We start from the raw sequence: 144,179 nt of genomic DNA on the forward strand, positions 1-144,179 counted from the left end.
TCAGAAGTGAGTAAGCCAGGTCCCATACGATTTTTCCAGTTGTGCCCATGTAGTCCGGGCACTTAGGGGGCTGGAGCTGGGAATCTCTTACTTCATCTATGCAGAATGCATAAAGATATCCCGTGGCTCTCTCACAGAGCTTGTAAAATTTTACTCCGTATTTGGCCTTTTTGCTAGGAATATATTGTTTTATTCCTAGCCGGCCTGAAAATGGTACCAGGAACTCATCCACACATATATGCTTCTCAGGGACATAGAGCTCTGCAAATCGTTGGGAAACTAAATTTATCAGTGGGCGAATTTTATATAGCTTATCGAACTTTAGATGATTACGGGGAGGGCACTGGGTGCTGTCATTAAAATGAAAGAATCGCATAATCATCTCATATCGGGACCTGGGCATTGCGGCAGAATACATGGACATATGGTGGATGGGGTTGGTGGACCAATAGGCATGTCCTTCATTTTTTTTGTAAGCCCCATGTTTAGGGTAAGGCCCAAAAACAATTTGAACTCCTCCAAATTCAGATCTCTCCACTCAAACGGACGGGCATAAGATGATTTTTGGGTTGTTGGCAATATACTGCTGGGCATACAAATTTGTCTGGTCCACAATGAATTGCAGCAAAGTGTCGGGCAAAAACAGATGAAAGCAATCGATCTCTGTGAAATTTTGGGTGTTGGCCTGCACACCTGGCTGTGCTGTGAAAGGTGGAATAATTGGTGATCCCGAGTTGGAAGGCAGCCATGTTGGGTTGGCAAGACCAGCTGACATGTATGTAGCGGCCCTGGCTCTTGGGGGACGTGACACTCCAGTAGTTAGGGGAGTTAAATTTCCTGTGCTGGTACTCAGGCATGATGTGGCAGCACTGGTACTGGGCCTGGGCATTTGTTCGCGGGGCCTATCGCTGGCGGCAGCACTGGTACTGGGCCTTTGTTCCTGGGGCCTATTGCTGACAGCAGTGCTGGTACTGGGCCTTTGTTCCTGGGACCTATTGCTGGCAGCAGCGCTGGTACTGGGCCTAGGAATATAATCCTGGTTGCTGGCGTCTGCCTGGTTTCCAGAGTGTTGTGCCCTTTTAGGAGGGACCCATTCTTCATCCGAATCATTACTACTCTTGATCGGTTCAAATGCCGAATTTGATTTGGAATCAGAATTGGAATTTGATGAGAACTCCCCGGTGCTCTCATCAGTCATGGAGAGGATCTGGAACACCTCCTCACTGTTATATACTTTTTTGGACATGGCTGTGTGGTGGGTAGCTGTGCGACGGGTGACAGATGGGTGGCAGGTGACTGTCACTGATGGCCTGTGCGATGGGTGGCAGGTGACGTTCACTGATGGGTGATGATGGTGTGATGGGCGATGGTCACTGATGGGTGACAGGCGATGGTCACAGATGGGTGACAGGCGACGGTCACTGATGGGTGATGGGTGAGGGGTGACAGGCCACGGTCACTGATGTGTGACGGGTGCACCGCTGACGGTCACTGATGGGTGATGGTTGACAGGGCACGGTCACTGATGGGTGATGGGTGCACCGCTGTTGGTCACTGATGGGTGAAAGGGCATAGTCACTAATGGGTGACGGGTGATGGGTGACAGGGCACTGTCACTGATGGGTGACGGGTGACAGGGCATGGTCACTGATGGGTGACGGGTGACAGGGCATGGTCACTGATGGGTGACGGTTGCACCGCTGATGGTCACTGATGGCAGTCTCTTATGTGGCAGGTGCACTTTTATGGGGTGACTGTTGGGTGACAGATGACAATTGGGGGGGGCGATGGGACAGGTATGGTGTTGGTGCAGACACTACTAAACATAGATCTGTAACTCACTGCTCCTGGCTCTTCTCTCCTCACACTGGAAATGGTGTGTGAAGAGAGAAGAGCTGGTAACACAGGTTACCGCTCTGTGTTTACATTTAGTGATCGGCTGTGAATGGATCATAGCCGATCACGTAGTACACCGCCCTGGCCAATGGCTGTTTACTATCGTCAGTGACGAGCAGTGTTCCCGGGAACACGCCGCCACCGACGTGCATGCGCAGCATGCTCACGATCGTGCACATGCGCCGTGTAATGTGGGGAGTTACCATTCGTGATCGGCTGTGACTTCATCACGGCCGATCACGTGGTAAACAGCCATTGGCTGTTCACCCCTGTCAGTGACAAGCGGTGTCTCGGTGACACGCTGCCATTGACAGTACGATCGCGCGCATGCCCTGTTTAAATGGGCTCACGTCATATGAGGTCCGCCCAGAACTAGAGCCTTACCGTCCCGCTGTCATATGACAGTGGGCGGTAGGCTAGTGGTTAACAAGGTCCCGGGCCCCTACCATGTGAATGGGTATCGGGTACATTGTACCCCTAGTTATTCACCCAAAAAAGTGTCAAAGTAAAAACCACAAAGGAGAGTTTTTGACAATTCCTTTATTAAAAAATTTTTAAAAAGTGTCCTGCGATGTACATCCATCATAAATCATGCCGCCCGACAGACCCGAAAAATAGAAATAAAAACAAAAATACTCCACCTCAATGGGAGGCATCCCGCTGACTGCTGTCTTTTCGTCATAAGGGGCGGGGTCACTCGGTTATGTCACCGGGTGGCCCTGACCTTGTTTATAAAACAGCTGTCACAGACAAGAGACAGCAGTTGGCGAGAGGCCTCCCATTGAGGCTGAGCTTCTTTTTTTTCTCGTATTTTTCTCGTTTTTTTCGCATGGAAATGGTAAACGGCATTCCTTGGTTAACGCTGACTGGGAGAGCTGATTGGTGGATCTCCCTGCCAGAGGCACAGCCCCCATCAGATGTGCCCATCACCCTCCATTCAGTGCCAAACAGCTGCCAGTCAGTGCCCCCTCAATAAAATCTCTCAGTGCCCACCACAGTTCCAATCAGTGCCGTCACAGTGCCAATCAGTGCCCAGCAGTGACACCTGTCAGTACCTCATCACTCATCATCTGTGCTGCCCATCAGTACTATCAGTGCCCATCAGTGCCGCCTGTCAGTGCTCATCAGTGTGCCTATCAGTGCTCATCAGTGCTGCATATCAGTGCCGCCTATCCGTGTCTATCAATGCTGCATATCAGTGCCACCTATCAGTGCCCATCAATTCTACATATCAGTGCCAACTCATCAGTGCCACCTTATCAGTGCCAACTCATCAGTTCCGCCTCATCAGTGCCCATCAGTGCCGCCTCATCAGCGCCCGTCAGTGAAGGAGAAAACAAAATTTTATGACAGAAACTAAGAAAAACTTTTTTTTTTCAACAATGCTGGTCTTTTTTACTTTGTTTAGCAAAAAATAAAAACCCCAGAGGTAATCAAATAACCAAAAGATAGCTCTATTTGTGGGAAGAAAATGATAAAAATTTAGTTTGGGTACATCGTTGTATGACCGTGCAATTGTCATTCAAATTGCGACAGCACTGAAAGCTGAAAATTGTCCTGGGCAGGAAGGGGCTAAAGTGACTGGTATTGAAGTGGTTAATGGACTGGTAATTGATGTTCATCCATTTGCACTCCAACTTGGAACCTTGTAAAGATTGATTTTATGATTGGAATTTTGCAAAGATTGATTTTAAGGAATTAGACAAGACGTACTTTACTATGCGGGCTCTTTCTCCAAATGTTTGTGCCAGAAAACACCCCAGGAAGGATCACACCCAGAAGTTGGCGTTTTTATCACCCCGCTCACCATACTAAGCCTACCTGACCGCAACGCAGTACTGCTTGGGGGTCCATTGGATCTGGTGAGTTCAACCAAGGGGGGGGGAATCCCATATGCACCTGTTCACAGCATCATATTTTTTTTAGCACAGCAGCACTTTTGAAAGGAACTTGGGAAAGGAACTTATCAACTGAGAACTGCTATATGTTTATGTGCACGTCTTTTTTGGACTTTCACTGGTCACATGCTTAATATTGATTTGCACTATTTCTAGCACAGCAGCACGTGTGGAAAGCACCTGTGAAAGGAACCTTCCAACTAGAAGTTTATACATATTTGTACGTTTTTTTTTACGTTTTCACTGGCTACATGCTTGATATATATATATTTTTTTGGATTAATTTTGCACCTAATTTTGTAGGCACTACATTTGCACTTTATTGTATTTATTCAGCCTGTCAGCGCTGTGGTAGTCATACCCTTTTTTCCATGTTTTGACTTATGTCATATACAGCAGTGGCAGGCCTAATCACTAATTAGTACCATTAGTGCAGGGGATTGTTTTTTCACATATATATCAAACTGCCTGCATGCCACTAACTTATATAGTGTTGGGCGTGGACTTAGCCCCTTGAGCCATGATTGGCTAAAGGCACGCTGCTTTTGGCCAATCATGGCTCTCGCAGCAGAGTGTACTGTGAGTGGCCAAAGCAGACATCAATGCGCTGCGATCACGCAAATCACAAAATTTCCCCAAATGCCCCATAATGTTCGGTTTTTAATGAACGGCCGAACACCCGATGTTCAAGACGAATTTACGTTTAACTCGAACATCGGACCCATCCCTAATGTCATATAGGTGAATGGTTATAACTGTAATGCCCCGTACACACGGTCGGACTTTGTTTGGACATTCCGACAACAAAATCCTAGGATTTTTTCCGACGGATGTTGGCTCAAACTTGTCTTGCATACACACGGTCACACAAAGTTGTCGGAAAATCCGATTGTTCTAAACACGGTGACGTAAAATATGTATGTCGGGACTATAAACGGGGCAGTGGCCAATAGCTTTCATCTCTTTATTTATTCTGAGCATGCGTGGCACTTTGTGCGTCGGATTTGTGTACACACAATCGGAATTTCCGACAACGGATTTTGTTGTCGGAAAATTTTATATCCTGCTCTCAAACTTTGTGCGTCGGAAAATTCGATGGAAAATGTGTGATGGAGCCTACACACGGTCAGAATTTCCGACAACAAGGTCCTATCACACATTTTCCGTCGGACTAAACCTATAAGCTTTTTTTTGAGATACCATTGAATTCTAATTTACTTTAAGACTTATCCAGTCTCCTGTTCCATATATTTATATAACTGCATTATTGCTTGTGCTAAAAAAGTGACCTAAACAAGGGTGCTAATTTTCTCTTGATATGGGCAATTACCAAATTGCTTTGGATCGATGAATAATAGAAAAAAAGTAATTAGCCAGGATCGTACAGAATGGAAAGAAATGTAAAAAAAAAAAAATTCAACATCAGAGACTTGAAGAGAAAATGTACTAATGCTGCTGTACAAGTGAGATGGATAAAACAATGACAAACTATCTTTTCAGTTCATTGATATATTTCTTAGAAATAATATTTGTATGACTGTCTACTCAACACTTAACAAGTAATGACCCTAGTGTTTGGATATGTTATGATAGCATAATCACAAAGATAAAACCCTTGGCAAGAGTAATATATTTTTAATATATCTAAACTTGGTAAAATATTATTTTGTTACCTATAATGCACTGCTGCTATATTAGTCCTTAAGTCTATTTTTTGAATGATATAAAATGGCATTCATGTGTGTCTTTAGCAGAAGTGCAGTAAGATAACATAATGTTTGTTTTTGGCTGAACGGGTTTTGAAACGGCTGTAAGTCTTGATATAATAATTACTCCCAGGACATAAAATGTTTTGGCTTTGATCCTGCAGCATATTCATTCTTTCTGTTCTATTATTTATTTGCATGACTTAGCACCTGGCTTACTATTGGATGTTACCTGCCAGCTCCTGCAATTTACACATATTATCAGTGACACCAAGCACGTTGTAGTGCCAAAAATCAGGCAGTGTTATTTTGGTCTGTGACACCATAATCAATAACTGGATCATAGCTTGAAGCTGATAGAGAAACACTCATTATAGTTTGCAATCAGAAATAAATTAGACTACCACTTAGAAAGCAGTTTTATCTACCACAGATGTGAGTTGTTATTTTAAAACATTTATTTTAGGACAAAACAGAGAGACAGGTAAAAAACATCTAAAACATCTACCCAAAACTATTAATTTCACTTTTGTTTGAAAGTGGTGGGGCAGTCTTACATGTTTATTTAATTGAAGATGTACAGTTTTCTGTGGCAACCTATATTTGGAACATAATTCATGGTATACTTCTTTGCTAAGGAAAGAGTTATGCCCTGTACACACGATCGGACATTGATCGGACATTCCGACAACAAAATCCATGGATTTTTTCCGACGGATGTTGGCTCAAACTTGTTTTGCATACACACGGTCGCACAAAGTTGTCGTAATTTCCGATCGCCAAGGTCGCGGTCACGTACACCACGTACGACGAGACTGGAAAAGGGCAATTCCGAACAAAGCGTGGCACCCTTTGGGCTCCTTTTGCTAATCTCGTGTTAGTAAAAGTTTGGTGAGAGAAAGTTTTCTGCTGTTCAGTTTGTGCTTGTGGGTTTGTATCTGGTCTTCAGTGCGTGCAGCGAGTACAATTGACTTGTCGTTGTGTTCATGTTCGTTCATTACTGATTTACAGGTCGCTTTTCACAGGCCTTGATGTTCTTCAGTGCGTTCTGTTACTTTGTTCTGAGCAGCCGACCGTTTTCTAGCCATGTTGCGCATATGTACTTCTCGTAGTGTTCGTGCTGTGTGGGGGCTTGGTGTTGGGGTCCTTACCTTGACACAAGTCCAGTCCATGAACAGGGTGGGGAGGAGTTCATGGACCAAGAATTGGTTGCTCCAGCGTGACCAGTTCTGTCATATGCCTTTGCTCCGTGAGATCCGTGAGAATAATCCTGATTATTTCAGGAACTTTCTCCGGATGACGGACCCCGTATTTCACCATTTGTTGGCTTTGCTGACCCCCTATATCAGCAGGCAGGATACCTGCATGAGGCAAGCCATGACTCTGGACTTGGCAACAGGGAGAAGCCTGCAGGACCTCAAGTTCTCGACAGGCATCTCCCCCCAGGCTCTGGGGATCATTATCCCAGAGACCTGTTCTGCCATCATCCAGGTCCTGCAGAAGGAGTATATGAAGGTAAGATTTATCCTTTAACATCACATTTTATTGTATTTAATGTTTGATAATGTATTGTATTTCTTTCCTCATTCCCTAATTACCATGATTGTAATATGCTGTGAATGTCCCCTTTGTCCTCATGCATGCTGTTTTTATTTTTATTTTTTTTGGTCCTTTATACATATTTGCCTTCACTTACCTCCCCAGCATGCTCTTCTGGGCCTATATTCACCTCATGTAGTCACTTAACAATGTATTTTGTCAGCTCCATAGTAGTGCTTTACCCCAAACACCCCCTAAAATGTGTAAAAATTTGATTTGTGCTTTAAATTCAGGCAGAGGGCCAGAGGCTTTTTTTTTTGGTGAGCCAAAATTATTTGGACCCCCCCCCCAAACTGCTAACTCAGCTGATACCAATCCTGCATCTGCTGACTTTGCCAAACCTATACACACTATATACCCACCTCTTTAGTGGTCAGATTTATGGATGAATTTCCCAAAGCATGTAATGCAAGGGTCTGCCTGAATACTTTTAAATGGTACTGTTTGAAGTTTTTGTATCCTATTATTATCTTGATAGGTAATATCAGAATGTAAAAATGTGCTAAAATGTGTACAGTGTGTATTTATCTCTTTGTATTATGACACTTCTTACCTGTCCAGTGGGCTGCCAATACTGTAAAGTAAGGAAGAGCTGGCCAAAGCAAGACACATTATTTAGGCATTCATCTCTCAATGAAGTGGAGAGGGTTACCTGTCCAAAACATATCACCCCCATAAAATTTTACAAATGGCCCATGAGAGGGGAGGGAGGAATCTGATAGGTGGACCTTATACCTTGGTCTTTAAATACTCCCTAAGATAAATGTTATACTGATGTTGGCCAAGAACGTTTGTGTCTAATCTGCTTTCCCTGTTTATGTGCAAAATGATTAATTTATTTTTCGTGTTTGACTCCACAGTTTCCTTCCAACTCGCAGGAATGGCAGACTGTGGCCTCCCACTTTGCCCAGCGGTGGGACTTTCCTAACTGCGGAGGGGCAATTGATGGGAAACACGTCCACATCGTCCCACCACCCAACTCGGGGTCATACTATTATAATTATAAGGGGTTCAATAGTATTGTGATGTTGGCAGTGGTGTCGGCTACTTATGAGTTCCTGTATATGGACGTGGGGAAGAATGGCCGGATGTCCGATGGTGGAGTCATCGCCCAGACGGAGTTCTACCGGCATCTCCAGAATGGCAGCTTGGACTTGCCACCTCAAGAAGACAATGTGGAAGGACTCCCATTCGTGTTCGTTGCTGATGAAGCGTTTGTGCTGGGGGGCCATCTTATGCGGCCATTCCCGATGAGGACCCTCACCCCGGACCAGAGGGTTTTTAATTACCGGCTGGCCAGAGCCAGAAGAGTGGTGGAGAACACGTTTGGAATCATGGCCAGCTGGTTCCGCCTATTTCTTACACCCATACACATGGTGGAGTATAAACTGAATCATATCATCCTGGTGTGCTGTGTTCTCCACAACTTTTTAAGACGAAATTCTGCCAACTATGCTGCCTCAGTTGGGCCTGAGGCCGGAATTCAAGTAAATGAACCAACCCTGATGGCGCTTGAAAGTGGCCCCTGGCTTGCCCCCCCTGAGTGCCCGCGAGGTCCGTCTTAGATACCTTGATTAATTGCGGATAGGGGGGCCATCAATATGCCAGACAATGTCTGATACATTTTTAAAATGAAAAAATCATTTTAACTACTAAAATCTTTGGTGACATTTACTGCTTGTTTTTCTTTTAGCTGACCCTGACAGAAATGTGGGGAGTCCTGAAAATGTTGTGATTGTGTAACCTTAAAAAGCACTATTGGGTGTTATTTACTAAAGGAAAATACACTTTGCACTACAAGTGCACTTGAGCCTGCACTAAAACTGCACTTGTAGTGCAAAGTGCATTTGCCCTTAGGAAATAACCCCCATTGTCACTGAAAACACAAATTTTACCTTAACAAAATTTTAGGAGCATTGAAACAATAATCACATTAATAAACACATTCTTGAGTATGAAGCTTTTTAATACCAGCACAATCACATGTGCATTTCTAAAAGGTTTTTAAAACAAACCAACATGTTTGTATAACAATTTTTTTGGTCACATTAATAAATATTGAAATGTCCATTTAAGGTAAAACAGGCATGTTTCAAACAAACAAGAAATACACAAATCTGGAACTTACAAAGTTCAATTTTTGTAGAAATTGAAGGCAATATCAGACATGAGTATTTATAAATTGTGTTTGATATTGCGTTCAGATGGAGTGAAGTCACCCCTGGAAAAGCCAAATGCCGAATGTCAACATGTGCTAGCTGCCATCACGGGGGATCAAGGGACGTATTTTGTGGGTGCAACCCCTTCCTCTCAGCTACTTTATTATTGAGGAAGGGGTTGCACCCCCAAAACCAACCCCCATTGATCTCCCGTGATGGCAGATAGCACATGTTGACACACTGTGTACATCTTCAAAATTTGGCTTTTCTATAAAATGGCAAAAAATGTTAAAAATTTTTACATTACAAATACCACAAAAAGGAAGGGATTTGGAGGTGTTTTAAACTCTCCCTAAAACATCAATGATGTTCTTCATTTTGTTTTTAACATCATTGATGTTTTTCTGGATGTTTTCCAAGTCCCTATTACACCCCATGATCTCCCCGATCAGTATCTGTGCACTTTCACTGGGGAAATTACCCGGATCCACAACATGACGATCACCTAAAAATAGAGAAACAAAAACATACCATGTATTATAAATCTGCCGGCATCCATCTCTTACCTGAGCCTGTGGTCGCAGACACTCACCTGTTGTGGTGACTATTCCATCACGTCTCCCTCCTCCTCCTCCTGTTGGCTTTGGGGGATTTCACCTTCTTCATGAAGTGGGGGGTCTGTTATCTCTTCTGCTGAGTGGTGTCCTCCGAGTCTTTTCTCCCCTATGTAAAAAAATAGGTATACTTAGCACACAGATATTTGATGACAGAAATAGGAATATGAAACATTGCTTGGAAGTGGAGTACAATTGTCTGTTTTGGCAGAGTTCCAAGATGAAGAAATATTTTTTTCTTTGTCAAGCTTGAATACTTACCTGTTTTGTACAAGCTTCACAGATGGAGACACCCCTATAGTATACACTGGAGCACCTGTGTGGGTCCCCTGATAAAAAGGGTGTTCTTGTGTCCCACACTAGTGCTCCTGTGTCCAGATGTGTAAACTGCTGCTGAGTGTCCTCTCCTTACCCAGAATCTAGTTTGCATTACATTCTAGTTACAAACCCATCTAGACACCAAAATTATTTTCAGAGAATTAGGCTAGAAAAAATTTATTCAAATGCATATGGCCAAAACAATGGTGTTTTCTATGCCGAATGAACAATGTTTCATACGAATGAACAATGTGCCCATGAACATGAAAGTTGCCATTTTAAACTGTACAACAGTGAAGCAAAGCACATGGAGCAGCACGAACGTAATGAAAATAAAGAATAGGAACACAGCACAATTACTTACTTTTTTGCAGCACTCTCCTGATCCTTCTATACTGATCGTGCTCCCTTAATTTGAAGTCCGACCACCACTTCCTGAGCTGATGCTTGGAGTATCTTTTTTGACAGATGTGACAAATCAAAATATATTGATAAAATTACGAGAAATAATAAAGAAATAAGTTTGTGAGAAGTCTGTGTGAATATCAGCAGCAAAACTACTTAATTCTTCTAGCATTATAACGAAGAAGAGAGTGCGCTGCATTAAACAATTTTAAATATTGCAGCCTGACGAAAGTGCTAAATCCATTCCGAACGCTAATTTTACCAGACCAAGCTGTTCCATCTCGGAATTTCTTCTGAGCATGCATGGCACTTTGTGCATCGGAATTGTCCGCACATGGTCGGAATTGACGCGATCGGATTTTGTTGTTGGAAAATTTCATAGCCTGCTCTCAAACTTTGTGTGTTGGAAAATCCGATGGAAAATATCCGATGGTGCCCACACACGGTCGGAATTTCCGACAACACGCTCCGATCACACATTTTCCGGCGAAAAATACGACCGTGTGTACAGGGCATTAGACTTGCTTCTTGGATTGAGATTCTGGTCAATAGATGACAGTGCATTCTAGTCTATATTTGTGGCTGAGAGTTGTTTCACATTTATTAACACCCTTTGCCATAGCTCCCAACTGTCCCTGATTTGGAGCAATGTCCCTCTGTCCCTCATTGCACCTCATTTGTCCCTCATTTTGGTCTGATCTATATAGTTATATATAAAATGCACTTTTTATCTTTCAAAAAGTGTTTCCCAGTGCTAAACCTTTCACCTGATTTCTAAATTGCTGCATTTGTACATTTTAAAAGCCAATATAAAGGAATAGTAGTGGTAAAAAAAAAGTCCTTGTGAATTTAATTAACCTTTTTTTGGTTAATTCTCTTTTAAGGGTGTGTGGCAGGGGGAGTGTCCTATGCCTACATACGTTTGTTAGTAGGTGTCCCTTATTCCATTCTCAAAATGTTGGGAGGTATGCCCTTTGCTGCTGCCTTCTATCTTGTGACTTGCAAGAAAGTTATGATCTTACAACAGTCCCAGATCATTAGAGGAGACAACACTGAGCAAATCTTCTTGCATGGAGCAAACAGATGGCATCATACTCCCAAAGTGATCCTCTAAGGCAGGGATATGCAATTAGCGGACCTCCAGCTGTTGCAGAACTACAAGTCCCACGAGGCATAGCAAGACTCTGACAGCCACAAGCATGACACCCAGAGGCAGAGGCATGATGGGACTTGTAGTTTTGCAACAGCTGGAGGTCCACTAATTACATATCCCTGCTCTAAAAGGGATTTATTATACTGCATTTCATATTTTGACATATCTAGAATTGTTTAGTGCAGATTAGTAAAGCTACTTGGTAGCCCTCTTTTTTTTTAATTCTTTGTTTAGCTTATGCAGTACCATAAATAATCAGTAACAGTACAGACATATGTGTTGCAAACATATTTTGAATAAGTACGCCATGAAGGGTACACGTCATGGGGAATCTTTAAATTGAGACATTCCTCAAGGACTTTAACTCAAACCTACCTGTGGCAGATCCTAATTATGGTATAGCAGGATGAATATCATAGAGTATAGTCAGTAGTGCAAAAACGTTTTTCATTTTTGGATAGGATAAAAGAAATAAAGAATGGGGATTGGCAGAGGAGAAAAAGGAACTATGAGATAGTAGATGAGATAGATGTTGATAACTCTCCTTTTACAGTATATAATGTTATTGATAAAAGAATCATTACATAATATGCATTGTTAATATTCGAACAAGCAGATTAAAAAAATATATATCTCTATCTATCTATCTATCTATCTATCTATCTATCTATCTATCTATCTATCTATCTATCTATCTATCTATCTATAGATATATATAGATCTATAGATATATAAAGATCTATATATATCTATATAGATATATAGATCTATATATCTATATATATATATATATATTAAAATTCTAGTTAAATCAGACCTTCTAGTATCTGCATATATTGTTAATTATTTCCACAAGAGCTATGGACTCCCAAAACCCAGATTAAACTGATATATGCAAAGGGTGTTTAAAGCAGATATAAAACATAACTGGATGACATGCGGATTGCTCTGTGTATAATAAAACATTGACATTTTTCTTTTTAATTAAATAATGTTTTCGCCTTTTTATATCTCACTGCTTCTGATCTCCTGCAGTGTCTTTTAGCCAATTCCTTCATTGCTCACAGCTTTCAGATAATGATAATGTCAGACCATGACCATGCAAGGGTCACATGTAACAAGGTGACAATGCAGGAAGACGACTGATGGACTGAATCAGAGTACTTTCACCCTCACCCTATACATAAGTGCTCGAACTAGGACCTGTATGGCAGAATAAACAAGGGTTAGTTTAATAAAACATGTAAATATACAAATAGTATATGAGAGTTTAGTAATCAAGCTTACATCTACTTAATGTAATTTGTTTCCTCTCATGTCAGTCTCTGAATGGAGGGAACATATCCTAAAATTAGAAGAAAAGAGTATAGTGGGAGCATAGGTCCTTTTTGCTGTGGCAACATCTTACTGCCTGTGGACAAAAAGGGATCTAGGCCCATCATTTAAGATAAATAAACAATGTTTTCATATCTTGAAGGAGCACAGGCTGTTTTGTTGTGTTCCTCCATGGGTAGCCAAATTACTCCAAAGACAGAAATAGATAGAGAGGCTATATCCATCTTCCTAGTGACACCAAAACCTATGAGCAAGAAGGAGTACAGTGTTTGTTTGTATGGGTGTCAAGTTTTGTAAGTCTGCCACATATCCATGTTCCAGTTAAGGGCATTATTTTGTAAGTAGGTTGGGAGGCAGCCTTTTTTTATTTTAACTTCTGCAGTGCTGTGTTTTTTTTTAAACCCCCCCAGTGTTGTGGCAGTAAAATTTAACCTTACCTGGCCACATGCTCCCTTGACGTTCTTTCTCTCCTTTTCCAGCCAGGACTTTACTTGTACTTCCTTGCACATCAATAATTTACTAATGGACATATTAGTATGGCTGTCACAACACTTCCTGAAACTCAATCTAAATCTAAAACTGAGCTCATAATATTTTCTGCCCATGTGCCCCTTTTATTACTTCTCCATCAAGATTAATGGCACAATGATTAGTCCTTTCCTGCATGCCAGGATGCTAGGCATAACCCTGGACTCTGAAACCTCATTTTGGCACCTCATTCAAACACTGTCCACACAAAGTCTACACCATCCAGTGGCCAGCTCATTTCCTGGAACATGCACATCTAAAGGGTGCCTGGGGATGTGTTGTTTCATTTTGACTCAGACAGCAGTACAGTGCTGGGGGCTTGGCAAGGAACCATGGGAGATATAGTTTTGCAATCAGTAGGAAGATGATGTATCACCTCTGGCTTGGCGTTATGAAGAGTTGTAAATACTAAAAAAACAATAACAGATACAGAGATGGACTAAGGATATGCACATATTTCAACAATACTGATACGGCATTTTGAGTCAGTGATTAATGCTCTTGAATAATATTTATTGTTATAAATGTGACTTTAATATCCCTTTACATTTATAATTAAAAATGGAAGTAATATAAACTTACAGAGAAGTTCAATCATCCTCAAATTAGTGAACATTTTTTTATATTCTTCCTGCAGTGGAAAAATTATATTTAGAAATGTGTCCCCTTCACAAGGTACTGCAGATTTTTCTATCTGCTCTTTTAAATATGGAATGTGATTCAAATCCTCTCTTTCTTAAATTATTCTCCCAACGGTCAAGTTCATCTGAAAATGATTGTAATCTTAACTGATAACTGTTTTGAATATTTTATCTTTGCTGTGAAATTTCACCTTCAAATTATTAAATTCTTCAATGACATTTAACAAAAGGCAAAGTCTTGAAGCCAAGTAGAATCTTCCAGCTTCACTACAAAATATTTTCAATACATTCTTTTAGCAATGTTACTATGGCTGGCAGAAGCTGCTTGAGGTCTTTTCCTTTGCTAAGCCAATGTCATGTACCTGGGTGTATTTGAACTGGGATGTTCCAGGTCCCACAGCTGCAGTCTTACTTGTTGTGCCACAGAGGAGCTCTGGAGTTATAGCTATGTTCTCTTAGTTTGATGCATTACCTTGGACTCACTAGCCCCACCTGCTGCCAGCTGTGGACAATCTACAATCAAAGCAGCCCAGAAATAGCAGCACTTCCTATCTCTCAGTGCCCGTTTGTTTGGACTAGCTTCCTGGGTGTTTTGACTGCTTTGTGACACTGAATACCGTATTTGAACTTCTGCCTGAATTCCTGACTACTCTCTAGCCTGCTGATTTTGTACTTCACCGCCAGCTCGTGTATGACCTTTGCCTGCCTGACCAATCTCTGGATTTCGATCGTGTAACGCTTTGCCTGATCTGTTGACGTCCTGATCTGCCTAAGTTTTTGCCTGAATCCTCAGCACACAAGCTCCACTTTGGACACTACCTATCACAGGTACCTTACTTTACAAATGGGCCACAATGGCAGTGGACCCTGCTGAGATTGTTAAGGCGATTTCACGGCTGGGACAATTGATTGGAGCTCATGAACAGCATCTTTCTTCCCAAGTTAGATGAACTTTGTACTATGCTTAAATATTGCTCTCCTGGTCCTTCTGGAATGGTCCAGACTCCTGCTCCAATCCAACCCACCTCTTCTGTACACCCAAACTTCCCCTGCCTGAAAAATTTGGTGGTGATACTGAGGACTGCAGAGGATTTTTAAGTGTTGGCCGTTTGCATTTCTGCAACAACCCTGGGACTTTTAACACTTCGTCTGCCCAAGTGTAAGAGAACTGTTGCGTTCCGGGTCCACTCGCGCGCGCATGCAGGCATAAGGGATTCTTTGGATCGCAGATGCGCCAATGCATGTGTGCAAGGGAATGTGCAGGTCCATGCGCCCCTTTGGCGCCAGACGGCCTATTTAAAGGGCACACTGACTGTAAACAGATGCTGACTGATCTTCAGCTGTTCCTGTACCAGTACCCTGTGTTTTGCTTGTCTGCCTGATATCCGTTACTGAACCCTTGGCTTCCTCTGACCTTGCTTCTGGACTCTCCCTCATCCTTGATTACTGGTTCCTGATTCCGGCTTCCTATTTCTGCTCCTGCCTGATGATTTGGTACCTTGCTGCCCGCCTGCTTCCGAACCTGGCTATTCCTGTGACTTTGCTCTTGTCTCCTGTTTGGCTCCAAGCTGCCTGCCAAGTTGCTGCATCTCCGCTCCTGCGATCTGCTGCGACTTCCTGCATACCCAAAGTTGCATCATCTGCCTCAAGCTTCCTGGGCTACATCTGCAGGCACTCGTATTCCTCCTTTCCTTTGGGTCCTTCTGTTCCCACTCTCAGCGGGACCCGGGTTGGAGATACAAGGGAGGCCGACCTCGTCACTTCAGACTCCGATAAGGTACGTGAAACAAAGTGACTTTTGTAATTTCCTTGTTAAAGGGGAAGGCCCTGGCCTGGGTCTCTCCTTACTTGGAACGCAATGATCCTGTGCTGCTAGACAATGACAAATTTCTGGATTCATCTCCAGACTGTATTTGGCAAGCCCTATAGAGCTTCTGCAGCTGAGTACTCACTTTTGGACATACAACAAGGTACCGGGTCTGTGGCACAATATGCTATTGAGTTCTGTACCCTGGCTACTGAGACTATTTGGGACTCTAGGGCATTATGTGCAGCCTTCTGAAAAGGTCTTACAGATCGCAGCAAGGACCAATTAGTCTATAAGGAGTCCCCAGAATACCTTGAGAAATTCATAGAGCTGTTCGTCTGGATGTCCGGTATCATGAAAGGTGCCAAGAGAGACTTAGAACTTGCAAGTTTCCTAGGCCAGTTTACCACGTTTGGCCCCTAACTTCCAAGCACCACCTCAGCCAGAACCTGAACCCCAGGCACCTGTGGAACCCATGGAAGTAAGCCGTCTCCACCTAACTGAGTCGGAGAAGCAAAGGAGGTGTGCAGTGGGTCTATGCCTGTACTGTGGACTTAAAGGACATTTGTTATCTGTCTGCCCTTCCCGTCCAGTAAAAGGCAGGGTCTAACCAGTGTTGGAGGGGCTGGGTTAGACCTTACAGGTATATCCTCCAAGACCAATATTACTGTTCCCGCAATTATCCATTTACCCTCTAAACTTGTCTCCTATGAGGCTTTTGTGGATATTCTTGGACTACACTTTTGCTAAAAAAAATAAACTCCCATTTGTTCCAAAGTCTAGATCCCTAAACATCACCACCCTGAATGGACAACCCTTGGGAGATGGCATTGTAAAATTTAAGACTACGACCATCATCATTCAGGTAGGCGTACTCCCCAAAGAGGAAGTTGTCTTGTCTCTTATTGATTCCCCACTTTTGCCTGTTATCCTTGGTTACCCATGGTTACAACAACATAACCCTTCTTTTGATTGGGAAAATGGAGAACTAACCTCTTGGGGGTCGTTCTGTCATCTAAACTGTTTGTCTCGACCCAAAAGACTTTGTGGTTGTCTGTTGGCTTCCGTGGCCATTCTACCTACCTTGCCTTGTGAATATCATGAGTTTGCAGATGTATTTTGCAAGCAAAGGGCAGAGGTTTTACCTCCACAATATTCTTTTGACTGTGCAATTAATTTGATACTTGGAGCACCTCTTCCCAAAGGAAGGACCTATCCCCTGTTTTTGCCTGAACAAAAATCCATGTAGGAATACGTGAAAGACAACTTGGTAAGAGGTTTTATCTGACCCTCTTCTTCTCCAGTAAGGGCAGTTTTTTTCTTTGTTGAAAAAAAAAGATGGGGGTCTTCGACCATGCATAGATTATCGAGGGTTAAATACAATCACTGTAAAAGACTCCTACCCTCATTCTTGAACTGTTTGATGTACTTAAGGGAGCCGTTATCTTCTCTAAGCTGGATCTAATGAGAGGTTTATAATCTGATTCGAATTAAAGACAGGGACGAGTTGAAGACAGCATTCAACATTCATAATGGACATTTTGAATATCTGATTATGCCATTTGGGTTGTGTAACACTCCTGCTGTCTTCCAACGTTTCATGAATGACATTTTTCACGATTTCAGCAACAGTTTTGTGATCATATACTTGGATGACATTTTAATCTTTTTCAAGACTCATCTGGAGTACATCTCACATGTAAAGCTGGTATTACAAGGACTGAGATAAAACCATCTTTATGCAAAGTTTGAGAAATGCAGTATCCATCAAAGCCGTATTCCTTTCCTTGGATACATTATAAGTGCTGTTGGTTTCCAAATGGACCCTCAAAAACTTTCTGCTGTCTTGCAATGGCCCCAGCAGACCACTTTAAGAGGCCTCCAAAGATTTCTAGGGTTCGCAAATTACTACAGACGCTTCATCAAAGGTTTTGCCTCCATTGCGGCCCCCCTTACTGCTATGACTAAGAAAGGTACAAATTGCAGGGTGTGGTCCTCAGAAGCAGAATCGGCTTTCCAGTAATTAAAAGACATGTTCAGCAAGGCTCCAATTCTTCAGCATCCAAATCCCGATGTCCAGTACATAGTTGATGTTGATGCCTCCGAAGTAGGAGCAGGTGCCCTGCTGTCCCAGAGACAGCCTAAGTGCGGTAGCATCCATCCAGTAGCGCTTTTTTCTAGAAAGTTTTCTTCAGCGGAGATGAATTACGACGTTGGGAATCGAGAAATACTGGCCATCAAATTGGCATTGTCTGAATGGTGACATCTTCTGGAAGGGGCTCCGAAGCCTTTTTCAATCCTCACTGACCATAAAATACTGGCCATATACCTCCATATGTGGTGGGGGACAGAGTTTGGCTATCAACCAAATATGTGAGACTGAAACAACCTTCTACCAAAATGGGCCCTTGATTCATCAGTCCTTACAGAATTATTGCTCAAGTCGGGCCAGTCTCCTATCGGTTGAAATTGCCCTCCTCTCTCCAGATTCACCCTGTATTCCACGTTTCCCTCCTCAAAAAGGCAATTTTCAATCGCTACTCCAGAACGCAACAGATACCTCCTCCTGTTCTTGTTGATGGACAAAATGAGTTTGAAGTCTCTAAGATTCTTGATTCTAGAAGACAGGGTCGTGGCCTATGGTATCATGTTCATTGGAAGGGAAATCCCATAACAGACCGTTCCTGGGTCCCAGCCAAAGATTTGCATGCTCCTGCTCTTATTCAAGACTTCCATGCCTCTTTTCCCACTAAACCCCGCTAGGCCCCTGGAGGGGTCCACTGGGGAGGGGGCCCAGTCATGTACCTGGGTGTATTTGAACCGGGATGTTCCTGGTCCCACAGCTGCAGTCTTACTTGTTGTGCCACAGAGGAGCTCTGGAGTTATAGCTATGTTCTCTTAGTTTGATGCATTACCTTGAACTCACTAGCCCCACCTGCTGCCAGCTGTGGGCAATCTACAATCAAAGCAGCCCAGAAATAGCAGCACTTCCTATCTCTCAGTGCCCGTTTGTTTGGACTAGCTTCCTGGGTGTTTTGACTGCTTTGTGACGCTGAATACCATATTTGAACTTCTGCCTGAATTCCTGACTACTCTCTAGCCTGCTGATTTTGTACTTCACTGCCAGCTCGTGTATGACCTTTGCCTGCCTGACCAATCTCTGGATTTCGATTGTGTACCGCTTTGCCTGATCTCTTGCCATACTGATCTGCCTGACTAAGTTTTGTCCTGAATCCTCAGCACACAAGCTCCACTTCAGACATTACCTATCACAGGTACCTTACAGCCAATGCACCTCACTATGGAAGTGGAGTTCACCATACTCCAATTCAAGCTACTGGATTAACTTCCTGAACAACCTTCTTTGAAGAGAGCAGGCCTGAATTATGTTACCAATTTTAATCAATTCATGTTTTCATGATTCATGTTGAAAAACTTCCAAAAGAGTGCTTGCTGGTTCAGAATAGTAAATATCTATGCACGAGTACTAATTAAACGTGATCAATTATATATCAATATCTTTGTGACAAATTATATAGAAATCAGTAAAAAGTGAAATCTAAATATAGTGCATAAAACTGGTATAGCCCATAACCAAAATATACACAAAGAACATACAGTATAGTGGGTGATAACTCAATCTTCAACAGTGATATATACAAAATTGTTGATAAAACGGTTCAAGTCAAATTCTACATTCAAACCATCAGGAACGAAAGTCTTTAGGGTGTGTATCCATTGGTATTGCCAGAGAAAGCAAGAGCTCCACCTGTAGAAATGCTGACAAGCCTTTGTATTTAAATATTTTCATAGATGAAACATTCTTTCACTTTTGAATAAATAGCTTCACCTAAGGCCTTGTTAAATAATGATTTTTATAATGCTGTCCTTTAGTTCAAAGCCACTGAAAACTATGCTAACAAACATACAGTAACTAATTGTGAATTATCTATCAAATCGCCTTCCTCTGGCTCAACTGTGGGTGTAAGATTGTGTATATGGAAATGTATGATTTTTTTTTTTTTTTTATTGGTTGAACTAGATGGACTTGTGTCTTTTTTCAACCTGATTAACTATGTAATTATTATTACCTAATCGGTTATTATGTAAACCAACCGATTCATTAAGCTAAAGAGAAAAATAGCTGTGGTCATTAAAGTCTTCCTTTTTTTTTTTTTTTTTTTTTTTTTTTTTTTTTGTGAAATTATGTCAGCTACCATGACTTCAACTCTTCTTACACCTGTTTTGCGGGAAGTTTACTGCAGATTTTATTTTTGTTTTGGTTTTAAAGCCATCAAAGAGTAAATTGGCAGCTTCTATAAAGGCTTCATTATTCATCTCAACATTCTCAAATTGACCTTGTAAACTTCCTTTGCTGTGAATTAAGCAAACGTTTTAATTGTTGCACTTTCTGTTTTCTTAGCTCAGAATTAGGTGGAAAGTCATTATTGGTTTTAGAATGAAGTGCTCTCTTAACATTTCCTTTCTTGGTTAAAGCAATTGAAGCTTTACACACCAAACACATACACAATTCCCATTCACTTCAGTTCAAAAGTAATCTTCACTTTGGTTAAAAAAAATGATCATGTTCCCATTCCCTGCTGACAGGTGAATGTAAACAAAGGGGTAGAGATTGTGGCTGATATGGCTGATCAAATATGGCCATATTGTAAAAAAAAACAAAAAAACACCATGGGCCCCAGATACATTATGCAATACCCTCCAGGTTTTGTATGGATATCTAGGAGTTACCCATGCAAAATAAGTAATAAAAAAGGCATTGGGTCTGGAAAGGATTTAAAAGAAAAAGATCACCTTAAAAGTCCATACCAGATCCTTATCTGAGCATGCAGCTTGGAAGAATAGAAAAGGAAGGGTGGTAAGAGTGCAATTCCCCCCACCCTCCTGAACCATACAGTATCAGATCAAAATGGAGAGGGTCTCTTGCCAGGGGGGGACTCCCCTGCCAAAACACCTTGTCCCCGTGCTGGTTGTGGCTGATTGCCCTGCCAAAACACCTGGCACTGGTTGTGGGGTCCTGCAGGTGGGGGTATTTTTGGAATATAGGAGCCCTATTTAAACAAAAAGGAGGTCCTTACATGCTGCCCCCAATGTAAATAAGTAAGGGGTACTGCTTCTCATTCATAAAACAAGTAAACAGTAAATAAACACACAGACAAACATTTTGACAAGTCCTTTAATTTAAAAAACAAAAACAAAAAATCCATAGTAAATCTTGTCATCTATCATGATAAAGAATACCCTCAGACCCAGTGAAAGAGAAAAGCCACCAACATGTTCAATCCCATCACTCATTCCCTTAGAATGTCAGAATGACAGCAAAATGTAAACTAAAGGGCAGCGTATCCCAGGTGACATCAAATAGGACAGGCGTCATTCATTGTGATTGATGGTGATTTTCATTGTGGTACATTTTTTGTTTCAAATGAAAGACCTTTCAACGTGTGTGGTGTATTTATTTACTGTAAAATGTCTTAGCAGTATAGATTCACTACCCTCAGAGCTTTTGCTTACAGCCAAATATTAGTATTCTCCGCAGCTCCACAGCTAAAATCTGATAAAACAGCTAAGGTTTGTAGTTCTGAAAAAAAAAGAAGCATGCATTAGGGATATATAGATTAGGAATAATTGTATGTAGGGGCAATTACTGTTTTGCAATAATAGAATGCATTGTGATGCTTATTATTGTTACTACAACTCTTGTGCTTTGTTCTTGTATGGAATACTAGATCACCTCTTTCAGCACTTGCCATACTTTATTAAAATCAATATCAGACAGCACGGCTTCCGCCTCAAGCGGATGAGAGCGGACGACATCCGCCGTCTCCTCTCCGTCATAGCGGAACTCGAACCCATCCATAAACGGAACTTAGACCCTGCTGTGTTTGTCCAACTATTGAATGCCCGTAGAGACCTACTACAGCTTTTAGACTCCCTGATAGCTCGAGTCAGGGCTCGCAATCTACAATACTCACTTGCCAACAAATGTGGCAAGCACCTAGCTCGGGTCCTCCATCCTAGGCTGCCCCGATATTCCATTCCTTTTATCACCCATTCCAATCAGAATAAGACGTTCAACACGAAAGGCATTGCCTCTGCCTTTAACCACTTCAGCCCCTGGAAGGATTTACCCCCTTCCTGACCAGAGCACTTTTTACAATTTGGCACTGCGTCGCTTTAACTGCTAATTGCGCGGTCATGCAATGCTGTACCCAAACAAAATTTGCGTCCTTTTTTTTTCCACAAATAGAGCTTTCTTTTGATGGTATTTGATCACCTCTGCGGTTTTTATTTTTTGTGCTATAAATGGAAAAAGACCGAAAATTTTGAAAAAAATTATATTTTCTAATTTTTGTTATAAAAAAAATCCAATAAACTAAATTTTAGTCATATATTTAAGCCAAAACATATTCGGCCACATGTCTTTGGTAAAAAAAATGTCAATAAGCGTATATTTATGGGTTTGCACAAAAGTTATAGCGTCTACAAACTAGAGTACATTTTCTGGAATTTACACAGCTTTTAGTTTATGACTGCCTATGTCATTTCTTGAGGTGCTAAAATGGCAGGGCAGTACAAACCCCCTCCCCCAAATGACCCCATTTTGGAAAGTTAGTAAAAATTTTTTTTTTTTTTTTTTTTTTTTTTTCTAAAGTTGTCACTAAATTATATATTGCTCACACATGCCATGGTTATATGTGAAATTGCGCCCCAAAATACATTTAGCTGCTTCTCCTGAGTATGGGGATACCACATGTGTGGGACTTTTTGGGAGCCTAGCTGCGTACGGGGCCCCCGAAAACCAAGCACTGCCTTCAGGATTTCTAAGGGCGTAAATTTTTTATTTCACTCCTCACTACCTATCACAGTTTTGAAGGCCATAAAATGCCAAGATGGCACAAAACCCCCCCAAATGACCCCATTTTGGAAAGTAGACACCCCAAGCTATTTGCTGAGAGGCATGTTGAGTCCATGGAATATTTTATATTTTGACACAAGTTGCAGGAAAATTACAAACTTTTTTTTTTGCACAAAGTTGTCACTAAATGATATATTGCTCAAACATGCAATGGGCATTTGTGGAATTACACCCCAAAATACATTCTGCTGCTTCTCCTGAGTACAGGGATACCACATGTGTGGGACTTTTTGGGAGCCTAGCTGCATACGGGGCCCCAAAAACCGATCACAGCCTTCAGGATTTCTAAGGGCGCAAATTTTTGATTCACTCCTCACTACCTATCACAGTTTTGAAGGCCATAAAATGCCAAGATAGCACAAACCCCCCAATTTTCAAAACTTTGTGACAAAAAGTGAGGTCTGCAAAATACTCACTATACCTCTCAGCAAATAGCTTGGGGTGTCTACTTTCCAAAATGGGGTCATTTGGGGGGGGGGGGTTTGTGCCACCTGGGCATTCCATGGCCTCCGAAACTGTGATAGGCAGTGAAGAGTGAAATCAAAAATTTACGCCCTTAGAAAGCCTGAAGGCGGTGCTTGGTTTTCGGGGTGCCATACGTGGCTAGGCTCCCAAAAAGTCTCACACGTGTGGTATCCCCGTACTCAGGAGAAGCAACAGAATGTATTTTGCAGTGTAATTTCACATATTCCCATGGCATGTTTGAGCAATATATCATTTAGTGACAACTTTGTGCAAAAAAAAAAAAAAAATGTGTCTTTGTCCCTCAACTTGTGTCACAATATAAAATATTCCATGGACTCGACATGCCTCTCAGCAAATAGCTTGGGGTGTCTACTTTCCAAAATGGGGTCATTTGGGGGGGTTTTGAACTGTCCTGGCATTTTATGCACAACATTTAGAAGCTTATGTCACACACCACCCACTCTTCTAACCACTTGAAGACAAAGCCCTTTCTGACACTTTTTGTTTACATGAAAACATTTTTTTTTTTTTGCAAGAAAATTACTTTGAACCCCCAAACATTATATATTTTTTTAAAGCAAATGCCCTACAGTTTAAAATGGTGGGTGTTTCAAATTTTTTTTCACACAGTATGTGCGAAACGATTTTTCAAATGCATTTTTTTTACTAAAGAACACACTTTTTTAAATTTGAATGCACTAAAACACACTATATTGCCCAAATGTTTGATGGAATAAAAACGATGATCTTAGGCCAAGTACATGGATACCAAACACGACATACTTTAAAATTGTGCACAAACGTGCAGTGGCGACAAACTAAATACATTTTTAAAAGCCTTTAAAAGCCTTTACAGGTTACCATTTTAGATTTACAGAGGAGGTCTACTGCTAAAATGACTGCCCTTGATCTGACCTTCACGGTGATACCTCACATGCATGGTGCAATTGCTGTTTACATTTTGCTTTTTTATCTTATTTTTAAACTGTTCCTTTCATTTTTTTTTAAAATCATTTTTATTGTTATCTCAGGGAATGTAAATATCCCCTATGATAGCAATAGGTAGTGACAGGTACTCTTTTTTGAAAAAATTGGGGTCTATTAGACCCTAGATCTCTCCTCTGCCCTCAAAGCATCTGACCACACCAAGATCGGTGTGATAAAATGCTTTCCCAATTTCCCAATGGCGCTGTTTACATCCGGCAAAATTGAAGTCATGAAATGCTCGTAGCTTCCTGTTTCTTAGGCCATAGAGATGTTTGGAGCCATTCTGGTCTCTGATCAGCTCTATGGTCAGCTGGCTGAATCACCAGCTGCATTCTCAGGTTCCCTGTTGGGACAGGAGAGCCAGAGAAAAACATGGAAGACGGTGGGGGGGGGCATCCCCTCCCACTGCTTGTAAAAGCAGTCTAGAGGCTAATTAGCCACTAGGATTGCTTTTATATGAAAGCCGACCGCTGGCTGAAAAGAATGATACCAAGATGACAAGTGACTAAAAAGTGGCACGCTCGTGTAATAATTGTCCACATATAAGTGGTACCCCTTTCCGAATAAGAGTGACACCAAGACCCACACAATCTTGCCAGCGCTTCCTATGTAGTCAGGGCAGTTTGTCGGCTCTACATGGCTATCTCTTCCCTCGTAAACCATAAAACTACATGTATAGCCTGTGGCCCTGTCACAGAGCTTATACATCTTGACCCCGTATCTGGCACGCTTGCTGGGAAGGTACTGTTTGAATGACAAGCGCCCAGAAAACTTAACCAGGGACTCATCAACGCAGACAACTTGATGGGGAGTAAACAAGTCTGCAAAACGTTGGTTGAAGGGGTTTACGAGGGGCCGAATTTTGTAGAGCCGATCGTATCCAGGGTCTCGACGTGGACAACAAAGTTCATTGTCATTGAAGTGCATGAATTGCAAGATCTGCTCGTATCGTGCCCTGGTCATGGAGGCAGAGAACAAGGTCATATGGTGAATTGGGTCAGTGGACCAATATGACCGCAACTCACTCTTTTTAGTTATGCCCATGTTGAGGGAAAGGCCCAGAAAGAGGTTAAATTCGGAAACCGTAATTGGTCTCCAATCTCTGGCAAAGGGGGACTGGGGAATAGTGGTGATGTGTTGACCAGAGTACAAATTGCTTTGGTTCACAATAAAAATCAAGTGACGTAAAATCAACTGTTTCCACCTGAATGCCGGGTTGGCCAGTGAATGGGGGAAGTACGGGTGCTGCAGAAGTGGTGGGTTCCCAATTAGGATTGGCAAGTGCATAAGGAAGGGCACAACAGGCCTGTGTTCTTCTTCTTGGTGGCAGCGGGACACTACTTGTGCTTGCTACCTCACCATCTTGAACTGCACTTATGGGACTTGCCACGTCACCACGTGATACTGCAGTGCTGGATGTATGACCAGGGTGTACTAGGCCGCTGGTGCTTGCCAGTTCACCAGAAGGAATAGCGGCGCTAATACTGCTCTGCTCCATATGAGGGACCTGCGGTTCTTGTACATCAATGACAGAAGAAGAAGTTCGGGGTCTGGTACACCTGACCTTGGCAGGGACCACAACTCCATCATCAGAGCTATCTGTCATGGAGCCGCTGTCGTCTACAGGATCGTATTCGGAGCCTGAATCTGACAGATGAGTGACTTCCTCTTCACTATCTGTCATGCTCAGAAATGTGTAGGCCTCTTCACTAGTGTACTTTCGATTTGCCATTTTGGGCTCTAAATTTAGTGGTACACTAGTGAGACTCACAGGTAAAAAAGCTCCTGACTGTTAGCGACTGTATCAAAACACTACCAAAAAAACTGTTAGCGATCGCAGGGATCAGGCCTGACTCTGCTAACGCTGCAGTTATGTGTTTAGTGTTTTGTAAGTGACAGTGATCGATCGATACTGCACTTGGGTGGGCTGGGCAGGGCTGGGCCAAGGGGCAAAATGCAGGTGCTAGCAGGTATCTGGGCTGATCCCGCTAACACTGCATTTTTGGGAACCCTAAACTGCTGGGGATGCTAGTATAGATCTGATCAGATCGGATATTGATCCGTTCAGATACTATACCACTAAGGGAGGTGTATGCTGCATGCGTGGGTGTTAGCGGTACTGGGGCTAACCTGACGCTGCCTGGGGCGAAGAAGACCCTATTTGACCGAAAAACCTAACTTATATCACCGCCGGGCGATCAGGGGGTTAAACCTTTATTAGGTAATAATCGGCGGGTGCCCTGAAACTATAAAAAACTAACCAGCGTCACCCGTAACAGTTATACAGTGATCACTGGTGAAAGGGTTAACTAGGGGGCAATCAGGGGGTTAAAACCTTTATTAGGTAGTATATGGGGGTCCCTGACACTATAAAACGCTGACGGTAAACCTAAATACTTACCTCCCTAACTAGCGTCACCTGTGACACTAATACAGCGATCAGAAAAACGATCGCTTAGTGACACTGGCGACGGGGGGTGATCACGGGGTTAAACCTTTATTAGGGGGGTTAGGGGGGTATCCTAGACCTAAAGGGGGCTAACACTAACTTCCCTGCCACTTATAACTGTCACAAACTGACACTAATGCAATAATCAGTAAAAAAAAATGCTATTGTAGTCACTGTGACAGGGGGTACAGGGGGGTGATTGGGGGGTGATGGGGGGTGAAAAGTGTGCCTAGAGTGTTCTACTATACGTGTGCTGTTTGGTGCACTTACTTGATGTCTTCTCTCCTTGGCGCCGGAACGAAAAAGACCAACACGAGGAGAGATGACATCACTTCCTCTGCCGCTGTTTACATTACAGAGGCAGAGGAAGATTGTCATTTGTTGGGAGCGATCGTGGGGGGGTGGCCACGAATGAGTGGCCTCCCCCTCAGCATTGATTGCTCCCCTAACAATGATGACTGCCTTGGGCACCGGGGGGGCGCAGTGCGCCCCCCGCCCGCGGGAGGCAAATCACGTACTAGGTACGTGATTTTGCCTGCCTGTGCCATTCTGCCGCAGTATATCTGCGTTAGGCGGTCAGCAAATGGTTAAAGAGTATTATTCCCAACTCTACACTCTACAACCTCCCCTCTGCAGCCCCACATACCCAAACCACCTCTCCCAGTGACGAAATGCGGGATTGCATTACGAAAACAGCATTGCCCACAATTGACACGATAGACTGTCTGGAATTAGACAAACCTTTGGCTACACCCGAATCTTAGATGCCATTAAAGCCCTGAAGATATGTAAGTGTCCCGGACGGGTACACCCCTCGCTTTGAAAAAACTTTTGCCCCCCAAATTGCACCACTATTGACTAAAGCTTTTAATGCCATAGGTGACACACATCCACCCACTAAAGATTTATTATCTGCTAATATCTCAATAATACCCGGGCAAGGACCCATCCCAGTGTAGCAGCTATAGGCTAATATCTTTGCTCAACATTGACCTTAAGCTGTTCACAAAGATATTGGTCAACCGCTTATCCCCCCTCCTCCCAAGAGTGATTCATAACGACCAAGTGGGATTTGTCCCAGGCCGGGAGGCGAGGGACAACACCACCAAAACAATTCATCTCATTTCCTATATCCAACGCAAAGACCTAAAAGCCTGTCTCCTATCCTTCGCCGCCGAAAAGACGTTCGATAGGGTCAACTGGAAATTTCTCCGACTCTCACTAGAACAATTGGGCTTAGGAACAAATTTTATTTCTAAGGTGATGTCCCTATACTCCCAACCGTCTGCCTCGGTTTTAGTGAATGACACAGTTTCAGAACCATTTGACATTTCCAATGGTACTTGGCAGGGCTGTCCCCTCTCCCCCCTAAATTTTGTCATCATTATAGAACATCTAGCATGCGCCATCTGACAGAATACCTCCACCCTGTTTCCCTTTCCTTCCTCCCCCTTTCCTTTCTTCTGCTCCTATTCTCCCTTGGTCCCCCCCCCCCCCATCTATACTTTCTAATTTTCTCCCTTTTTTGTTTTAGTTTTATTTTATTTTCAAAAATTTTTTTTTTTGTATACAACTTTTATTATGGACAACGGAGCTCTTCCCAGTGGAACTACTCTTTGTCCCAAGTGACGCTGTCAATTCTTTTAATACAGTGTATGTCGATAGGAGTCAAGCAGTGGGCGAGAGCCATTGGGCTGACTCAGAACATTTGTTAGCTTGTGATTGTCACTAAACTGTAACTTGAGACGTTGCTCCTTGTATTGTTTGTTAAACTGCTAATAAAAACATTTCCAACCCTAAAATCAATAACAGTAGATGCTCCTACATAGAGAGGTCACCATGGGGGCCCCATCAAAATGTTTCTATAGGGCCTCAAGATCTGTTACTATTACATAAATCGCCCTGAAAATAGAGATTCTGCTTGGATGATCAAGTAAAATTCTTTTAAGACAGTTCCTTCTGTGTATATTGGTGGTAATTGGATTTACCTCAAATACTTGCAGCATGTTCCAATCAAGCCATGTCAAGGGCATGTAAATATCATGATAACTATTGAAGAACCCAAAAAGCAAATACAAAAATGTCTGCACTCTCCCTAAGCTCCCCTCAACTCAAGTTGTGGTATCAATATCTGAATGATATTAAATATTTTTATCTATAACATATAGCACTACTCAAAAATAAAATATATAATAAACTAATAGTTCATACCATAATAAAAAACAACCAAAAGGACCAGATGACATCCATATAGATGAAAAATGTTGGGTAGGGTCTGAGAACTGTGACGTCAGCACACTGAGAGGAGGCTGATAGCAGAGCAGAAAGTGCACTGGGGTGTTGCTTGATTTATTTCTAGCAGATCCTTAGTGCTGAGCGAAGCACTCTGTGCATACCTCTGGATTGTTTTTAAGTGATCTTTTATTAAAGAAGTTGTTTTATGCTATGAGCTCTTTCTCCTTTTGTATTTTTGAATGGTATCTTCTTTTCATTGTTGTTATGAAGATTGTAGAAACCAAAGGAATTTGGGGCTTTTGAGTATCGTCACTCTGTGCTGTTTGACCATTTTGTAACAAGTGGTCAACCAACTCTGGTGAGTGAGTTATACCTCTGCTGTACATTCTAAAGGGTGTGAAACACATACACTTTACCACATTGAAGACTTGTTATCACATTTCTGACCTTGTGGAAGATGTTTGTTTACACTTTGCATGGTTTAATGGATTTATGACTACTTTAATATATGCTGGATTGATTTTTGCACTCTACTTATTTCTCTTTTTGAATGTATTGTTTTTTTGGATGAACTAATGATTTATTGATTTGATGTACCTTTATTGATTTGTTCATCAATTTTTTGTGATGAATTAGTTTGATTTTTTTGTGCATTGATGTATTAATTTAATGCATTTCTTTTGGTTGTAATTATTATGGTATGAACTATTAGTTTTTTATATATATATTTTAAGTAGTATGTTGTAAATAACAGTAAAGTAACCAAAGCTGTTGGTCCAGAACCTAAAGTAGCCCCTTTGCATATACACAGGCAGTATTTCTGTCACTGGATCTAACCTTCAGTTCAATTCTGTAAGGGAGCATTGCAAACGTAATGCCTATCATAAGCACAGTGACCCTCTTTCTCAGTAGTGAAACTTCTTTATTTAAATAATAACAATGTATAGTATCGGTATCAAGAAGTCTTTATTACACTGATGAGCTTTTGATATAGCAGATGAAAATTAAAGTTATTGTAGAAAATATTATGTCTGGAATTGATTATCGAACAACTTAATTGAACATTGTGCGTTATCTTATAGGACTGTATTGGCATGTCTAAAGTTAATCTTTTTACCCTTTGCTGTACATTCAATATTGATATATATTTCCATTATCTTCTATACAAGGATAAGGATCCTTGTCTTGGAAATTGTTCTTTATTTGGCTGGATAACAGCATACACCACTTCAGAATCCTAAAATAAAATGTTCGGAAAGTCAATAACACAAAAAACAACTCATGCCTAAAAGTAGTAAATGGATATGCAACTAATGTTCCTTCAGGTAATAGTAAGTAACACTTCAATGGTAACAGGAATCCTACCTTCTATGAGTATCCCCATCACTACACCATGACTGACTGATAGGGAGAGTTGCTTGCACTGCAGTTATGCTTTATTATTTATTATTATTATGCACTTTATTATATTGGCTCACAGAGTCAGGGACGTGTGGTGAGGTCAGTGGTTGGTGAGGCACTGTTAAGTATCAGAGCCAGAAACACAGGTTACATACACCGTTAGAGTGAGAGCAATAATTCTAGCACTAGATCTCCTCTGTAACTCTAAACATGTAACCTGTAAAAAAATTTAAAGCGTCTCCTTTGGAGATTTATTAGTACTAAAGTTTGGCACCATTCCACAAGTGTGCGCAATTTTAATATGTGACATGTTAGGTATCTATTTACTCGGTGTAACATCATCTTTCACATTATACAAAAAAATCGGGGTAGTGTTAGTGTTGTTCTTTTTATTCATGAAACAGTTTTTTTCCTAAAAAACATTTTAAAAAATTGCTGCGCAAATGCCGTGTGGCATAACAAGTTGCAACAACCATCATTTTATTCCTAATGCCCTGTATTCACGGTCGGACATTGATCGAACATTCCAACAACAAAATCCATGGATTTTTTCCGACGGATGTTGGCTCAAACTTGTCTTGCATACACACGGTCACACAAAGTTGTCGGAAAATCCGATCGTTCTGAACGCGGTGACATAAAACACGTACGTCTGGACTATAAACGGGGCAGTAGCCAATAGCTTTCGTCTCTTAATTTATTCTGAGCATGCATGGCACTTTGTGCATCGGATTTGTGTACACACGATCGGAATTTCCGACAACAAAATTTTGTTGTCGGAAAATTTTATAGCAAGCTCTCAAACTTTGTGTGTCAGAAATTCCGATGGAAAATGTGTGAAGTTGCCCACACACGGTCAGAATTTCCGACAACAAGGTCCTATCACACATTTTCCATCGGAAAATCTGACCGTGTCTACAGGGCATTAGAGTGTCTGATAAAACAATATATATAATGTTTGAGGGTTCTGAGTAATTTCCTAGCAAAAAAATGATGATTTTTGCATGTAGGAGAGAAGTGTCAGAATTGGCCTGGGTGGCAAGGGGTTAATTACCATAAGTAATATACAAATAATTATTATATATTGTTTTTAAGGTAATTTGCTATATTTTTAAAACCTGTACTCAAGCAGGTGGCTTAATGGACAAAGTACTGAAGTTTGAAGTTATAACTTCCAACCAGTAATTCACAGTAAATAGATAAATAATACATGATTATGTTATACTATATAGCATAATAATATATGATTTAGCTTGAATATAACATTACCTTTTCAGCAGGCAGCAGATTCTCATTCTCCCTCTTAACTGAGTGAGAAAGACATGGGATTGTGGGTAAATCTTATACTCATAAACACATGTTTTTTCCTTGTAGTTAAGAGGGTTGGGCTGGAAGGGAGCATTTGTCTTTTAGACACATTCCCCCTTCTATGACACTGCAGTCAGAGGTGTGCCTCCACTGCAGCATTTTTATTGGACAGCTAGGACCAATGGTACTTTACCATTGGTCCAAGACTCCAAGTTGTTTATTGAGCTCAGTGCCTCTGACAACAAGTGAGAGGCATTGTGAGCTCAACCTCTCAGTCTGCTGCAAACAGAGTGTGTCAGCTTGTATTTAAAGTGGTGGCTGCTCTGTATTTAGCTTCTGACAGGCTGTTCAAGGAGACCCATATCTCTGGAACCATAGGTCATAGGAGCCCCACATTTTTACCAATGGTGGGGTAGGACTTTGGCCCCCTACACTAATGTATGTATGAATGACATGGCCTCACTACACTATTGTAAAACTATCTGAGCTGTCCCTACTCTAGCTGCACACTATGCAAAGCTGAATGATGGTCCTCCTCACTACACTCACACTACTCCTAGGCTGATACTAAGTTAATATTTTACACTGACAATTGAAGCAAAATAGCACAGTATAGCACACTAACTAATAGCACTGAGCAGAGTCCTGTTCTATCTCTCTCCACGTCAAAATCACACTGAAAATGGCTGCCATTGAAAGAATACTTTTATACTGTGAGGCGGAAATGAGCCATGATTGGATAAAGTCATGATGACAGTGTCCAATCATGACTCTAACAGTGCTCTGTGCCCTGATTGGCTGAAGCTTTCACTGCTTCAGCCAATCAGGGCTTGCAATGCACTGTTCAGCGCCGCAATGCATTGTGGTTGGTTTGGGGGGCCGAACAAACGGTCGAACGACCCATTTGTTCGGCTGTTCATCGAACGTCCAAACAGCTAAAGTTCGGACCGGACTTATGCTCGGGCCGAACTGTTCGCCCATACCTATGCATAATCAAAGTTGGTTTCTATATGCAATATTTTAAACTTTGTTTTCTACAAATCACCCAGCTTTTTTTTTTCTGCTATATTATTTCTATATTTCTCTTAAAGAGAAGCTCCAGGCTCCATCTGAAGAAAATACTACTACAAATACTATAGCTGCTGACATTTAATTTTAGGACACTTACCTGTCCACGAATCCAGCGTTCTCTTCACCCAAACCAATTTTCTAACTGGCTCTTGGGTGCTTCCGCTGCCATTTCTGGTAAGGGAAACTGGCTTTGAAGCCTTGCGGCTTCACAGCTGGTTCCCTACTGCAAAGCGCACTCCGCTTTGTGAATGGCCCAGGGGCAGGGGGAAGGAGGAGGGGCCAAACATCTCCGTGGTGAGGTCACCCCGAATTGGGAGGGGGTACCTATCAAAACCAGGTACCCGCCCCCCCAAAAGAGGTGCCAAATGTGGCAGCGGAGGGGGAGAAGGAAAATAAGCAGAGATTCCCCTTTTGGGTGGAGCTCCACATTAAGTTTCATAAAATGTATCAATTTTGCGCTTTCATTTTTCTCTAATTTCACTAACACTTTATATACTGTGGCATACTTACAGAATACTGATTGTGATCTATGGCAGCATTTTTCTGAAGTTCTGCAAACAAACCAGTAATTAATAATAATAACACAAGCATTTGCACACAATGGACTGCAAAATGCCTAAAGCTATAAAGGAGGACTGTTTCCTTCATATAAACAGGTGCATGTGTGTGTATGTGTCTGAAAAAATTATATAGAGTGTATATCCATACTGAAAATTTACTTAAGGAACCCGCATATAGGTAGCGCTGTTAAAAGCAAAGGAACAAAACCGAGCGGAGATGAAACAGACTATTCGCGTCCGAACAGCTGTGAAATGACAGCGGGTGACGTGAGTCTCCGCCCCCGTACGTGGCGTTACGTCCAATGGACCCCTGCTGACGAAGTCCATTGGACGTAACGCCGCGTACGGGGGCGGAGTCTCACGTCACCCGCTGTCATCTCACAGCTGTTCGGACGCGAACAGTCTGTTTCATCTCCGCTCGGTTTTGTTCCTTTGCTTTTAACAGCGCTACCTATACGCACTTTTTTATGGATTGTACCCTGATTTATTTAATAATAAAATTCATACTGAGCCAAATGGAACGCTCTTAGATGTCCCTTCTTTTCTTTCTGCTTTACCACACATTGGAGTGACTCTATCACCTGTTGCATTGGAGGATTAGCTGCCGGATATCTTTTCAAATCATCAGATCAGCTGTTCCAGGTTTCTCCAGCATCGGTGGTAATTATGTCTACTTTGTTCTTCTATCTGGTAAGCAGTTTATTTGCTCAGTTACACTGAAGAATTTGGGTTGTCTCATAGCAAGAAGAAATAAGACAGAGGAGAGAAATATATGTCTTTTATGGGACTTTTAGTTCTCTTAAGATTTTGCGCTGCACTTTATATTACTTTGTTTAAAATACACATACTACCCAACACACAGTAACTCACTGCATTCATATGGATGCCACTCCAATTCAACCCGCGCTGCATTGCACAGATATACGTTATAGTGCACTGCAAAAAATGCAGCAAGCCCTATTTTTTCATGCATTATGATTTATATCTACATTCATTTGGAATGAGCTGCCTAAGACAATGTATCACAATGCGCTTTAATGAAGGAAAAAGGGTGCTGCTCAGGGTATTGTGGGGTGAATAGTCCCTCAGATTTCATTATCATCACTGGAAGCGTTTAGATGCCATAAAGAATATTCTGATTCAATCTAATATTTTTGATGAAATATTATAATCATTTTTTGTTAGATATCTATAGTTTTGTTTTTTCATTTATTATCAAAGGATTTATATGCAGTATAACTCCTCATTGACTATATATAAATGTACCAATATATGATCCTTTCAACAAAAAATGGGGGAACACCTGTGCCTTTGTAAATATCTTATCACAAATAATTAAAAAAAGGCTTAATTATTCATCCACTAATATCAGTGGCTGGCCATGCATTTCACACCTAGGCCTTCAGTGATGTCTTACCTGAATTAATCCAGCAAATTTTGCTCACATTATTGGGTCACATGAAGATAAGGGCCCTTTCACACTGGGGCGGCGTCGGCGGTAAAGCACCGCTATTATAAGCGGCGCTTTACCGTCGGTATTCAGCCGCTAGCAGGGCAGTTTTACCCCCGCTAGCGGCCGAGAAATGGTTAAAAACCACCACCGCAAAGCACCTCTGCAGAGGTGCTTTGCCGGGGGTATAGCCACGCTGTCCCATTGATTTCACCGCTCCGAAGATGCTGCTAACAGGACTTTTTTTCCCATCCTGCTAACACACCGCTCCACACTGCTCCAGGCCCTCGGGGCTTTCACACTGGAGACAAAGCAGCGGCACTTTCGGGTCGGTTTGCAGGCGCTATTATTAGCCCAATAGCGCCTGCAAACTGCTCCAGTGTGAAAGGGGCCTTAAGGAAAACTCAGCGTGAAAACCACAGCCTTGCAAGTCAGCCAGAAATGCGGGATATGTTACATATAGTTACATATACAGTATATAGTTAATCTGGTTGATAGACACAAGTGTATCCAGTACAAGTTGCAGAGTTCATCAACATAGTGAACACAGGGGGGTCAAGCACAAGCTGACATAAAAGAGAGCAAAGCAGGAATGCTATACAGTGCCTTGAAAAAGTACTCATACCCCTTGAAATTTTCCACATTTTGTCATGTTACAACCAAAAATGTAAACGTATTTTATTGGGATTTTACATGATAGACCAACACAAAGTGGCACATAATTGTGAAGTAGAAGGAAAATTATAAATGATTTTTCCAATTTTTTTACAAATAAATATCTGAAAAGTGTGGCATGCATTTGTATTCAGCCCCCCTGAGTCTTTGTAGAATCACCTTCCACTGCAATTACAGCTGCAAGTCTTTTTGGGTACGTCTCTACTGGCTTTGCACATCTAGAGAGTGACATTTTTGCTCATTCTTCTTTGCAAAATAGCTCAAGCTCCATCAGATTGGATGGAGAGCATCTGTGACAGCAACAGCAATTTTCAAGTCTTGCCACAGATTCTCAACTGGATTTAGGTCTGGACTTTGAATGGGCCATTCTAACACATAAATATGCTTTGATCTAAAGTTCTAAACCATTCCATTGTAGCTCAGGCTGTATGTTTAGGGTTGTTTTCCTGGTGGAAGGTGAACCTCCACCCCAGTATCAAGTCTTTTGCAGACTCTAACAGGTTAGGCTAACCTGTTAGGCTAAAAAGTTTAATTTTGGTCTCATCTGACCAGAGCACCTTCTTCCATGTGTTTACTGTGTTCCCCACATGACTTCTTGCAAACTGCAAATGGTACTTCTTATGACTTTCTTTGAACAATGGCTTTCTTCTTGCCACTCTTCCATAAAGGCCAGATTTGTGAAGTGCACGCCTCATAGTTGTCCTGTGGACAGATTCTTCCACCTGAGCTGTGGATCTCTGCAGCTCCTCCAGACTTTCCATGGGCCTCTTGATTGCTTTTCTGATTAATGCACTCCTTGCCAGGGTTGTCAGTTTAGGTGGATGACCATGTCTTGGTAGGCTTGCAGTTGTGCCATACTCTTTCCATTTTTGGCATGATGGATTGAACAGTGCTCTGCGAGATGTTCAAAGCTTGGGATATTTTTTATAAACTCTGCTTTAAACTGTTCCACAACTTTATCAGTGGTCTGTCTGGTGTGTTCCCTGGCCTTCATGATGCTGTTTGTTCACCAAGGTTCTCTAAGAAATCTATGAGAGCTTCACAGAACAGCTGTATTTATACTGAGATTAAATTACACACAGGTGGACTCTATTTGATAATTAGGTGACTTCTGAAGGCAATTGGTTCCACTAGATTTTAGTTAGGGGTATCAGAGTAAAGGGGGCTGAATACAAATGCACGACACACTTTTCAGATATTTATTTGTAAAAAAAATTGAAAACTATTTATCATTTTCCTTCCACTTCACAATTATAAGCCACTTTGTGTTGGTCTATCACATAAAATTCCAATAAAATACATTTACATTTTTAGTTGTAACATGACAAAATGTGGAACATTTCAAGGAGTATCAATACTTTTTCAAGGCACTGTAGGTCAAGTAATAGACTGCTATACACATGCCACAAGCAGACTTCAAAGCACACCTTGTCCCCAATCAGAGTTCATCACGAATAACACCTTTCCATCAGGCTAGGACTTTGTGCATGTTGTTAGTGCAGTCTGCTGGGACTCAGTGACTTCTGCAGTGTGCTATGTACATCTTGTGCCTCCCCGCTATCTTTCTCTGGTCCTCAATGAGTTCCACCACAATGCCTACTTGGCTGTCAGTCAGTGTGTACAGCTCATCTCTCCTCCCATTCAAGCTGTGACTGTCCTTCTAAGGAGAGGGGGCGTGGTCCATATGACATCACTAGTACCTCTCTCTTACTATCCAATCACAGGATGTGAAAATGCTGACATGTTTGTATGCCTACTAGATGGCCCCAGTGTCACCAACTTAATATGATTCGTTAAAGCAACAGTTTAATTGCAATTGAGTCTAAGCTACAGGTGCCCGCACTGTTGATTCTGAAGACCTCAAGGCAGATATATTTGACCCTGCAACACATGATGGCTATCATAGCTGATATATGATTAGATAAAATCTCTAACATAAGCATACTGAAAGCAGCGAAATCAAGAGAAAAGCTATGAAAATTAAGAAAATAGACTATTGGGAATAACACATTCATGGATAAAATATATTAAAACCTAAGTCTGTGATTCTGACAGTTTAAGCAGTGTTTAGGCCAGCGGGGAAGGCCTTGATGGCCATGACAGCTCATCACCGACCTATATTCTTTAAAACATCATACAATTTTATTAATTAGTAATATTGAATAAGCACAGCCTGAGAACAACAGCAAAAAAAAAAAAAACTATGGATAAAACAAGTAGAATAGTAATTTATGCAGTTCCTATACCAAAGCCACACTGTTCCCATACTATATATTGTTGTATAGAAAATAGTATAATAAATATATGACAATATTATATAATATATGCAAATGTTATAGAGTCTGTTTTATTGCGGGAATTATTAACGCGTCTGTTTTACCCATTAGTGTTATTTTATATCGGTAATTAAAAAAAGTTGTATGCTGTTTTAAAGAAAATAGGTGAATGAAAATATCATGAGAATGAGAATATAAACCTTTTCTGAATCATTCCCTATAAATTTTTCTATTTTAAACAAGCTTTGTGCTAATGTATTGTATACTGTATGTTTGAATGTGCATATAGTACAGAAATACAAATCATCTCTGTACAATTAATATTAGTGCACAATTTTATTTTGTTATTCAATGTAGTACTTTTGTACCTGTTGGTTGCTTGCAAAACCTCACAGAAGTGTATTGAACCTCTGCAGACAGCGGAACATTTGTCTGTACTTCCGTATTTTTATCACCTGTTTGAAAACCATAGGAAACAGATTGTAAAATCAAATAATCCCAGAGCTAGAAAGAACAAACACAGAACATTTGATTTAAGAACCTTTCTGATATGTTCCAGAAATGTTTAGCTTTTTGAATATAATCATTTTTTTTCCATTTCTGACATTGGCAGATCTATTATACAACCAAATTAATGTGTTGTCTATATCTGCCCTGCTTTATAATCTTTGAGAGTTTGTGTTGTCAGTACCTAGGGATAGAGATATTCAAACAGTAAATGTCATGCTCCCTACTGACTGCACAGTTCTAGCTCCTACTCAATAAGGGTGTGTCTGTGTGTTGCAAGGAGACCATTGCCCCCTCCAATTTTTCAACCAAAGTGTTGTTGCTTTTCTTCTAATCTTTCTGTAGTCAATTGACTGAATTAACTGAAACTAAAGGTTTTAATCCCCCATTGTGTGCCAGGGTGCCTATGATGCCTGGACCCACAGAACGAGAATTTTGTGAGAAGTGCATGATTTAGCCTAGAAGACAACTGGTGATGGATGACTTTGAGGAGTATCTAAAGGGGGAAACACCAAAGGTAAGTAATGCAGGAAAAGCTGTTTTTTCCATCTGCCGGACAATTATAATAAGTATATATTTTTTTTAATTATGAAGTTGTGCTTTAAGTTGTGCCAAAAAAAAACTCATGCTTACTCCAGGCATAATGTACTAGAAGTCAATGCTGCTATAATAACTAGCTTGAATCAAGGTTATTAGGCAATTTTCTTTATTATACTGTCAGTTCTTTTTCTCATATTTCATTTCAATATCTTAAAAGCTATTTTTTTTAATCCATGTATGTTTTAACAATATAAACCTTTAGCAATGTTCAGAAACGTTGCTATCCCCAGGCAAGGTGCCTCATTGCTCCGCTCATCTGACCCAGGTCCTGGGCTTGCAATACCACATCAAAAATAATTTTTGGCAGAGTGTTGAATGATTGATAGTATTTTTTATGGTGACCAGACATAGTAGTAGTCATTGCAAAAAAGCTTCCCTATACTCAGAATAACAACAAATCCCCAGTTAGACTTACTTCCAGCTAGACTAATACTCAAAGTGTCATCCCCTGTGTCCTGGCAGGAAGTAGGACCTGGACTCCCCTGTCGTCTGCACTGTGTGAAAAACTTGATCATGTGATCAAAGATCAGTGACATTGAGTTTAGATGTAGAAGAAGCTGGGTCCAGCTTTTTGGTACTAAACAACAGTTGCCATTCTGAAAAGTAAACTTTCATGGGGTACAATACCTATTGCTATCAACAGTCGCTGTGAGCAATATATGTGTGATGAAGAGTGTACAGTATATTTGATTCTCATTACTGGATGTGTGGTAGTAAATAAGATGTGCTCATGGTATTATTCTGCCTAGTTTAGGGTAGGCACCCTGCTGTAGTCAGTGAGGGATTTTGTGTTTTTGTAATCTACAGGCAGCAGTTAGGCTGGAGCCAGTGTATGTGTTCTTCACTTCAGAGTGCATCTAGATTTGCCAGCTGCTGATGAGCATATTCCAGCAGCCTATATCAGAGGGGTTGACTTCTGAGTATTGGCTATTTATCAGCCAAGTCAATTACTGAGGAGCTTGCCCTAGTGATGTAAGCTAGGATGGTAAAACGTTACATTTCTCAACAATCTTTCCAGAGGGATTTCTATTTTCTGATTTTCAGCCCAGAGGAGTAGTGTGTTGAATGGGTCTCCTGTTCTGGGAGATTACTACAAGATGCTGACCAACTGAAGTACCGTAATTTCAAGCACTTCAGCCTTGAGAAGACACTAGCAGCTACCATTTATGTAAGAGAAGTAGAGGGTCAAGGGAGAAGTTGAACATATGTAACTAAGTTTTTGAACCTTAGGAAAGTGCTACCATGATATCATTGAACCTTGATCCCTAAGGATCTAAAGACCAGCATAATCTGTAAGATTTGAGAAAATATGCTGTAGAGGATCACAGGTCAGCTTGTATTTTGAAACTATGTGTGATTTGGGTATTCTGAATTTCCTCATGCTCCTTTCTACAAAGTGACCGGCACCCAAATTATTTCTACTAACACCCTAGAGGAAAAACCAGACCTGAGGTGGATGTGCCTTAAAGTTTGAGGACTGGGAAATATCATTGTGGATCATTATGCCATCTGGAGGTCATACACCATACACTCAGGGTAAATAATGCTACCCAAAGTTATGATTTTGTAAACTTTTCCATCATTACCAGAGATCGGTGCCACACCGTGCCATTCCATGGGAACGTTAAGTCCATTGTGTCAATACAGCATCTATAGTATCTCTTTTGCTATGCTCAAATTACATTTTTAATAATTGACACTACATATATGCCCACTTACCGGTACACTTATCCAATCTCTGCAACATTTGAAAAATGCCCAAAACAATGAGTGCCAGCAAGATGATAAAAATACAACTGATAAGTAAAAAATGTCCCATTTGGAGCTCCTCAGGCAGATCTTCATCAACTGGGTCTAGGATCAAAATTCAGCAATATTTTAAATAAATAGTTGACACATTTTTGGTTGTCAGCATTAAATTGATAAAAAGCATTTTTTTTATTAAACTGACATGCCAAACTGAAATATATCAGCAATATTATTATTAAACTAATAATATTTTATAAAAATAAACATCTCTTAATTTATATTTTAAAATTACATATACATATATTACTACATGAACAGCTATAGTTACTATAGCTTTGAGGCAAGCTTTGCTAAAAATGAGTTAATGCATGAAGGCTAGGTTACAATACACTTGATAATAAGTTCAGAAAGTAACTGCACCTGTTGTTTTATTCCTGAGCATTGTCTTGTAAGATGTGGCAGAGGTAGCGGTGTCACAATTATTTGTAATGTCTGATTCTGATACTAAATATTTCAGGGCTATTGGTGCTGACACGACAAGATGGTCATTATTAAATACAAGGCATGCCCAATTTGTTATTTCTTCCATCTTTAGGCTTTTAATTAAGATACTATTTTCCATGGTGGTCAGATTCAATTGTTGGGTCTTTACATGAATAGGGGTATAGCCAGTATATTTTATCCATATCAATGTAATTTCCATATTAGTCAATAAGTGAGACACTAGGCATTTTAGCTGGACATTGGAGCCAAGGTGAACTTGAGTCGATGGAAAAGCTGTCACTAAGTTGAAACAAAAGAAAGAAAATGTTGCATTTGTTTGTGAACCTTGTTATTATCCACTGAGTGTTTTTTTTTTATAAAACCTCATTACTATAAAAATAGAAATTACTGTTCAAATAATGTAAGAGTTTATTACTAATTTTGCTATAATAATGTCACTGATAGCAGGGAGATTGCTGGCCATGCCTAGGGAATTTGGGAACACAGACAAAATCCAGAGTAGAGAAAGAAATTAAATCTGAGCACAGTGGGGGTACACAGGTACAGGGTACAATTATTGGAATACACTGCATTGCCAGACGACATTAAATAGCTCTCACCATGGTGAAGGAATCAGGTCTTTCATGAGCAGGGCAAAAAATAGTACGTGACTTATAATATTGCCTAGCTGGACAGCTGCAAACATACATGAACAGGCAGAGTCATAACCAAGAACAACATGAAACAAAGACAGGTTCATTTACTAAAACTGAAAAGTGCAAAATCTGGTACAGCTCTGCATAGAAACCTTTAAGCTTCCAGGTTTTATTGTCAAAGCTTAATTGATCAATCTGAAGTTAGAAGCTGATTGGCTACCATGCAGAACTGCACCAGATTTTGCCCTCTCCTTTTTTTTAGTAAACCAACCCCATAGGGTGAGAATTAACAGCTAATAAAGACAAACAGGGTTGGAAGGTAAAGCCAATACATGTTAAATACAAGACAGAGATAAGAAACAGAAAACTGCTGAAGTGCAAGTGCAGGACAGTACTGCCTGGATAGATAGAAGTGCTGAACTGTATTTGCCATTGTAAAATAGAGGAAGGTTGTCTACACTGTCCTCTATCTCAAGCAGTCACCAGAAAGATTCCTATCATAGATGTTCCTATTCTGGAAAGTAACCTATTGTCAGTGGAATGGTATGTGGTGACATTCAGAGGTACCAGCCCAATATCCTGGTCTAACAAAAAGCAAATCTTGGTGGCATTATCTTCTATTGAAGCTGGATTTTCAGCCTATGCTAGTCAGGAAGTGATTTGGTTGCAGCAGCTACTTACAAATATTGGAGAACCAATGTCTAATTTTTTATGAGAATAATCAAGCAGGTATAAAGCTTGCAAAAAGTGAAAATATTCCCCTCCTCTGTGACAAATGAATCTGGAAGCGATGAGGATTTTCTCACTTTAGGTTTTGGTTGTTTGTTTACTAGCAAGCATCTGATAAAACTGATCTCAGTTTGATCAGATGCTTTTGAGGGCAGAGCAGAGATCAGCGGTCTAATATACCCCAGATACAGTATCTCCATAAAGAGTACCTGTCACTGCCCATGCTATCACAAGGGATGTTGTTCATCCCTTGTGATAGCAATAAAGTTGAATTTAAAAATAAATAAATAGGCAGTGTAAAAAAAAAAAAAAAATTAAAATACAATTAAAAAGAAAACTTTAAAGTGTCCCTGTCTCCTCATACTTACACGCAAATGCAAACATGCATGTAGGTCCCACATTCATATGCGAATGATAATCGTACCACACGTGAGGTATTGCCATGAACATCAGAGTGAGAACAAAAATTCTAGCACCAGAGCTCATGTTTAGCTCTAACTGGTAACCTCTAAAGGCTTTTAAAGTGTCACCCATGGAGATTTTTAGGTATCATAGTTTGTCTCTATTTTTTGGGTGCGCAAAATTTTAAATCTTGACATGTTTGTTTTACTCAGCGCAACATCATCTTTTATATTTTACCAAATCTTCTTAATCCATCATAACTGGTAAAGGTCATATCTGCAGCAGCTTTACAACCCCCATATTAGTCACAAACACAAACATATAGGAAAGGTAAAATAAGGCGAAAATACAGACTGACAGAACATTCTTCACAGAGAAAACAAACCAGATTTGAGACTTTAACCACTTGCCAGCAGCTAACAGTACATTTACTGCTAGTGGGCGGTCATAGTGAACTTCTTGGTTTAATGGTGGGCATGCACATGCCCCCTGCTGACCTGCGCTGTGATTGGACACAGCACAAGTTTATCAGCAGGTTACAGCCAATCATTTAGGTAATTTTTACCTTGGAGAGAAGGGGAACTGAAGGATAGGTGTACCAAAAAGAACACTTACTCTTAACCCCTTGCTGACTAGCCGCTGTCATTATACTGCGGCAGGTCGGCACGATCCTGCGAGCCATCGTAGCTGTACATCGGCTCCTTTAAGCGGGATAGCAGGCGCGCACATGCCACCGTAGGTGCGTGCACGCTGCACTGCGGGGGTACCGAGGCTCGTGAATGGCGGTCGCGATGGCCGCCGGCCATGAGCGATCACGGGCACGAGAGGCAGAACAGGGACGTGTGTATGTGTAAACACACACATCCCAGTTCTGTGAGGAGAGAGAGATTGTGAGTTCCTACGAGCTGGGAACCATGATCTCACATCTCCTATAGTCACTCCCATCTCCCACAGATAGAGCACACACATAGGGAACACAGTTAACCCCTTGATCGCCCCTTGGTGTTAACCCCTTTCCTGCCAGTGACATTTACACTATAATCAGTGCATTTTTATAGCACTGATCGCTGTATAATTGTCAACGGTTCCAAAAATGTGTCAAAAGTGTTCAATATGTCCGCCATAATGTCACAGTCCCGATAAAAATCGCACCATTACTAGAAAAAAAAAAAGAAAATAATAAAAATGCCATAAATCTATCCCCTATTTTGTAGACGCTATAACTTTTGCACAAACCAATCAATATACGTTTTTTGCAATTTTTATTACCAAAAATATGTAGAAGAATACATATCGCCTAAATTGAGAAAAAAATTAGCTTTTTTTAAAAAAAATTGGGGTTATTTATTACAGCAAAAAAGTACAAAATATTGTGTTTTTTTCCACAATTGTAGCTATTTTTTTGTTTATAGCGCAAAAAATAAAAACTGCAGAGATGATCAAATAGTACCAAAAGAAAGCTCTATTTGTGGGAAAAAATGGACATCAATTTTGTTTAGGTACAGAGTCACACGATCACGCAATTGTCAGTTAAAGCGACGCAGTGTTGAATCGCAAAAAATGGCCTGGTCATTGAGCAGCCAATTCTTCCGGGACTGAAGTGGTTATTAAGACTTTAGATTTTCTCTATTTGCTATCCTTTTATCATCGTTTACAATTCTTTTTACTGTATTATTTCTATATCTTTCAGTAAAACCCAAATGGAGTTGAAGAAGTAGATTAGAGTTTGATATAGACATCACATGATTTGATTACACATCTATTTGACATGCACTCAGGTGATACACAATGTATTGCCACTGAAAATTACTGAAAAAAAATGAATGAAGTTGTCTTGGTTTTCAAATCATTAACAATTACATTTACAATTCTACCACAAGAGAAGAAAATTTTTATAGAATTCAATCTGCAAATCAGAATATGGAAGTTTTTACATACCTTGAATAGTAATAATATTAATGTTTTTTTCATAATCTAAAAGCTGATATTTGCCAGCATCTCCAAAAGCTACTGGAGAAATTATTACTCCATTTTGTGGGTAAATCGAATTTGAAGATTTGACACGCTGATTGAAATGCTTACTCATATAGACAATTGAATGTATAACACTTATAGTTCCTGTTTCACCCAAAAAAGAAGTCCATTTCCACCTTGTATTTTCAGAAGCACATGTGCAGAACAATACCAAACTTCCTCCAACAACACGAAATTTAGTTACTTCATTGCTAGAAGATGCTAGATTAAATAAAAATAGTATCAGCAAAAGACTATATTATAGACATTTACTATTATGTACTGTATTATCATCTATCCATATTTGCTAACTCTTTTAGAGCTGGCAAATATAGGCGTGACAGCTTGCCGCCTCCACACTAACTCTGGAACAGCTTCTGGCAGTACTGTATCTTGGAAGTTGTGCCTACCCCTAGATGCTGGATCTCTGCCATTGCTGCCATTACATTTAGGCAATCCCGTTTAGTGCCAGCTTCCCCTAGTTCTGGCTTCAGGTGTGACAGCTTGCCAGCTACATACTAACTCTGGAACAGCTTTCTTGCAGTGCTGTATCAAGGAAATTGCGCCTGTCTGCAGATGCTGACTACTGTATGTCAGTGGATTTTATAATTCAATAAATTTACTCTGAAATAACTATTTCCTGTGTCATTGTGTCTCTTTCTACCTCAAGAAACCCAACAGTCCCTTTTAGAATTAGTTTTTTTGTTTGCATCAACACCAACTGTGTTTGGTACTCTATGACCAGTGATTACCTTAAAGGTATAGTCAGAAAATGATAATAAAAAAATGAATGTTGATGAGGATTAAAGGTAACTTTTTACAGAACACAATGTTCTTGATAGCTTCACATTAACACATTTAGAGTATTCAAAGCATTTTTTTAAACATTGCCAACATTATCAAAAGTCATTATTGTGTCCACATTTGTCACAGTGAATTGATTCCACAAATGTTTAATTTGCATGTTTTTGGGGCTAGCATGGGTAGCATTTTAATATTCCAGAAAGGATTTTAATTAAAAAATGCACCTAAAGCACTATTTACAGTATATGTACTATATATTGAATAAACTAAATTATGCCAGAATGTAAGCAATATTAATTATACCATTCATTTCAATTAATTAATTTAATTTGAAAATTGCATCCTGTAAATTGTGTAACCTCACACTACAAACCACAAACTACAAGATTTGCAATTAAATTTGGACCAGGAACAGATAGGTCAGAAAAATAGGTAAAAAAACATAAAAAAAAAAACTAAAAACTTTTTCTTTAGACAAGCTTTCACCTAATTGTCCCTTTTTCTTTTATGTTATCCTGTGTATTTCTTGTGTTTTTCCTTGGAAAGTATTTTGGGAAGTTACCTTTAAAGGCGCTATATAAAATAAAGCTTATTATTATTATTTCTGAACCAATGTATTGTCTCATGCCGTGTCAAACAAAATCTAATTTTTTATTGTTTTAGATATATGCAAATGTGATCCACTAAAAATAAATAATATAATATGTATGCATTAAACAGATTTTCTATATATAGCATTTAAATCACAAGCACAAAATGTATAACATATAGTTAATTAACACTTTTATAATAATGTTTTTTGTTTATAAAAATTACATTGTGTAGTAAATATTTATTTTACATTTCATTTTACTTTGCGTTTAATTTAATATTCTACTTTATATCAAATATCAATATATACATATATATCCAATCCACATTGCGCAATTCAATATATTTGTTAAGGTTGTACTCTTAATACTGTATGTATGTATCAGCAAAAGTGAATATAAGCATGGCATAAAATTTCTGTCAACATACTATCTTTACTTTTACTAAGTACATTATATTATATTTTATTATATTATATTATATTATATTATATTATATTATATACATTTCAAATATAAATTATTTGTTTTATACATGTTTGTTATTTATATATTTTGGTTTTTTTTTTTCATTTATTTAGTGAAACGTTAACCCCTGAAGTTAAAATACTGCAGTAAGTATACACTAGAAAAATAAATCTACACACATCTCTAACTAATAATATACTCACGGTTTACAATTTCCAGTGTTATAGGTTCTGTTTTAGAAGGACAGGAATATGATTCACTATTATAATGTGAAAAATCTGATATAAATAAGTAGATTCTGTCCTCATAAAGAATTTTTTTGACATTATTAGTGCTGAAAAAAGGTGCAAGTGATACTGATTGATTTCCCATTGCTGACGGTGGACACTTTATATAGACATCTGATCCTAATGGAAATAATCCTGGAAAATAAATAATATATTTACACAATTTAAAAAAAGTGTTTAAACCTGTATGCTTAATTATTATAAATACTGTTCTGAAACTCCCTTATTCAGTAAATACGTAAATGCAAATTAAATGTAAAACAATTAATCTCAAGATAAGGCAAGTGTTGCACATTCATAGGTTTAAAAAAATTAAATTAAAAATTAAAAATTCTGTAAAGTTTGTATTAAAATGTGTTGCAATAATATGAAATATATTTAACTGTTTTTGTTTCTTAGCTTAACATTACTTTAAACTTTATTCATTTGAAGTTTGTTTGATATAGTAGCAATGTTATTGTTGACATTTTAATTTGTTAAATTACGATTAATTCTTTATACCATTACTTTGTGACTGTAACAGTCATGATACACTTTATTTGCAACAAGTAGAACCTAAAATAGTATCTATTAGCCAATTCAAAACATACACTTATTCTTGTACAGTGTATCTCTGTTTGTAAAAAACAGGCCCAAATGATTTATAAATTAAATTACAGAAATTTCCCTGAAATTGATCTGGAATTTAAAGCAAACATGTCATGTTTTTTCTAAATTGAATAATTACAATTATGTTATAAAACATTTATCATTCATACATCTTATACAATTAAATGTGTTTTGTATACTTACCAACACACAATGAAATAAAAATTGCAAAAATAATGAACAAAAAATTGATTAGCAGAATATATTGCATTACTGCTGAGTAGGAAGATGACTTGTGGTCAGTGCTATTTTGATGTTTGTTCACATTGTACTAATACACTGATTTTATATAATGGTGTGTGGTAGCAGGAAGAAAGACACTTCCTTTTAGATACTGTAGAAATCAGATGGTGTATAAGTGGTTTTCAATTACTTCTGCAAAATAAACACAAAAACAAAAAAAGGAAACCCACCATTATTAACATTTGTGAAAAAAAGGTGTTTAAATACATTTTGTCTAAACAAACACTTTTACAATGATCATTAAAGGGCTAAGTTCACCTTTGTAAAGAAATGTCGCCAAGGGCTCTAGTACTTTTAAAAACACTGGGTAGCTTTACAATTTGGATTTTAATTAAATGGCCCACAGGCCCACAGCCTGGCTGAAAAACTACAGTTTAGAAAGATCTAGGCTTTCCTCTTTGTGATCTGGAACAATCTGTATATTGGGTATGATCTCTCTCTTTCAATTCTCAGGCATGCACAGTGCACTCTCCTCTGTTGCAGCAGTACTGAACTCAGCCATGGTGGGCCTTGAGCGAGGGAAAGTAAACACTGCATTTGTGGTAAAATTAGATTAATTCCAATATAGCAAGGTTTCCACAGAGCATCTAACAGGCTTATTAGAAGTAAAGAAGGACTGCAATTCACGGAGCCTGTGATGCATAACATTCTCTCAAAATGTACTGTATAATTAATCATTTCCAGCTTGCTTTCTGTATTAGGACATATGGAGAAAATCTGTCCATAAACAGTTATCCCCACTCAGCCAGCTCATAACATTTTTGGAAGAACTGTCAAATACAATAAAGGTACAAAAAAGTGGTCACTGCCCCCACCTATGACCTGTATTTGTAGCAAGGAGCACTGGAATGGCAACGTTTGTCAAACAAATATAAAGGGATTTCCAAGCTCAAACTTACCAACCAGCCAGCGACCAACCGAATTGACCTGTCTAACAATATGCAAAAAGAACAGGGGTTTAGTTGCACACATTTGCAAATACATGCATAAGCTGCAGGCCCTCGTCAAGGCACCTTGTTTCCTGCAGTCCCTAACTACGGAAAGTCTCCATCTTGGAAGCACATGCATTTATAATGGATAGGTAGGGGACAGGTGAGCCTGGAAAGAGCCATCTCTAGTTAAAGGCACAGGGTCACACTGAACACCCAGCACATAGCACTATGGCAGCAAGGGCATCAGTGCATTGCCTATATTCAGTTACAAAAAAGTGGCCACTGCCCCACCTAGTGCTATGTGCTGGGTGTTCAGTGTGACCCTGTACCTTTAAGGAGGGGTGGCTCCTTCCAGGCTCAACTGTCCCCTATCTATCCATTATAAATCCATGTGCTTCCGAGATGGAGACTTTCAGTAGTTAGGGACTACAGTAAACAGGGTTCCTTGGTGGGGCCTGCAGCTTACGCATGTATTTGCAAATGTGTGCAACTAAACCCCTGTTTTTAACGTATATTGTTAGAAAGGTCAGTTTGGTTGGTCGCTGGCTGGTTGGTAAGTTTGAGCTTGGAAATCCCTTTATACTTGTTTGAAATACAACAAAGGCCCTGGATAATGAAGGATGCTTGCTCTGCCCCAGCGGGCATACAGCATGTGAATTTATATTCTTGCATTGTTTTTGGTATGTTGTTGTCATTATAATGTACTTTATGTTTTTTTTTTATAGACTAATAAGGAAATTGGCTAATGCCATCTAGTGACCAAGTGGAGTAGTGCCGTTCATGGCTTTTGTTTAGTCATTCTGGGAGGGTCAAAGAAAATAAAGATTTCTGGGAAAGGTCATCCGCCATCTTAGTTCTTTTCAGACTAAAAGATAATATATTGCCTCCTTGAGAAACCATTGCAGGTAGAAACTTTTTTCTCTACTTATTTTCCCTTTTTTTTACTGGTACGTGTTTAGGGACTATCATAGGCTCTCCTGTGGAGTTTCAGTTATGCTAGCCAGCTGCAGTAAGATATGTCCTGTCCAAGTGAGTCTAGCCTTGTGATAACCCATATATTGGTGCATTTATACTGTACTGTTTATTTTACATGTTTAGACTTAATTGCAGTCTTGAGTATTGATTGTAGAAGTTTACACTGTCCGTGAGACTGCTAGATCTAGGATACAGTAAGCCAGTAGCTGAACAAGGCTGCTGACTGATCTGAGGTCTGTAGTAAGAATTAGAGAAAGGATGGGGAGGATTGGCCAAGTATAGCTATCCTTTAATGTGTCAAAGTGATAATGACTTCTCATAGAGGTATTTAATAAGGGAGCTCATGAGATAGTAATGACCTACAGAGTCCTCAATGAATCTCAATACAGACCAACCAGAGTTGGACATTTTTATTCAATCTGGGAGTGTGTGTTTGTTCAAAGTAATGGTTGTATTTACCTTAAAGTTTAAGTTGTGTTGGAGTTCTTCTTTAAAGTCCAAATTAAGTCATGTAAATAGATATACAACCAGCTAGACATTGTACCAAGAAAAAATTTCAGTCTTGCTTCCAAGTTATAGTACTTGTGCCAAGTGTCTGAAAATTACTATGTAGTTCAAAAACACCAGATTTAGACCTACTGCAGTTAGGAAAATAGCTATACATGAATTGAAATTTGACAGGTTCAGCAGGGATCGGCTGAATTTTGATCCATGCATGGGCACTATCAATCAGCTTCTGTACAACTGCCTTCTCAGATTTTCCCTGCTCAATCAAGTTTCCCCACTGGCAGAATACTATAGCTCCCTGGGGAGGATTCCTTCATCCCCTTCAAATGTGTGGATAGGGGAATCAAGTCAGTTTTGTTTTTTGTTCAACCCCCTGGTTGAATAAAAAAAAACAAAAAACTGACATCTTTAGGCTGCTTAAGAGAACTGGCCAGGGATGTACATTCTCTTCCTCTGCAATTTAAGTTTGTATAAGGACACTTGTGCTGAAGGGTAGGCTTCTTACTCAGCTATGCCAGCATAAGACACTCAAGAAGGAAAACAAACATTTATTTCATTTGGTTACATTTATTTGAATTACTGTCTTGTCTTCTGCTTGTGTTGACTCTCGACTATATGTTCCAGATTATTCTTGAGCGACTTCAGATCCCAACACCTACCATTACCCTATGGTATGTTTTCCTGCAAATCTGTAGCAACACCCACAGCCAGAGCACATAGTCTAAGCCCTAGAGGCATTTGAATACCAGTAGCTGCACTAGCTTTAAGGGAAAGGTAGCTACTAAAACTGAAAAACATTGTCACTATATACGTAGACTGGCATGTTTGCATATGCAGCCTTATCACAAGTTCCAACGGTAGACAGGTGGATCCTGCACAGGCATTGTACTTTGCCAGTGAGCTGGAGGATCTCAATTGCAAAGGTTTAGAAGTTGACCCTCAAGGTCTCTCACTAACAGCCCACGACAGCTTCTGCACAGACTGTGTTGCCAGAATTAGAACTCAAGATCCACATCCCAAACCATTTTTGGGGCAAACACAAGGAGTTTTCAAACTTTGCTAATGTTATGTTATACCTCTAGCTTTGTCCCTGCTTTTCTGGATCTAAGCCACAGATGGTCCAAATCATCATTTCCCTGCTCCAGAGCAGGGAAATGATTTCACAGGGTGGCAAGAGTTTTTGTTTGGTGTCAACAGACTCTGCCCTACAATTTGTGGGCACCTTCTTTAAAGCTTTGGGCTTACTCTGAGGATCCAGACCGCACATAAAGCTGAAGCCTGTCTTTGGACATTACATAGTTACATAGTTAAGTGGAAAAAGACACAAGTCCATCTAGTTCAACCAATAGCAAAAGTCAATAGATAAAAAAAACAACCTCCATATACAGAACACTATTCCCACAGTTGATCCAGATCCAGAGGAGGCCAAAAGAGCTTGGTCCAACTTGCTAGAGTGGGGAAAAAATTCCTTCCTGATCCCTCAAATGCAATCAGCTATTCCCTGGATTAACAATTTCTGGTGTTATTATTAATTCTGCAATAATTGCCTGTAGGGGCTTTGCACCAGAAAATTACCTTCTTTGTCATTTACTCTCACAGAGTGGTGGGTTATGGAGGGGGGGGGGGGGGGGATGTGGCCAAACTGGAGATAGTTGTGGTGGTTTGTAACAGTGGAAGGAAACATTTGTGAGATGTAGTTTCAGCTCAGGGGGTGAGTGCAAAAGAAGGTTAATGTTTTTCCCTGTATAATTGTTATATAGTAGGGATGAACATGGGTATAAGTAATGACCTAAGGATCATTGAAACAGGAAGGAGGAAAAAAATTATACTTGAGGCAGAATACTCCTATGGCAAAACAAAACTCTAAGTTAGGCATTATCCTAAGTGGGAAAGTGAAAGTGTCTGATAACTTAGTTTTCTAATATTCCAAGCTAAAGTTTAAATATGGCAATTTTTACATACTTTCATCCACTTTGTCCATTTAGTTCAATGTAAATATGTAGGTGTCATACCTGTGGGATCCCTGTGGTGGCTGTGCTCACTACAATGATGTCCACCAGCTTTCAGGTCCAGTGCCAAGCAGTTGCCTTGTTACATTGTGAACACAGGAGGTTGCTCACTCAGCATGGGTGCCATTCAGGGAATGCTTTACATTTTCAATAAACGTAAAGCATTCTCTGATTGGACAAAGTGGAGAGGTGGAACAATGCTATCATGTTCTCTGCACACGGTTGCATCACAGCCCCATTTGACAACTGGCTGCTAGGGATGGGCGAACGGTTTGGCCCGAACATAAGTTCGGGCCGAACTTTCATTGTTCGGACGTTCGGCTAACATCCGAACAAACAGGACATTCGACCATTTGTTCGGCCCCCTGAACCGACCACAATGCATTGTGGCGTTGAACAGTGCATTGCAAGCACTGATTGGCTGAAGCAGTGAAAGCTTCAGTCAATCAGGGTACAGAGCACTGTCAGAGTCATGATTGGACACTGTCATCATGACTTTATCCAATCATGGCTCATTACCGCCCACAGTATAAAAGTATTTTTTCAATGGCAGCCATTTTCAGTGTGATTTTGGTGTGGAGAGAGATAGAACAGGGCTCTGTTCAGTGCTATTATTTAGTGTGCTATACTGTGCTATTTTGCTTCAATTGCCAGTGTAGAATATTAGTTTAGTGTCAGTCTAGGGATAGTGTGAGTGTAGTGTGGAGGACCATCATTCAGCTTTTCATAGTGTTCAGCTAGATTAGGGACAGTTCAGATAGCTTCAGTGTAGTGACGGTTGAACACCGTCTATTTGATTACGTTACTGCCAGTTTAACGTCATATAGTTTTGCGTGCGTTACTGCCAGTTTATTGTCATATAGTTTTGCGTGCGTTACTGCCAGTTTAATGCCATATAGTTTTGCGTGCGTTACTGCCAGTTTAACGCCATATAGTTTTGCGTGCGTTACTGCCTGTTTAACGCCATAAAGTTTTACATGCGTTACTGCCAGTTTAACGCCATATAGTTCTGTGTGCGTTACTATAAGTTTAACGCCATATAGTTTTGTGCATTACTGCCAGTTTAACGCCATTTACTTCTGTGTGCATTACTGCCAGTTTAACGCCATATAGTTCTGTGCATCACTGTAAGTTTGGCGCATTATATTGCAGTATATTATATTGTATCTATAGAGTATGTCTGTGTAGTGTGAGTACTCAAATTAAAGGGCACCAAACACCTCTTTACATTGATTAAAGTGCATCTACGTACAGATTTCAACTTCTCCTTTACATTTGCTTATAAGCACCGCCCCCTCTCTCCCAATAATGTCTGGGAGAACAACAAGGAGAGGCAGACGTTCCCTTGGCACTGTAAGGGGGCCAGCAACAAATGTGTCCACAGGCAAAGGTGGACGTTGTGGTCAGTCCTCAGGCAGGGCATCACATCCTCTGTTTAGTGAGTTTGCCCATGCTATCCAGCCACAGCATGCAGAGGAGGTGGTGGAATGGCTTACTAAACCTTCCTCATTCTCTGTGACACAAGAAGAGACAAGTGTGCAGTCCCCTGCATTTGCCAGAGTGGATAAACCTGCCTCCTTGTCCACATCTATTCCTGCCATAGCCCTAACATCAGCCATTGAGGAGTCAGCTGAGTTATTTGACCACAGCATCAGCCACTTGCTCCTTGATGATGCCCAGCCATTACTGGATTCAGATGCTGGTTCTGAGGTTGAAGATGACAGGAACATGAGCCTAGAGAGAGGGAAGAACACTGGTAGACAAATTGGCATTCATGTTCCCCAAGCGCTGCGTATTGCCAAGTTGTCTCCAGTGGTAATGATGAAGATGGAGGAGATGGAGATGATGATGATGAGGTCACTGATGCGACTTGGGTGCCAGATAGAGCAGAGGAAGAAACTGAAGGTGAGGTGGCACAACCCCAAGGAGGTTGGCATCAAGAAAGAGTAGAGCGCAGCCACCCTATTCCATCACATTCTGCAGCTGTTATCTCTTGGCCCACTCCCCACAGCTCAGCTATATGGGCCTTTTTCAGCACATCTGCAGCAGATCGCACTGTTGCTATCTGCAAAGTGTGTCACAGGCACATCAAATGTGGCAAAAACACCAACCATTTGGGTACCACATGCCTAACAAGGCATTTATTGTCCAACCACTCAGCCCATTGGCAAGAGCACCTAAAAGCCACACAAAAGGGGCACAAATCTGTCCCTCCTCCTACTCCTCCTCCTTACCCACTTCAGTCTGCCCCTGCGATACCAAGTCATTACCTTTCAGCAGCCTCCACTGACAGGGATGATGGTATAGCACAGGGTGCCCAAGGTCCTAGCAGCTCATCTACCAGCAGCACTCCACCAGCTGTAGACTATAGCCGGCAAATTTCTCTGCCCCATCTTCTGCAGTGAAAAAAAAATACAGTCCCTGCCACCCACATTCTTGCTTTCATCAAGATTATCTCTATAGGGTTATAGTGGGAAGGCGCCACCGACACCTAAAGACCAATTTTAACGCACCTGTTAATTCTATCCAAAGTCAAAGTAATACCAGAATGTATCCAAAAAATTTCTAATCTTGTTCCCAGTGCACTACATTGTGGCCTCATCATACACACTGGCTTCCCAGCTGTTGCTGAGCAAAATAAAGGCAGCTTGCAGGAAAAATGTCATTTTTTTGGCTTTATAAATTCAATGATTGCTGCAGCAGATTCTAGACATGGTACAGATCTGCCACTTTACAGTTAGACTAAGGGGACCCCTCTGGCACTATATTAGAAGGAATTTTTCTAATAAAAGGCTTTCACTTTAAAAATCAAAAAATCACTGCTCATTTAAAAATGATGTTTTTCACAAACTTATTTTTTATTGATCCATGTCCCCCAGGGCAGGACCGGGGCCCCTATAACCATTGTATGCCTAATTACTATTACTACATTTAGACCTTCAAAATGGGCACTTTTGATATTTGACGTTCGGGTCCCATTGACTTAATGGGGTTCGTTATTCGGGTCTGAACGTTCACGGTGTTCGGAAGTTCTGGTCCGAACTGAACAGTGGTCGATTGTTATACTCTGCAGTCCAAGTTGTGGCCGTGTAGCCAAGAAAGGGCTGTGCAGGGATTCTGAACTTTGGACATTGATCGGACATTCCGACAACAAAATCCATGGATTTTTTCAGACGGATGTTGGCTCAAACTTGTCTTGCATACACACGGTCACACAAAGTTGTTGGAATTTCCTAACGTCAAGAACGCAGTGACGTACACCACGTACGACAAGACTATAAAAGGGCAGTTCAATACCAAGCGCGGCACCCTTTGGGCTCCTTTTGCTAATCTTGTGTTAGTAAAAGTTTGGAGAGAGACGATTCACGCTTTTTCAGACTCGTGGTTTTCAGATTGTATTTCTGCTGTTCAGTTTGTGCTTGCGGGTTTGTATCTGGTCTTCAGTGCGTGCAGCGAGTTCCCATTGATTTGTCATTGTGTTCTTGTCCGTTCGTTACTGATTTTCAGGTCACTCTTCACAGGCCTTGCTGTTCTTCAGTGCGTTCTGTTACTTCGTTCTGACCAGCCGACCGTTTTCTAGCCATGTTGCTTGTACGTACTCATCGTAGAGTTCATGCTGTGCGGGGGCTTGGTGTTAGGGTTCTTACTTTGACACAAGCCCCAGTCCATGAACAGGGTGAGGAGGAGTTCATGGACCAAGAATTGGTTACTCCAGCGTGACCAATTCTGTCACATGCCTTTGCTCTGTGAGATCCGTGAGAATAATCCTGACGATTTCAGGAACTTTCTCGGGATGACGGACCCCGTTTTTCACCGTTTGTTGGCTTTGCTGACCCCTTATATCAGCAGGCAGGATACCTGCATGTGGCAAGCCATCACTCCGGACCAGAGGCTAGTCGCCACCCTGCGGTACTTGGCGATGGGGAGAAGCCTGCAGGACCTCAAGTTCTTGACAGGCATCTCCCCCAGGCTCTGGGGATCATTATCCCAGAGACCTGTTCTCCCATCATCCAGGTCCTGCAGAAGGAGCACATTAAGGTAAGATTTTTATCCTTTAACATCACATTTTATTGTATTTAATGTTTATTAATATATTGTATTTCTTTCTTCATTCCCTAATTACCATGATTGTAATATGCTGTGAATGTCCCCTTTGTCCTCATGCATGCTGGATTTAAAAAAAAAAAAAAAAAATTTGTCCTTCATACATATTTGCCTTCACTTACCTCCCCAGCATGCTCTCCTGGGCCTATATCCACCTCGTCTACTCAATTAACAATGTATTTTGTCAGCTCCATAGTAGTGCTTTACCCTAAATACCCCCTAAAATGTTTAAAATTGTGATTTTTGCTTTAAATTCGGGCAGAGTGTCAGAGGGTTTTTTTTGGGGTCCAAAAATCATTTGGAACCCTGCCTCCCCCCAAGTGCTAACTCAGCTGATACCAATCCTCTATCTGCTGAGTTTGCCAAACCCATACACACTATACCCACCTCTTTTGTGGTCAGATTTATGGATTAATTCACCAAAGCATGTAGTGCAAGGGCCTACCTGAATACTTTCAAATGGTACTGTTCAAAGTTTTTGTATCCTATTATTATCTTGATAGGTAATATCAGAATGTAAAAATGTGCTAAAATGTGTACAGTGTGTATTTATATCTTTGTATTATGACACTTCTTACCTGTCCAGTGGGCTGCCAATAGTGTAAAGTGAGGAGGGGCTGGCCAAAGTAATACACATTATTTAGGCATTTATCTCTCAATGCAGTGGAGAGGGTTACCTGTCCAAAACATCTCCCCCCCTAAAATTTTTTAAATGGCCCATGAGAGGGTGGGGGGAGGAATCTGATAAGTGGACCTTATACCTTTGTTTTTAAATACTCCCTAAAATAAATGTTATACTGATGTTGACCAAGAATGTTTGTGTCTAATCTGCTTTTAATGTTTATGTGCAAAATGATTAATTTATTTTTCTTGTTTGACTTCACAACCCACAGGAATGACAGACTGTGGCCTCCCACTTTGCCCAGCGGTGGGACTTTCCTAACTGCTTCGGGGCAATTGATGGGAAACATGTCCACATCATCCCACCATCCAACTCGGGGTCATACTATTACAACTACAAGGGGTTCAATAGTATTGTGATGTTGGCAGTGGTGTCGGCTACTTACGAGTTCCTGTATGTGGACGTGGGGAAGAATGGCCAGATGTCAGATGGTGGAGTCATCGCCCATACGGAGTTCTACAGGCGTCTCCAGAATGGCAGCTTGGACTTGCCACCTCCAGAAGAGAATGCGGAAGGACTCCCATTCGTCTTCGTTGCGGATGAAGCGTTTGCCATGGGGGACCATCTTATGCGGCCTTTACCTATGAGGACCCTCACCCCGGACCAGAGGGTTTTAAAATTACCGGCTGGCCAGAGCCAGAAGAGTGGTGGAGAACACGTTTGGAATAATGGCCAGCCGGTTCCGCCTATTTCTTACAGCCATACACATGGCTTGCTGTGTTCTCCACAACTTTTTAAGGAGAAATTCTTGGAACTATGCTGGCTCAGTTGGGCCTGAGGCTGGAATAAATATGAATGAACCAACCCTGATGGCGCTTGAAGCTGGCCGTCCTGGCTTGCCCCCCCCAGAGTGCCCACGAGGTCCGTATAAGATACATGGAATACTTTGTGGGTAGGGGGGCCATCGATATGCCAGATAATGTCTGAGACATTTTTTAAATAAAAATATATTTTAAACTGAACAAATATTTGCTTTGATTTACTGCTTGGCTTTCTTTTAGCTGACCATGACCGAAATTTGGGGAGTCCTGGAAAAGGCGTGATTGTGTAAAATTAGAAAGCACTGTGGGTGTTATTTACTAAAGGAAAATACACTTTGCACTAAAAGTGCACTTGAGACCGCACTGAAACTGCACTTGTAGTGCAAAATGGATTTGCCTTTACTAAATAACCCCCATTGACACTGAAAACACCACCTTTACTACAAAAAATGCTTTTGAGCATTGAAAGAAGAAGCCACACATGACATGTGCATTTGTAAAAGGTTTTTAGAACAAACCAACATGTTTGTTGTATAACAGTTTTGTAGGTCACATTAAAAGTAGAAATGGCCTTTTAAGGTAAAACAGGCATGTTTAAAGCCATAAAAAAATACACAACTCTGGAACTTACAAAGTTCAACTTTTATTGAAAGTGAAGGCAATATCAGACATGAGTATTTATAAACTGTGTTTGATATTGCGTTCAGCAGATGGGGTGAAGTCATCCCTGGAAAAGCAAAATTTTGAAGATGCACACAAATTGCCTAATGTCAACATGTGCTAGCTGCCATCATGGGGGATCAATGGACGTGTTTTGTGGGTGCAACCCCTTCCTCTCAGCTACTTTATTATTGAAAAAGGGGTTGCACCCACAAAACGCGTACATTGATCTCCCATGATGGCAGATACACTGTGTGCATCTTCAAAATTTGGCTTTTCTATAATATGTCAAAAAATTGACAGAAAATAAACAATCATAAAGCAGAAATAAGTTAGGGATTTCTAGGGGTTTTAAATTCTCCCTAAAACATTAATGATGTTCTTCATTTTGTTTTGAACATTATTGATGTTTTGTTTGATGTTTTCCAAATCCCTATTACACCCCATTATCTCCCCGATGAGGATCTGGGCACTTTCACTGGTGAAGTGATATTCCTCTTCCACAACATCACGATCACCTAAAATATAAAAAAAAACACACCATGTATTATAAATATGCAGGCATCCATCTCTTACCTGAGCCTGTGGTCGCAGACACTCACCTGTTATGGTGACTATTTCCACAACGTCTCCCTCCTCCTCCTCTGGTTGGGTTTGGGGGATTTCCCCTTCTTCATGAGGTGGGAGGTCCATTGTCTCCTCTGATGAGTGGTGTCCTCCGAGTCTTTTCTCTCCTATGTGAAAAAAAAAATAGGTATATTTAGCACACAGATATTTGATGGCAGAAATAGGAATATGAAACATTGCTTGGAAGTGGGGTACAATTGTCTCTTTTGGCACAGTTGCAAGATGAAGAAATATTTTTTGTCCTTTGTAAAGCTTGAATACTTACCTGTTTTGTACAAGCTTCACAGATGGAGTCACCCCTATAGTATACACCGGAGCACCTGTGTGGGCCTCCTAATAAAATGGGTGTTCTGGTGTCCCACACTAGTGCTCCTGTGTCTAGAGGTGTAAACAGCTGCTGAGTGTCCTCTCCTTACACAGAATCGAGAAGCAGGCCATAAAAAATGTATTGAACTGTGCTGAATGTTTCCTATGAACGAATAATGTGTCCATGAACATGAAAGTTGCCATTTTAAACTGTACAATGGTAAAGAAAAGCACATGGAGCAGCATGAACGTAATAAAAATAAAGAAGAGGAACACAGGACAACTACTTACTTTTTTGCAGCACTCTCCTGATCCTTCTATACTGATCGTGCTCCCTTAATTTGAGGTCCGACCACCACTTCCTCAGTTGATCCTTGGATCGCCGTATCCCAAAATTCCTGTGCATACTCTTCACAACTTTCGCCATGATCTTGGCCTTTCTGACATTGGGGTTGGGGTAAGGTCCATACTTCCCGTCATAGTCGGCCCTCTTCAATATGTCCACCATCTCTACAAAGGACATATTTGATGCCTTAAATCTTCTCCAGGATTGTGACGTTTCTGGCTCCGGCCTTTCCTCCTCCTCCTCCTCGTTTCTGCTATTAGCACGCACCTGTTGTGTCTCCGCCATGTGCTCTTCCCAAACGAGAAGGGGCAGGGAATAGACTAGAAAGAATGTCAGGGGCGAGCGGAGTTTCACGCATGCGCAGTGTATATAAAGTGTAACACGCGTGTGTCGTACGTACGATCTGTGAGTGGAGGAAGGAGTATAGGAAGCGCTGATCGTGATAACGAAGGTAACATTTAAACTTGGGGCTATACTGTTATAGATTGAGGCCTATATTGGGACAAGAGTAGGAGACTTTAGCCTGACATTAGGGTTTGTCTTGTGTATTGCAGATAAAATGGATGGCTTCAATGACCACAACTTCCTCCCCCTGTTCATAGACAAATACAGGGAGCTGCCCTGTCTGTGACAGGTGAAACACCCACATTATAATCATAAACAAAAGAAGCAGGCAGCGCTGGAGAAACTGCTGAAGTTGGTGAAGCCGATTGTCCCCACGGCAACCATCCCCTATTTAAAAAGCCAAAATTGGTGGCCTGAGGAGCACTTATCTTAGGGAGCGCAAGAAGGTCCAGGATTCCCAGAGATCAGGAGCTGCAGCAGATGATGTTTATGTCCTCAGGCTGTGGTACTATGAGAGACTGTGATTTCTGACACACCAGACTGAAGTCAGGGAATCCCTCTCAACCCTTCCTTCCACTCTTCCTTACACCCTATCTTCCACCCCAGATGAGGCTTCCGATGTCCAATCTGGGACTTCCGGCCAGTAAGAAGTGGAGGAGCCCAGCTTGAGCCAGGTATAGCATTGTTCGACAGATTTCTGGTCAATAAATAAATGATGTTTACTAGATGTTATTATTGATCACGAATTGCCGATTTAATAAAGTGTTTTACATATCAATAGACAGTAGTGGGCAAAAATAATTGGGACAAGAATGAAAAATGCTGGGCTCAGAATGATAGTCTGTTATATTTGTTAAAATTCAATTTGCAACAGTCATGAGATGAAAATTGTGTGTGATTGATGAAGAAAAAACTAAAACTATGTCCCTTTTTCACTCACAGGAAGACCTCACCCAGGAGGAGGCTGTGGAATGTGGCACACAGGAGGAGGCTGTGGAATGTGGCAGCCAGGAGGTGTCCAGGGTAAGTGGCAGCCAGGAGGAGGCTGGGCCCAGTAGGAGCCTCACAGAATCCCAGGTTCCTTCCCTCCGCTATCCACTCTCTAGATTCAAATACTTCCCCAAAAAAACCTCATACCTTGTTCTTGTAGTTAAACTCTATATTTTCTCTTACCAAATATATATTAGCTTGAACCAGATATGTTTGACTGTCAGGTGGAGACATCTTGATCCCATTTGGGACCCCATAAGTGTTTTTGAGTGTACCTCATTCTGTTCTACTTTTTCAGGTCTCTTCCCTAAGAGAAGAAGCTCCAGGCCATGTTACCCTACTTTTGTGTTATGTTTAAGGTTAAAGCTTGCAGCATTTTGGGACAGTGATGATTAATGTTCTGTTATTTTTACTGTGAGGGTGCGCAACAAATCAGTCTTTCTGCTTAAAATTTCCCTAAACCCTTTACTGTATATTTATTTTCTCTGTGGGGGCTTTAAACCGTATTAACCACTTGACCACTGGGCACTTAAACCCCCTTCCTAACCAGACCAATTTTCAGCTTTCGGTGCTCTCACATTTTGAATGACAATTACTCAGTCATGCAACACAGTACCTATATGAAATTTTTGTCCTTTTTTTTCACACAAATAGAGCTTTCTTTTGGTGGTATTTAATCACCGCTGTGTTTTTTATTATTTGCCCTATAAAAGAAAAAAGACCGAAAATTCTGTAAAAAAAAGCATTTTTCTTCGTTTCTGTTATAAAATTTAGCAAATTAGTAATTTTTCTTCATATATTTTGGCCAAAATTTATACCAGTACATATCTTTGGTAAAAATAACCCAAATCAGTGTATATTATTTGGTCTTTGTGAAAGTTATAGAGTCCACAAGCTATGGTGCCAATCTCTGAAAATTGATCACACCTGAAGTACTGACGGCCTATCTCATTTCTTGAGACCCTAACAAGCCAGGAAAGTACAAATACCCCCCAAATGACCCCTTTTTGGAAAGTAGACATTCCAAGGTATTTAGTAAGAGGCATGGTGAGTTTTTTTGAAGTTGTAATTTTGTTCCCACAATTCTTTGCAAAATCAAGATTTTTTTTTTCTTTTTTTTTTTTTACAAAATTGTTATATTAGCAGGTTATACACAGCATATGCATAGCACAAATTACACCACAAAACACATTCTGCTACTCCTCCAGAGTATGGCGATACCATATGTGTGAGACTTTTACACAGCGTGGCCACATACAGAGGCCCAACATGCAGGGAGCGCCATAAGGCGTTCTTGGAGCATAAATTACACATATAATTTCTTGATTACCTCTTACACTTTTGAAGGCCCTGGAGAACCAGGACAAAGGAAACGCCCCAAAAATTACCCCATTTTGGAAAGAAAAAAACCCAATGTATAATCTATAAGGCATAATGAGTCTTTTGAACATGTAATTTTTTTCTACAAGTTTTTGGAAAATGTGTAATGAAAAAAAAAAATTTTTTTACACAACGTTGTCCATTTACACAATATTTCTAACACATAGCATGTACATACCAAAAATTACACTCCAAAATAGATTCTCCTACTCCTGAGTACGGCGATACCACATGTGTGAGACTTTTACACAGCCTGGTCACATACAGAGGACCAACATGCAGGGAGCACCAATGCGCTGTGCTTGGGTGACCCCAAAAACAAAATTTATATTAACCAACTATGTGCATACTAATGGGGAGGGGCCAGGACGGAGAGACTGACACGGACTTTACACTATATCCTGGGGAGGGGCCAGGACGGAGAGACTGACACGGACTTTACACCAGCGCTGTCCCAGCATAGCATACCGCACCAAACATCCAGTGATTTTGCATAGAAAGCTGTTATAGCATGGTGCACTGACGCACCAGTGCCATGTGAGTACCCCGGTGTGGGGAGCGTTTTCTCTTAATAAAAGTATTTTGACTATATTACACTATATAGTTTCCTTTCCATTTATATGTATGGAGCCACACTGTTTCCAGCTGGAGGAGAGACACTGAGACTGAGCCCAGGGGTGGCTCCAAAGCGTGTTTGGGCTCAGGGTAGCAGCTGAGTCACACGCTCTGAGGTGAGCACATTAGCTTAAGGGGATCACGAAGGTGCACCGGAGCATGTTTTGCAGCACTCAAGATATCTTCGGCATGATGTTGGATTGATCTCACAGCTGGACACCACCTGCACGCATTGTTTATTATCACTGTTGGACTTTACCTGCCTATTTAGAGTGCTAAATAGAACTTTTTCATTATTTATTATTTATTAATTCATTCATTCAGATAGGCAGGACACTTTATATTGAGCACTAAGCACTTTTGATGTTTATTAAGACACTATGTATGATGTAATAAGCACTAATAAGCACTAACTTATGGTGTAACAAGCACTTGTTTTTTCATACCTTGTTTATTTATTCAGTATTTGTATTTAATAATATTGCATTAGTATGCACATAGTTGGTTAATATAAATTTTGTTTTTGGGGTCACCCAAGCGCAGCGCATAGCTTGTAAATGAATCCTTTGCATGTTATATGGAACGTGATTAGCGCATGCAGCTGGAGGTAGTACAAGCAAGGCATAAGATCATTGTGGCTCACAGAATTTTCCCGATTTGATGCAGGGAGCACCATCAGGTGTTCTAGGGACATAAGTTTCAAATCTAATTTGACTACCTATTAAAATTTTGTGAGGCACTGTAGTGGCATGGATGTGGCATGGATGATAACTGATGTGGCATGGATGAGCATGAATGGGGACTGATGAGCCGTGGATGGGGATGGCTGAGCATGAATGAGTATGGCCGTGTATGGCTGAGTATGGACGGGTACAGCTGTGTATAGCTGGGTATAGATGGGATGGCTGGGTACGGCTGAGTATGGATGGGTACGGTTGAGCATGGCTGGGTATAGATGGTACGGCTGGCTATGGCTGAGTATGGCTGGGTACGACTGAGTACAGCTGCGTATGGCTGGGTACGGCTAGGTATGGCTGAGTATGGATGGGTATGGCTGATTATGGATGGGGGTGGATGGGATGGCTGAGCATGGATGGATGGATGGATGGATGAGTATTGCTGAGGATGGATGGATGGCTGAGCATGGATGGATGGATGAGTATGCTGAGTATGGATGGGTGAGCATGGATGGATGGATGAGTATGCTGAGTATGGTTGGGTGAGGTTTGATTGATGAGTATGCAGAGTATGGATGGGTATGCAGAGTATGGATGGGTATGCAGAGTATGGATGGGTATGCTGAGTATGGGTGGATGGATGAGTATGCAGAGTATGGATGGGTATGCTGAGTATGGATGGGTATGCTGAGTATGGATGGGTATGCTGAGTATGGATGGGTATGCAGAGTATGGATGGGTATGCAGAGTATGGATGGGTATGCTGAGTATGATTGGTAAGCTGAGTATGGATGGATATGCCCACAGCGCTGCTGCCACTGATCTCTCCCCTCTCCGCTCACACTGGACGGAGAGGGGAAAGAGGAACCGGATATCACGCCAGTTTGTTTACATGTGATTGCTCCATCATTTGCGGTTTACAGTGATCCATAATGCCCCAGGTCCTCTGGACCCGGCAGTCACGAATGTGTTCAGGTGCGCACCACAAGGGGTGCGCGAGAACGGGATTCTGGGAGGATGTCACTGTACGCCCTCCCAGAGTTATGTAATTGCCCTGTAGCTGTCATTCGGCTATGGGCCGGTTGTTAAGTGGTTAAACCAAAAATGTAATATATTGCAGCTTACCAATCATTGGATGTGGAGAAGTATCAGTTTTCTTTTCTAATGCCGCATACACATGATCAGAAATGCCGCCAGCAAAACTCTGATGAGAGCTTTTTGTCGGAAAATGCGACCGTGTGTATGCTCCATCAGTCTTTTGCTGGCAGAATTCCAGCCAGCAAAAGATTGAGAGCATGTTCTCTATTTTTCGGTCAGGAAAAGTTCCTATCCAAAAATGCGATTGTCTGTATGCAATTCGGACGCGAAAAAATCATGCATGCTCAGAATCAAGCACGAGACGGAGGCGCTCATTCTGGTAAAACGTCACGCTTTACATTTTTGGATCTTTTAATGCAGCACATTCTTTTGTCCTTTATAATGCTAGAAGAATTCATTTGTTTGCTGCTGATATTCACACAGAGTTCTCAAAACGTATATCTTTATTATTTCTTGTGATCTCTTGAATAATCTTTTTTGTTTTTAAAGCCAGATCTCAATAATAATGTTTAGAATTATTTTTTATAGTCATCTATTTTTTTTTTTTTAATCAAGATCTCCTGTTTTTTTGATTATTTTTAAATTATTTTCTAGAGTGATTTCCATAATTTTGTTTTTTTTGTGTGTCAGGTTTCCACAATAACATTATTATCTTATTTTCATTATATTATTTGTATTTTTAAAGCTCAAGGAGGTTGGTTGTTGTCCCTTGTTAATTTGACATTGTATTTTTGAAATGTACCTGCCTACTCAAAAACAAACTGTCCTTTTTGAAGAAAAACACATAGGCAAGTATTTTCATATAAATCTACATTTATTCTGGCTCATAACAAAATAAAGAGGAAGGCAATGCTGGAGAAACTACTTGTATTTGCAAAGCCTTTGTACCCCAGGGCACACATCAACTCTTTGTAACTAAAAATTGGTAGCCTGAGAAGTCCATATAGTAGGGAGCACAATCTGGTCCAGGACTCCCAGACATCATGAACAGCAGCAGATGACATATATGTCCCTAGGTTGTGGTACTACCACAGCCTGCGTCTTCTGTCAGACCAGACTGAACCCAGGCCATCACTTTCTTGTCTTCCCTGCAGCCTTCCCTCCACGCTTCCCTGCAGCCTTCCCTGCAGCCTTCCTTGGAGGCTGTGGCTCTGGAGGTGGACTTGTGGCAGGAGGAGGAGGAGGAGGAGGATGGGCAAGCGCACATAACTAATTTGGCCCCTCAACCACTTCTGAAGGGCCTAAAAAAAAATATTCTCACACATGAAGCGTTGGCCCTCCTGCATTTGCTGCAATTTTGCAGCTACATAGCAGCCATAGGCCTCTTCAGCGTCCGGGGGTGTTTAGCATCCTTAATGAGGCCCAGTGCTGCCTCCTCCATGTTACTCCCCTTCCTGGCCCTTTTTGTTGTAAGACAGAGGGGAGGCACCTGGGAATGGGTGAGCCTACTGGGCCTGGCCACCTCCTGGCTGACACTTACCCCCGCCTCCTCCTGGCTGACACTTACCCCCGCCTCCTCCTGGCTGACACATTCCAGAGCCTCGTCCTGGCTGAGGTCTTCCTGTATATGAAAAAGGGACATCGTTTTAGTTTTTGGTTCATCAATCACACACAATTTTCAGCTCATGACTGTTGCAAATTGAATGTTAATAAATAGAAAAGACTATCATTCTGAGAACAGCATTTTTCATTCTTGTCCCATTCATTATTGGCCCCTACTGTCTATTGATATGTAAAACACTTTTTGTTTAATCATTCATTTGTTAGCAATAATAACATCTAGTTAATAACAATAATTTTTGGACAATAAATATGTTCAAACATACTATACGTGGCTCAAGCCGGGCTCCTCAACTTCTTCCAGGATGGAAGGGCCAGGTAGGTCCTCGGAAGCCTCTGCTGGGGTTGAGGGAAGGGTGGATGGAAGTGTAGAAAGTGATTCCCTGGCTTCAATCTGGTCTTCCAGAAACCGCATCCTGTTGTAGTACCACAGACTGGGTACATACACATCCTTTGATGCTGCTCCTGATTTCATGGAAGCCTGGACCTTATTAAGCTCCTTCCTATACGTGCTTCTCAAGCTACAAATTTTCTTATCCACAAACTCGATGTCTGCGTCAGGGACCTGCGTCTTCACAAATTGCAGCAGTTTCTCCAGGGATGCCTTCCTAGCTGGTTTATTTCGATATAAGGGGTTTCTAACCTCCCACAAATTTCTCATATCTTTGTATCTCAAAAACACTAATATCAGGCTAAACTCTCCTAATCTTATCCCAATATAGGCCTCAATCTCGAATCAGTATAGGCCACGGATGTCCCGAGTTAAAATGTTACCTTCATTATAATGTTTGGCGCTTCCTCCACTCACAGATCATACGTACGACACACACGTGTTAGCTTTATATGCATGCTTGAAACTCCGCCTGTGTCGCCCGCCACTGATGTTCTTTCTCGAATATTCCCCGCCCCTTCTCTTTCGTCGCAGTGGGAGAGGAACATGGTGGAGACACAGCAGGTGCGTAATAGCAGCAATGAGGAGGAAAGCCCGGAGCCCGAAACGTCCGATCCCGCAGGAGATTTAAGGCCTCAAATATGGCCTTTATAGAGATGGTGGAGATGGTGGACATCTTGAAAGGGCCGACCATGACGGGAAGTATGGACCGCACCTAAACCCAAATGTGAGAAAGGCCAAGATCATGACTAAAGTTGTGAAGAGTCTGCACAGGAATTTTGGGGTACGATGATCCAAGGAGCAATTGAGGAAACGCTGGTCAGACCTGAAATTGAGGGAGCAGGACAAGTACAGAAGGATCGAGAAAGTGCTTCTAAAAAGTCGTTGTCGTGTGTTCCGATTATTATTATTACTTGCATGCTGCTCCATGTGCTTTTCTTTACTGTTGGACAGTTTAAAATGGCTACTTTCATGTTCATGGGCACAGTAATCAGTCGTAGGAAACATAGTTCGTTTGCCAACTAAATACGATGTTTTGGGCAGATACAGGGTTAACTACATTTGCTCATGTTAATTTGTATTAAAAGAACTTTAGGACTTTTGTCTAGATGTGTTTGAAACTAGAAAGAATTGCAACTTGACTCAGTGTAATACAAGGAGAGGACACTCAGCAGCTGTTTACACATCTGGACTCAGGAGCACTAGTGTGGGACACAAGAACAAACTTTTTAGGGTGTCCCACACAGGTACTCCAGTGGATACTTGGGGTGTCTCCATGTGTGAAACTTGTCCAAAAAAGCTAAGTATTCCAGATTTGGTAAGTGAAAAAAATCATGTCTTCAGCTTGGAACTCTGCCAAAAACAGACAATTGTACCCCACTTCCAAACAATGTTTCATATTCCTATTTCTGGCCTCAAATATCTGTGTGCTAAGTATACCTTTTGTTTCCTTCTCATAAGGGAGAAAAGACTCTGGACGTCTGAGGACACCAGGAAACCCCTATCTCCTGAAGAAGGGGAACAGAGGACACCACGACCTGAGGATGTGGAGGAAGGAGAGGTGGCTGAGATTGCCACCACAACAGGTGAGTGTCTGACACCACAGATTCAGGTAATAGATGTATGCCTGCATATTTCTAATACATGGTGTGTATTTTTTCTTTTAGGTGATGTGCATATTGTGGAAGAACAATCTCCTCATTTCACGAGTGACAGTGCACAAAGGCTAATTCAGGACATAATGTTTTTAGAGGTCAGGATTTAGACCTCATCAAGCATAAAACAAATGACATAGAAGAAAAACTGAAGAACATGATTGATGTACTAGGAAGAATCTAAAGAACAACAAAATAACTATTTTTTGGGGACCAATTTTTTCAATTTTTTTACTCATTTTAAAAGCCAAATTTTGAAGATGCACACAGTGTGTCCACATGTGCTATCTGCCATCAGGGGATATCAATGTATGCGTTTTGTGGGTAACTCAAGTAGGTTAGAGGAAGAGGTTGCACCCCCAAAACACGTCCATTGATCCCCCATGATGGGAGATAGCACATGTTGACATTAGGCATGGGATCAGGAGGGAAATCCCCAGTTTGACTACCAATTTCTGTGCATCTTCAAAATTTGGCTTTTACAGGGAGACATAACCCCATTTGATAAAGGCAATAGCAACACATTTTTGACACTGTAATGTCTGATATTGCCTTCAGTTTTGCAATGTTGAACTTTGTAAGTTCCTGAGTTGTGTATGTTATGTTTTGAAACATGCCTGTTTATGTACTAAAAAAATATTTTCAAGGTAAAACTTTAAAAAAAAAAGATTTAAAAAAAAAAAAAAGTTTTACAACGCACATGTGAATGTGCATGGAGTAAAAGGTTTTATACTCAACAATGTGTGGCTTCTTCTTTCAATGCTCAATACCATTTTTTGTATTAAGTTGGTGTTAACAGTGACAATGGGTGTTATTTAATAATGGAAAAACCACTTGGCACTACAAGTGCACTAGGAGAACATAGGAGACAGCTAAAAGAAACAAAAGCAGTAAATCAAAATCAAGATTTGATCAGAACAATTTTTTTTTAATATCTAAAATAATTAGAAATTTGCTGGCATAGCAATGGCCCCCCTACCTGTAAAATAATTGACATATTTTTGACGCACTTTGCGGGCGCTTCGGGGGGGGCAAGCCAGGATGGGCAGTTTCCAGGGCTGTCAGTGGATTTTCTGCAAGTCCGGCATCAAGGCCCAACTGAGGCAACATAATTCGGAGCATTTCTCTTCAAAAAGTTGTGAAGTATGCAGCATGCTAGAACTATGTGGTTAAGTTTGTACTCCGCCATGTTTATTGCCATAAGAAATAGGCGGAACCGGCTGGCCATTATCCCAAAGGCATTCTCCACGACTCTTCTGGCTCTGGCCAGCTGGTAATTAAAAACCCTCGTCTCCGGGGTGAGGGTCCTCTGGGGGAATGGCCTCATCAGGTGATCACCCACACCAAATGCTTCATCAGCGATAAAATCAAATGGGAGTCCTTCCACGTTCTCTTCCCCAGGTGGCAATCCCAAGCCACCACTCTGGAGACGTCGGTAGAACTTGTTCTGGGCAAAGACTCCACCATCCGACATCCGGCCATTCTTCCCCATGTCCACATAGAGAAACTCATATGTCGTTGACACCACCGCCATCAACACAATACTATGAAACCCCTTATAATTAAAATAGTATGACCCCGAGTGGGGTGGGGGGACGATGTGGACATGCTTCCCATCGATTGCCCCTCTGCAGTTGGGAAAGTCCCAACAATAAGCAAATTGGGAAGCCACAGTGTGCCATTCCTGTGGCGTTGAAGGAAACTGTGGAGTCCAAAAAAGAAAAAAAATTATTAGTACTTTTGCACATAACATTGCAAGCAGATTAGACACAAACATTCTTGGCCAAGGAGTATTTAAAGACAAAAATATAAGGTCCACTTATCAGATTCCTTACCCCCCCTGATGGCCCATTGGAAACATTTTAGAGGGGGGGGTTATACCCCAAAAAAAGCCTCTGGCACTCTGCCTGAATTTAAGGACAACAGTAACATTTGGACACATTTTAGGGGGTGTTTAGGGTAAAGCACTACAATGGAGCTGACAAAATACATTGTTACGTGACTAGGCTAGGTGTATATGGGCCCAGGATTGCATGCTGGGGAGGTTAGTGAAGGAAAATATGCATGAAGGACAAAAAAGGAGCATTAAAAGCTTACAGCATGCATGGGGACAAAGGGAACATTCACGGCATATTACAATCATGGTAATTAGGGAATGATGAAAGAAATACAAAACATTAGCATACATTAAATACATAGAATGTGATGTTAAAGGAGAAAACTTACCCTAATATAGTCCTTCTGCAGGACCAGTATGATGGCAGAACAGGTCTCTGGAATAATGATCCCCAGAGCCTGGGGGGAGATGCCTGTAGAGAACTTGAGGTCCTGTAGACTTCTCCCCGTCGCCAAGTACTGCAACATGGCGACTAGCCTCTGCTCCGGAGTGATGGCTTGCCGCATGCAGGTGTCCTGCTTTGTAATATAAGGGGACAGCAAAGCCAACAGATGGTGAAAAAGGGGGTCCCTCATCCGGAGAAAATTCCTGAAATCATCAGGGTTATTCTCCTGGATCTCACGCAGCAAAGGCATATGAGAGAATTGGTCACGTTGGAGCAACCAATTCTTGGTCCATGATCTCCTCCCCACCCTGTTCATGGACTGGGCTTGGGTCAAAGCAAGAACCTCAACACCAAACCCCGCACAGCACGAACTCTACGATGAGCACGTACCTGCAACATGGCTTCAAAACGGTCGGCTGGTCAGAACGAACTAACAGAACGCACTGAAGAACAGAAAGGCCTGTGAAGAGCGAGCTGAAAATCAGAGCGGACAAGAACGCACTGAAAAACAGATGCAAACTGAATACACGCACTGAAAGCCAGATACAAACCCACAAGCACAAACTGAAGAGCAGTAACAGATTGAAAAGCACGAAAACTGAAAAGCGCGAATCGTCTCTTACCAAACTTTTACTAACATGAGATAAACACAAGATTAGCAGAAGGAGCCCAAAGGGTGGCGCGCTGGGTATTAAACTTCCATTTTCTAGTCTCGTTGTATGTGTTGTACGTCACCTCCTTCTTGATAGTCAGAATTTGGTGTGACTGTGTGTAGTCAAGGCAAGCTTGAGCAGAATTCCGTCGGAAAAACCATCCAACCATCCGATTGTGTGTACGCGGCATTAGGCTTTTCCCACTGTTTTCACCTGGTGATCTGACCAGTAACCCACCTCCTGTATTAAAGTGCCCCTACTCTAGATGAAGGAGCACAGGGGGGCATCTTTGGACAGCAGCATTGTCAGTCTGGTGGTAGGGGAGTGTTAGATGTACTGGTAGATTTAGATACACTAATATATCAAGCCAAACTCCAGCTAACACTTTATACGCAGTTAAGGCAAACTGTTTTTTTTACCTTTTGGGATAAAAGTTTTATGTAAATAAATAAAAGAAGCACCCCAATCAGTGGTAAATGGTTTGACTCATCTTTGTAACTGATACATTCTGCTGGAGAGCTTGTTCTTTTGAAAAATAACAGACTTACTGGCTGGATAACAGGATGTAAATAGAAGAAAGAAAACCTAAAATAGAAAACAACTGTTATAAATGTTTGCTTTTGAGTTTAAGTTCAGTTTCCTATTATATCATTGATCACTTTTTGTACCACTGATGTGCTGCCTCCAGCAGTTACATGAGCAATGCAACTGCATCTATGTTTGAATCCTACGCTGTTCTCACATACATACATTGAGGCTCTAAAAGAAACATTCCTTTTGACCTGTAGCCTCCCTGATGGTAATCCCGAGTATGGCTCAGGGTTAAATTTCAGTCCCATTAGCGGTAACCCCGAGCCACACTCGGGATTACATCTCAGGATCCTGGTGCGGTGTTACTTACCTTGTCCCCAGGATCCTGCGATGTCCCCCGCTGTGTCTGCGGGCTCTGTCTCCTCCGAAGCCTGTCCGTGCCATGCTCCGTTCTCTGCGAGCGGCGCGACGCACGGGGGCGGAGCCTGGTGGCAAATTCAAAAATCATTGTACAAATCATAACACATACAGTACTGTAATCTTACAGATTACAGTACTGTATGAAATTATTTCACATCCCTTTTGTCCCCAGTGCTCTGGCCCATGCACTGCATGCAGTTTTATATGATATATACTGTTCTTTCTGCCTGGAAACTGGAGATTGTCCATAGCAACCAAAAAGTGTCCCTTTATGTCAAAAGTGGCTTTAGATCAGCTAGAAAACAGCGATAGTAAATTAGAACACTTGCAGAATTGAGCGATAGTGAATCGTGGGGAAATTTATTTTATTATTATATTATTATTTTTTTAAATTATTTATATTTATTTATTATATTATAATTTATGTTTTTGTGTTTCAAACTTCATCATACCCGGGATATCTACTAGACTCTTGTTTGGACAGATTTAAGTGTGTTATTGTTAAGAATTACAGGCCTACAATATAAAACGCCAAATTTCCATGAAAATGAATTGTACCGCTTTCAGCACCTAAAATCCGAAATAATCATACCACCAGGGAGGTTAAACACTTCAAATGCTACCATCTACTGCAGTATATTGTTTTGCTCAACCCTGCATACAATAAAGATATTCGTGGTTGCCAAGTGTTTGGTGAGTTCAGCTATCTGATGAAGATTGTCTGCAGTGGTAGTCTCTGCTATATAACAGTGTGCTTGATCTGCAGATTGATAGATTCTGGAGTATTCATTCTTTCCCTTTAGTGGCACAAGATTGGGCACAGAACTACCAGTTGATGGATGCCTGGAAATCGAGTATCCCGAAAGGAGGCAATATTTGTTTTGCTTTGAATCACATCATACATCATCAAGGTTAGATATAATGTTTTTTTCACTTGATTTACTCCCTAGCATCTCTCAGGTACATTACCTACTGTGGGACATATCAAATCATTCATCCTTGGAAATTACCCTTATGCTAACCGCCTGTATCAGTGACCGTAACTGAATTTTTAACCAGCTCCTTACACAGAAGGCACCAGACCCTTTGTCTCTGCTCCTATTCAGCCTTGCTATAGAACCACTAGCTAAATTGATTAGGGCCCCTATAGATTGCTGGTGTCCCAATGGGCACAATAGAGGAGAGAATGTCTCTGTATACTTATGATAGATCTGTTACATTCTTGACAAGCTGCTGAGTGTGTTTCAGGAATTCAGTGTTTACCCTGGTTAAAATGAACTGGAACAAGTCAAATAATTTTTCGATGGATGCGGGTTCTGATCTTGACCTTTCCATTAACTGTCCTGTAGAGCACACATGTTGATAATAATCTTAACTCATTTATTAAATTCAAATGCAAATTTGATCAATCTTCCATGTATCTTCTTGGGATAAGTTTATCTTTTTAAAATGGTAATTTCTCCCAAGATTCCTATATATTTTTTCACTCTCCAGAATGTATACCCAAATGCTTTTTCAGAAACGGAATTCTGTACTTAAAACATATCTATGGTATTTAAAACTCCCTAGGCTCTCACTTGCTACTGTACAACTTCTGCTTTATTAGGATGGTTTGGCATTACCAGGGTTACTAAGATAATATTACACCTCTCAATTGATGTATATACATTGCTGGTTGTTTTCTGTAGTTAAGTATCGCTGCTACAAACCTTATCCATCAAAAACATTTACATGTTAATCGGGCCATCCCCATTTCCATCTCCTCGAAAATGCATATAATATTGTTCTTTCATGAGTACAGGCACAATGAGACACAGTCCAATATCCACAGTTGATCCAGAGAAAGGCAAAAAACCCCAATAAAGCATGATCCAATTTGATCCAGCGGGGGGGGGGATCCTTCCTGATCCTCCAAGAGGTAATCAGATATTCCCTGGATCAACTTTACCTATATATATATTTGTATCCATTTATATTATGTGCATTTAGGAAAGAATCCAGGTCTCTTAAAACAATCTACTGAGCTGGCCCACATCTGAGGGAGTTTATTACACATTTTCACAGCTCTTACTGTGAAGAAGCCTTTCCCTATTTGGAGATTAAATCCCTTTTCCTCCAGATGTGAGTGCCCCCTTGTCCTCTGTGATGACCTTAAAGTGAATAACCTAACATCAAGTTCACTATATGGACCCCTTATGTATTTATACAATTTGATCATATCCCCCCTTAATCACCTCTTCTCAAGAGAGAATAAATTCAGTTCCTCTAATCTTCTTTTATAGCTGAGCTCCTCCGTACCTCCATGCCGCCTATCTTTTTGTTTGCCTTTCTCTGCACTTTCTACAGTTCCCCAATATTCTTTTTGTGAACTGATACCCAAAACTTAACTGCATATTTCAGATGAGATCTTACCAATGATTTGTACAGAGGCAAAATAATATCTGTCTCTCTCTGCAGTCCATAGATTTTGCTACCTTTTAAACCGCAACTTGGCATTACCTGCTATTATTAAGCTTATGATCTATCAGAACACCCAGATCCTTCTCCATCATTGATTTCCCCATTTGTACTCCCCCTAGTATGTATGATGCATGCATATTCTTAGCCCCCAAGTACATAACTTTACATTTATCAACATTAAACCTCATTTGACACACATTTGTCCAATTTAACAATGAATTGAGGTCAGCTTGTAAGTTGGAGCATCCTGTAAGGACATAATTACACTGCATAAATCAGTGTCATGTGTATAGACTAAAATGGTACTTTTAATCCCAGACCCTATATCATTTATAAACATATTAAAAAGTAGGTATCCCAACACTTGAAGAGACTGTAAACGATCACCTTGTAAAACAACTCTTTCAGTTTAAAATAGAAATAAAAGGCAAAACATTTTTGCATACATTGAAAAAAGGTATTTATAATGTTTTTTATCTTTTTTTTTATAAGTGATCACAGTCCCTCTGTTCTCAGCTGCATAAGAGCTGGGGGGGAGAAGAAGCAGCAGCATACCGAGCTTCCCAGTGAATGGCTGTGCAGCAGGGGCGAGTCTGATCATTGAAAGAGAGTACACTGAGTTCCCAGCATAGCTAAAGAGCTGACCACGGTGTGCTTTCCTGCTTAATGTGGTCAGTTTTTAATAGGAAAGCAAGGGGACTGGGAGGAACACCAGGGATTTCATATAAAGCAAGCAATATAAAGAGAACAGGATACTTTCTCATACAAGTATATGGTACAGCAAGCACATTAGGAATATAAAGTGTCAGAGTAACAAACGCTTTAACCTTGGGGTACACTGCTAATAATCTTAGACCATTCAGAGAAAGAATCTTTAAAGGGTAAGTTCACCTTTAAAAAAAAAAAATATGTAAGGTGAACTTACACAGGACCCCCTCCTCGCCCCCTCCGGTCCCACTGACCTGGACCACAGCAATCTCCCATTCTGAGCCCCGGTATATCCGCATCAGGAGTCTGGGGCTTAGAAATCCCCTCGGCATCCATGCATCTTCCTCCCAGCTGACAGAACGGGCTATGCGGCTGCTTATTGGTCGGCGCCACACATGTGACGACGCTGACCAATTAGAATACTCCAAAAATTCCCTCCTGACGTGTACGTTTTGGACATTCAGCTGAGGGGATTGCTAACCCCTGGACTCCTGACACGCATATACCAGGGCTCAGAACGGGAGATTGCCACGGTCCAGGTCAGCGGGACCAGGGGGGCGAGGGGGGGTCCTGTGTAAGTTCACCTTACAGATTTTTCTGTAAAGGTGAACTTACACTTTAACCACTACTCTCTGAATACGGTCTTTTAGACAGTTTTATATCCATTTACAGACTGATTTTTTTCAAGCCTGTAGACTTTGACAATACTCATGTGGGTGGAGTTACAGCAAGATTACATTGTGGCACCATCCCAAGAAAACATTAATTCAAAGATTGAATCTCAACTGCTCACATTGAATGTGGACGTGTGGAGTCAGATAAGAGATTTTGAACGTGCCATAAATTACATACCAAAGGAAACATAAATATAAAACATATAAGTTTTATTCTGTTACATAATAAAATCTAGAAATTCAAAATATTCATAGAATCTGGTATATACAAAACTCGATACATTCAAAAGACATATCGCAGTGTGTAGCACATGATCAGCTATTGTTCACAATAGATACGCATGCAGGATTAACACATTTCACTTTTCAATGCTTCATCAGAATTCATGCCAGCGATAGGAGAATAGTACAGCTGTGTATATTAGAATGCAAAGATATTAGAACATCTAATAACAAATGTAAGAAAACAGATATATAATACAGACAAAATTCAATTACCCATAAACACCCATAGGAAATATGAGGCACAATACCCCACAGATTTTGGTTGTATAGGGTAATCCAACTCTTCTGAGAGTTGACATTGAGGTTAATTTGCTAAAGAAGTTGATAATCTTAACTCAACAATTTGAGTGAATACTTCAATTTTTGATTAATGTAAAAGAGATTTCCTTTTTATGTATTTCATTTTCACCTGATAGAGTATTCAAAGTGAACAGGAACTAACTTTTTAAGTAGTTGAATAATTTGTGAATATTTATCAGTTAACAATTGAAGATTCTCAACTTCTTTAGATAATAGGGTTGAGGTCTGGGTTCATTGCTACCATTGGTTTGAGTAGGGCCAAGGATTTTTTTTAGGTGGACCTCTACAAAAAGAGGTCTAATGCTGGCCATACACTATACGAAAAATCGGCCGAAAAATCATTCATATAGACGCTTTGTTTGTTTTTCGGAAAGTTAATGGGCACAAATCGATAATCGTTTGTGACGTTTTTGTGAAAAAAAAACGAACGGGAAGTTTGGAAAATTTCTGCCGAACGTACGATAAATTGCAAGGTTAATGTGTTTCCCGTCCCAACTGTCTGCACTAGGTATATGTAAAAAAACGAACAAAAAATTATTTATTCATGTCCACTAAACAATTTATCGGTCATTACATGATGGCACGATCGTTTGCGGTCACGGTCGAACGTTCGTTTTTCGAAAATGTGTTCGGCCGATTTTTCGTATAGTGTATGACCAGCATAAGGCTGCATTTACACAGGCATTTAATCATGCTGCAATGGAAAAAGACACGACAGCTGCTCCAGGTGAGACCAGGAAGCCTAATGGTCCAGTAGGTGCTTGCCTTGCTAAGTTACTAGTTGCTAAGCGCACATGAAGTATACGAAACGTGTCTACCCAGAATTCTGATTCTTGTAGTTTTTGGGATGTCCAAATAAAAAGGATTTTCATTGACAGTGGTGTGCGGCTATTTCTTTTAATTTAATCATGCTGCAAATCCCAGTGAAAAGAATCTACTGATTCCTGCAGCTGGGATTGATATCTGTGTGCAGGTAGATGCAATCATTCGCCAAGCCAGCGATTACCTGCGGAGATCGGAGTTGGATGAAAGTGCAAGTAATTGCTAACTGTGCGAACAGTCAGGAATAGCTGCAGCCACTGAAACCTGTCATTGGCTTGTACATGTTTGGTGACCACAGCTATGCAAATACAATCCCAGCTGGAGGAATCAGTAGATTCTTGCCACTGGGATTCGGAGAGTGGTTAAAGACTTAAAGTGGAAATAAACTCCCATCTCTGACTACTACCTATAGATAAGCCAATAATAAGGTTTACCTATAGGAACTGTAAATATATCCTAAACGTGCACCGTTTAGGAGATATTTACTGTATATGCAGCCGATGATGTCACCTGTGTATGCATTCTGAAGGAATGACCGCCCCTGTGCCCTAAACGGCACCTCTCCCACGCATGCACAGGAGTGACATCATTGCAACTCCAGCCAGTCACACAACTGGCGTCTGTGGACCCGGACGAAAGACATAATGTGCTAGTATGCGATGCATACTAGCACATTATGACATTAACAGAAAAAAAAAATACCCAGCAGTTTACTTCCACTTTAATAATAGCCAAATTTATTGTGCAACCTGAGCATTGCAAAGAGCACCATATTGTGGTAGACAGTACAAACACAGCTTGTTTTTATGACACTCATTCAGGGTTAAAAGTTTTTTAAAAAATCAGTGTGTGTGTGCTGTCTATCATAAGACAGTGCCCTTTGCACGTGCACAAGTGGCACACTCACGTTCGAGGCACTTTTACTGCCCCCAACCTTTACTCCTTTTAGCTGAAGTGGCAGAAGCCGGGGGTGTATATGTGCCACAGCCATGATGCTTTGCTTCATAGCCACGCAGGAATTATACCCCTTGTTGCTTTTGGCGGACATAGCATCCACTAAACCCCTTGAAGTGAATGGGGCTGTTCTGCAAGTGCCCTGCAACCATGTCCAAATGTATGGTGATCAAGGTAAAGCAAGCGGTGTTTAGAAAAAGAAAAGTGTGATCAGAGCACTGCCTACCACAGTATGGTGCCTTCACTGTAAGACTGGGGACTATGCAATTTGGTGCAGGCTCCAGCAGACATGTAGTGAGACAGAGAGTCAGTAGGCTGGGCACCAGTAGAAAAGGCAAAGCCACTTACATATGTAAATGGTGGCTGGGTGCAAGAGGTGAGTGATCTGTGAGAGCTCAAGAGGGAGCAGCAAGTTGTGGTGCTGCAAGCTGACCTGATGTCCTCCAGTCTTCAGGCAAGCCAAGCTCCTTCCACTGCAGAGAAGGAGCCAAGTGGTAAAAAGTAGAGCATGGTGGGAGGTACTGCAGGTGGTGTGTGCTAGGAAAATTCTGTCATACTGCATGGGGCGAGGCAGGCTGCACATATCACTCCACCTATATGCAGCTCAGTGTAGATCACTTCGATTGACCTGAGACGTGCAGCCCAGCAGCAAAGACAGGGGGCATGTTTGGCAGAATGTTCTGGGGGGGGTTGAACTCCCATAATTCCCTTATCTATGCCCCTCGTTTTGAGGCAAATCCTGCAGGTTCGCAGTTCACAGCCTTGGTGAATTTTTTTGTACATTTGCCCTGGAAAGTTTTTTTAAACCATAATGCACTACATAGCCTTTAAAATATGGCCAGCAGAATTAGAAGAGTTTCAACATTCATGCAAGCAAACAAATAATACCTGTAATGTTTGCAATATAGTATGTTTGTAATAGTTTCCTTGTTGTCTTTCACAGGGCAAATGTAACACTGCCTAGCATTGGATCCAAGAGAAAAATAGCTATTATTATTACCACTGCTCAATGTGACAGTTTCCTCCTATGTGTTGTGTCCTAACAACCAGTGACTCATTGCTCGGAATATTCAGCTGTTAGGGATTTCCAACTGACAGGTGAATGTAAACAACAGCAGGGAAAAATAAAGCAAGAGGCCCCCAAGAAATACCATACCAGACTTTTTTAAAAACATGCAACCTGGTTGGCCAGAGAAGTGGAGAAGGGCCAAACATGTTTTTTTTTTGGGTTTTTTTTGCATGCTAGCCTCCATATCGAAAATTAAGAGGTTACTAAAGTCCAAAAATGTTTGTACGACAGAATGAAAATTCGGAAGTGGGAAGTGATATAATGTACTGTATTGTATTTGTGTTCTATTTTCGGATGAAAACTGTGCTTATTAAACGAAAATCGTATGATTTGGTATCGTACAAGAAAAATTTTCATGTTTGGCCCTTTGGATAAGTTCGGACGAAAGCTGTGTACTAATGATCAGATTATCGTACAATCGATTCAAAAGCAGTATGTTTTGTACGATTTTCTTGTCTTGTGGAGAGGCCTTAGGAGTAGGCACTACTGAGGAAAAACTCTTGATTTATACAGATGTTGTCTAGCTATAGTTACACAATGCAGATCCCTTTCTTCAAGCTGCCTTGGACATATTCAATGTCTTTGATTCTTACTCAGGAATACATATTAAATAGTCCCCGTCTGTCCTCTTCCCACTAGACCTCCAGGCCAAGGACATGGCACTCAAGTAGGAAGAAGTTTAAATATCTGGATATCCAGGTGTGGAGGGAACCAGCTAGTTTTTATGCCCATAACTTGTATCTCATTTTATTACAGCTATAGTGCAAATGTGCATCTTGGGCCAATCTTCCTCTAATTTCAATGGGGCATATTAACCTTCTCAAAACGCTGTTCATCCTAAATCAAGGCAAAATCGCACAAAAAAATGCTGGGACGCTTGTCGCCCAAAAGAAGTTCCGGAACAGTGATTTTCTGCAATTCAGGAATCGCAAGCAGAATCACGGCAATTTCACCCGTGATCCGAAACACCTAGGTGTGAATGAAGTTTTAGTCTTTCGAGGTGTTAGAGAATATTCCATCTAAAACCAGTCATCATGTATGGGTCGTGGCCAGATGGAGATTCCTTAAAACCCCAATAATTGGTCTCATTTTTAGTTCCTATGGAGGGATCCCTCCTTTTCTCATTTTAGAACAATTCCATGCCCTCATTTATGGGCAAACTACAGTATTAAATCCCTCCAGGGCATAATGCCCACCGGAACTATCTCTATATTTTAGGATTTAGCCTGTGAATTTCACTGTTAGGCCCTAGTCTTGAACCTGGGATCTCTGCTGTGTCTGGCAATGACTCTGCTTGCTGAACCACCTGGAATGCTGGATAGTTCATTGGACAATTCCTTGAATGATCCTGCCTTAAATCTTTTTTGTCTTGAACCCTAAACTCTTTGCTCCTCCCATGAACTTCCTGATCTAAGCCATTTCTCTGCACCTCCTGCTTGCCAGATTATTGTGCTCCCTCCAGCCAATATCTCGCTTTTGTCTGTTCAGCTGCCATCCGTATCTTCACTACCATTCGTTACTGACCTTTGTCTTGTTCCTCGACTACGCTTTTGCTTAATCCCAATCTGCAACCATTAGTTACTGACCTTTTGGCTTGTTTCCTGATTACACTTCTGCTTGATCCCTACCTGCTATATCTGCTACTGGACCCCAGATTGCTCACCTCCTGGTAGGGCAATCCTGAGGACCGCGACCTTGTACTAACATGCAGCAAAACCCATCTCCACTATCAGGAGCTCTGGTGAATACCAGTTAGTACTTAGAACCAGTATCATCAGCCAAGGCTACCTCCTTGTATACCTGTCCCACTTGCCGTTGGGTGCTGCTCCACTGCTATAGCTACTGGCCTCTGAGCCTGACTCCAGACCGTGGCATTCACTTACCTAGATGGATGTTATTCCAGTACTTTCAAACACATCATGCTGTTTGGTTAAAGTTTCCAGATCTACCTGTCATCAAATCTAATCCAATAGATAGTCTTTTATCCCAAAGTACTCCCCAAAAGCCTCATTCAACTGTATAAATCCCTTCTCTGTGTTGATACACCTAAGATTAATAGATTGTGGGAACAGTGGGATAGAAAGGCATAAGGAGCCTGTCTTGAAAACTGCTCCAAGTTGGTTATCTCCTCCAGGGATAAATTGATGTAAATTGAATAAAATTCTTACATAGTGTATACTACAGCCCCCAATGGCTACATATGATTTATTCTCCAAGGTCTCCTATCTGTCCTCATTGCCAGGTAGCCCCTGGAATGTATTTGCATATGTTTTGGACATCATATTTGAACAAAAGTATTTGATATTAAAAAGACACGCCTGCAAATGTCTCTATTATTGTTCCCCTGAATTGGCTCTCCTTGGCATATATGAGGATGGGAAATGGCCTCATAATACTACATTTCTAATTTCATACTTGCTGTATTATGCTAAGAAAGAAAATCTTTGTCAATAGAACTCACTCACTTATCACCCACAGGGGTTGATTTACTTAAATTGGAGAGTGCAAAATTTGGTGCAGCTGTGCATAGAAAACAATGAGCTTCCATTTTTTTTTTTTGTCAAAACTTAAATGAACAAGCTAAAGTTAGAAGCTGATTGGCTGCCATGCACAGCCGCATCAGATTTTGCACTCTCCAGTTTTAGTAAATCAACTCCACAGTGTCCTCATGTGAATTGTCTAATAATGCTGCTTTATCTATGTACAAGTTGACTTACAAGAAAAGAAATTGCCCCCCAAAAATTTACAAGGTTTGGCTACGTTGGACAGATCAGTAAAGCACCTGCACATGCTCTCCTAGTTCAGTTGGAATGTTCTTGCCCCCTTACTCCTTGCCTACCCTGCCCCTTCTCCCATTTCCTCTTCTGTTTTTCTTCTCCTCCCTTCCCTCCACTTTTTCTCCTTATATCTTGCCTGCTATTTTGTTCGGTATGAACCACCCATATTTGATCAACTACTAATTGTAGTGTATTGTGAATGATGATTTGTACTTATAGCCATATTTTTACTGTTGCTCATTTGTATGTACAGTATATGTAAATTATGCCATGTGTAACAATAAATAAATCCTAATTAAATAACAATTTGTGTAGTTGTTACCTGCTGTTCCAATTGCTGTCATCATCCTCATTCTGTGGTGTCTACAACAGAAGAAATAATATTTATATATTCATATTCTCATATTTCCTATATGCTTTTATTAAATGTCTAGAATCTCATTTTAAAAGTCAAGAAAAAACTGTAGCAGATATTTATCTGAAACTATAAGCTGAGATCATGTGGTTCAGAAAGTGTGAATATAACAAGCTCTTACCAAGTGGGAAAAAGGTTTATGGTTAACACATTAACTCTTTTTGTGATTGTGTAAACAGAATTTCTGTGCTAATGTATTTAGTATTTTATTTAACCTGTAATTACATAGATGCAGTGGAGTATGTTCACTTAGCTTAATGAATACTGGTAAACTGTTTTTCACTTTAATCATCAAGATTAAGATTAAGGTGAAACCCTTTTTTTTTTAATTCCCTTTCAAATGAATGGACATTCAAAATCAACATAGCGTCACCTTATTCAGTATGTGAACATTTTTATTTTGGTAAGTAAACATTTTTTGGTAAGGAGACAGTGGTGCTGAAGACACGTGGCAGCGGCTTCTAATGTAAGGATTTTACGTTTTTCTATGGTTTTATGTGTACATGCATTTGCAATGAAGATACTGCACTATGAGGATTATCTCTGGCTCCTGGTGAACTTTATTTATCATAGCCATATCCTCATGAAGAGTGTCGCTGGAAAGCTTCACCTAATGGGATGACAGACATGCAGTCATGTCCAAAAATATTGGCACCCCTGCATTTCTGTCAGATAATGCACCACTTTGCCCAGAAAATTGTTGCAATTACAAATGTTTAGGCATTCTCATGTTTATTTTTTTTGTTTGTATTGGTATGACACAAAAAAGTGGAAAAGCAGAAAGCCAAATCTGACATATTCCAGGAAAAACTCCAAAATGGACTGGACAAAATTATTGGTACCTTCTCAAAGTTGTAAGAAATAATTGCATTCCAAGTTTGTTATACTCCTGTAATTTGTAATCAAAGTCATCTGTATCCAGTAACATGTGCTGACTATATAGAAATCACACCGGCAACCAGTTTATATGGTGAAAAATTCACTCAACCTTTCTGTTGTGTGTCTTTGTGTGCCAAACGAAGAATGGAGAAGAGAAAGAGCAGCAAAGAATTGTCTTGAGGATTTGAGATAAAAAAATGTGGAAAAACATGGACAATCTCAAGGTAAAAAGCCATCTCCAGAGATCCTAATGTTCCTGTGTCCACTGCTGGGCACACCATTGTGAAAAAGGTTACAGCCCATGGCACTGTAGCTAATCTCCCTGGACGTAGACAAAAGAGAAAAATTGATCAAAGATTGCAACAAAGGATTGTTCGAATGGTGGATAAAGAACCTTGACGGCTTTCCAGACAAATTCAAGCTGACCTTTAGTCACAGGGTATAACTGTGTCAGCTCGCACTATACGTCTCCATCTGAATGAAAAGGGACACTATGGTAGGAGACCCAAGAAGACCCCACTGCTACACAAAAACATAAAAAAGCCAGATTTGGAGTTTGCCAAAACTTAACTGAGGAAGATAAAATATTTTTGGGAGTATGTGCTGTGGACAGACTAAACAAAATTTCCAGCTTTTTGGTAAAGCCTGTCAGTCTAGTGTTTTCAGAAAAAAATGAGGCCTTCAAAGAAAATAATACAGTCCCTACAGTAAAACATGGTAGAGGTTCACTGATGTTTTGGGGTTGCTTTGCTGCTGCAGGCACTGAATGTCTTGACCGTGTGCATGGCATTATGAAATCTGAAGACTACCAAAGAATTCATGAGTCATGAGTCTTACAGCAGGACAATGACCCAAAGCACACACCAAAAAGCACTCAGAAATGGTTTAAGACAAAGTGCTGGAGAGTACTGAACTGGCCAGCAATGATTCCAGATCTAAATCTCATAGAGCACCTGTGGAGAGTTCTCAAAACAGCAGTTGGGAGAAGGAACCCTTCCAATCTGAGAGACCTGGAGCAGTTGGTTAAAGAAGAGTGGTCCAAAATTCCAGTAAAGAGGTGTAAGAAACTCATTGATGTTTACAGGAAGCGATTGATTTCAGCTTTTTTTCCAGGGCGTGTGCTACCAACTATTAAATTGAGGGTGCCAATAATTTTGTCCAGTCCATTTTTGGAGTTTTGTGTGGAATGTGTCAGATTTGGCTTTTTGTTTCTCATTTTTTGTGTCATACCAATACAAACAAAAGAAATAAACATGAGAATGCTCAAACATTTGTAATTGCAACAATTGTTTTGGTGAAGTGGTGCATTATCTGACAGAAATGCAGGGGTGCCAATATATTTGGCCATGACTGTATACGCTATGTGTGTTTGCTGCTGTAGCTGGACGACTAACCCTCCAACTGAATCCCCTGTCGCTGCCTGATGCTGAGAATGAGCCATGATGCCAGGAGGAGAGGAGAATGGTGCATGGCCAAATAAGGCTCTAGCCTCTAGCATACCAAGGGATAGCAGACCTTTGACGCTCGGATCCCACTGTCATCCGCTCTCGGATCTTGCTGCTAGCCACTCTCTGATCTCACTGCCAACTGCTATCGGGTCCTGCTGCTGCCCACTCTCAGATCCCACTGTCATCTACTCTCGGATCTCACTGCCAGCCATGTTTGGATCCCGTGGCCGCTTGCCGGCCGGTCCTGTTGTCCCTCCGACGGGTTTTGCTTTGCCCAGAATCTACGGCTACTGGACAGGGATAGTTGCTAGCATATAAAGCAAAAAGACCACTGAAGCAGGGAATGGATGCTCTGAGGGATCACACAGCCACCAGCTCCAACCTCCAGCTACAGCTCTCCTTAAAGACTACAGCTCTGTCTATGGGACCCTGAGAAGGAGGTGAAAACTGGGCTGGGTAAAAGCAGGAGAAGAAGAGATAAACATCCTGGAGGTCGGTAGAAATGGTTTGTCAATGACTTTATACTGCTGTGTGTTTTTCCCCCTGTATACCGCTGAATATCATTGAAATGTTCTATTTACACCCCTGAGCTTCCCATGTATTTATTCATCTCTATCAAGGTAATATTTTGTTTGGACCAGGGAGGCCTGCTCCTATGTGGGGATGGGGACTGTGAAGGGATTCGGTCTTGGCTATACATAGTGAGTTGGCTGCGGAGTGTCAAGGGGAGAGAGAACAGGATGGTGTAATTCTATTGCAAAATCTGTCTGCTCAGAAAGGCTATTTGTACAGTCTTATTTAAAGGGGAATATTAGGCTGTAGCACATTGCTGCACTGTTTTAAAAACTTTTCCCCTCTTACTGAGCTTCCCTGAAGTATAGCTCTCAAGTATACTTTATCCACTTATTTGCTCATTTAGTAAACATGAAAGGCAAATCAAATAAAGCTGGAGTGGGCAAAAGAAGCTTAACCTGCTCCAAGCCCAGGAGGTATAAAGTGCTGTCAGCGGAAACAAGCATATCCAAAAATGGGTCCGGTAGCCCTAGGCAGGGGCCCCAGCATGGCTGGGGGCTAGTAGGCAAAAAATGGTAGAGGAGGAAGGTCTAACGATTCGTCATCAACAAGGCCAAGAAGTACTGGGGGCAACCCTCAAGGAGGCTCTAAAGCGCAAAGCTGGGAGCAAAAAAGAAAGGAGATGTAGACCCATTAGCTGAGGAGTAAGTAAGACTAGGAGATGTCCAGGTGAGTATCGCCTCAAAATCAAAGAGATGTCAGCGGAGATGATGGCCAAGGTCAAGGTATCATTGAAAATGATACATTGCTTGTTCATTTCCTCTAGCCTTTGATCATGCGTGTCTGGGCTACGGCGTCACCCTTGTGCATCAGGGGGACCGATGGAGAGCCAGAGACATCCATCACCTGCTGAGACAGCAAAGTGTCAGCTCTTTGGAAAAAAAGTGCCCTCATCATAAATGTTTCTTGATTGCTGGATGACCAATCAATGTCAGTATATCGTCAAACTGACTTACAGCCAGGAAAGCCCTCAGATATGTTGATTTTCATAGCCAAGTCCAGGATTTACATAGATGTTTATCTGAATACTTAGACCAGTGAGATCAATCAAATCATTAGGATCTGTCTTCCTCAATTTATGACTTCACAGACATTGACGTCATCGGACTCCTCCCCCCTTCCCTTCGTTAGCAGATGGAGGCACTTGTTGAAGGGGGGAGGAGTCCGGTAACGTCGATGTCCGTGACATCACTGGATCTCCGACAGAACTCCCTGAAGACCCGGAAGCCGGCGGAGAGGTGAGTACCGATCAAAATAATTTTAATCGATCAAAAAAATTAACGATTAATTGAGGAATTAATCTTTATTTTCCCAGCCCTAATTTTTTTGGTAGAAAATTACTCAGAACCCCCAAACATTATATTTGTTTTTTAGCAGAGGCCCTAGGGAATAAAATGGCGGTTGTTGCAACTTTTTATGTCACATGGTATTTGCGCATCAATTTTTCAAATGTGTTTTTAAAAAAAAAAAACTGTTTCATGAATTTAAAAAAAAACAAAACACTAAAGTGAAAGATGATGTTACGCCGAGTAAATAGATACCTAACATGTTTAGAGCTACAGAAGAGGTCTTGGTATGGAATTGTTGCTCTCACTCTAATGTTTGCGCTGATACCTCACATGTGTGATTTGAATGCTATTTACATATGTGGGCGCGACGTACGTATGCATTCGCTTCTGCGTGTGAGCTTGCGGTGACGGGGTCGCTTTAAAATGTATTTGTTTTTTATTGTTTATTTTATTTTCATTTTTTTAATTTTACACTTTTTGTTCACTTTTATTCCTATTACAAGTAATGTAAACATCCCTTGTAATAGGAATAGTGCGTGATTGGTCCTCTTTATGGAGAGATGTGGGATCAATAAGACCCCACGTCTCTCCTTCAGGCTGAAAAGCCTGAGATAAAAAAAACCCACAAATGATCTCGGCTTTCCAGCCGAGTATATGGCAGTATTTACAACTCCGAGAGTCATAGAGAGTCATAGAGATGAACAGTGGATCCAACTTTCGCCGCCGGTGGATTCCTTCTCCAGCTCACCGATTGCAGGGGCGAGACCAGAGAAGCATCGGAGGGCGGCGGGAGATGTCCCTTCCTGCCGCCTGTAAGAACGATCAAACAGCTGAACAGCCGCTATGATTGTTCTTACGGTGAAGGGAATCGCCAGCTGAATCACCAGCTGAAGAGAATGATGCCGGGTTAATGTCCATGTACGCTCTCCCGGAGGAAAGTGGTTAACCCTATGCTGGGGAAAGAAGTCTCAGAAACATGAAAAAATTGATAGAGTGCACAGGATTACAAGGTATCAAATTCAGGCTGCTGATACCTCTAGCAGACTCTGACAAGACTCTGAGAAGAAGAAGACTCCCTAAGCCACTGATAGGGCAAATGTGGGTATCTAATGTACCATATTGTTGGGGCTTCCCAGCCTGCCTTAAGGGAAAAAATGATGGACGAACTGCAGTTTTGAGATTCCCTGAAGGACTTCTGTAGCAGGTTGGATCTCTCACCCCCACCCCTACCGGGTTGGGAAGATAACATTGGAATATCATTAGTCTCATGCAATACGTGATGGACTCGCAATGAGGAGAGCAGGGGAGAAGGGAGGGGGGAGTAGGGGATGAAATGGGTTGAGTATCTATGTTGATCGATCCCCCCCCAGATTAACAAACTTCTCTCCCACAGATGGAAATAGGGGGAGAGGAGAGGAGGGGATAGGAGAGGAGGAGAGGGGGAAAGGGAAGGAACAAAAAGGGGAAAAAAGGAAAAAATGGGTGAGGAGGACCTATTGATGTATTGATTCTGAGAGATATGTAAAGAATAGAAGGGTCATGGATTAGTCAAGAATAAAGGGAGGAGAGAGAGAAGAAGGGAAAAGAAAGAAAAAATAAATAAGGGGGAAAAGAATAGGCAAGGTGGCGAGGGCGGGGAGGGGTTTAGTGGGCTTGGAGATTCAGCGGGTGGGTTGGAAGTGTCCGGAGCGGTTGCCCCTTTGGAGGTATGGATATTAGGCGACACCTAGATAGATACCTCCTGATCCATACCTTGAACAAGGTATGGAGATTTGTTTAGCCCTCCTCAGGGTTAATTTCCCTGAGAGGCAGGGGAGGAGGGGTCGTTGTGGTGGGGGAGGTTGAAGTGGGGGGTTTCTCTCTCACTTCCTCAGGACCTTACATGGGGGAAAAAAAGAGGAAAAGGGTTTGACAGCTGCTCCTTTCGATGAACTATGGCTACAATAAATTTAGTGACCTATAATATAAGAGGTCTAAACACCCCTAGTAAAAAGTATAAGGTAAATAAAGAACTGCACCATTATGGGGCAAATGTGGTTTGTCTTCAGGAAACACATATTACACACGCTTCGGGGTGTAGGTTGTCCTCTCATTTGTTCCCCACATGGATCTATGGCGACTCAACATCTAGTCACTCACGGGGAGTAGCCATTGGATTCGATAGAAGCATGGTGTTTGTGGTAAAGGAGCAGTTGGCAGACCCTGAGGGAAGGTTTCTATTTATAAAGGGGAGACTGTTTAACATGGATTGTACCTTTGTAAGTATCTACTTCCCAAATAGAGAACCAGATACCTTTTTGAAGAAAACCCTGAAAAAGCTGATGGTATTTAAAGAAGGTAAACTCATAGTAGCAGGAGACCTTAATATGTGTAAAGATTCATGGGTAAATACTACAGAGGTTTCTCAGTTCAAAGGCAGAATGAAATAAAGAGATTATTATTAGATCATCAGCTGGTGGACGCGTGGAGGAATCACATAAGGCTTATATAAGGGGTATATTAATAGGCATAGGAGCACGAAAGAAGAAAGAAAAGAAGGAGAAGATGAGTACCCTTTTTAGGGAGATACAGGAGCTAGAACAACAGACTGGGCCCAAAGGCATCCCAGAGAAGCAGGAATTAATGGTAAAAAAAAGATTAGTTAGCAGCACTATTAGAGCAGGAGAAAAAACGCACATTTCACATAGTTATAAAAGAGAGGTACCAATGGGGCAATAAACCTGGGAAATGGTTGGCCACAGCCGTATGGCACAATGAAAAATGATAAAGGGGAAATGGTGTACTCATCCCCTGAAATAGCTAAGGTATTTCATCTATATTATAGTCAGCTTTGCATTGTGAGACAAAATGAGGAAAGTAGAGGGGGCAGAGAGGAGAATCCTGTAATTCAAGAGTATCTGTGGGGACTAGACCTTCCAACAGTGCCTAGGGAGGAGTTGGATCAACTAGAGCAGCGGTCATCAACCCTGTCCTCAGGGCCCACTAACAGGCCAGGTTTCCAAGATAACTGAAATACATCACAGGTGATATCATTTGCTGCTCAGTGATTGCAGTATTCTAGTCCGCATCTCCCCAAGGTAATACATAAAATCTTGCCTGTTAGTTGCCCCTGAGGACAGGGTTGATGACCACTGAACTAGAGGGTCCAATTACACAGGAGGAAGCTATGAGAGGAATAAAGAACATGGCCCTGGGGAAGAGTCTGGGTCCTGAAGGGGTACTCTATTTTATACTATAAAAGGTTCCAACAACTTCTCATCCCCAAATTATGTGACTATCTGAATGTGTTAGCAGAAGGAGAGAATTTACAGGAGGAGTCATTGCTGGCTTATATAACTCCTATTTTGACGGATGGGAAGGATCCAGCAACCCTTACGAGTTATAGACCGATATCGCTGCGACACACAAACATAAAGGTCTTTGCTAAAATAATTACAGAAAGACTAAAACCATTATTGCCAAGATGGATTCATAACAATCAGGTAGGGTTTGTGACAGGAAGATAGGGGAGGGACAATTGCCTTAAGTCTCTGTTTTTGATACATGAAGTGAGAAAGAGGGAGTCCCCAGTCGTACTACTGTCAATAGATGCCGAAAGGGCTTTTGACAGAGTGGACTGGGACTTTATGCTAGGAACGCTGAGACATTTAGGCACTGGGGATAGGATGATGCGATAGATATCCACATTATATCACCATCCAACAGCTAAAATTTGAATAAATGGAAGTTTGTCCTCCTCTCTCGAACTATTTAATGGCACACGGCAAAGAACCCCTGTTAGCTGCTATTTGCAAAAACGCAGATATTAGAGGGGTGAGAATAGGGGATAGGGAGTATAGAGTGGCTGCATATGCAGATGATGTGCTATTCTATATTTCCAACCCCAGGATAACAATACCAAATGTACTAGAGGAACTGGGTCGACATGGGAAGTTGTCAAATTTTAAAAACAAAATAGCTAAATCGGGGATCTTGAATATAACCACTCCAAGGAAGGAACAGCAGGCAATCCAACCTAAATTCCCCTTTGTATGGCGTAGATTGGAACTAGGATTTTTAGGAGTAAAGATAACTACATCTTTAGCGACTTATAAGGATAATTATTTTCCAATGCTTAATAAGGTTAAGGCCACCTGAGACATAAACCCCTCTCTTGGCTAGGTAAAATAAATGCACTAAAAATGAATATTGTACCAAAACTAACATATATATTTCAAATGATCCCTATAACATTACCTCAGGAATATTTTAGGAAATTAAGATCTATAGTGTTAAAATATATTTGGGTACACAAACGCCCTTGGATCTCATATGCGATGCTGGTAAAGGATAAAAAGACAGGGGGGTTAGCAGCACCTGATTTTATTAAACACTATCAGGCAATTACTATTTCACAGATAGCAGATTGGATGCACAATAAGGAAGGGAAGAGTTGGGTAGATATTGAGATGTCACAAAGTAAAGTAGATTTAGGGAAGATGGTATGGATACCACGGCAACACCGATAATTAGCTAGTAGCACAAATCCACTTACTAGGAACACTTTCAGGATATGGGATGGTCTTGGTAGCCTATATCATTGGGAACATAATGCACCTTTAATTTCTTTATTAGACACAAATTATTTTAAGCCAGGGAAAGAGGGTTATGTATATTGTATTAGATGGGTAAAAAAAGAGGAAATATTGTTACAGGATGTGATAAAAGGGAATAGAATTTGCACGTTCACTGAAATTACACAAAAATGGGGAAGTATGCCATTAGACAGATGGAGATACACACAATTGGAGCGCTTCACACAATCACTACCGCAGCCATGGCAGGGAAAAAGAAATATGAGGTTAATAGAGAAATTTCTTTGCTCCCCTCTGTGTCTAAAGCAAAGTATATCTAAAATATATAAATAACTGGTAAAGGAAGCAGAACCTAAATACCCACCATATTTGGGGAAATGGAAGGAGGAAATAGGAGCTTTCCTAGATGAGGAGCATAGGAGGTAGACTTTAAGATTAGCCGTTTTTTCTTCAAGCAACACTAATGCCCCGTACACACGATCGGACATTCCGACAACAAAATCCATGGATTTTTTCCGATGGATGTTGGCTTGAACTTGTCTTGCATACACACGGTCACACAAATCTTGTCGGAAATTCCGAACGTCAAGAACGCAGTGACGTACAACACGTACGATGAGCCGAGAAAAATGAAGTTCAATAGCCAGTGCGTTGGAATTGTGTACACACGATCGGAATTTACGACAACAAATTTTGTTGTCGGAAAATTTGAGATCCAGATCTCAAATTTTGTGTGACAGAAATTCCGATGGAAAATGTCCGATGGAGCCTACACACGGTCAGAATTTTCGACAACAAACTCCTATCGAACATTTTCCATTGGAAAATCCGACCGTGTGTACGGGCATAAGACAATAGAGATGTGCTATAAATTATTAGCGAGATGGTATGTGATGGTATGTGACCCCACAGACAGTGCAGAGGTTTGTAGCAGAGGTTCCCCTAACATGTTGGAGGGGGAACGACGCTCCAGGGACCTTCTCGCACTTGTGGTGGGAATGCACAAAGATACAGCCTTACTGGGAGGAAATGACTTAGGTGATATAACAAATAACAGGAGAATATATCTAGATGGAGCCATGGAAATGCTTGTTTCATGGCATGGAAAAAACGTGATTCAGTTTAAGAATACCCTAGTCCCACACTTATTAAATGCAGCTAAAATTCTGATTCAGAGAATATGGATAACCCCAGAAGATCTGGCTATGAAGGAATGGGTAGTAAAGGTGGACTGGCTGAGATGTCTAGAGGAAACAATGCATACAGCAGAGGACTCTCTGGAGACATGCTTCATCAAATGGGGAATTGGCTGAAGTTTAAAAAATCTTTAGAATACATTACATGACCATAGTGAATGTCTAAGGGGGTCAAGAAGAAGGCTTGGGAGGGCAGAGTTGAGAATAGCTATGACTATATAATAAGATCTGAATGGTGGAAACTGTCCCCCCGTGGGTGAGAGGTGGTCTCGTAAGGGCTCAAGGAAGAGGGGGGGTTTGACTTCTTTTTTGGGGGGGTTTATTTGTTTCTGTGGGGAAGGCGGTATGGGATATGGGAATCATTTATGAAATAAAAAAAAACAAAAAAAAACAAAACAGGAAATTGCCCGGGAATTTAAATAAGGTGAATGCGTTTAGCCAACAATTGACAGAGTAAATGCAGTCTCAAAATGTATTAAAATAGTCATGCAAACATAAACATGAATCATAGCCAAGCCACTGAAATGATACATACAGTAGAAAATGTCATTACACGTATCAAGGTATAAAATGTAAATTGCAGAGTACGCATGCATAAAAAGTATCCCAGCGCGTTTCGCAAGACCATGCTCACTTCATCAGAGGTAGATGTGTGTGTAGTACATCTGTAGGGGGTACTTTCCTCTTTTGTTCATTTATGAACTAAAATGAAGCTCAAGGTCAGATATGTGCATCTGCTTTGTAACTGTTTGTTTCTCTGAATTCATAACAATAACAAAGAGAATATAAAAAAAAAAATCCTGGAGTTTAAAATCCTTGGAGCTTTAACTTATTTAGTTGTAATGTACATCCACTTACAGACATTTACTTAGATCTTACTTTATCTTCAATGTGTTCCATTTTCCACCATTAAACAAATCTGACTTAAATGCTCTACATGGAATAATTTTCAGGTAGGCCCCTTTGAAATGACCTTCTCTTTGGCTTTTATCAGTTTCCCAGGACACATAGCTTTTAACAGTTTCATAATTAAATGTAAAACAAAAATGAAAGTAAAAGTATGACATCTTATCTATTGCAGTCATTTATTTCTGAGAAGGCAGAGAAGAGGGGATTTTGTAAAGCTATAATAAAATGACCACATTAGTTTATAGAGTTCTGAGCTTTGGGAACACAGTGTAACCCGGCGCCTAGACTATGATTAACAAATGTTAGATCTCATGCATGTTGTAGAATATAATTTTGTATGCGTTCTCTCTCATGTAGATACTGTTGAGAGGAACATAACTGCGTGCTTTGTGCATATTTAAATTTTAAAATTAACTACTTCAGGACCAGCTTGTTAAACCCCCTTTTTCTGTCTTCAATGCTGAGAAAATTAAACTTGAGTAGAGAAATAAACATAGCTCAATGAAAGCAAAACATACAAACAAGACTGCAATGGACGATGCTAAAGAATTGTGATTGGTTGGTTTGGGCTATAGCACTTTGCATTTGCAATGTTTTTCTTGTGCTGTTTTAACTTCCTTCCACCCATGTACAAGCCACACATATGCATCCATGGACTTGCGAGGTTTCTGTGACAAGAGTGCACTCATTGTCATAGACAGCTTTCAGTCTCTTGTTATGATCAGCAGTCAGCAGCCTGGGTTTTCAATTGTGTGACAATTGTATGACCACCGTGAAAACCAATCACAGTGATTATTTGATTAGGCAGTCTGTTCTTGCCCATCGGGCGTAAAAACCTACTTAAAGGGATGTCGGGGCTGAGTGGGTGTTATTATAATATAATAACATTAGAAACAGCCAACTAAAATATGAAATAAACTTAGAAGAGAAGTTAGAGACAAAAGTACAAGCAGACATCTTTAGTTCATTCTACCATTTTAGAGTGGAAATGCTACTGTTTGAGCATTCATTGTGTTGTGCTTTTATATTTTGAAACATTAGCTGTGTTGAATTTTTGTGCTTGTAAATTCTTGCCAATTGTTTGAAACTATTGAAGAAATTTGGAAAAAATGGAAAAAACTGCGCTATGAAAAATATGCTTAACTTTAGTACAGAGTACCCAAGATAAATCAGAAGCTGCAATTCTCCTGTATAACACCAACACAGTGAAAATAAATTAAAAGAAAAAATAGACTAAAAGAAAAATATAATTGTGTTAAACCTAATAGATCATGAATGATAACTTAATCAATACATATTATACCAGTGTTCAAACCTAATATATGAATCTTAATTGATAATTATATTATTGTGAAAAAATTAATTGATCAAATAAATACCACTAGTGAACAAAAATAAAAATAAATAAAATGCAAAGAAAAACAATAAAGTCTATCTACGAATAATCCACCGGTGCTCAAATCTTAATCAATAAAGTCCATCTTTATGTGCAGTGACAACTCCAAATGCTAATAAAAACGTGCTGAATCCACCACCAAGTTTAGAGGGAATTACTTCTTACCAGATGACCGCGATCCCCCGTTACAGAGAATCAAGGAAAACATATATTGTAAGACACAGCTTAATTCCAATGTGCAGTGAGCACGCTCAGGGTTCCTCAGACTGCCTCAATACCATTCGGACCGATGCATGGCTGCACGTGGTACATATAAAATATCAGTCAGTGCATTTATATATATATATATATATATATATATATATATATATACTCTGCATCCAGTGTAGCCTATATCTACAGTGTATTCTGTGGTGTACTGTTTCTAATACACTTCAGGCAGTGTATTAATATATATACAGTATCTCACAAAAGTGAGTACACCCCTCACATTTTTGTAAATATCTTATTATATCTTTTCATGTGACAACACTGAAGAAATTACACTTTGCTACAATGTAAAGTAGGGAGTGTAGAGCTTGTATAACAGTGTAAATTTGCTGTCCCCTCAAAATAACTCAACACACAGTCATTAATGTCTAAACCGCTGGCAACAAAAGTGAGTACACCGCTAAGTGAAAAGTCCAAATTGGGCCCAATTAGCCATTTTCTCTCCTCAATGTCATGTGACTCGTTAGTATTACAAGTTCTCAGGTGTGAATGGGGAGCAGGTGTGTTAAATTTGGTGTTATCGCTCTCAATCTCTTATACTGGTCACTGGAAGTTCATGGAGGAGTGGAAGAGGACTCCAGTGGCAACCTGTGAAGCTCTGGTGAACTTCATGCCCAAGAGGGTTAAGGCATTGCTGGAAAATAATGGTGGCCACACAAAATATTAAAACTTGGGCCCAATTTGGACATTTTCACTTAGGGGTGTACTCACTTTTGTTGCCAGCAGTTTAGACATTAATGGCTGTGTATTGAGTTATTTTGAGGGGACAGCAAATTTACACTGTTATACAAGTTGTAAACTCACTACCTTACATTGTAGCAAAGTGTCGTTTCTTCAGTGTTGTCACATCAAAAGATATAATGAAATATTTAAAAAAATGTGATGGGTGTACTCACTTTTGTGAGATACTGTATATATATATACATATACAGTCTTGTGTATATTTATGTATACTCTGCATATAGTGTAGCCTATATCTACAGTGTATTCTGTGTTTTACTGTTTCTAATACACTTCAGGTGATGCATTAATATATATATATATACAGTCTAGTGTATATATATATATATATATATATATATGTATATATATATATATATATTCTGCATCCAGTGTAGCCTATATCTACAGTACATTCGGTGGTGTACTGTTTCTAATACACTTCAGGCGGTGTACACAGTATCTAATACAGTGTGTACAGTTTCTATTATACTTCTGGTGGTGTAGACAGTATAAAATACAGTGCTGATGTTGTACAGTGTCTAATAAAGTGCATGCAGTGTACACAGTATCTAATACAGTGTGTACAGTTTCTACTACTTTTCTGGTGGTGCACACAGTATCAAATACAGTGTGTATAGTTTCTACTACACTTCTGGTGGTGTACACAGTACACAATACAGTGCAGCTGTAGTACAGTTCCTACTACTTTTCTGGTGGTGTACACAGTATCTAATACAGTGTGTACAGTTTCTACTACACTTCTGGTGGTGTACACAGTACACGATACAGTGTAGACATGTGTGATTAGTTTCATACGAATCAAAAATTCGTACGAATTTCCGTAAATTCGTACATTCGGGAGGATCCGAAATACGAATTGCTATGCTTCCGAATTTTGTACGAAATACGAAATTTCGTTTACGAATTTTGGATCCAAATTCCTAACGAACATTCGTAATTGTTACGAAAAGTTAACGAACCTAAAAGTTAAAAACCCAGGAAATCAGCACAGGGATGGTGGGAGCCCCTCATAATGATAAATTCATCATAACAAACATTCGGATTTGTTACAAAACGTTAACAAACCTAAAAGTTAAAAACCCAGGAAGTCAGCACAGCACAGGGATAGTGGGAGCCCCTCATAATGATAAATTCAGCATAACAAACATTCATAATTGTTACGAAAAATTAACGAACCTAACGAAAATTCGTATTTCGTAAGAAATTTTGGACACGAATTACGAAATACGAATTACCGTATTTATAACACGCACTTTTTTCCCCTTAAAATCAGGAGAAAATCGCGGGTGCGTGTTATACGCCGATCCCCTGCGATCCCCCGCTGACTGAGCTGAGCGATCGCCGACCGCGATTTGAAAATGGCGCCGCCGGCGGCGAAATACACAGAGCCGGTCCTCGGCTCTTCTCTGCCACTTTCGGCTTCACTCGAGCGCCGCCCGAACCTAGCCGAGTGTACTTGGCTAGGTTCGGCTAGCTCCGCTCACAGTCACGCCCATCCTGTGTGGGACTACGAGTGGAGCCGAAAGTGAACGAGAGCCGCCAAGAAGAGCCGAGGACCAGCTCTGTGTATTTCGGCTTCGGCGGCGCCATTTTCAAACTGCAGTGACACTGACATGTCACTGCAGTTTAACTGCAGCCTGGGCAAGGCTGCAATAGGACAGAGAAAAGCTTCAGATCGGCATTGGCAAAGCTGCAAGGCTGCAAATGGACACTGATAAGGCTGCAAATGACACCAAGACTGCTGACTGCAAGGTTGCAAATGACACCAAGGCTGCTGACTGCAAGGTTGCAAATGACTGCAAGGCGGCAAATGACACCAAGGCTGCTGACTGCAAGGCTGCAAATGACTGCAAGGCTGCAAATGACACTGGACAAGCATGCAGATGGACGCTGTGCAAGGCTGCATTGATGGACATTTAAATGTAAGTTTTTTTCCTTAAAACATTTTTTTCCTTATAATTCCCTCCTAAACTTGGGGTGCGTGTTATACACCGGCGCGTGTTATACGCCGATAAGTATGGTAATCCTAATACGAAACGGAACGGAATGAAGCTAAACAAAATTATTGACGGCGCACATGTCATTGTCTAATACAGTGCAGCCGTAGTACAGTTTCTACTACTTTTCTGGTGGTGTACACAGTATCTAATACAGTGTGTACAGTTTCTACTACACTTCTGGTGGTGTACACAGTACACAATACAGTGTAGACATGTGCGATTAGTTTCATATGAATCAAAAATTCGTACGAATTTCCGCAAAATTTGTACATTCAGGAGGATCCGAAATACGAATTGCTATGCTTCCGAATTTTGTACGAAATACGAAATTTCGTTTACGAATTTCGGATCCAAATTCCTAACGAACATTCGTAATTGTTACGAAAAGTTAACGAACTTAAAAGTTAAAAACCCAGGAAATCAGCACAGGGATGGTGGGAGCCCCTCATAATGATAAATTCATCATAAGAAATATTCGTAATTGTTACGAAAAGTTAACGAACCTAAAAGTTAAAAACCCAGGAAGTCAGCACAGCACAGGGATGGTGGAAGCCCCTCATAATGATAAATTCATCATAACAAACATTCGTAATTGTTACGAAAAGTTAACGAACCTAAAAGTTAAAAACCCAGGAAGTCAGCACAGTACAGGGATGGTGTACACAGTATCTAATACAGTGTAGTGTGGTGTTGCAAAACAAAAAATACATTGTGTCCGGAAGGCCACCAAGGAGAGGCAGACGCTCACAGGCCACTAAAAGAGGGCAAGCAGCCTCTGTGTCTACAGTCAACAGTGGTGGTCGTGGACATGGTGCATTCTCTTCAGGTGACGTGGGGCAGGCTTGTCCTTTGTTTCTGCTGCTGGCCGTTTTATTTAGCCACAACATGCAGAAGAGTTGGTGGAGTGGATAACAAAGCAGTCCTCATCCTCCTCATCCTCTGTCACCCAGGCTCAGAGTAGTTTGCCTTCCAACGCAGCTGCCAAAGCAACCTATTCCTCCGGCTCCTTGTCCACAGTCACTCCTTCCGTAGCCCCACCATCATGCATGGAGGAGTCCCCAAAATTATTCGACCACAGTGTCGGGTACATGCTGCTGGAGGATGTGCAGCGAGTTGAAGGCTCCGATGTTGGTTCCCAGGTTGAGTAAGGGAGTAATGTGAGCCTAGAGAGAGGGGGTACCACAGAAGGACAAGAAACTGGCAGTCATGTTCCCCCAGCCACAACATTTTGCCAAGTTTGCTCTATTAATGAGGAGGGAGGGGATAATGAGGTCATTGACTGTACTTGGGTTCCTGAGAGAAGAGAGGATGAGGAGGAGGCACAACTCCAACGAGGCAGGATGTCCTCTAGGGGCAGCTTAAGGGCAGCCACCCTATTGCATCACACCACAGAGCTCCGCAGGTGCAGGGTGCTGCTGAATCCCCGCTGACTTTTAAAAGTTCCTTGGTGTGGGCCTTTTGCAACACGTGTGCAGCAGATTGCACCATTGCTGTTTGCAACCTATGTCTGAAGCGGATCAATCATGGCCAGAACAGCAGCCACTTGGGGACCACATGCTTGACCAGACATATGATGACCTGCCAGTGCAGTTCGTTGGCAACAACACTTGAAAGACCCACATCAAAGTACTTGCAGCCAATCTGTTAGCAGTACACCACCATCTGATTTTAACAGGCAAATTTCCCTACCCCAGTTGGTGAACTGTAAAAACAAATTTGGTCCCAGCCATCCACATGCTCAGCGTCTAAATGCTAGCTTCGCCAAATTGATAGCACTACACCTGCTGCCTTTTCAGCTGGTAGACTCTGCCCCCTTTAGTGAATTTGTGGAATGTGCTGTATCTCAGTGGGAGGTTCCAAAACCCCAAAACATTTCTTTTCACGGAAGGCCATTCCAGCTCTCTACCGGCATGTGGAAGGCAATGTTTTGGCCTTGTTGGACTCGTTGGGCGGTCAGCGTTCATATAATGTCAGTGCTGGGCTGGCATTAACCTTGGTTCACACCAGAGGCGGCACGACTTGCAGGTCGCCTCACCGAGGCGACCTGCACACGACTGCCCGGGCGACTTGCAAAACAACTTCTGTATAGAAGTCTATGCAAGTCACCCCAAGTCGCCCCCAAAGTCGTACAGGAACCTTTTTCTAAGTCGGAACGACTTGCGTCGCTCCCCTTAGAACGGTTCCATAGCACAGAACGGGAGGCGACTTGTCAGGCGACTAGGTCGCCTGACAAGTTGTCCCTGTGTGAACCGAGCTTTAGTGGCAGTGGCAGTGTTAATTAACCCCTTTATAATGCAGCATGAAGGGGTTAATAAACATTGACACTGGTGCCACTAATGCAGCACAAAGGGTTTAATTAATTGGCACTGGTCACTAATGCATCAGTGAGTAATGGCAATACATTAACCCCTTCCATGCTGCATTACAAATAGCATTGCAGATTAATTAACAACCCCCCCCCCCCCCAAACAGTTAGAGTGGTTGTAAAGGCTGAAGGTTTTTCAACTTCATGCATTCTATGGACACTGATAGGCTGCACTGATGGGCACTGAACAGGCTGAACTGATGAGCACTGGTGAGGCTGCATTGGTGGGCACTGGTGAGGCTGTGTTGATGGGCAACGGTAAGGCTGCATTGATGGGCACTGATAGGCTGCATTGATGGGCACTGGCGAGGCTGCATTTATGGGCACTGGTGAGGCTGCATTTGATGATGATTTTGCACACAAACAAAAACCATCACAAACACACACAGAAATCATCACAAACACATACTGACATTACACACACACAGAAACCATGACACCCAAACAATAGAAGTTACTTTCTTGAGACAGGGGTACTTTAGATCTGCAGGAGTACTTCACCGTAAAAGGTTGAGAAACACTGGTATACATCACAGTTGTTTATTGAAAATGTAAAATCATTTACACTTTAGTTTTTTTTTTCTGATTTAAATAAGAGCAATTTCAGCACACATAGGACAGTGTGCGAAAATTATACAGGAAGATGAAACCATATTTGGCAGTCTAGATACCCTTGGCATTTATTTTCATGACAACCAAAAAGGTCAAGATCTGTTGTGGTGGCATGGTCCACTTTTACATTAATCTCAATTTTTTTATTTATGGTAGTGTGTGCATCGTAAAGCATGTACAGTATGTATTGACATTTGTTAAAAAATGCAACATTGTGAAAACATGTGCCCAATAATTTTCTAATTTAATAAAATAATGGGGCACTTCAAACAGACTGCTGACTTATCTTAGTAATGAATTTTAGCATCCAATAATATGGAAGTAAAAATACTTTTTTTCTTCTTTTATTTTTGGACATGATTGGGTGTTCTTTGCAAAGTGAATTTTCATCACATTTACCAAGTTAAGGGAAAACTCCCTTGCAAAAGGTTGCCTTGTATGGGAGACAGAGTGAACAGATTTGCAAGTACTTTTGTAGGTAAAACATCTTACATAGAAAATGTGTTTCAATCTTGTTTTTATCTGTTTGCTTAGAGATAAGTATTTGTTTCCTGTGTGCTGAATTTATGTGAAAGGTGTTAAGTTGAACCTTTTAGCAACATTTTTCCGGGGCTTCGGTATACCGTTAGTTAAAAATTTGAAAGAACCCATGTTTGTTCATTTATAATTTTCATCTTAAAGGTTGTGTTTGGTTGTTGTCTGATCTTTTACATGTAGAAAAGATTAAAAGCTGAATAAAAGAACAAATATAAATATAAGACACACAAATCGATATAAATATATTTTAGTTAACAAAAAAGAGTAATTCAAAAATGTATATACAAAATCGATTGGAGAGGAAAGTATTACATTAACCATTTGACCACTGGGCACTTAAACCCCCTTAATAACCAGACCAATTTTCAGCTTTTGGTGCTCTCACATTTTAAATGACAATTACTCAGTCATGCAACACTGTATCTATATGAAATTTTTGTCCTTTTTTTCACACAAATAGAGCTTTCTTTTGGTGGTATTTAATCACCGCTGGGTTCTTTATTTTTTCCGCTATAAAAGAAAAAAGACCGAAAAATCTGTAAAAAAATACATTTTTCTTCATTTCTGTTATAAAATTTTGCAAATTAGTAATTTTTCTTCATATATTTTGGCCAAAATTTATACCGCTACATATCTTTGGTAAAAATAACCCAAATCGGTGGATATTATTTGGTCTTTGTGAAAGTTATAGAGTACAAAAGCTATGGTGCGAATATCTGAAAATTGATCACACCTGAAGTACTGACGGCCTATCTAATTTCTTGAGACCCTAACATGCCAGAAAAGTACAAATACCCCCCAAATAACCCCTTTTTGTAAAGAAGACATTCCAAGGTATTTAGAAAGATGCATGGTGAGTTTTTTGAAGTTGTCATTTTTTCCCACAATTCTTTGAAAAATCAAGTTTTTTTTTTACTTTTTTTTTCACAAAATTGTCATATTAGCAGGTTATTTCTCACACACCGCATATGCATACCACAAATTACACTCCAAAACACATTCTGCTATTACTCGTGAGTATGGCGATACCACATGTGTGAGACTTTACACAGCGTGGCCACATACAGAGGCCCAACATGCAGGGGAGCACCTTCAGGCGTTCTGGAGTGCCCAGGCCAATTCTGACATTTCTCTCCTACATGTAAAAATCATCATTTATTAGCTAGAAAATTACATAGAACCCCAAAACATTATATATTTTTTTTTAGCAAAGACCCTAGAGAATACAATGGGGGTCATTGCAACTTTTTATCACGCACGGTATTTGCGCAGCAATTTTTTAACGCTTTTTTTTGGAAAAAAAACGGTTTTGTGCTTTAAAAAAACCAAAATAGTAAAGTTAGCCCAATGTTTTTGCATAATGTGAAAGATGAAGTTACGCCGAGTAAATAGATACCCAACATGTCACCTTTCAAAATTGCACGCGCTTGTGGAATGGCGCCAAACTTTGCTACTCAAAAATCCCCATAGGCGACGCTTTAACATTTTTTACTGGTTACATGTTTTAAGTTACAGAGGATATCTAGGGCCAAAATTATTGCTCTCGCTCTACCGATCGCAGCGATACCTCACATGTGTGGTTTGAACACCGTTTTCATATGTGGGCGGGACTTACGTATGCGTTCGCTTTTGCATGTGAGCACACAGGGACAGGGGCGCTTTAAAAATTTTTTTTTTTTTATTGTTCATTTTACTTTATTTATTTTAGTTTGATGCTTTTTTCTAACAAAAACATTTTTTGACCACTTTTATTCCTATTACAAGGAATGTAAACATCCCTTGTAATAGGAATATGGCATGACAGGTCCTCTTTACAGTGAGATATGGGGTCAATAAGACCCCACATCTCACCTCTAGGCTGGGAAGCCTAAAATTAAAAAAAAGATCCTGGCTTCGATCGTAGCGGTGAATCGGTAGAAGCACTGGAGGGCGGCGGGAGGGGGGGACATCCCCTCTCGCCTCCCGTAAGAACGATCAAGCAGTGGAACAGCTGCTATGATCATTCTTATGGTGTGGGGAATCGCCGGATGAAAAAGCTGATATCTGAATGATGCCTGTAGCTGCAGGCATCATTCAGATATCCCCGCACAAATTCAAGAACGTCGTATGACAGCCGGCGGGCGGGAAGTGGTTAAAATGCTTTTTTTTTTTTAACACAAAGTTGTCCATTTATACAATATTTCTAACGCATAGCATGTACATACCAGACACCCCAAAATAGATTCTCCTACTCCTCCTGAGTATGGCGATACCACATGTGTGAGACTTCCACAGCCTGGCCACATACAGAGGCCGAGTACAGCCGAGTATGGCTCATCATGACAGGGTATGGCTGGGTATGGCTGGGTATGGTGGGGTATTGCAGAGTATGGCGGGGTATTGCAGAGTATGGCTGGGTATGGCAGAGTATTGCGGGGTATTGCGGGGTATTGCAGAGTACTGCGGGGTATTGCAGGGTATTGCAGGGTATTGCAGGGTATTGCAGAGTATTGCGGGGTATTGCAGGGTATTGCAGGGTATTGCGGGGTATTGCAGAGTATTACGGGGTATTGCAGAGTATTGCGGGGTATTGCGGGGTATTGCAGTGTACTGCGGGGTATTGCAGAGTAATGCGGGGTATTGCAGAGTACTGCAGGGTATTGCAGAGTATTGTGGGGTATTGCAGAGTACTGCGGGGTATTGCAGAGTATTGTGGGGTATTGCAGAGTATTGCAGGGTATTGAAGAGTATTGTGGGGTATTGCAGAGTATTGCAGGGTATTGCAGAGTATTGTGGGGTATTGCGGAGTACTGTGGGGTATTGCAGAGTATTGCAGAGTATTCTGGGGGTATTGCAGAGTATTGTGGGGGTATTGCAGAGTATTGCACAGCATTGCAGAGTATTGCACAGCATTGCAGATGGTGCAGGGCATTGCAGAGCATTAGGGATGGCTGAGCATGGATGGATGGATGGCTGGATGTCACTGTGCAGCGCTGTGGGCACTACACATACAGTCCACAGCACTGCAGCCATCCATCCTTCAAATCTCCGCTTACAGTGTACCGATCGGTATTTGACGGAGCGATCACATGGTAAATGGCCGAGATCAGTGGCCATTTACCGGGATCCGTGATGCGCCAGGTCCAGTCACGGATGTGTTCGGGTGCGCGCCCCAGGGGGCGCGTGAGAGGGGAATTCTGGGAGGACGTCATAGTACGTCCTCCCAGATTTAAGTAACCTCCCTGCAGCCGTCATTCGGCTATGGGCCGGTTGTTAAGTGGTTAAATACAACATACTACAAATCATGCCCTGTACACACGACAGGTTTTTCCGTTGGAATAAACGCCGAAGGTTTCTCCGACGGAACTTTGACGGAATTCCGCTCAAACGATCTTGCCCACAACACGGTCACACCAAAGTCCGACTGTCCAGAACGCGGTGACGTACACCATGTACGACGGGACTAGAAAAAGGAAGTGCAATAGCGAGCACGCCACCCTTTGGGCTCCTTTTGCTAATCTCGTGTTTATCTCGTGTTAGTAGAAGTTTGGGGAGAGACGATTTGTGCTTTTCAGCTTTCATACTTTTCAGTCCATTACTGCTCTTCAGTTTGTGCTTGTGGGTTTGTATCTGCTTTTCAGAGCGTATAGACAGTTCGCATTTATTTTTTCAGTGTGTTCTTGTCTGCTCGTTTCTGATTTTCAGCTCGCTCTTCACAGGCCTTGCTGTTCTTCAGTGCGTTCTGTTAGTTCGTTCTGACCAGTCGACCATTTTGAAGCCATGTTGCAGGGACGTACTCATCATAGAGTTCGTGCTGTGTGGGGGCTTGGTATTGGGGTTCATTCTTTGACCCAAGCCCAGTCCATGAACAGGGTGGGGAGGAGTTCATGGACCAAGAATTGTTTACTCCAGCGTGACCAATTCTCTCATATGCCTTTGCTTCGTGAGATCCAGGAGAATAATCCTGATGATTTCAGGAACTTTCTCTGGATGACAGACTCAGTTTTTCACCGTCTGTTGGCTTTGCTGACCCCCTTATATTAGCAGGCAGGACACCTGCATGAGGCAAGCCATCACTCTGGAGCAGAGGCTAGTTGCCACCTTGCGGTACTTGGTGACTGGGAGAAGCCTGCAGGACTTCAAGTTCTCTACAGGCATCTCCCCCCAGGCTCTGGGGATCATTATGCCAGAGACCAGTTCTGCCATCATCCAGGTCCTGCAGAAGGACTATATTAAGGTAAGTTTTCTCCTTTAACATCACATTCTATGTATTTAATGTTTGCTAATGTTCTTTTATTTCTTTCCTCATTCCATAATTACCATGATTGTAATATGCTGTGAATGTCCCCTTTGTTCTCATGCATGCTGTAATCTTTTAATGCTCCTTTTTTGTCCTTCATGCATATTTGCCTTTACTAACCTCCCCAGCATGCTATCCTGAGCCCATATACACCTATAGCCTAGTCACTTAACAATGTATTTTGTCAGTTCCATTGTAGTGCTTTACCCTAAACACCCCCTAAAATGTGTCCAAATGTTATTGTTGTCCTTAAATTCAGGCGGAGTGCCATAGGCTTTTTTTGGGGGTCTCAAACTCAGCTTGAACCCCCCCTAAAAATTTTACAATGGGCCATCAGAGGGGGGGAGGAATCTGATGAGTGCAAAAGTACTAATATATATTTTTCTTTTTTGACTCCACAGTTTTTCCTTCAACGCCACAGGAATGGCAGACTGTGGCCTCCCATTCTGCCGACCGTTGGAACTTTCCCAACTGTGGAGGGACTATAGATGGGAAGCACGTCCACATCGTGCCACCACCCCATTCAGGGTCTTACTATTATAACTATAAGGGGTTTAATAGTATAGTGTTGATGGCGGTGGTGTCGGCACAATCGGAGTTGCTCTATGTGGACGTGGGGAAGAATGGCCGGATGTCGGATGGAGGAGTCTTCGCCCAGACAGAGTTTTACCAAGAGCTCCAGAGTGGTGGCCTGGGATTGCCACCTGATGCGGACAACGTTGAAGGACTCCTGTTTGTCTTTCTTGCTGATGAAGCATATTTTTTTGTTATTTATTTATTTTTTTCGAAACAGGCATGTTTCAAAACATAACACAATTCTGGAACTTACAACGTTCAACGTATAAAAACTGAAGGCAATATCAGACATTATAGGGTCAAAAATGTCTTGACATTGCCTTCATCAGATGGGGTGATGTTACCCCTGCAAAAATTTTGAAGATGCACACAAAGTGGGAGTCCAAATGGGTATTTCCCTCCTGATCCCATGCCTAATGTCAACATGTGCTATCTCCCATCATGGGGGATCAATTGACATGTTTTGGGGGTGCAACCCCTTCCTCTCACCTACTAGAGTTACGAGGAAGGGGTTGCACCCACAAAACGCGTACATTGAGATCCCCTGATGGCAGATAGCACATGTTGACACACTGTATGCATCTTCAAAATATGGCTTTTAAAATGTACAAAAAAACAATTGGTTTAGTTCAACAAATGGAAAAATGGATGGGATTTGAAAGAAATTTATATTCTCCCCAACACATCTATCATGTTCTTCATTTGTTGTTCCATAACATTTAGTTTCTTCCTTATAATGTCTATTTCACCATTCCACACCATGATGTCGTGGATGAGCCTTTGGGCGCTGTCACTTGTGAAAGGTTCAGCTTGCTCTTCAACAACCAGCACATCACCTAAAAATTGGTTAAAAAACATGTATTATAAATATGCAGGCATACATAGATTACCTGAAGCTGGGGTGTCAGACACTGACCTGTTTGGGTGACAATCTCGCCCATTTCCTCCACCTCTCCTTCCTCCAGATCCTCGGGGGGGTCTTGGACTGATTTCCCCTGCTTGGTGATGTGGGGGGTCCCTGGTGTCCTCTGAGTGGTGTCCTCCGAGTCTTTTCTCCCCTTTGAGAATGAAACAAAAGGTATACTTAGCACACAGATATTTGAGTCCAGAAATAGGAAACATATATGAAACATTGCTGGGAAGTGGGGTACAATTGTCTGTTTTGGGCAGAGTTCCAAGCTGAAGACATGATTTTTGACCTTACCAAAGCTGGACTACTTACCTTTTTGTGACAATTTTCACACAATGAGACATCCCAAGTATCCACTGGAGCACCTGTGTGGGACACCTTAAAAAGTTTGTTCTTGTGTCCCACACTAGTGCTCCTGAGTCCATAAATGGGTATTTTATTTTCTGAAAATAATTGCCTATGTGTTTTTATAAAAAAATAGGACAGATTGTTTGTGAGTATGCAGGTACATTTGCAGGTACATTTCAAAAATACAATGTCAAATTAACAAGGGACACCAACCAACCTCCTTGAGGTTACAAAATACAAGATAATAATGTTATTGTGGTAACTTGACACACCAAAAAACAAAATGTATTATGGAGATCATAATAATTTTGCAATAATACAAAAAAAAGGAGATCTTGATGAAATAAACAATTCTAAAAAAACATGACTATAAAATATATTTCAAAACATTATTCTGGAGATCTGGCTTTAAAATAATAAAAGATTATTCATGAGATCACGAGAAATAATAAAGAAATACATTTGTGAGAAGTCTGTGTGAATATGAGCAGTAAAACAAGTTAATTCTTCTAGCATTATAAAGCACAAAAAATTGCGCTGCATTAAAAGATCACAGAATTTGTAGCGTTGAGGAATGTGCTATCTATATTACGAACACTAGTTTTACCAGACCGAGCGCTTCCGTCTCGTACTTGCTTCTGAGCATGCGTCTTTTTTGGTACGTTGGAGTGGGTTTCCCGATAGTAATTAGTTCAATTAGTAAAAATTTAGAACATGTTCACTATCTAAATCCGCCAGAATTTTCTACGGAAAAATTCAGATGGGGCATTTACACGGTCGGAAAATACGATGAAAAGCTCACATCGGACTTTTTCTGATGGACAGTCCGCTCGTGTGTACGCGGCATAACAATTTAAAAAGATAAACTAATGCAAACTGACACTTAGGAAAATTCAAAAAAATGCCTCAAACAAACATATAAAAGAACATAGTGCAGCGCAATAAATTAATTAAAATAATTAAGAAACAACAGTCCAGATCTTCATCTATTAGATGGGAAAGACAGTCCTGTCAGTTGAATATAGAAAGGAGCCTCCTATGGTGCAATGATGTATACAGACAAGGAAACGGTGATCACAGCCCCTCCACCACAGACACTCCAGCCTCTCACCTTAAGGACTCGACCTGTAAAAGGTCACCCAGCATGTAACCCACACCTAGGGTATCGATCGCTAATGGATCCAGCCGATGGGTATTAACATATGTACAAACGAAAAGAAAGGGACAATCTAGTGCTCTCTGTGCAGTATTTAATTATCAGATAAAAAAGAATTTCACTTAAGTAAAGCACTCCGGCCGAGTGCTGGCACACAAGCATGTAATATGTATGGTTTCAAACCAGAAAGAAGGCCGCTGTAGGCGTCAGGCGTAGCTCCTCCCCCCCATACGCATTACATCCTGTGGGTGGGACTTCTTCAGTGTGGGTTCGACGCCTGCCCGCTCTTATTTATATGTTAGCATCAAGACCGCCCCTTAATACAAAAGGAACACTCCCAAAACCAGCGGCGCAGCCGCAAATAGTAAATTACCAGACTTCAAGCCTGGGGAAGCCGATCTGACCGGAATATAATATAATTGTTTATAAAAACAAAATTAGAAATAAAAAATAAAATATAAAAAATAAGGAAACTTTTGTCTTACACTCTAGGTCTAGAGGCCGGAACTTCCAATAGTCTCATAAATAGACAACCTTAGAACGGGGCCATCTTGCTCTTCAAATTTTAAAGGGAAAATACACACCCCAAATAATTAATTGTTAAAAAAGGACTCTACTCATACGAAAAATAATCACTATAAGCAAATAAAGACCTAAAACACGTCTGACATCATCCACGACCATCCTCTTGGCATACAATTAAAAACATTATACAAGATACACTTCATTAAATAAAAATACACCCCACAAAAATAAAATAAAAAATATATAACAAACTTATCTATTTGAAATAAAACAATTGAGGACAAACTCAACGTTCAAACCAGCAGGCTTTAGAACCTTGGTTTCAAATATCCAAAAAGACTCGCGTTGACTCAGCTGGCAAATATAGTTGCCTCCTCGCCAGTTTTTGGAGACTTTTTCAATTCCTCAAAATTTTAAGCATTTTGGGTCACAATGGTGGCATGTTTTAAAGTGTCTAGAAATGCTATGTGTTTTGAGGCCTTTTTTAATATTATTTATATGCTCACCTACTCGCACATGTAGGGCCCTAGAAGTCCTCCTGATGTATTGCAGGCCACAATCGCATTCAAGCATATAAACTACACCTACTGTGGTGCAAGTGATAAGGTCCTTTATTTGGTATTGTTTTTTAGTGACAGATAAATTGAAAACCTTTTGTTTTTTAGTATTGTGTCTAGCATTTTTGCAAGTCGCACATTTGCCGCATGCATAGAAATTGGATAAAAAACTGAAAAGCTTATTTTCAGTTATTCTAGGTGGAATAATCACTCCTGGTGCAAGATTATTCCTAAGTGAAGGGGCCTTACGATATATATGAATTCAGGACGACTGGGTTGTAAAGGTCCACAATCCTTTCAAACTTTTCATGCTGTATACTGTAGTCCATTATCATCTTAAATTGATTTGTGGCCACTGTATCACCATCGGTTTTGATCTTATCAACGACAATGGTGCTTCTATCTATGGCTCTGACTCTCTCAATTTCCTTATTAATGGCAGAATGTGCATAACCCTTTTGTTTAAAGACTGGGAAAGATATTCGTCTTCCGACAAACAATTTCGCCGGAGGTGAATAAACTGTCCCCTTGGGATATTACACAACCACCTCTGATGTGACAACTATTTAATGGAATATATACATTACATTGTGGTCTGTCAGTTTGAAGTGATTCCTTGTATGAAAATTATCATCCTTCTTAAAAATTTCCAGATCCAAAAAAAGTAATCTGTTGCATATCTATGGTCCAGGTCAGATTTATATTCTTGGTATTACTATTTAGTTTGTTCATAAATATCTCCAAACTGGACATGTCTCCCTCCCAGATCATCACTGGGTCATCAATATACCTTTTATAGCATATTAATTCTAATGGGCGATCACGAAAAACTACCTCATCCTCCCAGTGGGCCATCAATAAATTGTCCACACTGGGAGCAAAATGAGTGCCCATTGCTCTTGTCTGCAAAAAAATATTGTCTGTCATACCAAAAATAATTGTTAAGCAGACAGAAATGAAGACAGTTCAGCAAAAATCTAATATGCTTCCTAGTGAGATCAGAGGTCGCTAATGCCCATTCAACTGAAGCCAATGCCTCTTCATGGTCAATAATGGTGTATAAAGATCCTACATCTGCAGTAATCAATATACTATTTGGGGTACATGTGTAAGTGTCCAATAATTGAATCATTTGTTTAGTGTCACTCAAATATGCCTCCATTTTGGAGACAAGAGGTTGTAGAAAAAAATCTATATATTGGCCTAACCGCGCTGATACGGAGTCAATTCCATTAACTATCGGGCGGCCAGGTGGCTGCTCCAAACTCTTATGTAACTTGGGCAAAAAATATATGATAGGTGTTCTACAAAATAATGGGTTCAAATATAATGCCTCTTTGGGACTAAGGATACCTTTATTTTTCCCTCTCTCAACCAGAAGATGAAGTTCATCTTTGAATTTCAACATGGGATCACTATTCAATAATTGAGTATCACTATCACCTAATAATCTAGACATTTCTTCTTGGTAGTATAATTTACTAAGCATCACCAAGCCTCCCCCCTTTTGTCTGCAGGGCGGATCACTATCTCTTTCCTGGCCTCTAAAGATATGATCCCTCTTTTGATATATTGTGGGTCATTGACTTTCTTAATTTTAAGCGTATCTAGTTCACTACATACCATATTTTTAAATACCTCTAATTGTCTGTTATTAGCACAATAAGGGTTAAACACCAACTTATTTCTAAGATTGAATTGTTTAATCACTGGTTGGGAAAAATTCCTCTGTATGGGATCAGACAAAGTACTTTTTCATATTTAATCTGCGAATAAACTTCTGTACATTAACATTAGAGATGAGCCGAACACCCCCCGCTGGTTCGGTTCGCACCAGAACCTGCGAATGGACCGAAAGTTCGCGCAAACTTTAGAACCCCGTTAAAGTCTATGGGACTCGAACGTTTGAAATCAAAAGTGCTAATTTTAAAGGCTAATATGCAAGTTATTGTCCTAAAAAGGGTTTGGGGACCCGGGTCCTGACCCAGGGGACATGTATCAAAGCAAAAAAAAGTTTAAAAACGTCCGTTTTCTCAGGAGCAGTGATTTTAATGATGCTTAAAGTGAAAAAAAAAGTGAAATATTCCTTTAAATATCATACCTGGGGGGGTGTTTATAGTATGCCTGTAAAGTGGCACGTGTTTCCTGTGCTTAGAACAGTCCCTGCACAAAATTACATTTGTAAAGAAATAAAAGTAATTTAAAACTGCTTGTGGCTTTAATGTAATGTCAGGTCCCGGCAATATGGATGAAAATAAGTGAGAAAAATGGCATGGGTACCCCCCCAGTCCATTTCCAGGCCCTTTGGGTCTTGTATGGATATTAAGGGGAACCCCTTACCCAAATTAAAAAAAGGAAAGGCGTGGGGCCCCCAGGCCCTATATACTCTGAACAGCAGTATACAGGCGGTGCAAACAAGACAGGGACTGTAGGTTTGTTGTTAAGTAGAATCTGTTTGTAATTTTGAACTGGTACATTTTTAAGTGTAGCTCCAGCCAAAAAATCTATTTTTAAGCTTTTTGGAAAACATAGGGAAGGGTTTTCACCCCTGTAACATTTGTTTTGCTGTCTGTGCACCTCTTCAGAAGATTTCACCTCACTTTCTGTCCCAATGACAAATGTTTTTTGAAAATTTGGGGTTTTTAGTGAAACAAGGATTGGTGATAAAGCATCAGTGAAGAGGAGACACGTTTTTCCCATATTAACTCTTACAGGAGAGAATTTCCCTTCCTAGGGGTAGATTTCATCTCACTTCCTGTTGTCTCCTTCCGTTTGCAAGTAGGAGTCGTTTGTAAGTTGGATGTTTGAAAGTAGGGACCTGCCCTATGTACTCTGCAGAAATTGGGGTCTTAGGTGTTGGTGTTGCCACAACACTGTAAGCCCTCACAGTTACTCTTGGTGGGCGCAGGAACGGGCCCTGCTGTGAAATATTAGATCAAGAATTGTAATTACATGCCATTGTTGAACAGTGGTAGAAAAATTGGGCCTTTTGTGGTGGTGGTGCTGGTGCCATAACACAAAGTCCTCACAGTTACTCTTGGTGAGTGCTGGAATGGGCCCTGCTGTGAAAAATTATATATAAAGAATTGTAATTACATGCACCTGTTGGTGGTGGTGGTGTTGCGAACAGCACTGTAAGCCCCCACAGTTACTCTTGGTGGGTGCAGGAATGGGCCCTGCTGTAAAATATTAGATCAAGAATTGTAATTACATGTCCCTGTTAAACAGGGGCAGAAAAATTGGGCCTTAGGCACTGGTGCCACAACACTGCAACCCCTCACAGATGCTATAGTTGGAGCACAGGAATGAGCCCTGCTGCAAAGTATTGCATCAAAAATTGTAATTATACGCCCCTGTTAAACAGGGGCTGAAAAATTGGGCCTTGGGCACTGGTGCTGGTGCCACAACACTGCAACCCCTCACAGATACTCTAGTTGGAGCGCAGGAATGAGCCCTGCTGCAAAGTATTGCATCAAAAATTGTAATTATACGCCCCTGTAAAACAGGGGCAGAAAAATGTTCTTACACGCTATCAGCATGAAAATTGAGGAGAAATAGGATTGTCACTTAGCATAACAGGATAGTCACTCAGCATCAGCATAGGCAGTCTTGAAGGGATCTCACATAAAAAAAATTATTCGGTTACATCAGCAGCAGGTGCTTGGTAGCTGGTGATCCAAGACTGATTCATTTTTATGAAGGTCAGCCGATCGACCGATTTGGTGGACAGGCGCACCCTGTGATCGGTTACAAAGCCTCCAGCAGCACTGAATGTGCGTTCCGAAAGAACGCTGGATGCAGGACAGGCCAGTAGCTCAATTGCATACTGTGCAAGCTCTGGCCAGTGATCCATCCCCAAGACCCAGTAACCCAGAGGATTTTCGGTGGGAAAGGTGTTGAAGTCTGATCTTGCCCCTAGGTATTCCTGCACCATGTGAATCAGACACTAGCGATTGTTGCTGGAACCGATCATACCTTGGGGCTTCGGACTAAAAAATTGTCTGAACGCATCGGTCAGACACCTTCTACACCACTCCTTCTTTGACTTACCGAAGCCCCAGCAACACGTTGTTGAGGAGGACCAGGAAATTGTAACCTCCCAGTCTCTGGGAACGCTTTGCACAGACCTTTCTGCAAGGCCTCCCGAAGATGTTTCATCCTCTGCTCCCTCTGCGATGGCAAGATAAGGTCCACAACCTTACCCTTGTAACGTGGATCAAGGAGGGTTGCCAGCCAGTAATGATCCCTCCCCTTGATACCACGAATACGAGGATCCTTCCGCAGGCTTTGCAGGATCAGGAAGGCCATGCAGCATAGGTTTGCTGAGGCATTCGGTCCAGAGTCCTCTGGGTCACTAAGGACGACATGATCCGCAGCCACCTCCTTCCAGCCATGTACAAGTCCATGAGTTTCTTTGGACTGTAAATGATCCCTTGAAGACTGCTGCTGATGCTGAGTGCCAGGCTCCACCTCCATGCTGACACAATCCTCCTCCTCCTCATCCTCTTCCTGTGTGATTGGCGGGCACGCAGGAACACTGTCTGGATAAAGGGGGCCTTGAGAGGTAAGGAAGTCCTCCTCTGCCTCCCTCTGTTCTGCCTCAAGTGCCCTGTCCATTATTCCATGCAGCGTGTGCTCCAACAGGTGGACAAGAGGGACAGTGTCACTGATGTATGCACTGTCACTGCTCACTATCCTCGTGGCCTCAATAAATAGTGACAGGACAGTGCATGCATCCCTGATCATAGCCCACTGGCATGGGGAAAAAAAACAAGCTCCTCTGACCCTGTCCTGGTGCCATAGTCGCATAGGTACTCATTGATGGCCCTCTGCTGCATGTGCAGCCGCTGCCAACGTTGAGTTCCACCTGGTGGGCATGTCACAGATTAGGTGGTTCTTGGGCAGGTTAAATTCCTTTTGGAGGTCAGCCAGCTGAGCACTAGCATTATATGACCTGCGGAAATGCACACAGACTTTCCTGGCCTGCCTCAGGACATCCTGTAAGCCCGGGTACCTGCCCAAGAACCGATGCACCACCAAGTTAAGGACGTGATCCCAAACAGGGCACATGGGTCAGTTGTCCCTATTGGAGGGCGGAGAGGAGGTTGGTGCAATTGTCGCAAACCACCATTTCTGGCTTAAGCTAGCGTGGCATCAACCACCTCTGAACCTGCCCCTGCAGAGATGACAGAATCTCTGCCCCAGTGTGGCTGCTGTCCCCCAAGCACACCAGCTCAAGCACCGCATGGCATCTTTTTGCCTGCATGCTTGCGTACCCCCTTGAACACCTATGGAGCACCGCTGGTTCCAAGGACAAATCAGCACAGGAAGAGGCCATGGAGGAAGAAGAAGAGGAGGGAGTAGAGGAGAGAGGTGTGGCAGAATCACCACTAGTAGAATTTTGGAGGTGTGGTGGCAGAACAACCTCCAACATTACTGCACCCTGTCCTGCATCCTTCCCAGCTGCCAGAAGAGTCACCCAGTGCGCAGTGAAAGATAGGTAACGTCCCTGTCCATGCCTTCTGGACCATGAGTCGGCGGTAATATGCACCTTACCACTGACCGCCATGTCCAGCGAGGCCAAGATATTGCCTTCCACATGCCAGTAGAGAGCCGGAATCGGAAGGGGCAGAGTCTACCAACTGAAAAGGCAGCAGTTGAAGTGTTAGCAATTTAGCCAAGCTAGCATTCAACCGCTGGGCATGTGGATGGCTGGGAGCGAAACTTCATTCGGCGGTGCAGCAGCTGGGGCAGGGAAATTTGCCTGGTACAATCTGACGTTGGTGTACCGATAGCAGATTGCCCCCAAGTACTTGGCTGTGACACACCTAATTGTACACCTTCATTCCTCTCAGTGCAGGTCTCAGAGAGGACTGAAGGTATAGTGGAGTTGGAGATCCCAGCTGATGAGGAGCAAGGAGAGATCTGCTTTGTTCTTTGGTGTGGGTCTTTTAGGTACGCTTGCCCACAAACTGCATGGCAGGTCGACATATGTCTGATCAAGCATGTGGTACCCAAGCAGGTGATGTTTTGGCCATGTGAGATATGCTTGAGACATATGTTGCAAATAGCAGCGGTGTGATCTGATGTACTCGTCTCAAAAAAGGCCCACACCAAAGAACTTTTGGAATAACGCGCAGCACATGCTACAGTGTGATGCAGTCGGTGTGCTGCCCTTAAGCTGGCCCCTGGAGGGCTTCCTGCCTCGTTGGAGATGTGCCTCCTCCTCCTCTCTCCTATCAGGCACCCACGTGGAGTCAGTGACTTCCTCATCATCCCCTCCCTCTTCATCACTGGAGCAAAGCTGGAAGTATGCTGCAGCTGGGGGAACATGACCGGCAGATTGCTGTCCTTTTTGGGCAACCCCTCTCTCTGGGCTCACGTTACTGCCTTCCTCTAGCTGGGTACTATCATCGGAGCCTTCAAAACGCTGGGCATCCTCCTGGAGCATGTACCCAACACTGTGGTCAAACAGTTCAGGGGACTCCTCAGGAGGACATGGTGGGGCTAGGGAAGGAGTGACTGATGCTATTGAGCCGAGGGAAGAGGCCGCGTTGGCAGCTGCTTTGCCAGACAAAGTACCCTGAGCCTGGGTGAGAGAGGATGAGGAGGATGAGGACGGCTTGGTCATCCACTCTACCAAGTCTTCCGCATGTTGCGGCTCAACGCGGCCAGCTGCCGAAAAAAAGGACAAGCGTGTCCCACGGCCACGTGCTGATGAGGATGCACCGTGTCCACGACCAGCACTGTTGCCTCTAGACAGATTTTATTGGCTTGTGACTGTCTGCCTCTCCTTGTTGGCCTTCCAGACATACTAATGGCCTGCAGTGAGATGTAGCTGCACAAAGCTGGGATGTATATATATACTGATTATATTGCAGCTAGCAGAATCAACTGCCTGCTTGTAGTATTATTAGTATGAGAACACCAGCAATTGTCTTCAGGTAGCTTTAGGTGCACACTGTGCAGAGGACGCAGTATACTAATGCCCTGTACACACGGTCGGACTTTCCGACGGAAAATGTGTGATCGGAGCTTGTTGTCGGAAATTCCGACCGTGTGTGTGCTCCATCAGACCTTTTGCATCGGAATTTCCGACACAAAGTTTGAGAGCTGGCTATAACATTTGTGCCACGCGTGCTCAGAATAAATTCCGAGACAGAACTGCTCGGTCTGGTAACATTAGCGTTCGTAATGGATATAGCACTTTCGTCACACTGCAATGTTTTAAATTGTTTAATGCAGCGCATTCTCTTCTTCTTTATAATGCTAGAAGAATGAAGTTGTTTTGCTGCTCTTATTCACACAGAGTTCTCACAAACTTCTTTCTTTATTATTTCTCGTGATTTCATGAATATAATTTTTTTATTTGTCACATCTACCGAAAACATTTAAATTTTTTATTTTTTTATCTTTTGTATTATTTGTTTGGTTTTTTTTAAATCCACATCTCCTGTTTTGTTTTTTTGTTGTTGTTTTTTTGGTGATCTCCAGAATTGTTTTGTGTGTGTTTTGTGTGTCAAGTTACCACAACACCATTATTATCTTGTCTTTTTTAATCTCAATGAGGTTGCTTGGTGTTGGTGTCCCTTGTTAATTTCATATTGTATTTTGGAAATGTACCTGCCTACTCACAAACAAACTGTCCTTTCTGAAGGAAAACACATAGGCAAGTATTAGTTCAAGAATACCTTTATTAAGGGGTCATAACCAAATAAAGAGGGAGGCAACCCTGGAGAAACTGCTGAAATTGGTGAAGACTTTGGCCCCCAGGGCACACATCAGCTATTTTCTGGCAAAATTGGTGGCCTGAGGAGTCCATATATAAGGGAGTATAATCTGGTCCAGAAGTCCAAGAGATCATGAACAGCAGCAGATGACATGTTTGTCCCCAGGCTGTGGTCATACAAGAGCCTGCATCTTTTGTCAGACCAGACTGAACCCAGGTCATCACTTTCTTGTCTTCCTTATACTCTTCCTTCCAGGCTGTGGCTGTGGTGTTGGAGGTGTGGCAGGAGGAGGAGGAGGAGGATGGTGCAACTCACACAGGTGGATATTGGGTGTGATTTGGCCCCTCAACCCCTTATTTAATGTTTTATAAATGATTTCCTCACACATGAGGCGTTGGCCCTCCTCCATGTCCTGCAGTTTGGTGGCAGCCATGGAGGCAAAGGCCTCTTCATGAGTGGGGTTGGTTCTGAGGGCCACAGAAGCCTCCTGAATCAGCCTGAGCGCTGACTCCTCCACGTTACTCCTCTTCCTGGGTCTTTTGGTTGGAAGGTTAAGGGGAGGAACCTGGGATTCTGTGAGGCTCCTACTGGGCCTGACCACCTCCTGGTTGACACTAACCCCTGCCTCCTCCTGGCTGCCACATTCCACAGCCCCCTCCTGTGTGCCACATTCCACGCCCTCCTCCTGGCTGAGGTCTTCCTGTGTATGAAAAAGGGACATAGTTTTAGTTTTTGGTTCATCAATCACACACAATTTTCATCTCATGACTGTTGCAAATTGAATGTTAATAAATAGAAAAGACTATCATTCTGAGCCCAGCATTTTTCATTCTTGTCCCAATTATTTTTGCCCACTACTGTCTATTGATATCTAAACGCCTTTATTAAATCAGCAATTAGTGATCAATAATAACATCTAGGAAACATCATTTAAGTTTTGACAAGAAATATGTTGAACAATGCTATACCTGGCTCCAGCTGGGCTCCTCCACTTCTTCCTGGCTGGAAGGCCCAGGTTGGACATTGGAAGCCTCAGCTGGGGTGGAAGGAAGAGTGGAAGGAAGGGTTGAGAGTGATTCCCTGACTTCAGTCTGGTCTGACAGAAATCGCAGTCTCTCATAGTACCACAGCCTGGGGGCATAAATGTCATCTGCTGCTTCTCCTGATCTCTGGGAATCCTGGACCTTCTTGCGCTCCCTTAGATAAGTGCTCATCAAGCCACCAATTTTGGCTTTTAAATAGGGGATGGTTGCCGTGGGAACCACCGGCTTCACCAACTCCAGCAGTTTCTCCAGGGCTGCCTGCCTCTTTTGTTTATGATTATAATGTGGATGTTTCACCTGCCACAGACAGGGCAGCTCCCTGTATTTGTCTATGAACAGGGGTAGGAAGTTGTGATCATTGAAGCCATGCATTTTCTCTGCAAGACACAACACAAGACAAACCTTAATGTCAGGCTAAACTCTCCTAATCTTGTCCCAATATAGGCCTCAATCTATAAGCAGTATAGGCCCAAGTTAAAATGGTACCTTCATTATAACGATCGGCGCTTCTGATACTCCTTCCTCTGCTCACAGATCGTACGTATGATGCACGCATGTTACGCTTTATATACACTGCGCATGCGTGAAACTCTGCCTGCCCCTGATGTTCTTTCTAGTCTATTCCCTGCCCCTTCTCTTTTGGCGCAGTGGGGGAAAGCATGTGGCGAAGAGACAACAGGTGCGTGATAATTCCAGCAACGAGGAGGAGAAGGAAAGCTCGGAGCCAGAAATGTCAGGATCCCGCAGGAGAAGATTTAAGGCCTCAAATATGGCCTTTGTAGAGATGGTGGACATATTGAAAAATGCCGACTATGACCAGAAGTATGGACCTTACCCAAACTCAAATGTCAGAAAGGCCAAGATCATGGCTAAAGTTGTGAAAAGTCTGCACAGAAATTTTGGGGTACGACGATCCAAGGATCAACTCAGGAAACGGTGGTCGGACCTCAAATTAAGGGAGCACGATCAGTATAGAAGGATCAGGAGAGTGCTGCAAAAAAGTAAGTACCGTATTTATCGGCGTATAACACGCACTTTTTTCCCCTTAAAATCATGGGAAAAATGGCGGGTGCGTGTTATACACCGATCCCCTGCGATCCCCACTGACTGATTTGAAAATGGCGCAGCCGGCGCCGAAATACACAGAGCCGGTCCTCGGCTCTTCTCGGCCACTTTTGGCTTCACTCGAGCGCCGCCCGAACCTAGCCGAGTGTACTCGGCTAGGTTCGGCTAGCTCCGCTCACAGTCACGCCCATCCCGGGCGGGACTATGATTGGAGCCGAAAGTGGCCGAAAGTGAACGAGAGCCGAGGACCGGCTCTGTGTATTTCGGCTTCGGCGGCGCCATTTTCAAACTGCAGAGACACTGACATGTCACTGCAGTTTAACTGCAGCCTGGGCAAGGCTGCAAAAGGACAGAGAAAAGCTTCAGATCGGCACTGGCAAAGCTGCAAGGCTGCAAATGGACACTGATAAGGCTGCAAATGACACTAAGGCTGCTGACTGCAAGGCTGCAAATGACATCAAGGCTGCTGACTGCAAGGCTGCAAATGACTGCAAGGCTGCAAATGACACCAAGGCTGCTGACTGCAAAGCTGCAAATGACTGCAAGGCTGCAAATGACACTGGACAAGCATGCAGATGGACGCTGTGCAAGGCTGCATTGATGGGCATTTAAATGTAAGTATTTTTCCTTAAAACATTTTTTTACTTATAATTCCCTCCTAAACTTGGGGTGCGTGTTATACGCCGATAAATACGGTAGTTGTCCTGTGTTCCTATTCTTTCTTTTTATTACGTTCATGCTGCTCCATGTGCTTTTCTTTACTGTTGTGCAGTTTAAAATGGCAACTTTCATGTTCTTGGGCACATTAATTGTTCGTAGGAAGCATTGTTCGTTCAGCCACTAAAATACAATGTTTTGGCCAGATGCAGTTCAATACCGTTTTTCTGGCCTACTTCTATTAAAAAAAGTTTGTTGTCTAGATGAGTTTGTAACTAGAATGAAATGCAAACTAGATTCTGTGTAAGGAGAGGACACTCAGCAGCTGTTTACACATCTGGGCGCTGGAGCACTAGTGTGGGACAAAAGAACACCCTTTTTATTAGGGGGCCCACACAGGTGCTCCAGTGAATACTATAGGGGTGTCTCCATCTGTGAAGCTTGCACAAAACAGGTAAGTATTTAAGCTTTACAAAGGACAAAAAAAATTCTTCAGCTTGGAACTCTGCCAAAACAGACAATTGTACCCCACTTCCAAGCAAAGTTTCATATTCCTATTTCTGCCATCAAATATCTGTGTGCTAAGTATACCTATTTTTCTTCACATAGGGGAGAAAAGACTCGGAGGACACCACTCATCAGAGGGGACCAGGGACTCCCCACCTCAGGAAGAAGGGGAAATCCCCCAAACCCAACCAGAGGAGGAGGAGGGAGATGTTGTAAAAATTGTCACCACAACAGGTGAGTGTCTGCGACCACAGATTCAGGTAATAGATGGATGCCTGCATATTTATAATACATGTTTTTTTTTTTTTTGTAGGTGATTGGGATGTTGTGGAAGATGAATGTCATTTCACCAGTGAAAGTGCCCAGATCCTCATCGGGGAGATAATGGGGTGTAATAGGGATTTACATCAATGAGTGTACAATCAATCAGCATAAAAGGAAAACATCAATGATGTTCAAAACAAAACGAAGAACATCATTGATGTTTTAGGGAGAATCTAAAACACCCAGAAATCCCTTAAATTTCTTTAGCTTTTTTATTTTTTTATGACAAATGTTTTACGTATTTTAAAAGCCAAATTTTGAAGATGCACACAGTGTGTCAACATGTGCTATCTGCCATCACAGGAGATTAATTTACGCATTTTGTGGGTGCAACCCCTTCCTTGATAATAAAGTAGGTGAGAGGAAGGGGTTGCACCCACAAAGCACGTCCATTGATCCCTCATGATGGCAGCTAGCACATGTTGACATTAGGCATGGGATCAGGAGGGAAATCTCCTTTTTGAATCCCAATTTGTGTGCATCTTCAAAATTTGGCTTTTACAGGGGTGACTTCACCCATCTGATGAACGCAATATCAAACACAGTTTGTATATACTCATGTCTGATATTGTGTTATAATAAAATGTAGCGCTAGAAATGAACAAAAAAAGGGGTGATGTGGTGATCAGTGGGTATAACTCACTGAGACATAAAAGAAAAAATAGATATATAAAGTTCGATGACTATAGTATATTTAAACTGAGCCATGATGAAAATAAGTGAAAAAAAGTCCCATAATGAAGAGTGAATAGTGGGTCCAACGTGAATGGAAAATCTTCAGGTCTGTGTTTCATCAGCATGAAAATCTCAAATAAGAAATGGATGGAATACTCTTACCAGAGACGGTGGATTTGGATGCCAGTGACACCGAATCGAACAGGCTTAGAGATCCAAGATAGAAGTGGTCGTCCAAGGAACCCCGGATCTCAAGGGGCATCCCCTCTCCGCTCCACCGATCAGGATAAGGACCACCAATCCGGAGGGACCATGGGGGAAAGATGGAATGTCCAAACCTCGTGGGAATTCTGGGAATGTAGGGATGCAAAAAAATGAAATGCGCCTGTGGTTCCTTGCGGTTCTTATGTTGCCTAGGCACAGGTAGCAAATCACTGGGCGGCTCGCACTTGAGTGGGTGGTGGCTAGGGATGAGCTTCGAGTTCAAGTCAAACTCATGTTCGACTCGCACATTGGCTGTTTGCAAGTTCGCCGAACAGCGAACAATTTGGGGTGTTCGCGGCAAATTCGAATGCTGCGGAACACCCTTTAAAAGTCTATGGGAGAAATCAAAAGTGCTAATTTTAAAGGCTTATATGCAAGTTATTGTCATAAAAAGTGTTTGGGGACCTGGGTCCTGCCCCAGGGGACATGGATCAATGCAAAAAAAGTTTTAAAAATGGCCGTTTTTTCAGGAGCATTGATTTTAATAATGCTTAAAGTCAAACAATAAAAGTGTAATATCCCTTTAAATTTCGTATTATCATTATTCCAAACATGTTCTCCACCACGCTTCTGGCTCTGGCCAGCCGGTAATTAAAAACCCTCTGGGCCGGGGTGAGGGTCCTCATAGGGAATGGCCGCGTAAGATGGTCCCCCAGTGCAAACGCTTCATCCGCAACGAAGACGAATGGGAGTCCTTCCGCATTGTCTTCTGGAGGTGACAAGCCCAAGCTGCCATTCTGCAGACACCTGTAGAACTCAGTCTGGGCGATGACTCCACCATCCGACATCCGGCCATTCTTCCCCACGTCCACATACAGGAACTCATAAATAGCCGACACCACCACCAACATCACAATACTATTGAACCCCTTGTAGTTGTAATAGTATGACCCCGATTTGAGGGGTGGGACGATGTGGACGTGTTTCCCATCAATTGCCCCTACGCAGTTGGGAAAGTCCCACCGCTGGGCAAAGTGGGAGGCCACAGTCTGCCATTCCTGTGGCGTGGAAGGAAACTGTGGAGTCCAACCAGAAAAAATACATTAGTCATTTTGCACATAAACATTGAAAGCAGATTAGACACAAACATTGATCAATGTCCGATCGTGTGTACAGGGCATAACTGTAAATACTGCAGCTGCCTGCCTGTGGTATTAATAGGATCAGAACAACAGCAATTGTCTTCAGGTAACTTTAGGTGCACACTGTGCAGAGGACACAGTACACTAAATGTAAATACTGCAGCTGCTTGCCTGTGGTGTTAATAGGATCAGAACAACAGCAATTGTCTTCAGGTAGCTTTAGGTGCACACTGTGCAGAGGACACAGTACACTAACTGTAAATACTGCAGCTGCCTGCCTGTGGTATTAATAGGATCAAAACACCATCAATTGTTTTCAGGTAGCTTTAGGTGCACAATGTGCAGAGGACACAGTACACTAACTGTAAATACTGCAGCTGCCTGCCTGTGGTACTAATAGGATAAGAAGAACACCAGCAATTGTCTTCAGGTAGCTTTAGGTACACACTGTGCAGAGGACACAGTGCACTAACTGTAAATACTGCAGCTGCCTGCCTGTGGTATTAATAGGATCAAAACACCAACAATTGTTTTCAGGTAACTTTAGGTGCACAATGTGCAGAGGACACAGTACACTAACTGTAAATACTGCAGCTGCCTGCCTGTGGTACTAATAGGATAAGAAGAACACCAGCAATTGTCTTCAGGTAGCTTTAGGTGCACACCGTGCAGAGGACACAGTACACTAACTGTAAATACTGCAGCTGCCTGCCTGTGGTATTAATAGGATCAGAACACCAGCAATTGTCTTCAGGTAGCTTTAGGTGCACACTGTGCAGAGGACACAGTACATTAACTGTAAATACTGCAGCTGCCTGCCTGTGGTATTAATAGGATCAGAACACCATCAATTGTCTTCAGGTAGCTTTAGGTGCACACTGTGCAGAGGACACAGTACACTAACTGTAAATACTGCAGCTGCCTGCCTGTGGTATTAATAGGATCAGAATACCAGTAGGGATGAGCTTCGAGTTTGAGTCAAACCCATGTTCGACCATTCGTCGAATTACGAACTATATGGGCCTTTCGTGCCAAATTCGAGTGACGCTTCAAGGCCCATAATTCACTGCGGCATCGCAGTGCATTGCTGGCTGATGATTGGCCAAGCATGCACTATGACCCGCATGCTTGGCCAATCACAGCGCCGTCTGTACAGAGAGCCGTAATTGGCCAAAGCCAGGGTGACTTTGGCCAATTATGGCTCAGGGGGTTTAGTACACGCCCCACACTATATAAGGCCGCCTGCACGTCGGCCCTGTGTAGTGTGTTCTGGTGTTGAGAGAGAGATAGAGAGAGAGAGAGAGACAGTGTCATTTGATGTAAGTTAGATAGAGTGTATATATATATATATATATATATATATATATATATATATATATACACTGTATTCAGTTTAGCTAGATCTGTTCCTGTTATTCTCTTCCTACTGACTGGCAGGCAGGTGTTTTTACAGTATTTATTGCTACCTGAAGAAAATTGCTGGTGTTCTTCTGATCCTATTAATCCTATTAGCTACAGTATTTACAGTTAGTGTAGTGCATCCTCTGCACAGTGTGCACCTAAAGCTACCTGAAGAAAATTGGTGGTGTTCTGATCCTATTAGTACCGCAGGCAGCTGTAGTATTTACAAGTTAGTGTAGTGCATCCTCTGCACAGTGTGCACCTAATGCTACCTGAAGAAAATTGGTGGTGTTCTTCTGATCCTATTAGTACCGCAGGCAGCTGCAGTATTTACAATTAGTGTAGTGCGTCCTCTGCACAGTGTGCACCTAAAGCTACCTGAAGAAAATTGGTGGTGTTCTTCGAATTCTATTAGTACCGCAGGCAGCTGCACTATTTACAAGTTAGTGTACTGTGTCCTCTGCACAGTGTGCACCTAAAGCTACCTGAAGAAAATTGGTGGTGTTCTTCTGATCCTATTAGTACTGCAGGCAGCTGCAGTATTTACAAGTTAGTGTAGTGCGTCCTCTGCACAGTGTGCACCTAAAGCTACCAGAAGACAATTGCTGTTGTTCTGCTCCTATTACTACCACAGGCAGGCAGCTACAGTATTTACAGTTAGTGTACTGTGTCCTCTGCACAGTGTGCACCTAAAGCTACCTGAAGAAAATTGGTGGTGTTCTTCTGCTCCTATTAATACCACAGGCAGGCTGCTTCAGTATTTACAGTTAGTGTACTGTGTCCTCTGCACAGTGTGCACCTAAAGATACCTGAAGAAAATTGCTGTTGTTCTGATCCTATTAATACCACAGGCAGGCAGCTGCAGTATTTACAGTTAGTGTACTGTGTCCTCTGCACAGTGTGCACCTAAAGCTACCTGAAGACAATTGATGGTGTTCTGATAGTATTAATACCACAGGCAACTGCAGTATTTACAGTTAGTGTACTACCTAACGGTACCTACCTAAAGCTACCTGAAGACAATTGCTGTTGTTCTGCTCCTATTTATACTACAGACAGGCAGCTACAGTATTTACAGTAATGCCCCATACACACGGTCGGACATTGATCGGACATTCCGACAACAAAATCCTAGGATTTTTTCCGATGGATGTTGGCTCAAACTTGTTTTGCGTACACACGGTCGCACAAAGTTGTCGGAATTTCGGATCGCCAAGAACGCGGTGACGTAAACCACGTATGACGAGACTAGAAAAGGCCAGTTCAGAACCAAGCGCGGCACCCTTTGGGCTCCTTTTGCTAAACTCATGTTAGTAAAAGTTTGGTGACAGACGATTCGTGCTTTTTCAGACTCGTGGTTTTCAGATCGTTTTCTGCTGTTCAGTTTGTGCTTGTGGGTTTGTAGCTGCTCTTCAGTGCGTGCAAGCAAGCTACGCGTGACTTGTCATTGTGTTCTTGTTCGTTCGTTACTGTTTTTCAGGTCGCTCTTCACAGGCCTTGCTGTTCTTCAGTGCGTTCTGTTACTTCATTCTGAGCAGCCGACCGTTTTCTAGCCATGTTGCGTATATGTACGCCTCGTAGAGTTCGTGCTGTGCGGGGGCTTGGTGTTGGGGTCCTGACCTTGACACAAGTCCAGTCCATGAATAGGGTGGGGAGGAGTTCGTGGACCAAGAATTGGTTGCTTCAGCGTGACCAGTTCTGTCACATGCCTTTGCTCCGTGAGATCCGTGAGAATAATCCTGATGATTTCAGGAACTTTCTCCGGATGACGGACCCCGTATTTCACGTTTGTTGACTTTGCTGACCCCTTATATTAGCAGGCAGGATATCTGCATGAGGCAAGCCATCACTCCGGAGCAGAGGCTCGTCGCCACCCTACGGTACTTGGCGACGGTGAGAAGTCTGCAGGACTTGAAGTTCTCGACAGGCATCTCCCCCCAGGCTCTGGGGATCATTATCACGGAGACCTGTTCTGCCATCATCCAGGTCCTGCAGAAGGAGTATATTAAGGTAAGATTTTTATCCTTTAACCTCACATTTTATTGTATTTAATGTTTGATAATATATTGTATTTCTTTCCTCATTCCCTAATTACTATGATTGTAATATGCTGTGAATGTCCCCTTTGTCCTCATGCATGCTGGATTTTTATGTAATTTTTTTTTTGTCCTTCATACATATTTGCCTTCACTTACCTCCCCAGAATGCTCTCCTGGCCCTATATTCACCTCATGTAGTCAGTTAACAATGTATTTTATCAGCTCCATAGTAGTGCTTTACCCCAAACACCCCCTAAAATGTTTTTAAATGTGATTTGTGCTTTAAATTCAGGCAGAGTGCCAGAGGCTTTTTTGGGGGGGTCCCCAAATCATTTGGAACCCTCCCTCCCCCCAACTGCTAAGTCAGCTGATACCAATTCTCTATCTATCCTCAATCATCTATCTACTGACTTTGCCAAACCTATACACAATATACCCACCTCTTTTGTGGTCAGATGTATGGATGAATTCCCCAAAGCATGTAGTGCAAGGGCCTGCCTGTATACTTTCAAATGGTAATGTTTAAAGTTTTTGTATCCTATTATTATCTTGATAGGTAATAGCAGAATGTCCAAATGTGCTCAAATGTGTACAATGTGTATTTATATCTTTGTATTATGACACTTCTTACCTGTCCAGTGGGCTGCCAATAGTGTAACTAAGGAGGGGCTGTTCAAAGTAATCCACATTATTTAGGCATTCATCTCTCAATGAAGTGGAGAGGGTTACCTGTCCAAGAGCTCCCCCCCTATAATGTTATAAATAACCCAGGAGGGGGGGGGGATATGATAGGTGTACCTTATACTTTGGTGTTTAAAAATTCCCATTAATAAATGTTATCTTGATGTTGGCCAAGAATGTTTGTGTCTAATCTGCTTTCCATGTTTTAATGTGCAAAAAGACTATTTTTTTTTGTTTTCCTCAACAGTTTCCTTCCACGCCACAGGAATGGCAGACTGTGGCCTCCGACTTTGCCCAGCGGTGGGACTTTCCTAACTGCGGAGGGACAATTGATGGGAAACACGTCCACATCATCCCACCACCCAACTCGGGGTCGTACTATTATCATTATAAGGGGTTCAATAGTATTGTGATGTTGGCGGTGGTGTCGGCTACTTATGAGTTCCTGTATGTGGAAGTGGGGAAGAATGGCCGGATGTCCGATGGTGGAGTCATCGCCCAGACCGAGTTCTACAGGCATCTCCAGAATGGCAGCTTGGACTTGCCACCTCCAGAAGACAATGTGGAAGGACTCCCATTCGTCTTCATTGCGGATGAAGCTTTTGCGCTGGGGGACCATCTTATGCGGCCATTCCCGATGAGGACCCTCACCCCGGATCAGAGGGTTTTTAATTACCGGCTGGCCAGAGCCAGAAGAGTGGTGGAAAACACGTTTGGAATCATGGCCAGCCGGTTCCGCCTATTTCTTACACCCATACATATGGCGGAGTACAAACTGAATCACATTATGCTGGCGTGCTGTGTTCTTCACAACTTTTTATGGCAACATTCTGCCAACTATGCTGGCTCAGTTGGGCCTGAAGCCGGAATTTAAAATGAACCAACCCTGACGGCGCTTGAAAGTGGCCGTCCTGGCTTGCCCTCCCTGAGTGCCCGTGATGTCTGGCTAAGATACCTTGAATTCTTTGTGGATAGGGGGGCTATCAATATGCCAGACAATGTGTGAAACCTTTATCAAATAAAAAAAGACATTATGCAAATCTTTGGTGACATTTACTGCTTGTGTTTGTTTTAGCTGACCCTGACAGAAATGTGCAGAGTCCTGAAAATGGCATGATTGTGTAACCTTATACAAAGCACTGTTGGGTGTTAGATACTAAAGGCAAAGACACTTTGCACTACAAGTGCAGTTGAAACTGCACTTGTAGTGCAAAGTGGATTTGCCCTTTTAGGAAATTACCCCCATTGTCACAGAAAGCAGCAATTAGAGCACAACATAAGTGTTGGAGCGTTGAGACAATTATCCACACATTCTTCATTAACAATCTTTTTAATACCTGCACAATCACATGTGCATTTAGAAAAGGTTTTTAAAACAAACCAACATGTTTGTTGTATAACAATTTTTGGGATCACATTAGAAAAAGTAGAAATGTCCATTTAAGATAAAACAGGCATGTTTAAAACCAACAAGAAAGACACAAATCTTGAACTTACAAAGTTCACTTTTGGTAGAACTTGAAGGTAATATCAGACATGTGTATTTACAAACTGAGTTTGATATTGCGTTCAGATGGTGTGAAGTCACGCCAGGAAAAGCCAAATTTTGAAGATGCACACAAATTTAACAATGTCAACATGTGCTAACTGCCATCGCGGGGGATCAAGGGGCGTGTTTTGGGGGAGCAACCCCTTCCTCTCAGCTACTTTATTATTGAGGAAGGGGTTGCACCCCCAAAACGCGTCCATTGATCTCCCGTGATGGCAGATAGCACATGTTGACACACTTTGTGCCTCTTCAAAATTTGGCTTTTCTAAAATTCGACAAAAAATGTAAAAATTGTAGCACACCATAAAAGAAAGGGATTTGGAGGGATTTTAAAATCTCCCCAAAACATCAATGATGTTCTTATTTTTTTGAATAACATCATTGATGTTTTTCTTGATGTTTTCCAATACAACATTACACCCCATGATCTCCCCAATCAGGATCTGTGCACTTTCCGAGGTGAAATGCCCTGGATCCACAACATCAGGATCACCTAAAAAGATAGAAACCAAAAAAAAACATGTATTATAAATATGCCGGCTTTCATCTCTTACCTGAGCCTGTGGTCACAGACACTCACCTGTTGTGGTGACTAGTTACACCACATTTCCTTCCTCCTCCTGCCTTCTTGTCTTTGGGGACTTCCCCTTCTTCCAGAGGTGGGGGGTCTCTGGTCTCCTCGGATGAGGGGTGTCCTCCGAGTCTTTTCTCCCCTATGTTAAAAAAAATGGTATACTTAGCACACAGATATTTTATGGCAGAACTATAAATATGAAACATTGCTTGGAAGTGGGGTACAATTGTCTATTTTGGCAGAGTTCCAAGATGTAGAATTGTTAGTGTCCTTTGTCAAGCTTCAATACTTTACCTGTTTTGTACAAGCTTCACAGATGGAGACCCCCCTATAGTATACACTGGAGCACCTGTGTGGGCCCCCTAATAAAAAGGGTGTTCTAGTGCTCCAGTGTCCAGATGTGAAAACTGCTGCTGAGTGTCCTCTCCTTACACAGAATCTAGTTTGCATTTCATTCTAGTAACAAACCCATCGACACAACCAAATTATTTTCATACAAGTAGGCCCTAAAAAAATGTGGTCAAATGCATATGGCCAAAACAATGGTGTTTTATAGGCCGAAAGAAAAATGTTTGATACGAATGAATAATGTGCCCATGAACATGAAAGTTGCCATTTTAAACTGTACAACAGTTAAGAAAAGCACATGGATCAGCACGAATGTAATAAACACAAAAAGAATAGGAACACAGCACAACTACTTACTTTTTTGCAGCACTCTCCGGATCTTTCTGTACTGCTCGTGTTCTCTTAATTTGAGGTCCGACCACCGCTTCCTGAGCTGATCTTTCGATTGTCGTACCCCGAAATTCCGGTGCAGACTTTTGACCACTTTCGCCATGATCTTGGCCTTTTGGACATTGGGGTTGGGGTAAGGTCCATACTTCCCGTCATCGTCGGTCTTCTTCAGGATGTCGACCATCTCCAACATCTCCCCAAAGGACATATTTGATGCCTTAAATCTTCTCCTTCTGGATCCAGACGTTTCCGGCTCCGGGCTTGCCTCCTCCTCGTTGCTGTAATTAGCACGCACCTGCTGTGTCTCCGCCATGTGCTCTTCCCCCACTGTGCCAAACGAAAAGGGGCGGGGAATAGACTAGAAAGAACGTCGGGGCGGGCGGAGTTACACGCATGCGCAGTGTGTATAAAGCATAACACGCGTGCGTAGTACGTACGATCTGTGAGCGGAGGAAGGAGTATCGGAAGCGCTGATCGTGATAACGAAGGTAAGAGCAAAACTTGGGCCTATACTGCTTCTAGATTGAGGCCTATATTGTAACAAGATTAGGAGAGTTTTGCCTGACATTAGGGATTATCTTGTGTTGTGTCTTGCAGATAAAATGGATGGCTTCAATGACCACAACTTCCTCCCCCTGTTCATAGACAAATACAGGGAGCTGCCCTGTCTGTGGCAGGTCAAACACCCGCATTATAATAATAAACAAAAGAGACAGACAGCACTGAAGAAACTGCTGGAGTTGGTGAAGCCGGTGGTCCCCACAGCAACCATCCCCTATTTAAAAACCAAAATTGGTGGCCTGAGGAGCACTTATCTTAGGGAGCACAAGAAGGTCACAGATTCCCAGAGATCCCGAGCTGCAGCAGATGAAATTTATGTCCCCAGGCTGTGGTACTAGGAGAGACTGCGATTTCTTTCAGACCAGACTGAAGTCAGGGAATCCCTCTCCACTCTTCCTTCCACCCCAGCTGAGGCTTCCGATGTCCAACCTGGGACTTCCAGCCAGGAAGAAGTGGAGGAGCCCAGATGGAGTCAGGTATAGCATTCTTCTACACATTTCTAGTCAAGAAATAAATGATCTTTACTAGATGTCATTATTGATCAGTAATTGCTGATTTAATAAAGTGTTTTACATATCAATAGACAGTAGTGGGCAAAAATATTTGGGACAAGAATGAAAAATGCAGGGCTCAGAATGATCATCAGTTATATTTCTTAACGTTGAATTTTGCAACAGTCATGAGGTGACAATTGCGTGTGATTGATGAATAAAAAACTAAAACGATGTCCCTTTTTCATACACAGGAAGACCTCAGCCAGGAGGAGGCTCTGGAATGTGGCACATAGGAGGAGGCGGTGGAATGTGGCAGCCAGGAGGTGTCCAGGGTAAGTGGCAGCCAGGAGGAGGCGGGGCTAAGTTGCAGCCAGGAGAAGCCTGGGACCAGTCGCAGCCTGACAGAATCGCAGGTTCTTCCCCTCCGCCTTCCATACAAAAGACCGAGGAAGGTGACTCACATGCAGGATTCAGCGCTCAGGCTCATTCAGAAGGCTTCTGCGTCCCTCAGAGCCTTACCCACTCCTGAAGAGGCCTTTGCCTGCATGGCTGCCACCAAACTGAAGTGCATGCAGGAGGGTCAACGCCTCATGTGTGACAAACTTATTTATAAAGTCCCAACTAAAAGGGTGAGTGGCAAAATCACACCCAAGACCGACGTGATTGAGTTGGACCATCCTCCTCCTCCTCCTCCTGCTGCCACAACTCTACCACCAGAGCCACAGCATGGAAGGAAGCGTGGAAGGAAGACCCGAGAGTGATGGCCCTGGGTTCAGTCTGGTCTGACAAAAGATGCAGGCTCTTGTATGAGCCTGGGGACACAGATGTCATCTGCTGCTTTCTGGATCTCTGTGACTTCTGGACCAGACTACACTCCCTTAGATATGGACTCCTCAGGCCACCAATTTTGCAGTAAAATACTTGATGTGTGCCCTGGGGGCCAAAGGCTTCACCAATTTCAGCTGTTTCTCCAGTGTTGCTTCCCTCTTTGTTTGGTTGTGAGCCCTTAATAAAGGCATTTTTGGTTCAATTATACTCGCCTATGTGTGTTTTCCTTCAAAAAGGACAGTTTGTTTGTGAGGAGGCAGGGACATTTCAAAAATACTATGTGAAATTAACAAGAGACACCAACACCAAGCAATATCTTTGAGATTAAATAATACAAGATATCAATGGGGTTGTGGTAACTTGACACACAAAACACACCCAAAAATATTCTTTATTAAAAAGCAAACAAAATTAGAAAAAAAAACAGCCTTGAAAAAAAAATTTTTACAATTAAAAGCAAACAAAAAAAAAATTGGTCAGATGACAAATCAAAATATATTGAGGGAATCACAATAAATAATAAAGAAAGAATTTTGTGAGAAGTCTGTGTGAATATAAGCAGCAAAACTACTTCATTCTTCTCACATTATAAAGAAGAAGAGAGTGCGCTGTATTAAACCATTTTTTACATTGCAGCGTGACGAAAGTGCTCTATCCATTCCGAACGCTATTTTTACCAGACCGAGCTGTTCCGTCTTGGAATTTCTTCTGAGCATGCGTGGCACTTTGTGCGTCGGAACTGGCCACACACGGTCAGAATTGACGCGATCGGATTTTGTTGTCAGAAAATTTTAAAGCCTGCTCTCAAACTTTGTGTGTCGGAAAATCCGATGGAAAATGTCCGAATGTCCGACAACACGCTCCGATCGGACATTTTCCATCGGAAAATCCGACCGTGTGTACGGGGCATTAGTGTACTGTGTCCTTGGCACAGTGTGCATCTAAAGCTACCTGAATAAAATTGATGGTGTTCTTCTGATCCTATTAATACCACAGGCAGGCAGCTACAATATTTACAGTTAGTGTACTGTGTCCTCTGCACAGTGTGCACCTAAAGCTACCTGATGAAAATTGGCGGTGTTCTTCTGATTCTATTAATACCACAGACAGGCAGCTACAGTATTTACTGTTAGTGTACTTTGTCCTCTGCACAGTGTGCACCTAAAGCTACCTGAAGGCAATTGCTGGTGTTCTCATACTAATAATACTACAGGCAGACAGTTGATTCTGCTAGCTGCAGTATCAGTATAGTAGCTGCTAGCTGCAGTATCAGTATCAGTATATATATATATATATATATATATATATATATATATATATACATCCCAGCTTTATGCAGCTATCTCACTGCAGGCCATTCTTATGTCTGGAAGGCCAACAAGGAGAGGCAGACAGTCACAAGCCAATAAAAGAGGGCAAGCAGGCTCTGTATCTAGAGGCAACAGTGCTGGTCGTGGACAAGGTGCATCCTCCTCAGCACGTGGCCGTGGGACACGCTTGTCCTTTTTTTCAGGAGCTGGCCGTGTTGAGCCGCAACATGCGGAAGACTTGGTAGAGTGGATGATCAAGCCGTCCCCATCCTCCTCATCCTCTCTCACCCAGGGTCAGGGTACTTTGTCTGGCAAAGCAGCTGCCAACGCGGCCTCTTCCCTCGGCTCAATGGCATCAGTCACTCCTTCCCTAGCCCCACCATGTCCTCCTGAGGAGTCCCCTGAACTGTTTAACCACAGTGTTGGGTACATGCTCCAGGGGGATGCCCAGAGTTTTGAAGGCTCCGATGATGGTACCCAGCTAGAGGAAGGCAGCAACGTGAGCCCAGAGAGAGGGGGTGCCCAAGAAACACAGCAATCTGGCAGTCATGTTCCCCCAGCTGCAGCATACTGCCAGCTTTGCTCCAGTGATGAGGAGGGAGGGGATGAGGAGGAAGTCACTGACTCCACGTGGCTGCCTGATAGGAGAGGGGAGAAGGAGGAGGCACATCACCAAAGAGGCAGGGGCCAGCTTAAGGGCAGCACACTGACTTCATCACACTGCAGAGCTCCGCATGTGCAGGGCGCAGTTGTCTCTGCGCATTATTCCAAAAGTTCTTTAGTGTGGGCCTTTTTTGAGACAAGTGCATCAAATCTCACCGCTGCTATTTGCAACATATGTCTCAAACTTATCTCGCGTGGCCAAAACATCACCCGCTTGGGCACCACATGCTTGACCAGACTTATGTTGACCTGCCATGCAGTTCGTTGGCAAGCGTACCTAAAAGACCCACACCAAAGAACAAAGAGGACCTCTCCTTACTCCTCATCAGCTGGGATCTCCAACCCCACTATACCTTCAGTCCTCTCTGAGACCTGCACTGAGAGGAATGAAGGTGTAGAATTAGGTGTGTCACAGCCAAGTACTTGGGGGCAATCTGCTATCGGTACACCAATGCCAGATTGTACCAGGCAAATTTCCCTGCCCTAGCTGCTGCACCGCTGAAAGAAGTTCCCTCCCAGCCATCCACATGCCCAGCGGTTGAATGCTAGCTTGGCTAAATTGCTAGCACTTCAACTGCTGCCTTTTCAGTTGGTAGACTCTGCCCCCTTCCGTGAGTTTGTGGAATGTGCGGTTCCTCAGTGGTAGGTTCCCAAACGCCACTTTTTCTCATGGAAGGGGATTCCAGCTCTCTACCGGCATGAGAAAGGCAATGTCTTGGCCTCGCTGGACAGGACGGTCAGCGGTAAGGTGCATATTACCGCTGACTCATGGTCCAGCAGGCATGGACAGGGACGTTACCTATCTTTCACCACGCACTGGGTGACTCTTCTGGTAGCTGGGAAGGATGCAGGACAGGGTGCAGTAGTGTTGGAGGTTGTTCAGCCACTACACCTCCAAAATTCTACTAGTGGTGATTCTGCCACACCTCTCTCCTCCACCCCCTCCTCTTCTTCTTCCTCCATGGCCTCTTCCTGTGCTGATTTGTCCTCTGAACCAGCGGTGCTCCGTAGGTGTTCAATGGGCTACGCAAGCACACAGGCAAAAAGATGCCATGTGGTGCTTGAGCTAGTGTGCTTGGGGGACAGGAGCCACACTGGGGCAAAGATTCTGTCAGCTCTGCAGGGGCAGGTTCAGAGGTGGTTGCCAGCTTAAGGCAGGTATGGTAAGGCAGGTATGGTAGTTTGGGACAATGGCACCAACCTCCTCTCTGCCCTCTGACAGGGACAACTGACCCATGTGCCCTGTTTGGCTCACGTCCTTAACTTGGTGGTGCAGTGGTTCTTGGGCAGGTAACCGGGCTTACAGGATGTCATGAGGCAGGCCAGGAAAGTCTGTGTGCATTTCCGCAGGTAATATAATGCCAGTGCTCGGCTGGCTGACCTCCAAAAGGAATTCAACCTGCCCAAGAACTGCCTAATCTGTGACATGCCTACCAGGTGGAACTCAACGTTGGCCATGCTGCAGCGGCTGCACACGAAGCAGAGGGCCAACAATGAGTACCTATGCGACTATGGCACCAGGACAGGGCCAGGGGACCTTGATTTTTTTTCCACACGCCAGTGGGCTATGATCAGGGATGCATGCACTGTCCTGTCACCATTTGAGGAGGCCACGAGGATGGTGAGCAGTGACAGTGCATGCATCAGTGACACTGTAGCTCTTGTCCACCTGTTGGAGCACATGCTGCGTGGAATAATGGACAGAGCACTTGAGGCAGAACAGAGAGAGGAAGAGAAGGGCTTCCTTACCTCTCAAGGCCCCCTTTATCCAGACAGTGTTCCTGCATGCCCACCGATCACACAGGAAGAGGACGAGGAGGAGGAGGAGGATGATTGTGTCAGCATGGAGGTGGAGCCTGGCACTCAGCATCAGCAGCAGTCTTCAAAGGATTATTTACAGTCCCATAAAAATTCATGGACTTGTACGTGGCTGGGAGGAGGTGGCTGCGGATCATGACGTCCTTAGTGACCCAGAGGACTCCAGGCCGAATGCCTCAGCAAACCTACGCTGCATGGCCTCCCTGATCCTGCAAAGCCTGTGGAAGGATCCTCGTATTCGTAGTATCAAGGAGAGGGATAATTACTGGCTGGCAACCCTCCTTGATCCACGTTACAAGGGTAAGGTTGCGGACCTTATCTTGCCATCGCAGAGGGAGCAGAGGATGAAACATCTTCAGGAGGCCTTGCAGATAGGTCTGTGCAACACGTTCCCAGAGACTGGGAGGTTACAAACTCCTGTTCCTGGACAACGTGTTGCTGAGGCTTCAGTCAGTCAAAGCAGGAGCGGTGGAGAAGGTGGCCGTCTGACCGATGCGTTCAGACAATTTTTTAGGCCGCAGCCCCAAGGTATGATCGGTTCCAGCAACTATCGCCAGCATCTGTTTTACATGGTGCAGGAATACCTAGGGGCAAGATCTGACTTGGACACCTTTCCCACCGAAAATCTTCTGGGTTACTGGGTTTTGAGGATGGATCACTGGCCAAAGCTTGCACAGTATGCAATTGAGCCACTGGCCTGTCCTGCATCCAGCATTCTTTTGGAACGCACATTCAGTGCTGCTGGAGACTTTGTAACCGATCACAGGGTGCGTCTGTCCACCGACTCAGTCGATCGACTGACCTTCATAAAAATGAATCAGCCTTGGATCACCACCAGCTACCAGGCACCTGATGCTGATGTAACCGAATATTTTTTTTTTAAATGTCAGATCTCTTCAAGACTGCCTATGCTGATGCTGAGTGACTATCCTGTTATGCTTAGTGATTATCCTCTTCCTCCTCAATGATCATGCTGATAGCTATTAAGAACATTTTTGGTTCTGGGTGCCGCCACCAGTGGCTAAGGCCCAATTTTTCAGCCCCTGTTTAACATGGGCATGTAATTATAATTTTTGATGCAATATTTTGCAGGAGGGTTCGTTGCTGCGCTCAACTAGAGTATCTGTGAGGGGTTGCAGTGTTGTGGCACCAGCACCAGTGGCTAAGGCCCAATTTTTCTCCCCCTGTTTATTAGGGCCATGTAATTCAAATTTTTGATGCAATACTTTGCAGCAGGGCTTGTTCCTGCACTCAACAAGAGAATCTGTGAGGGTTTGCAGTGTTGTGGCACCAGCACCAGTGCCTAAGGCCCAATTTTTCAGCCCCTGTTTAACAGGAGCGTGTAATTACAATTTTTGATGCAATACGTTGCATCAGGGCTCATTCCTGCGCTCCAACTAGAGTATCTGTGAGGGGTTGCAGTGTTGTGGCACCGGCACCAGTGCCCAAGGCCCACTTTTTCTGCCCCTGTTCTACAGTGACATGTAATTACAATTCTTGATCTAATATTTCACAGCAGGGCCCATTCCTGTGCCCACCAAGAGTAACTGTGAGGGCTTACAGTGTTGTGGCACCAGCACCACCACCACCACCAAAGGCCCAATTTTTCTGCCCCTGTTCAAAAGGTGCATGTAATTACAATTCTTGAGATAATATTTCACAGCAGGGCCTGTTCCAGCACCCACCAAGAGTAACTGTGAGGACTTACAGTGTTGTGGCACCAGCACCACCACCAAAGGCCCAATTTTTCTGCCCCTGTTCAACAATGGCATGTAATTACAATTCTTGGAAATTCTCTCCTGTAAGAGTTAATATGGGAAAATGTGTCTCCTCTCCACTGATGCTTTATCACCAATCCTTGTTTCAATAAAACCCCAAATTTTCAAAAAACATTTGTCATTGGGACAGAAAGTGAGGTGAAATCTTCTGAAGAGGTGTACAGACAGCAAAACAAATGTTACAGGGGTGATAACCCTTCCCTATGTTTTCCAAAAAGCTTAAAAATAGATTTTTTGGCTGGAGCTACACTTTAAAAATGTACCAAATCAAAATTACAAACAGATTCTACTTAACAACAAACCTACAGTCCCTGTCTTGTTTGCACCTCCTGTATACTGCTCTTCAGAGTATATAGAGCTTGGGGGCCTCATGCCTTTCCTTTTTTTAATCTGGGTGCAGGGTTCCCCTTAATATCCATACAAGACCCAAAGGGCCTGGTAATGGACTAGGGGGGGTACCCATGCCGTTTGTCTCACTGATTTTCATCCATATTGCCGGGACCTGGCATTACATTAAAGCCACAAGCAGTTTTAAATGACTTTTATTCCTTTAAAAATGTCTTTTTGTGCAGGGACTGTTCTAAGCACGGGAAACACACACCACTTTACAGGCATACTATAGACACCCCCAGGTACGATATTTAAAGGAATATTTCACTTTTTTTTCACTTTAAGCATCATTAAAATCACTGCTCCCGAAAAAACGTCAGTTTTTAAAACTTTTTTTTGCATTGATACATGTCCCCTGGGGCAGGACCCGGGTCCCCAAACCCTTTTTAGGACAATACCATGCATATTAGCCTTTAAAATTAGCACTTTTGATTTTGAACGTTCGAGACCCATAGACTTTAATGGGGTTCTAAAGTTTGCGCAAACTTTCGGTCCTTTCGCAGGTTCTGGTGTGAACTGAACCGGGGGGTGTTCGGCTCATCCCTAAACACCAGCAATTGTCTTCAGGTAGCTTTAGGTGCACACTGCGTGGAGGACACAGTACACTAACTGTAAATACTACAGCTGCCTGTGGTATTAATAGGATCAGGACACCAGCAATTGTCTTCAGGTAGCTTTAGGTGCACACTGTGCAGAGGACACAGTACACTAACTGTAAATACTGCAGCAGCCTGCCTGTGGTATTAATAGGATCAGAAGAACACCAGCAATTTTCTTCAGGCAGCTTTAGGTGCACACTGTGCAAAGGGCACAGTACACTAACTGTAAATACTGTAAATACTGTAAAAACACCTGCATGCCTGTCAGTATATTAGGAAGAGAATAACAGGAACAGATCTAGCTAAACTGAATACAGTGTATATATATAAAACCTAGGATGCATATACATACACAATACACTGTAAGTGCAGCTAACTGACTCGCCTGCCTACTCTATCTAACGTAAATCAAATGACACTGTCTCTCTGTCTATCTCTCTCCGCCGCCGCAACACACTACACAAGGCCGCCACGCACAAGGCCGCAGTGAATTATGGGTCGTGACGTGCCACTCGAATTTGGCGCGAACGGCCCATAACGTTGGCAATTCAACGAACAATCAAACAGGCGATGCTCGAGTCGAACATGGGTTCAACTCGAACTCGAAGCTCATCCCTAATTAACATATGTCTGAAATTTGTGCAAATTGCGGATTGGGGCAAACTTAAGACCCTTATCAAGGACATGCATCTCATCGCCAGTAAACACAACACCACTCAGATTAAAGATGCCTGCCCCTAGTGGGGTCTTTGCCTTTTGTGCTCGTCGTCCCCCTCTGCTTCCTCTCTGTTTTTTCTTTTTAGACTGTATTGTCCATTTGTTGATGGACCTTGGGGGGCAGTATGATCTTTCCACTCCCCCGCCCAAACAGGGGTTTAGGGAGGAGGTCCCCTCCAAGGGATCCTCTCCTGCCCTAAAAAATGATTGTTATAAGGTTGATCCTCCCAGTGATCCTGTAAAGGGGCATAGCTATTATATGTATGAACTGGGGCTCCTCTGACTTGAGGATAATCCCCTATCCCCTTTTGGCCCCTCCCTCTATTCGGTGCTGGCCTCCATGGAGTTTCCTCATTAGTATATGGATAATGGGTAACACCCTTTGATGGAGTTTGATGATGATTACCCCTAGCTCTACCCCTCCCTCTGGTTTTAAGTCCTCTGGATCTTTTGGGTTTGGGGGTATAATATCTCCCCTGTTCGACATGGGGCACATCCTCTTTCCTCTAAGTTGGCTCATGTTCATATGCCACTTGGGTTGGAACTACATGTTCCATATTGGTAGTATCCATAGGAACTAGATCTGGATTAACAGGTTTCATCTCGTTAAGAGATTGCCATTTGAAAACTTGCTTACCCTCAAAATCATTGAGGTCACGCAAAAACTTTTTTCTCTTTTTCTCCCATTTCTTTTTTGTCTCTTTGTCCCATTTAACTAGTTTGATCTTTAAATCACCAGACAATTGGATAAATTCAGTGGTATCCTTAAATGATTCAATGCGGTCAGTGATTTCCTTGATTTGGCTTTCTAGCCACTTCTTTTTCCTCTGCTTTCCTAAAATCAGGAGTCTGAGAAGTTCCAAGCCCTTGCCCACAAAGAAATCACGCCACTCTTTATTTGACTTATCGTCAAATAAACCGTCATTGGGGGGTATATCCCACCTTAATCATCTCGGTACAATAGAAACTGATAAATATTGTTCAAAGGACACAATGTCCCACCAGGTTTTTATCTTTTTCTCAAATAAATGACCCAATTTTCTAAATGAGAAACCAAGGTCCCCCTGATTAGAATTGGCAATATCCTTAGAGAAAACCTCAGTAAGTATAACCTCTCTGCTTTCTATATAAGAAAACACATCCATTATCTGCAGCAAAATAGGATTGAATTAAAATAAAGCAAAATGTACACAACAAATATTCTGCGCAGATAGACTAACAATTTAGTCCCGCTGGTTTTAGGAGTGTTCCTTTTGTATTAAGGGGCGGTCTTGATGCTAACATATAAATAAGAGCAGTCAGACATCGTATCTCCGACCCCACGATAAAGAAGTCCCGCCCACAGGACGTAACGCGTACAGGGGAGGAGCAACGCCTGACGCCTAACGTGGCCATCTTTCTGGTTTGAAACCATACACATTACATGCTTGTGTGCCAGCACTCGGCCGGAGTGGTTTACTTAAGTGAAATTCTTTTTATCTGATAATTAAATACTGCAAACGGAAAGCACTAGATTGTCCCCTTCTTTTCATTTGTACATATATTAATACCATCGGCTGGATCCATTAGCGATCGATACCCCAGGTGTGGGTTAAATTCTGGGTGACCTTTTACAGGTCGAGTCCTTAAGGTGAGAGGCTGGAGTGTCTGTGGTGGAGGGGCTGCAATCACCGTTTCCTTGTCTGTGTACATCATACTACAAATTACTTTGTACTATTAAAAAGTTGTTGGGATAGTCAACATACAGAAAAAAATAAACTAGGGAATATGTACAACAATATACATTTGTAGATGTAGACACCCTGTCCTAAGCCTGGGTTGACTAAATTTAGCCTGAGTGAATGGCAGACAGCCCATGCTGATTTGGTTTATTTGATCATTTGATTTTCCCCTAAACTCAATGTTACTGTTATTTCCTTCTGCTGCAGTAGGTGTCACTGGTACCTCTCTCAGTAGAGTGAGGTGCCTTAGTTATGAATATGTATGTTCCCTCTGACCAACCAATAGCAGGTTTAGTGGTGCTGGTGCATATTGAGGAAGAGAATAAGTATTTGGGGTGGACCTTTTAAGCTCTCTCTTCCCCGCAGGCTGTAGCATGGCAAGAGTGTGAGATGTGCAGCCATGTGACTATGCCTGGGGTCTAGGAGGCCATTGAGCGTGCTTGGTGCAAATGTTGGAGAGCAGAAGAAGCCTGCCTGTCCAGCGTGTTCCTGCTACTGGAGGCCCTGGGATCAGAGAGCCTTGCAGAAAAAAGGGAGTATTGAAGGAGAAGTGATGCCTGGGATGGAGTTCCAGAGGCCCCAGCCGCTGATTACTGAGAAACAGGGGCAATGTCACCATGCATCCAGGGGCGGATCCAGAGTCTAGTCTCGGGAGGGGCACTGGCAGAAAATAAGGTGTACCTGTACGCCATTTCATGAAAAAGCTAGCGAAGGCTCGCATGCTGATTGCCCAGAGGGGGATCGAATCAGCGGGTCCGGTGGAAGCGATGTCCGCCGGCCACCGGCGATCGCTCCCCACAGGGATAAAATAGCGGTCTTCCGATGTAAACAAGGCAGACCACCGTTCTGTCAGAGATGAACAGAGTGATCTTGTGTTCCTGCTAACCAGGAACACGGATCACTCTGTTCATCTAGTGAATCCATCCCCCAAAACAAAGTTAGCAAGCACCCCCTAGGGACACAGTTAACCCTTTGATTTCCCCTGATGTTAACCCCTTCCCAGCCAGTGTGATTAGTACAGTGACAGTACATATTTTTAGCACTGATCACTTTATTAGTGTCACTGGTCCCCAAAAAGTGTCAAAAATGTCAGTTAGGTGTCTGATCTGTCCACGGCGATGTTGCAGTCCCGCCAAAAATCACTGATCGCCACCAATAGTAGCAAAGAATAAATAAATAAAAATGCCATAAATCTATACCATAGTTTGTAGACGCTATAAATTTTGCGCAACCCAATCAATATACACTCTTTCTTTTACCAAATATATATAGCAGAATACATATCGGCCTACAGTGATGAAGACTTTTTATAGCAAAAAGCAAAAAATATTGCTTTTTTTTTCAAAATTGTCGCTCTCTTTCTGTTTATATATCGCAAAAAATAAAAACCACGGAGGTGATCAAATACCACCAAAAGAAAGCTCTATTTATGGGAAAAAAAGGACATCAATTTTACTTGGGTATAACGTTGCACGACCGCGCAATTGTCAGTCAGTTAAACCAACGCAGCGCAGTATTGCAAAAAATAGCCTGGTCATAAGGGGGTGGGGTAAAACTTTCCGGAGCTGAAGGTGTTAGGATTGAACAAGTCAAGACTAAAAGGGCATTTTTTTTCATACATAATGGCACACATGTATTTTGCAATTTGTCTTGACACATGAATTCATTCATTCTTTTTTTTTTACTCACTTTTTGTCAAATAATTTGGTTCTGAGGGGAAGGGGCTCCCATGCAGGAGCAATGGAGTCCAGTTGGTTGGATCCAGTAATTGGACTGTCTGCAGCCTCCTTCTTCCTGTATTTACACCACTCTGTAGACTGCAAGGTGGAGAAGATGGAGGGAGGAGGTGGGTGGAGCCAACTCTCACTCAGGGGCGGAGGCCTGAGACTCTGAGTCCGACGTGACTGAATCAATGACGTCACTCGTTGCTAGACGACAGGCGGCCCAGGCGCTAGCAACGAGTGCAGGGTTGCCAAGCCAGCGGCGCAGCTCCACCCACTTCCAGGCTCCTCCTGGTCCAGTGGTGGATACGTGATCTTCCCCCTGATGATTGGTGTACGCTGACTGAACACTTTATGAATGGACTTAATTCACTATCACTACTTTATTTTTCATTTTTCATTTTGTATTTATTTTTTCACCAGTCATTTATGAATTTGAAATAATTTCAGCTATTATGGACTTGATTTGATTAATATAATTTTTGTATGAGATCACTGTATTTTTGAATGAGATCACTGAATTTATTTGGGTTTGTCATATTTTTTATATTTGCTTTTATTTATTATTGGTAAACTGATATACTCACTTTAGATTGATTTAAATATCTATTTTGGTACCAGCCATTAGATTGTGAGCGCACTTAGTATTATAATTTTTCTATCTATTACACGGATATTAATGTTTTTTTTGTTGCTGCTGCAATTTAAGGCACCCTTTTAGCTCTCTAGCGCGGTTTTCTTTTTTCCTTTATACTCAAGTTGGTGAGTACATTCTTGTGGGATTTGAAGTGCTCAACTCTCAGGGGAGGCAGCTGTGATGCATGCATGGGCGGATCCAGGGGGGCAATTGCCCCCCCCCCCCCGAAAATATCACACTGACATTGTCACTTGCAGCGCTGCTCTGCCCGAGTCTCTTGCTCTGTCTCACATCAGCCAATCGACAGCGCAGAGAGAGAGACTCGTCTAGTGTGTAATTACACCACTGGACCAGGAGGAGCCTGGAGGTGGGTGGAGCTGCGCCGCTGGCTTGGCAACCCTACACTCGTTGCTAGCGCCTGGGCCGCCTGTCGTCTAACAACAAG

The 144,179-nt window shown here is 42.0% G+C and overlaps 1 protein-coding gene across 2 annotated transcripts; it reads right to left on the bottom strand.

The window, feature by feature from the left end:
* Positions 1-21,310: 21,310 nt before the first annotated feature.
* LOC141134590 (uncharacterized) lies at positions 21,311-82,985 on the bottom strand. 2 transcript variants are annotated; one of them, XM_073624063.1, is made up of 10 exons: positions 82,933-82,985; positions 47,957-48,187; positions 47,081-47,299; positions 44,941-45,237; positions 41,153-41,515; positions 40,703-40,837; positions 38,245-38,331; positions 33,426-33,466; positions 30,253-30,372; positions 21,311-21,661 (listed from the first exon to the last, which is right to left on the bottom strand). In XM_073624063.1, exons 2-9 carry the CDS (start codon positions 48,021-48,023, stop codon positions 30,289-30,291), a joined length of 1,293 nt encoding a protein of 430 aa, XP_073480164.1. In that variant the 5' UTR covers positions 48,024-48,187; positions 82,933-82,985; the 3' UTR covers positions 21,311-21,661; positions 30,253-30,288. The 2 variants fall into 2 exon arrangements, with proteins under 2 accessions (XP_073480164.1, XP_073480165.1); XM_073624064.1 differs by lacking the exon at positions 21,311-21,661 and having other exon boundaries at positions 30,080-30,372.
* Between the last annotated feature and the right edge of the window lie 61,194 nt (positions 82,986-144,179).

Source organism: Aquarana catesbeiana, linkage group LG03, assembly GCF_042186555.1.
Source record: "Aquarana catesbeiana isolate 2022-GZ linkage group LG03, ASM4218655v1, whole genome shotgun sequence".
NCBI classification, from domain to species: domain Eukaryota; kingdom Metazoa; phylum Chordata; class Amphibia; order Anura; family Ranidae; genus Aquarana; species Aquarana catesbeiana.

Coding starts and splice junctions, on each gene's coding strand:
- LOC141134590 (XM_073624063.1), bottom strand. CDS start 48,023: ATGCAATATATTCTGCTAATCAATTTTTTGTTCATTATTTTTGCAATT. Junction 41,516..44,940: donor TAATATTATTACTATTCAAG/GTATGTAAAAAC, acceptor GTTTCAACTTAG/TGACAGCTTTTCCATCGACT. Junction 30,373..33,425: donor TAGATCACAATCAGTATTCT/GTAAGTATGCCA, acceptor ATTTTATTTTAG/GATTCTGAAGTGGTGTATGC.